This window comes from Martes martes (genome assembly GCF_963455335.1).
Source record: "Martes martes genome assembly, chromosome: 6".
Lineage (NCBI taxonomy): Eukaryota > Metazoa > Chordata > Mammalia > Carnivora > Mustelidae > Martes > Martes martes.
The window spans coordinates 82,242,010-82,381,159 of record NC_137893.1 but is presented as its reverse complement, the minus strand read 5'-3'; the positions used below and the strand labels follow the sequence as shown (position 1 = coordinate 82,381,159).

Here is a 139,150-nt window from a genome sequence, read left to right as displayed (position 1 = left end):
ATGTCTTCTTTGCAGAAATGTCTGTTCATGTCCTCTGCCCATTTCTTGATTGGATTATTTGCTCTCTGGGTGTTGAGTTTGATAAGCTCTTTATAGATTTTGGATACTAGCCCTTTATCTGATATGTCGTTTGCAAATATCTTCTCCCATTCTGTCAGTTGTCTTTTGGTTTTGTTAACTGTTTCCTTTGCTGTGCAAAAGCTTTTGATCTTGATGAAATCCCAATAGTTCATTTTTGCCCTTGCTTCCCTTGCCTTTGGCAATGTTCCTAGGAAGAAGTTGCTGCGGCTGAGGTCAAAGAGGTTGCTGCCTGCATTCTCCTCAAGGATTTTGATGGATTCCTGTCTCACATTGAGGTCCTTCATCCATTTTGAGTCTATTTTCATGTGTGGTATAAGGAAATAGTCCAATCTCATTTTTCTGCGTGTGGCTGTCCAATTTTCCCAGCACCATTTGTTGAAGAGGCTGTCTTTTTTCCATCAGACATTCCTTCCTCCTTTGTCGAAAATTAGTTGACCATAGAGTTGAGGGTGTATTTCTGGGCTCTCTATTCTGTTCCATTGATCTATATGTCTGTTTTTGTGCCAGTACTATACTGTCTTGATGATGACAGCTTTGTAATAGAGCTTGAAGTCTGGAATTGTGATGCCACCGACTTTGGCTTTCTTTTTCAATATTCCTTTGGCTATTCGAGGTCTTTTCTGGTTCCATATAAATTTTAGGATTATTTGTTCTATTTCTTTGAAAAAAATGGATGGGATTTTGATAGGGATTGCATTAAATGCATAGATTGCTTTAGGTAGAATAGACATTTTCACAATATTTGTTTTTCCAATCCATGAGCATGGAACATTTTTCCATTTCTTTGTGTCTTCCTCAATTTCTTTCATGAGTACTTTATAGTTTTCTGAGTATAGATTCTTAGCCTCTTTGGTTAGGTTTATTCCTAGGTATCTTATGGTTTTGGGTGCGATTGTAAATGGGACTGACTCCTCAATTTCTCTTTCTTCTGTCTTGTTGTTAGTGTAAAGAAATGTGACTGATTTCTGTGCATTGACTTTATATCCTGACACTTTACTGAATTCCTGTATAAGTTCTAGCAGTTTTGGAGTGGAGCCTTTTGGGTTTTCCACATATAGTATCATATCATCTGCAAAGAGTGATAGTTTGACTTCTTCTTTGCCAATTTGGATGCCTTTAATTTCTTTTTGTTGTCTGATTGCTGAGGCTAGGACTTCTAGTACTATGTTGAACAGCAGTGGTGATAACGGACATTCTTGCCGTGTTCCTGACCTTAGCGGAAAAGCTTTCAGTTTTTCTCCATTGAGAATGATATTTGCAGTGCGTTTTTCATAGATGGCTTTGATAATATTGAGGTATGTGCCATCTATCTCTACACTTTGAAGAGTTTTAATCAGGAAGGGATGCTGCACTTTGTCAAATGTTTTTTCAGCATCTATTGAGAGTATCATATGGTTCTTACTCTTTCTTTTATTAATGTATTGTATCACATTGATGGATTTGAGGATATTGAACCAACCTTGCAGCCCTGGAATAAATCCCACTTAGTCGTGGTGAATAATCCTTTTAATGTACTGTTGGAGCCTATTGGCCAGTATTTTGGTGAGAATTTTCACATCTGTGTTCATCAAGGATATTGGTCTGTAATTCTCTTTTTTGATGGGATCCTTGTCTGGTTTTGGGATCAAGGTGATGCTGGCCTCATAAAATGAGTTTGGAAGTTTTCCTTCCATTTCTATTTTTTGGAACAGTTTCAGGAGAATAGGAATTAATTCTTCTTTAAATGTTTGGTAGAATTCCCCTGGAAAGCTGTCTGGCCCTGGGCTTTTGTTTGTTTGGAGTTTTTTGATGACTGTTTCAATCTCCTTACTGGTTATGGGTCTGTTCAGGCTTTCTATTTCTTCCTGGTTCAGTTGTGGTAGTTTATATGTCTCTAGAAATGTATCCATTTCTTCCAGATTGTCGAATTTGTTGGCTTAGAGTTGTTCATAGTATGTTCTTATAATTGTTTGTATTTCTTTGCTGTTGGTTGTAATCTCTCCTCTTTCATTCATGATTTTATTTATTTGTGTCCTTTCTCTTTTCTTTTTGATAAGTCTGGCCAGGGGTTTGTCAATCTTATTAATTCTTTCAAAGAACCAGCTCCTAGTTTCATTGATTTGTTCTACTGTTTTTTAGTTTTTATTTCACTAATTTTTGCTCTGATCTTTATGATTTCTGTTCTCCTGCTGGGTTTAGGCTTTCTTTGTTGTTCTCTCTCCAGCTCCTTTAGGTGTAGGGTTAGGTTGTGTATTTGAGACCTTTCTTCTTTCTTGAGAAAGGCTTGCACCGCTATATATTTTCCTCTCAGGACTGCCTTTGTTGTGTCCCACAAATTTTGAACCGTTGTGTTTTCATTATCATTTGTTTCCATGAATTTTTTCAATTCTTCTTTAATTTCCTGGTTGACCCATTCATTTTTTAGAAGGGTGCTGTTTAGTCTCCATGTATTTGTGTTCTTTCCAAATTTCCTCTTGTGATTGAGTTCTAGCTTCAGAGCATTGTGGTCTGTAAATATGCAGGGATGATCCCCATCTTTTGATACCGGTTGAGCCCTGATTTATGACCCAGGATGTGGTCTATTCTGGAGAATGTTCCATGTGCACTAGAGAAGAAAGTATATTCTGTTGCTTTGGGATGGAATGTTCTGAATATATCTGTGATGTCCATCTGGTCCAGTGTGTCATTTAAGGCCTTTATTTCCTTGTTGATCTTTTGCTTAGATGATCTGTCCATTTCAGTGAGGGGAGTGTTAAAGTCCCCTGCTATTATTGTATTACTGTCAATGTATTTCTTTGATTTTGCTATTAATTGGTTTATATAGTTGGCGTTTCCCATGTTAGGGGTATAGATATTTAAGATTGTTAGATCTCCTTTTTTTTTTTTTTTTAAGATTGTTAGATCTTCTTGGTGGACAGACCCTTTGAGTATGATATAGTGTCCTTCGTCATCTCTTATTATAGTCTTTGGCTTAAAATCTAATTGATCTGATATAAGGATTGCCACCCCGGCTTTCTTCTGATGTCCATTAGCATGGTACGTTGTTTTCCACCCCCTCACTTTAAATCTGGAGGTGTCTACGGGTCTAAAATGAGTTTCTTGTAGGCAGCATATTGATGAGTTTTGTTTTTTTATCCATTCTGATACCCTGTTGCTTTTGATAGGGGCATTTAGCCCATTAACATTCAGGGTAACTATTGAGAGATATGAATTTAGTGCCATTGTATTGCCTGTAAGGTGACTGTTACTGTATATTGTCTCTGTTTCTTTCTGATCTACTACTTTTAGGGTCTCTTTTTGCTTAGAGGACCCCTTTCAATATTTCCTGTAGAGCTGGTTTGGTGTTTGCAAATTCTTTCAGCTTTTGTTTGTCCTGGAAGCTCTTTATTTCTCCTTCTATTTTCAATGATAGCCTAGCCGGATACAGTATTCTTGGCTGCATGTTTTTCTCGTTTAGTGCTCTGAATATATCATGACAGTTCTTTCTGGCCTGCCAGGTCTCTGTGGATAGGTCCGCTGCCAATCTAATGTTTTTACCCTTGTATGTTACAGACTTCTTTTCCCGGGCTGCTTTCAGGATTTTCTCTTTGTCGCTAAGACTTGTAAATTTTACTATCAGGTGACGAGGTGTGGACCTATTTTTATTGATTTTGAGGGGCGTTCTTAGCATCTCCTGGATTTTGATGTTTGTTCCCTTTGCCATATTAGGGAAATTCTCTCCAATAATTGTCACCAATATACCTTCTGCTCCCCTCTCTCTTTCTACTTCTTCTGGAATCCCAATTATTCTAATGTTGTGTCGTCTTATGGTGTCGCTTATCTCTCGAATTCTCTCCTCCTGGTCCAGTATTTGTTTGTCTCTCTTTTGCTCAGCTTCTTTATTCTCTGTCATTTGGTCTTCTATGTCACTAATTCTTTCTTCTGCCTCATTTATCCTAGCAGTGAGAGCTTCCATTTTTGATTGCACCTCATTAATAGCGTTTTTTATTTCAACTTGGTTAGATTTTAGTTCTTTTATTTCTCCAGAAAGGGCTTTTATCTCTCCGGAGAGGGTTTCTCTAATATCTTCTATGTCTTTTTCGAGCCCGGCTAGAACCTTGAGAATCGTCATTCTGAACTCTAGATCTGTCATGTTACCAATGTCCGTATTGATTAGGTCCCCAGCCTTTGGTATGGCCTCTTGTTCTTTTTTTTGCGGTGAGTTTTTCCACCTTGTCATTTTGTCCAGATAAGAATTGATTTCTTCTCCTCTGGAATTCTGCTGTTCTTGGTGAGTGAAGTTGGTCTTTTCTGGGTTTCTTGTTGATCTTCTGGGGGAGGGGCCTCTTGTAGTGATTCTCAAGTGTCTTTGCTGCAGGCGGAATTGTACCGCCCTTGCCAGGGGCCGGGCTAAGTAATCTGCTCGGGTTTGCTTTCGGGAGCTTTTGTTCCCTGAGCGCTTTCCGTAGAGTTCCGGAGGACGGGAATGAAGATGGCGGCCTCCCAATCTCCAGCCCGGAGGAGCCAAGAGCTTTGGGTCCAGCTCCTCAGTGCGCCCTCAGAGAAAAGCGCCCAACCGCCTCTGCCTCCCTGACCTCCAGTCGCACCTGGAGTAAAGCAGTCAATTGCTGGCACTTGGAGAACAAGTGCCTGTTTGCTTCTGTCTCCATGGCCTCCCGCCGCGCTCCGAGCCAACCCAGCCTGTGACCGGCACAAGGTAACCCCGGGCTGAGAGCTCACACCTCGGCTTTGTCGCTGTAGCCGGCTTCCCCGCTCTAATACCTGCGAGCTCTGCGGCACTCAGACACCCCCGGTCCTTCTGTGACTCCGCGGGACCTGGGGTTACGCTGACCCCGCGTGGGCGTCCCCCCCGGTTTAGCCTCTGGAGCGATGTCCCTCCGTGGAGCAGACTTTTAAAAGTCCTGATTTTGTGCTCCGTTGCTTCGCTGCTTGCTGGGAGCCGGCCCCTCCCGCCACGGTCTGTCTTCCCGTTGCTTTGGATTCACTTCTCCGCAGGTCCTACCTTTCAGAAAGTAATCGATTTTCTGTTTCTGGAATTGTTGCTCTTCTTCTCTTCAATTTCCCATTGGATTTGTAGGTGTTTGCAATGGTTTGATAAGCTAGCTAGCTGATCTCCTGCTACCTGATGTCGTCTCAGCCTGCTACTTCTCCGCCATCTTGACTCCTCTCCCATATGATATGTTATTAATGAAACTCAACAAGTTAATAAATTCCTATAATAAAAATTATGAGCAAAGTGTTATGTACTATTAATAATATAGATATTGATAAATGCTCCACATTTATGCTCTCATTCCTGAGGAACTTGTTCCTTTATTCTGCTCATAGGATTCAATGTGCTATTAATACACCATGTATTTTTCCCAGTTGTGCCAAAATCTACTCCTTTCAGTTTATCTTGGTTATTTCCTTTGGGTCTTGAATTTGCATTCAAATATATCAATACTTATTTTTTTTCCCATTTCCCTTTGTCTTGTTCTCCATACTCTTATCAGCATTTCTTTTCTTTTCTTTTTAAAGATTTTATTTAATTTTTTGACAGAGAGAGTCACACCAAGAGAGGGAATACAAGCAGGGGGAGAGTGAGAGGGGAAAGCGGGGCTCGATCCTAAGACCCCAAGATCATGATCTGAACTGAAGGCAGATACTTAACCAATGAGCCACCCAGGAGGCCCTTGTATCAGCATTTCTTATTTCCTTGCTGGACTTCAGGACTGTACACAGATGAATGTGAGTTCAGGTCTCTTTGGATGTCATTAATCTGTTGTGCAGAGATGGTTTATTTGGTGAGACTAAGAAGCCTGCTTACTCAGCAAGCCTGGATGTATTCTTCTCTCTCTACAAGAGTGAAAGTGCATCCCTGACAGGGAAGGAGCTCCATTTCCTGCAGGGTTTTCCACAGTTAATACTACAGAGAGCACATCATGACTATTGCTCACTGAATGAAGTAGTGAAGATATTATTCATATCTTTCTATTCTGTGATGCAGTGAATCTTAATAAGACATTAGAAGATCATGAGTTTTTTAAAGAATCACTTTATAATCGCAACTTTAAAGTTAAACCCAGGGGTGCCTGAGTGGCTCAGTTGGTTAAGCATTTCCTTAGTCTCAGGTCATGATCTCAGTGTCCTGAAATCAAGCCCCACCTTGGCCTCCCTGCTCAGTGGGGACTCTGCTTCTCCCTCTGACTCTCTCTCTGTGCTCTTTCTCAAATAAATAAATAAAATCTTTTAAAAAATTAAAAAAAATAGTTAAAACTAGAATTTCATTATCTACAACATGCGTTCATATTTTCACAAATTTTCATGAGTACCAATTCTTCTAGCTTAATATTTGGATCCATTCACATCAAAGTGGATGATGAAACAATTGAAAGTCTAAGAGATGCCGTATGTTGGCACTGTGGAATTACTTTTTCTCTCCAGAGGCTTGTAATTACCAATACACTTGGATAGGGTCGAAACAGAAATCATCCTTACCATGACCCTGACTCAACTAAAATTCTTCTTTTTTACCTTAATCACTTCCTGTCTCAACCATTGCAATTTCCTTTTTTCTTTATAGTCATCTTCAATCTTCTTATTTCTTACTCTAAGTGAATTCTGAAGGCAGCTGGGAATCCATAGATTATTTAATGGAAGCATTGTGGAAGAATTTTCCATTAGTCTAATTTTCCTTGTGTGGTCCACTAGCAAGTCATATAATGACCTTGATAAATGCCCTACTATCTCTGGAGGGATCAATGAACTTTTATGTCTCTCATGTCTCCCTTCAAAACTAACTCATAGTTAGATCATCAACCACCTTTTTGATGTGATTTAGGTTACAAATTAGTGGTTATAATGGCTATGCAGTAAGGATGAAGTGGCTATTTATTCAGTTCATAAAACTGAAGCTTAGTTCACCGTACTGTTAGTTGGTGAGTAAGCTTAATATGCGACTTGGATTTACATCTGATTTTAAGTTGCCCTACTTGTCAGTGAGTTAAGTTTCTGGAGATATGAGTAAACAGAAATTACAAGTAGATCAACCCACAATGTGTGATCGTTATTTGCTTTCCATGTTAATGTAATTGTTGCTATAGTTTACTTTTATACTATGCGCCATTTAATTCTTAAGTGATGCATTATTTTCAAAGTTACATATTCTGATTTATTTTGATACACCTAATTAATGTTGAAAGATATAATGTTGAACTAAAATTCAACCTAGTTTGACATGTTTAGGTTGGTAACTCTAATTTTTAGTACTACATAATTTAGGAAAATGATCAATAAGCATTTTTATTTGAAATATTAATTGTTTGATGTTTTAGCTATTTTTGGTTTTATAAAAGTTAGTATCAAAGTTATTTTTTGACTTCTTTATCTCTTATTGATTTCTTCTCCTCATCTTTATTCATTTTTTTTAACCTGGAACACATGATTTTTTTTAAGATGCTGACATGGAAACAAGTTCTATTGCCTTTCTATATATTTTGTACTTTCTTATTTTATATTTTGTGTTTATAGTATAGCTTCATATTTTATGTAAAATAATAAAAATTCTCTTGAAATTTCACTTCATGTCATCAAAATGGCTAACTGAAAAGACAAGCTATGTAAGTTGTACATGCTTTCTAATACAATTAAATTATTTCATTCAAATGTAAATAACATAGCGTTATCAAGAAAAATGTTCTACATGTAATGCCATGTCCACTTAATAGTATTCCATAATTGACTGTGGAAATGGGGAAACTCTCCTATGTCCTTCTTTTTTTATTTTTTTAATATTTTATTTATTTATTTGACAGACAGAGATCACAAGTAGGCAGAGAGGCAGGCAGAGAGAGAGAGAGAAGGAAGCAGGCTCCCTGCGGAGCAGAGAGCCCGATGGGGGACTCAATCCCAGGACCCTGAGATCATGACCTGGGCCGAAGGCAGAGGCTTAAACCACTGAGCCACCCAGGCGCCCTCCCATGTCCTTCTTTACAATGAGCTGGAAAATGGCCCAGCAGCATCCTGGCATTAGCCTTCCTGTTCTTCAAAGTGAGAAGATAAAGCCAGTGCCAGGCTTTGCTGAGGGTACGCAGTGATGAACACTAACAGAGTGACGGATGTTCCTAGAGCATTTTCCCAACAGGATGTCTGCACAGGAACGGCACTGATCCCCTGTCTCTTGCAGCGTTCGGAATCTCTGGTCTGCGTCCCTCTTGCTAGGAGCAGACTCATGTGTTTACCCCAACGTGCTGTATAGAACATGGCCATTTTCTACATGAGCCATGGTATGGAAAACCAGGAAAGCAGCACTGAGGCCACGAGGAGGTTGTGATCACCTTCTCATTCCTCAACCTGCCCACTTCCCTCTCTCCTCCACACTGCCTTTCCAAATGAGCCATAATCTGCCTGAAAGCATCCTCTATTACCTCTCTAAGATCTTAGACTATGACTTAGGCTGGGACACAGTATCCTTCCTCGTGTCTTCTGAAGCCCAATTTTCCTTGTCTTAATGTGAGAAATTCATAATATGTGATACTGTATGGATGAAATCCATTTATGCAGTAATACCCTGGTTCTGAGTGTGTATCTGCATATTTCACATTTACTTTGGGTAATGCTGATGCAGATGGTCCAATTTCAAGAAGGATTATCTCAATCCTTGTGTTAAATATACCAACTACCTTTTCTCTTGACCTAATTTACTATGTCATTCTCTTATTATTTATCCTCTACTGGCACCCCAAAACAGTAAGTTATGGAAAGAGTAACAGTTACTCAGCAATTCCAGTTGATAAATTGTTTGGTAAAGATGGTGTGTTGAGCTCAGAAGCTTTCAGACAGAGTGAGGGATGAGGAATAGATGCATTGCACACACAATCTTAGAACCATGGCCTGGAGTTAGTAGGTAAAGTTATCCATTCTGCTCAGTGGCAAGTTACAGAATTCACGACTTAAGCAAAACTAATCTTCTGTAGCTTGAGGAAATTACATGAGTTCTCAAGAATTATTGATTTCAATATTGTATTTAAAAAGTAATGCATTCATCAAAATTACTAATAATTTTAATTATTATATACAGAAAAGTGATTACAATCAGCATCTTCACATGTCTTTTATATAAAATTCAAAGAATTGGAAGGCTGAGGAAAAAATGAAAGCCACAATCTTTAATATTTTTGGAACAGGGATTCTAAGTAAAGGAACCATTTAGAGTGTATTTCACAGCTCAGGAGTGATTTACAGAAGTCCACTGAGAAGATAAAGAAGTTTGGAACCAGTTTGATTACAAACCATCCAAAACAAATTTATGAGAAATCATGTATACTGCCTTAAATTTTAGATTACCTAGTTTCTTCTATATTATCCATGATAGTAGGTAAAACACGACTAAAACTTCATGCTTATAATATAAGTCTTTTAATTTCAATTATTTGCCCAGTTATGATAAGAATAGTAAGGCTGAAAAGCATTCTGGTCTTGCCCAGTGATTTCTCCCAAATGAACACTGCTATGACCTGGAACAGTTTACTGTCTTCCTCTTGTAGACTACACATTATATTTTGAAATTAAATGCTCTATAAACTAGCAAATCTTATTATATAATTTATTATTTGGAATAGTAGGCACTCCAACCCCGATGCCACTAGGAAAATATGTGGTAACTACTGTAACTAAAAAATTCAAAAATAAAGTTGAGTTTGTTTAGCCTGAAACATGATTCATTTATTGAGAGGGTTTAGGGCTCACACACCCATAACATGTGTCTCTGTGTGGACACTTCTTTTTGAAGAAGCAACTGTACAATTCTCTGTGTTTGGAAGAAGTTTGCCTGTGAAAATTATATTCTTCCTATAGTATGAAACTTTAGGGAGCTGTTTGAAAGTGTACTGGGGCACCCCAAGTTGTTTCTCCCCAAAATGAGATGTGTGTATGTTTATCTCTCTCTCTCTGTACGTGTAGAGCCACTTGTGTGAATTCCTAAAGTCAAATAGAAAATAAGTACATATAATCCATACATACAGACCTATAAGGTAACAATTATTTTTCATTTGGTGTTTTGGTGTCTTATTAATGCATTTGATCTTTATATGAACCCTTTGAAGTAAGTTTGATTATTCAAAACTTCCCTCACCTTTGAGTTCTATTCTTCCTTATCCAAAAAAAAATGTAAACAAACAAACAAACAAAAACCATGAAAACCAAACAAAATCACGGCACCCTCAGTTTTCAGACTGTTTTTCCCACTAGCTACTGCTACTCCTAAGTCTCTAAAGTTTGACCAACTTTTTGTGGCAGTCAGGTGATAAACTATCAGCTAATCCATTACTGTGTCAGTTAGTTTTTGCTGTGTAACAAACCACCCCCCAATTTTAGTGGCTTGAAACCACAGTTATTTTCTCATGTACAGTTCGATGGGCCAGCAGTTTGCACTGAGCTTAATCCTAAGCCTCACTCGTGACACTGCACTCAGCTGGCAAGTTAGCCAGAGGGTGGTTATTTTAGAATGGCTTCATTTACATCACTGTCTTGTAGTTTGTTCTAGTAATTGGCTAATTCTAGCTGGCAACTAGAATAATGGGTATGACATGTTTCTGGCAAGCTAGTCTGGGCTTGGCCACCTGGTAATGGTCTCAAAGTTTTCAGCATCAGTGAGAGAATGCATAAATGCTTTTCAAGCCTCTGCTTGATGTCTGCTAATGGCCAAGTTCAGAGTCAACATAAAATGGGATTACCCAATGGCATAAATGAATCAGTGAAGGGGCCAGTACTGTAAAAATTTGTCACAATCACCATGTATCAATCCTCATTATGTTCTTGAATCACCTCTTTTTTTCTGCCTTCACTGCCACTGTCCTAGGCCAAGCCTTATTTTGTTTTATCACATGGTCTTCCTAACTTTCCTCCCTCACAATCCACTCATTCTTTACACTTTCTTCCTAAAACCCCTCAATGATGTGTTATTATTAGTTGCAGTGTGTATTTGTTAGCTTGAATAAGGTCCTCCAGATCTGATCGCAACTCCTGATCATTCATGTTCCGTGATGCTCCTTATCCTCCCGCTGCTCCCAGCTACCGATTCCTCCAGCCAGCCTCCGTGCCTGTGTACATTCTGTTTCTTCTGTCTTCCACCTGTGATTGCATACCAGACCTTTAAGACTAGTTCACATCTTATACTCTCTATGAAAATTTCTACCTTCTTGGACCAAGGCTGGCTTGGGCTGGTCATTCTTGCCTCTGTGCTCTTTAAGCACTTTGTGCTTACCACCATTTTAATATTTATCATGTTGTATTAAAACATATCTGCCTTTTCCACCAGGCTGGGAGTACTGAATGGAGCAAAATCATGTCTTACTTATTTTTGAATCCCCAGGTCATAATAAATCATTTTTGGTAGAATGAAGGAGAAGATGGAGGGTTGCCATTATTTTCCATTCATTTTTATAACAAATATTTGGTAGACATCTACTATGTGTCAGTTGTTATTTAACATATACATCTAATATTTAATTTGATTAGCAGGTCATGTTTTTGCTATTATACTTATTGTAATACATACAATATATATTCTCAAATGTAAGAAGTTCTCAAATACACATAAAGCAGCATATTACTTAGTTTTGTATACAGATGAACTCAACCTATTTTCTTTCTTCACTATTGCAAACATATAATTCATTTTCTATTAATCTAAAAAAGATCATTAGACTATATTTTAATTGGAAATGAAGTGAGAGCTAAGTGGTTATTTATATGTGAAGGATAAAAGTTATTGGAGACAGTGAACATAAAGTTTGAACAAAGTAACTTTCCATAAAAATAGGGTGACAATTTCATTATAGAAGTGAATATTGAAATATTTTAAATGTATTCTTTCCATTTTTAACAGTAACATTATAATAAAAACACATCTTTCCTTGGCCTTAACATATTTTATGTATGTGTATCCATCCCTAAAATTATGTAAATATATTTTTTATAAACAAGCATAGGTCAACTTTTACTAAAGATAAAAAAGCTTACTCCACTTTTAAAATTTTATTTTGAAACAATTTTAATCTAGAGAAAAGTTATGAGTGTAATGTAAAAAGCACCCATGTACTCTCTTCTTCCATTTCTATTTCCCTAAACAACACATAGAACAACAAATAAGTGACTTGCATCAGTCACTCAGTAGAATTTACAGTACGGAGAGTTACAAACCAAGAAGAGCATCTCCTCAGAGCCTTGAGGAAAATCTGATGAAATGTCTGGAAACTGGACTGGGTGTCAGCAGCTCTCAATCAAGACACTTGTGATTCAGGGCTAAGTTATTAGCTCTGGGCCCCAGTGCAGGCTGAAGTCCCTGTTTTGAGTTTGAGACACATGTCTGTTTTTGGAATGATGCTGGTAAAAGGGGTAGCTGTTATTCATGAGTTGCCTGTCTGATAACATTGTGTTTGGCAATGACCGTAGTGTGTTCTGGGATAGGGTCAGAGCCATTAGCTGAGCTAATTATTTTACAGGGAAAGTCCTCTTATTTTCTTTGATATCTCCTGAAGACAGCAATCTGGGAAATAACTTTTCTGTTCCATGCAAGACCTGCCCACTAGTCACCAGGAAATGCTGATTCTTCCTTTAAATCACCTTAGTACCGGCCACTCACTGCATTTCCAGCCAGACACTCCCTTCCCTGGTCCTGATCACTGCCCAGATGTAATCTGGCTGTAGCGTTGATATGCAGTTTTGGAAAAAATGGTTCTGCCCATACAGAGACTAAAACCATCAGCTCCGTCTCCTAACTTCTAACTGGATGAATTTCATCTTTCCTTTTTTTTATTTTACTGACTACTTCAGTCTTTTCAATCATTTCTTAACCCTCGCTCTCCCTTCTCCTCTTCATTCCCTATTTCCTATTATTTCCTTCTCATCCTACATGCAGTAAACACAAAAGAGAGAAAGAGAAAATTAAATTAACATGGCACAAGCAAGTTTGAAGGACGAAGAAATGAGACTTGAAGAAGGAATCAAGATACAATTTGTTGAAATTTACAGGACAATTACAAAAGTAATGACTCATATTTTAAGAATAAGCCTGTGAAGTTTGTCCAAACTAGTGACTTTTATCTGGGAAGAATGTAGCAGATTCTTAAGTAGTTTCTTTATAACCTGACTTTGCTTATTAAAATATTTTTTTTATTGAGATAAAATGCACCATTTTGACCATTGAAGTGTATGCTTCAGTGGTTTTTAGCATCCTCACAATGTGAGGCAACTGTCACCTCTCATTCCAGAACATTTTCATTACCCAAAAAAGAAAGTCCATAATCATTGAGCAGTCATTCCCCATCACCCTCTCCCTCCAGCCCCTGGAAATCCCTGATCCACTTTCTGTCTCTACAGATTTGCTTATTCTGGACATTTCCCATAAATAGATTCAAACAATATGTGGCCTTTTATATTTGACTTTATTTACATAGCATGTTTTCAAGCTTCATCCATATTATGGTATGTCTTAGTGCCTCATTATTTTTTATGGCTGAATATGGGCTGAATAACTTCGTATGGGTATGTCAGACTGTATTGATCTGTTCAACAACTGATGGGCATTTGGCTTACATCTACCTTGACTCTGATGCTTAACTCTTCTACAAACATTTGCATACAAGCTTTGGTGTGAACATATTTTCAGTTCTCTTGAGCATAAACCTAGGAGTGGAATTCCTGGGTCCTCCGGGCACCCTGCTTAACATTTTTTTTTTAATTTTTTAATTTATTTTCAGCGTAACAGTATTCATTGTTTTTTCACCACACCCAGTGCTCCATGCAATCTGTGCCCTCCCTAATACCCACCACCCGGTTCCCCCAACCTGCCACCCCCTGCCCCTTCAAAACCCTCAGGTTGTTTAACATATTAAGGAACTGCCAAACTCTTTTTCACAGTGGCTGCACCAGTTTACATTCCCACCAGCAGTGCACAAGGGTTCTTTTTTCTCCACATCCTCACTAACATTAATTTTCTTTCTTAAAAAAGTCATAGCTATTCTAATTCTAGTGGGAGTGAGTGGTTTTCTTACTGTGAGTTTGATTTGCATTTACCTAAGGCCGACGATATTGAACATCTTTTCCTGTGCTTATTGGTTGTTTGTATATCTTCTTTGGAGAAATGTCTATTCAAATCTTTTACCCATTTCTAAATTGGGCTATTATCTTTTGATTATCAAGTTGTAAGAATTCTGTGTATGTTCTGGGTACTACACTCTTACTAGGTAGATGATTTTCAACTATTCTGCCAATCTGTTGTCTTTTCACTCTCTTGATAGTGTCCTTTGATGCACACATTTTAATGGAGTTCATTTTGTCTATTTTTTCATTTATTGTCTGTGTTTCGGTGTCATATTTTAGAAATATTTGTTTAATCCAGGGCAATGAAGATTTATACCTAGATTTTCTTCTAATAGTTGCACAGTTTTAGCTCTTATATTTAAGTCTTTGATCTGTTTTGTTGTCATTTTTGTATGCAGCATGAGGGAGAGTTTCCAATTCATGTGGAAAAGCATTTCTCTTGCATGTGGATATCTGATTTTATGAGCAACATTTGTTGAAGTTTATTCTTTCTTCATTGAAGGGTCTTGGTATCTTTGTCAAAATCAATATTTGCTTCATGTATTTTGGGGCTCTGTTGTTAGTTCATAACTGTCCTTACTTTCATTTGAAAGCAACAACTACATGAAATTTATTACCTGAAGGCAGAATGAGAAGTCTTTTCTATATTTAAAAAAGCAGTCTTGGTGAAAAGAAGAAAAATTAGAGGAGACATGTGATTTCGCATGTTTCATAGTAATGACACCTCCAGATTACACTACGCCCAGGAATAGTCTAGGAAAGGAGAAAGATGTTTTTCAGAATCATTTTGCAATGAAAGAGAAAAAATTCCTTCCCTTGCCTATGAGCACTAAAAGAGATCTAAGTTGCAGAATGAAATATTAGATACCTTTGATGAGAGCTTACTGTTTCAGGCACTATATAGGTTCATCTTTATAATATTTCATTTAATTCTGACATAAACCCTATAATGTGATGTTTCTGTCAGCAGAACTTGAGTGAAGTAGTCATCTACAAGTGATTCTTAAAGAAATATTTCCAGGAGAACCAGGTAAAGGAGTAGAGGTAGCAAGACAGTGAAGGGAAGGAAACCAAACAAGGATGGGATTTCAGGAATAGTCCAGCCGAAGATGCTTCAGCATAATTCCACAAAGGAGCTCTGAGTTGTAACTTGCAACTCTGACTTATCTACTGTTAGTTCAGAGAACTAGGCTTTTACTCTCCCTAAGCACCAGTTATTGGCTAAGGGATACCCATGGAGTGTGCAGACACTGAGGCTCTTGGGCTTTCTCTGACTGTGGGCAATGGTGGTCTGGTAACCAAGGGCAGTCCCTGTTCTCAGTCACAGTTGCTTCCAGACACTGTCATTGGAACTTCCAAGAATCTCCTGTTTCAGGTATCATTATGCCCTTTTTTAAAAACTGAATAAACTTTTTTAGTTTTTTTAAACTTAGGTTCTGTCAAATTGCATACAGAATTTTGCATATATAATATGTGAGTATATTCCTGAGCCTCCCCCCTCCACCCCGGGAAAGAGTTGATGGTTTACATAAACTTCTTAAAGGGAATTTAAAAAATGAAGTGTTAAGTATCACTATTTAAGAGGCGCCTGGGTGGTTCATTCGGTAAGCATCTGCCTTCAGTTCAGGTCATGATCCCATGATTTCCTGGGATGAGCTCTGTGTTGGGCTCCCTGCTCAGCAGAAGCCTGTTTCTCCCTCTCCCACTCCCCCTGCTTGTGTTCTCTCTCTTGCTGTCTCTCTGTCAAATAAATAAATAAAATCTTAAAAAAAAAAAAGAATTTATTTATTTAAGAATTTATTTATTTAAGAGATCATTCTCCATATTTACCTATTTTCCTGCCTAAGCTCTTATGACTTATTTATCATTACATCTTTAAAACACTGGTCTCATGAACTCAAGTTAATTATACTAATTAAAAATAAAAAATTAGGGTAATGACACTCCCCCCCACCCCGCCTTGAGCACTGTTTTCACTTGTTCTTATAAGTTTGAGAAGAACTGGCATTAATTCTTTTTTAAGATTTAGTGTGTAACTCACCAGTGAAGCCTTTTGTCCTAAGCTTTTCTATGTGGAAGTTTTTTTTTTCTATGTGGAAGTGTGTGTGTGTGTGTGTGTGTGTGTGTGTGTGTGTGTGTGTGTGTTAAAGATCTTAGTTATTTTTTTGAGAGAGAGAGAGAGAGAGAGAAAGAGAGGGCATAAGTGTGGGGGTGGGTGTCCAGAGGGAGAAGCAGACTCCACTGAGCAGGGAATCCAACATGGGGCTCATGTGGCTCAGACTTAAGGGGCTAGATCCTAGGACCCTGGGATCACAACCTGAGCAGAAGGCAGATGCTTAACAGATTGCCTTACCCAGGCGCCCCTCTGTGGACATTTTTGATTACTGATTCAATTTCTTCACTTGTTATAGGTCTATTTAATTTATATTTCTGACTAGGAGCACAGAATTTAAATGTTATACTGTTTGGCAGATGGTTTACTGAAAATTAGGCAAAAGTTCACTAAGGGCATTAAATGATTTGTGTTTCCATTGTTCAATTCAACTGGATAATTGCCAGATACTCATTTAGTGTCTGTATGACTTACACACACCCACACCCAAACACACACAATTCGCCTGGATAACAAGAGGTCAGTATTTTTAAAAATTCAAAAAGAATTCCCAATAATTTCCCTGAAATTTTTTTCTGATTACGTGATATAAGTAGCAGAGTCTTTTTGTATACACATAGATAATCCCTAGAACTTTTACACAGTGAGTCTGAGGGTGTCTCTATAAGGGGAAACATTCTAAACTTGTAGAGCTAAGCTCCATGGACTGAGAAAGTTCTGGGGCTTTGGTGGATTGAGTGGAGGAGACTGATAGACAAATTTTCCCTGGGGGGCGGGGCAGGTAATAGCCTCTGACCTTTGACCTTTGGGTGCATGGATGGGTGGGTAGCCCCAGCCTGAACCCAGCTGCTGGAGGTAGGTAGGGAGAAAACTTTTGACAGCAAAGTGATGCCTTTCCCAAGTGATGCTAAAAACAGGATAATGTTCAAATATATAGATAATCTCAGCTGCTTAACCCTGGTAATGCTCTTAGATTATATTACTCCTCTCTATAATTCACCCTTCAGCCATCCACCACCATGTGTCCCATTTTGGTTTTTCCTAAGTAAAATTTTGATGTAGTTTAATATTAAATTGAAGTTCAGGGGTGATTTCTCTCTCTAATGCTCCACAAGAAGATGGCAGGTTGTTGGCTGTGGTGAGGCAAGGTGAGCCAAAGCAGATTCCTTGCCTTTCTGGGGAGCACTAGGCATACAGTAGGCACAGGACACACTTGTCAAAAGAGCAGAAGATGGAAGGAATGAAAGATTCTGTGGCAGTCAGGCAACACACACCCCAACTCTCTACTGATTTCTCCTTCTTAAAAGGAGCACAAGTCGTCATTTTTTTTGCACTCCACATGACTCTCTTGTCATTTTGGCTTGGAAATGAAGTAGGGCGATTTCATCCTTCATCTCAACAAATGTCCATTGCACTATCCTTAGGTATAAGAGATAAGAGCTTGTCAGGGATGCGTTAAGTCCCAAAATACTGCAGGGAGCGAATGAATCCTCGAAAGAGGTGAGGCCTGGGATTCTGAGCCCTTGTACAACCAGGAGCATGAGAGTCTGGACACGAGCGGGATGCGATGGCGTCTGTCTCCACGTCTCTGAGAAGAGCCTTCACCAATCCTTAAGATTAATCCGAGAAAAAGCAAACCAGGCTCAGGGCTCCGGTCCTCCTCTGCCTGGCTTCGCAGAATCGAGGCTGCTCAGCCAGGGCGTCGTTTGTGTCTGAAGAGACTAGGGATGGGGACAGCTGCAGCCACGCTTCCCTCGGACAAAGAGTGGGGATTTCTCGGACCTTTCTGGGAGCTTTGGGTGTGAAGAGTGTCCTCCGGCCCTGCGCACGTAGTGAGAAAGGGATCAAAGAAGGGGTGAGATGTGGGCACCGGGCCTCCCGGCGAGACGGGCGCAGCTGGGGAAGTGAGCTCCGAGTTGAGCATCTGCCGGGACCTCAGACAGGTGGAGAAAGGCAGTCCCGCCTCGGCCCACCCGGGTCCCAGGTCTGAGCTGTACCTCGGCACTGGCTTCCTTCTCGGCGACCCCGGGGGGCCGGGGAGCCTGCGGCCTCCGCCCCCGCCCCTGAGGCCGCAGGTCCCCAGCCCCGCCCAGCCCCGCCCCGCCCTGGGCTCTGGGCTCCGCGGGGCGCCGGCCGAGCGGCGGGTGCCCAGGTCTCCCGCGGCCAGGAGGATGGCCAAGGTCCCGGTGCTGGAAGACGCCTTCCTGCAGGCGCAGCCTTCGCCCCAAGTTTCCCCTGAGGCCCCGGAGGAGTGCTGCGTGCAGCTCCTGGGCAAGGGCTTGCTCATTTACCCCGAGGAAAGGGTGTACCTGGAGGCTGAAGCGCAGCCCGGGGGCGCCCTGGGCAGCGCGGAGAGAGGGGAAGACCCGGAGCTGCCTGTGGGAGTTAAATCAGGTGAGTGCTCCGGCCCCGCGGGGCATGAGGCTAGGAAGCGGGTGAATTCTAAGAAGGGCATCCAATAATAAAAGTAAACACACCGCAAACATAACAGGTATGTACAACGTTCAAGTCCAGATTTTTGTGTTTTCCCCAGGAAAATGTTTATCACCTAGAAATTAACTCTAAGGGATTTTGCGTAGTTCTCCTCTCACTGCCCCCCTACCCCCGCCCCTTAGATCACCCGGTTTGACGCCAGGGTACATTTAGAGACTACTTAATTGATTTTTCACATTCTGATTTTCTTTATCATCCTTTCAAATTGCACTCAGAAATGCATTTGAGCAATGGTAACTTCTCCTCTGAAGAAGAGGATGGAGAGAGTCACGACAGCAAAACCAAAGCAGCCGATCCACAGCTCTCTCAGAAAAAAACCATCACGCAGATGATGAAGGATAAAAAGAAGCAGACTCAGCTCACCCTGCAGTGGTAAGACTCCCACAGGGGTACCTTTCAGCACCTGTTGAGTCTTAAGTCAGTATCTTTTAAAAAGAAAAAGTATCTTCAGAATCCGCTTTTCTCAACTTGCTTTTCCCTCAGACTTTTCAGGGAAAGTTTAAAATGCCAATAGGAAATTTATCCTTCCCCCCCCCCCCCACTGAATATTTGGTGTGGAGATGTATTCTGGTATTAATGAAAAATTTAATGCAGTACAAAACCCCATCACTTTGTTCATTATTGACCCAAACTATAATTTTGTCAAATGTCAGCAATAATGAATGTTTTTATGTCTTTTTGCATAACATACAATCAATTTGACCTTTAGATATCTGTTATGTGGTAGTTTTGTGTTTATAAAACATGATTCTTTAAAATGACTTATGAGGAGGAAGGATCTTAATATTCTTTATCCATATGAGGGCAAATTAACAATTGTGTATTGGTCATTAGGTGAAGTATGTTTGAATTAGAAGACATAGAAAAATCAGTTAAAATGTTACTAGTAACTTAAGTAAATGTTCCACTATTTTTATAACACCTGCGAATTGGGTTTTGTGGAAAATCTTTCAGAACCAAGAGTTTGCCAGTAGGTTTTCTGTGTACAGAGAGCATTTTGTAATATTATCTAAAAGGAAGAGAGATCTAAAGTAAAAACTCTAAGCTTTCCCACATACTATGAAGAAATAGGGTATAAATTTCCTCCTGAATTACAAATCACAAGCAAATAATTAAAAAGGTCTATTTACTGATAGGTTGTATACAATGTTTATATGTAAAGTATGATCTAAACCTTAGAAAAATAGAGTAGAAAAAATGGTATCTAAGAAACTACCACAAAGACTATTAAGTTTTATTTTCAGTTATTTGGGTTACAATTCACATGTACTAAATTTTTGTATTATATACTTAAACCTTTTCAAATATTTCAAATATGAACTGAATATTCTTCTAAGGTTATGTCTTAACTGTTGAAGTTGATGTCAGACTTACTGGTTAAAAATACACTGGAGCAGTAAATGCTCGAGTTAATTATCTGTAATATTTAGGATACAACTCTTTTATTAGGATAATTGGAGCAGAAGTGTTGATTAAAGATACATTTTGGGGAGCTGTTGAATGGTCACTTCCAGTTTTTCAGTTCCAATCAACTGAGTGGAAACAAACTTTTTAAAAAAAATTTTATAAATATAATTAGGTTATAATTAAGGGAAAAATATCATACCCCAAATTAACATTGTACTCATGGTTAGGATTATTTTGAAGATAATGATAATGCCTACAAAAACATCAAAAAATGTCAGAACAGTTGACATTTTATACATGCCATTAAAATACAATTTTTAAATAGTTGAATGTTTTCTTAGTGATTTTCATATTTTTTGAAACTATAAAATGCTGTAATTTTTGTTTGAATTTTCCATACCCTTTCCTGTAAAAGAGTCTAAAGTATATTTTTTTTAAAAATGAAGTGAATTAATTGTATTTTGAGAATTTTCCCTTAAGATTGTGTAGATTATTAGGGAGGTTAAAAATTACAACTGAGGGGCGCCTGGGTGGCTCAGTCGTTAAGCCTCTGCCTTCGGCTCAGGTCATGATCCCAGGGTCCTGGAATCAAGCCCCACATTGGGCTCCCTGCTCAGCGGGAAGCCTGCTGTTCCCTCTCCCACTACCCCCTGCTTGTTTTCCCTCTCTCACTGTGTCTCTGTCTGTCAAATACATAAATAAAATCTTCAAAAAAAAATTACAACTGAAAAATAAAGTGAAAAATTTGGCTGAGTAACTCCAGTTTTCAACCATCAGCCAGGTGTTTGGTTTCATGCATGCAAATTTTACTGGGGTTTGGTTCTTTTTTTCTTTCTCCATGGAAAAATGGACATCTGATGCTTTACATTTGATGAACATCTCTTTTAGCTTTTATCTTCTGTGTCTTGGGAATATATTAAATCAGAGATCTTGGATAGTTGAACTCAATTTTAATCTGAAAGCGTACTCTTTATTGCGTTGTTCCTATGTAGGAATAATTATAATTTTACTATACATAAAATGGGTATACACAAATTTTGGTCAAAATCACCTACTAAATTATTAGAAAAACTGGGAATACAATCTACAAGTTCTGAGTTCTTGATTGTTATGCAGATATTTGTAGCAAATATGTATTATCACATTTGTTATATTTATTATATTATATTATATTTATTATATTATCACTTTTAATTACAATTTTAGACATTCAAGTTAAATGGAATTATGTCTAAATTTTCAAAATTTGCATAATTATGTTTATAACAGAGTTGAATTTATATATGTCAGTTTGGAAATGTCTTTAGAGACATACATGTTGTTTCAAGTGTATGCTATGGTTTAGGTTGTTACAGTACTGATCACAGCAAAAGGCGGCGGAGGAGAAATAGATCAGTGTTGTTTCAAGTGTGTGCTATGGTTTAGGTTGTTACAGTACTGATCACAGCAAAAGGTGGCGGAGGAAAAATAGATCAGTACCATTTCAGACTTAAGTGATGTGAGTTTATTCTTAGGTATTTTGCAAATAAATGTATCAACTTGCTTCCCTAACCATTTAGGGTTCAGAACTACTTTGTGAGTGAAAGTTAGAGATTGTAGGTATTTGCTGGCCTAAAACCTGGCGGCCCTTTAGGGCTGAGAACATCCTCTTAAAAAAAACATCTTCAATTTCACCATTCCCGTTTTTACCTCACAAGGCAAACCATAATGAATAGGGAGGATTTCCATAGAAGTAGGACTTGTTCTTTGGGATATAGACCAGGGAGGAGTGGTATTATGTTCACCATGGTATTTTAACTGCACTAACAGGTGTTCACTGGGGCTGTTGCTCTTCTAAGATTAGTTCTTGTGATCTGACTTTTAATAATATCCAGAATAAAACAGGTCTACCTGGGCTCACTCGTGAACTCATTCATATAGAGTTTGTATTCAAAGCAGTCATTAGACTAATGCAAAAGGGAAAGGAAATGAGAAATAAAGGAAAGGTTGGACCCAATTTTTTGCCTTTTCTTTTTTTTTAGGCTTGAAGAGAATTACATCGTATGTGAGGGAGTCTGCCTTCCACGGTGTATCCTTTATGCACACTATTTAGATTTCTGCAGGAAAGAGAAATTGGAACCAGCCTGTGCAGCCACCTTTGGAAAGGTAAATGACACGTATTGGGCTACACTACTTAACAACTAAAGTCATGTCAGGTAGACAGTGTGGAAACACATTCATCTGAACAAGTTTTCATGTAGAATATTCAGAAATTTCTCTCACGAGCATAAATGAAATTTCTTACGGGTGTATTTGGAACTACTCTATGATTTATCTTGATTTTACCTACTATAGGTTTTACCTTGAACTACTTTATGCTTTGAATATTAGAACCCTGGCTATCAGAAGACTTCATGCGACATTAAAGGCAGCTCCTTTTGAGGAGTGACATTTCCCTTCAAAGAGGAATGTGTTAAGGAGTATGCTAATGGCCTGTACGGAGAAGGGAAATTAAGTAGAGGTGACAAGTATCTTGTGGATGCAATTGGTGATTGTGGTTATTGTTTAGCTGGTTCAAGTATATGGGTGTTTAATAGATTTTTACTTTCTTTCATAAAGAGTTCCCTTGATTCTCCACTTCACTCTGAGTATGAATACACCCCAAACTCCAAGATGTTGTGAGAGGATTGATTAAATATTGCTCATTTAAACACATTCCTTTCTGCCCAACCTGTATGGTTAGGATGGGAATCTATAGAGTTGGCATTACTCTATTTATATATGTTGGTCTTAATTTGAGAACCAGGAAACAGTATCAATCTCTTAGGAAAGCCTTGTTCTTTGAGATTCTTCTCATGCTCGGCCGTCTTAAGAAACCGAGGATAGCGCAGAAAAACTATGGGAAGCTTAAGCTTCAAAGATGGCATCTCATGTAAACTGAAATCCAAATTTTAACCTGTAGAGGGACTCATTGTCCAGGAAATAATGAATGCTATAGTCTGGCTTCTCAGTTTTTCAAAATAAAATAATTTATCAATTTAATATGAAAACCTATCTGCTTATGGGAGTCAATGTGATATGCTGCATGGTAATCTCATGATTCAGGTTCTGGCCTAGACAGTGACTAATTTGTTTTGAGACCTTCTGAAAGCACTTCACCTTTCAAAACTCAATTCACTCACTGCCTAAAATGAGGAAGTTGTGTAAGTCAATTTCTAATGTCCACTTTAGCACCGCTATTTAATGAGTCCAACTTATGGCAGTCTTCTTAACTGTTTGGGGAGTCATGGAACACCTTGAGAATCTGATTAGAACCACAGAACCAGTCCTCAAGAAGTGAACATTTATAAGACCTTTGCCATGGAGCCCTTAGGAGAACCTACAATTTCCTGTTTCCAATAGAAAAGATTTCATTTTTTAATCGCTAATGCCAATTTTTACCAAATTTTAGAGAAAGGAACATAGAGAAGAAAACATTTAAAACACTGCTGTGGAGATCAGGTAAGGTAAAGAACATTTCCTGTGTTCTTGCAGGGTTGGAGATGGAGATATAATTGTGGCAAACCTCTGGATAAAATTATTATAAAGATACTCAAATTTTTCCTTTAAGTACGTACATAAAGTAACAGTTGCTTTGGTAGTCACATTAAGCAAAATCAGATACTGGTATGATTCACCCTGGAAATTGAGACAAGAGCAGTAAAATAATCTATCAAAAAAGTATCTTCCTGCCTCTGATAATGTATTATTGCTTATCAATATGGTATATGTACAATGTTACTTCTTCCAGGCTAAACATACTCAAAATTTAACATTTACTTTCTCCAATTAGTTGGTTACAAGTTGCTTGCAATAGAACCACATACTGCCTAAAAACTAAAGTGACTGACTTTCCTTTCAGACAATTCGCCAGAAATTTCCCCTCTTGACAACTCGGCGACTTGGAACCAGAGGCCATTCAAAGTAAGACCCACTGATGAGCATGTATTAGTGATATATGATACCTGTACATGAGAATTGACACATGTAAAATAAGGATTATCTTTATCAGTGAGGGGAAGCAGGTCTTCTCTCCTTGATGAAGCAGATTTTTGCCAATTGTAAGAACTAAGAAGAAAAAAAAAAGGGGATTTTAGAATGAAGTTTAAAAAGCAAAATTTATACTGAAAATTGTAATATATCCTTGTTTCCAATAAAATAATGTAAATGAACTATTATCATAATCTTAAGGCCACTACTGAAGGCATCGGTGTCAAAAAGGAGAGTGCCCATGGCTAAGTAAGTGGTCAGATGGAACCCACAGCACTTTCAAAGGCAAGGCCAAAGCCAGGGGTTGAAGTACGATTCGGGTTCTTTCTCTGGGTTTCTTTCCCAGATAATGACTTCTTAACATCCTCTTCTCTTCCCTTCAAGACAAATGATCTGCACAAATGACTTCTTTGGTCATCTCTTCAAGTACATAGAAACATAGAGTAAGATCTCTCTCGATAGCTTCAGCTTTTCTTTTCTCTTGTGGCCATCTTGGTAGGACCCCCAGTTTTAGGTTCTCATTCGTCCATGATTGCCTCTGCCCTCTGTGTTTTCAGTGTTGCCTTTCCTTCTGCCTACAAACATATTCAGGTCTCTTCCGGTTGATAAAAATAAAACCATCTCAAAGCTGCTATACTCTTCACACTTGCTCTGTTATTTTGCTTCTTGTTGCTGTTCCTTGAAAGAGCAGCTCTGCTCACTTCCCTTACCACTGTGCCCATGCCTGTGTCCTAGTGCCTGTCTTTACTGGGACAGAAACTCCATGGCTCATTTTTTACCATTAGTCATCTTCCTTGGCACCCATCTAGCACGTGAACCTGCTGACAGAGCCCTCTTAAGATAAATCAGTGTATGAAGTGTCTCTCCCGGTTTCCCTGTCACAACACTGATAACTCCTCTTCCCTCTTCTGCCGTTCATTTGCTAGCTCATGAGCATCTTCTCCTGTCCTAACACCTAGTTCAGCATTGCCTGATGGAAAATAACACAGCCACGTATTTAATTCAAACGTTTCTAGTAGCCACATTTTAAAAAGTACAAAGGAACAGATCTTATTTGATTTTAATGTTCCATGTAATCGAGTATATCTGAAACGTCATCATTTCACCAAGTAATCAAAATGAAAAACATTTAAGATATTTTATGCTTTTTTTTTTTTTTTTTCCCTGCTAAGCATTTGAGCTCCTGGCTGTATTTTACATGGAGCACACATCTCCATTCAGATTAGTCCCGTTTCAGGGGGTCAGTTCTCACGTGTGAGGAGGAGCTGCCCTGAGGGGTAGCTCAGCCTTAGTCACTTGCCAAAAAGAATAAATCTCACTTTATGAGTTCTTTTGAACGGGTCTCTCTCCATTCTCACTTTCATACTCTGGCCTTCACTCTGTTTTTCCAGTCCACTCAATACGACTCTTCAAATCAACCTTCTGAAGGTTCCATTCCATCATCTGTCATACTCCGAAACTTTCAGCAGCTCATGGCAGATTTTTCTCACCTTGACATTCAAGGTCCATTATGGTTTAGTCACAAGCCATTTGCCTACCTTACCACCTGCTTCTCACTTCTCAGCATGGAACCTGTGTTCCCATCAAATTAGGGCCAGTACCCTCTGCTTCTTCCTCAGATGTCATTCATTTGTTTACGCTGTCTTCCTCCATGGAGAATTCCCTTTCCCTTGCAGGTATGTTGAAAGCTTACGCATTGAAAAGAATGCCTCATGAACTCCCTCTTCTTTTGAATTTTTACCTATCTCTTGATTTCTTGTAGGCTCCCTCTTTGTGCCCTCAGAGCAGTTCATTTGTACCTATCTTAATGTGAAATTAACTTATCTCTTCCCCCTCAAAAGATATCTTTTGTGGATAAAGACTTTGTCTCATTCACTTTCACATCCTTTGTGTGGTCGGCTACATAACAGATGATCGATGAATATTTATTTAACTGATTCCTATTAATGTTAACATGTGGTCTGAGAAGGAGGGATGAAATGCCAGATTGAAAACCACTAAGTAAGTTCTTCCCTTCTAACCAAGTCAGGACTTGTTTTTCAAAGTTGAATCAGTTTAACTGGCTGATTTCTAATGAATTTGACTCCTACTGACTTGTGTAGGTGGAGGAAAGACTAGATAGTGTTTGACGTAGATAGGTAGTAGGAAAAGAGCCAAAGCAATGCAGAGAAATCCTCTTCATGGGTCTGCAGGAGGACAGGCAGGCAGGCTGCAGAGAAAGCCAATTAATCCTAGAAGGAGCCTTCAGGATTAGGGATGAATCATTAACCGTGTCCATTGTGACACTGTGAGGCTCCAGTGTTTAGGTTATGTAACAACATGTGATAACTTCAGGCAATTTGTCTGATATCTAAGAGCAGATGTGCCCAAGAGCAAAGCATTAATAATTTGAAATTTTTTTCTACCTTCCTGATGTGCCATTTGCTTTTTATAACTTGCTTGTTATATTCGTGGTATTTTGATATCCTGGGGAAAAGTCATTTTCCATAGGGAAACTGAGGATGTTGAATGATACAGCGAGATGGAGAGTTTGTGTATCTTGCAATTGGCGATGTTTTGATGTAATTATTCTTAGCCAGATAGTTTTCGCATCTTTATTTATTTCTAAGAGTTGTCTAGAGTTAGGAGCATGAAGTTTAGAGTTGGACAATTCTAAACTTTAATTCTTTTACTCCCATTTGTAGTCGCTATGTGACACCAGATGAATTATTCATTTTTTCATCAGTAAAAATGGTATACAGTATCTGTCTCACAGGTTTGTTGTGGGAATTAAATGAGTAAAGTATAGGAATGGGTGGAGAAATGAATATGCTTTCAACCTGACTATCCTTGATAATATGAAATTAATCTTTCAATGCATCTCAAAATCCAGTGATGCAATTAAAAGTTACTGTTTATTGAGCACTCTACACACACACACACACACACACACACAAGCACACTCACAACCACACACTCTCAAATCCTTACAGTGACAATACAAGATGGAATTACTGTGTTTTACAAATGAGAAGACTGTAGTTTAAAGATGATTGACTTGCCACACACATGCTGTAAAATAACAATGTTGATGTTTAAATCAAAGTTTATCTGACTCTAAAGTTTGTGCTTTGTCAACTAGTAAATCCTACTTTTTTCTCTCAGTATCAGCCATGTCAAGAAAATAATTATTTAATTGAATTTTTTATTTTTTGATGTGTAAATTTCATTTTTTTTGCCTAATCTGTTTTAAAAACTTATTAATGTATCAGATTCTTCTTCAAAGAGCTAATAGTATTTTTTCTTTTTTCTTTTTTTAAAGATTTTATTTATTTATTTGAAGGAAAGAGAGAGAAAGAGTAGAAATGCGGGGCAAGGGGAGAGGCAGAAGCCAATTCCCCTGTGAGCAGGGAGCCCTATGCAGGGCCGACCCCGGGACCCCGGGAACCTGGACCCTGAACTGAACAGAAGACAGTCACTCAACCGACTGAGCCACCCAGGCACTCCTAAAGAGCTAATATTTTCTGAAGCCTCCATCATAAGACACTTTAAATTATTTTATATTTATTTAGAGATATTTATGTTTTATATAAAAGCAAATGTGTGGCACAACCACACATTTGCTTTTTGCTTTTAATTTTTGTCCTGAACATTTCTCTGTGTCAGTATATTATCTTTACAATCTTCATTTCTAATGGCTAGTTAACATCTCAAAAATTTAATATTTTTGTGTCTGTAGAAATATAAAAAATACATTAAAAATATAAAAATATAAAAAATATTCTTATGTCCATAGAAATATGAAGAATTGATGAAACACAGAAATATGAATGAAGAAATAAGAATATTTTGGAGAAAGAGAAATAAATAATTTCTCCAAACTTTACCATTATTTTGCAAATTTTACTTTATTGCTGTGGTGTTTATACTATCACTGGATATTTATTGGATTATTTTTTAAAACTAAATTTAGTATTAATTTATTTTGACTTCTGTGGATCATATATTAAAGTATAATAATATATAACTGCCTAATGATAGTTATTTAAAAACATAAGCTCTCAATTTTTGCCCAAATGTCATAGAATAACTAGAGTATGTCCAGACATTTCATTTGAGTCCTTCAGACAGAATTTATTTTAGATCATGATTAACTCAAAAGATTCTTCTGTATTCTGGGCAAAAGATAGCATCACTATTTCTAAAACTGTCCTTGGATACCTTTAGGGTTCATTGAACCTCTTCAAATTTTATTCCCTGTATAAATTCTGATAGTTGGGGAAACACTGATCTTTGTGAGGAAGAGATTGATTAGTAGGATCTAAAAAATAGGAGTGAATTTTGTGTCTATTTTCAGGTTCTGTTTCTTTAAGTTCTGACATAACTGGGTATTAAAATGATTGGTCCTCACTCCCCACATTTGTGCAGGTGCTACTTCTTCCCCTCATGAAAGTGAAAGATGAAAAAGTTTAACTAAATAAAATGAAGCAAAATTTATTGAACCAAAGGAAGAGATAAAATATATAGAACATACATTAAAAACAAACAAAAAATCTTGGGGCGCCTGGTGGCTCCTTTAGGTGTCTGCCTTGGGCTCAGGTCATGATCCCAGCATCCTGGGATGGAGCCCCATATCTGGCTCCCTGCTCAGCAGGGAGCCTCCTTCTCCCTCTCCAGCTCCCCTGGTACTGGTGTTCCCTCTCTCGCTCGCTCTCTGTCATAAATAAATAAAATCTTTAAAAAAAATAGAAATAAAATAAAAATAAACAAAAAATCCAAATGGACAAAATCACTAGGTAGATACTACAGATCACCAGGTATCATGCAGTGTCAAAATTAGAAACAATTAAAAATTGAATAATTTGTTTCCAGGGGCCTGTCTCATGTTCTACATAAGAAAAGCCATTGCTGCCTTTGGTTATGGGGGAATGGGATTGGGCCGGGTGGGGGGTGAGGGGGGTGGCAGGGAAGGTCTTTAAAAGCTAACACCTGGGGTCCAAAAGCCTCACATTAGAGCATCTAACCTGAATGAGCCTTGGGGACAAAGTCAGTGAGTTTACAGGGACAAAGTTTTGCTCTCTGTCCCTTCCTTCACTGTCACCATCCCCTCCCTGCCAAGAAGCCCCAATGGCAGACTCCACACATTCTCAGTACCAAGATAAAAACTCACTTTGCTTTTGAGTTTTTGGTTGTTTTCTCTTTGATTTACTACCAATGCCAAAATATACACTTGATTTTTTTTTCTGTGCAGTATTTTCAAAATCTGGGTTTTGAAAAAGTAACTGGAACATCACATAGGCACTAAAGAGTAGCTAATGAAAAGTAATTTTTGCCTATCATGTCATGAATGGATTATATCAATAATCAATCCATTTGTATTTTTATCAGTGTACAAAGCATGCTGCTAAAGTTTTTAAGATGCAAACAGTGGGGTCAAAAAAATTTCACTATTAATAATCATCTATTTAATGAGCATTTTGTTGAGTATCCTGGTGCTGACTAGGCCCCAGGGATATAGTGATGAAGAAAAAAGACCTGTTTCTCACCCTTGCTCAGAAAAGCTCGGAAGAATAAGGGAGAACACAGTGGAGACCACCATGTAGATTTCATGTACACAGTAGATTGTTTGATTTGAAGTTACATTTTAATTTCTTGTAGACTTTGATCAGTCGAATCTTGGTTTTCAGACATGATGGACAAAAGCTATTATCTTATTTATTAGTAGTGATTTAGTGGGTTAATAAAACTGATACGGCAGCTGCTCTTATCATAGTAAGTTATTGCAAGTCCCTGAACAGCTTAATCCCATCATTTCCTTATCAGTGATCATTTGTGTAGTGTAAACTAACATTGGGGCTACTAGCTCAGTGGAAACATATGTTTCAGGAATTCTATATAATGACTGAACTAGAAAAGAAGAACTATAGGGGCAAGTAGAAATTTATCAGCAAATGCAGAAAAGTATTAGACACAACGTAAATACTTTAGTAGTAAGAGCAGCAATAATTTCATTTGTCCTATTAAAAATCTTTTATATTTCATAACACGTTCACCTCAAAATGCGGACATTAAAAACTAATTAATAAATCTTTATTGCTAAAATGTAAATGATATCTGTCGTTTGATACAGGGCTAAGGACAGTTGACACAAATGAATGAACACAATTTATTAGATAATCACAAAGACCTTTACATTTTTTTAAAAGATTTTATTTATTTATTTGACACAGAGAGAGCGAAGGAGAGAGAAAGATAGAGAGCAAGCACAAGCAGGGGGAATGGCCTGCAGGGGAGAAGCAGGCTCCCTGCTGAGCAAGGAGCCCAGGATCCCAGGATCATGACTTGAGCCAAAGGCTGCCCCTTAACTGACTGAGCCATCCAGGCCTCCCACAAAGATCCTTGTATTATGCAGACATTTTCTGAAAGAAATTAGCTAGTCATACCCAGGATTTTTAAACACTTTCACATATCTTTTTAAATAAAAATGGATAAAAATCATATAGAGAGAAAAAACTGAAATGTTGGAAATTTTTATTCAGAGTAACCCACAGAATCAGCATTGGGTAGCGGTATATAAATTAAAGTAACTAGCTAGCGTACACTTGTGCAACCCTTACTTTTTATTTGACATGCACCAAACCATATGTCTTTGTTGTACTGGAATATTTCTGGCAAATATTTCCTAGCAAGATTTATTTTAGGGGAATATGTTACCAGTGAAATTATGTTGTAAAATGTTGGGCTTGATATGAAAAATCCATGTATGCTTTGCATGAAATTACTCTCCCTAGTTTTATGAGGTTTACCTTTAGCTGTTAGGAAGACAGAGCTGCTCATTTATTATCTCTTCTCTGTTCTCAAAGACATTAAATCATCACTCAAGTGATAACATGTATCTAGTAGACTAAAAGGAAGGTTAAGGGGGAAAGATTATTTATTTTGCAGGTTCCAGAAGAAACTAGATATGAAAGTGCTAAAGCATTACAGTGGTCATTGCAAAATATTAAGATTTATATTCCTGGCCATAGTCTTTCTGCTTAAATATACCGATTTCATGTCCTTTGTACACATTGTTTAGCTATACCACCCTTGTTTGACCCCAATATTTTACTGGTGACATAGGAATGCATGGTACAACGAGGCAGTTATTGAAACTGTTGGCTATAAGGAAATCTGTGTTTTTAAGTGTCTAAGTTTCTAGCAGGAGACATTGATTCATCCTCCAATAAGCGAGGATTTTTCTATACAGTAATTTCTAAGGAGATTATCAATGAAGGAAAAGACCCAATTCCTTTCCTCTAAACCTTATAGTTTAGTGGGACAGGTAAGCCATGTAGAAACATAACATAACATAACATAACATAACATAACACCAGTGGTATGAGGTATAAAGCTACATAGGATAAATGACCAAGAGAGGAGCTTAAAGGGCAGAGAGATTAGATTTGTCTGAGAAACCAGGCAAGCTTCATGCGTTAAAGCTATGCCTTGGCGTGTAAGTTAAGAAACCATGACAGAAAGGAAGAAGTGCATTCCCAATGAAGAATTCAATCAAGTAGGGGTGCCGAGGTGAGAAAACACATTATTTATGGAGAGCAAATAATTGTAACAATAATAGATAAGTTTATACAGTGCTCATGGTAGGGTTAAGGGAGTTAGTATATTTCTTATATTTAATCTATAAAAAGTTTAAAGGAGTTAGTATATTTCTTATACCATGTTAGACAAGAAATTCTTTAATCTCTACCAAATTTAAAATTGTGCTAATATATCTAAGTATCTGATATAAGATGCATGACCTTAATTGAAAAATTCTTGTTTATAAAATTTTCCTTATAATGCATTGTTATTTCTAACTTTTTTCATGTTATTTATTTATTCAGCAAATGTTTAAGGATTTCTATTATAGGGAGCTTACATTATAGAAAGGGTCTTTGTTTATATATGGATTATCAAATATGAAAAATCCAGATCAGTGGTATAAGTCTTGGTGATTCCTGTTAGATATCAATGCTTGCTTAATACGATTCATGCTGAGCTAGGAGTGTTTATGCTGAGTGCAAACATATTAAAAACATCTTCACTTAAAGATTTCTAATTACAAACAAAATTGAAATACAAAATTATATATATATATATATGTATATATATCTTTTGCTTATATGTATGTGTGTGTATACACACACACACACACACACACACACACAGATGTGTATATATATATATATATATAGCTTTTGCTTCCCAAGTATGAAGGCAACATAGCAGTTGAAACAGAGTGCTCAGTTGTATCTGAGTATAGTATCATTTACGTTTGGCCTGTGAATAAAATACAGCATTTTAAGGCGCCTGGGTGGCTCAGTCAGTCAGTCAGTTAAACGTCTGCCTTCAGCCCAGGTCATGATCCCAGGGTCCTGGGATCAAGTTCTATGTTGGGCTTCCTGCTCATTGGAGAGTCTGCTTCTCCCTCTGCCCCTCCCCTCTACTCCTGCTCTGTCTCTGTCTTTCTCTAGCAAAAACAAATAAATGAAATCTTTAAAATACAGTATTTTAAAGGGATTTTCTTTTGCTGGGGTTGGAGCAGGGGGATGGTAAGATATAAAATCTTGACTCTGAATGTAGTTGGAAGCATTACATACTTCTGTTTTTTTTGTTGTTGTTGTTGTTTGTTTGTTTAAATATTTTATTTATTTATTTGACAGAGAGAGACACAGCGAGAAGGAATACAAGCAGGGGGAGTGGGAGAGAGAGAAGCAGGCTTCCCGCTGAGCAGGGAGCCCGATATATGGCTCAATCCCAGGACGCTGGGATCATGACCTGAGCCAAAGGCAGAGGCTTAACCCACTGAGCCACCCAGGCGCCCCCATACTTCCATTTTTAAAGATGTTTTCCCCTAATGATTGGAAAAGAGGGGGCAAAACAACACAGCCCTGTTAGAAAAATAAGGAACCAATGAATTGTGTCATGAGAATACCCTTTTCTTAAAAGTTATAAGTACAAAAAAACTACAAATTTATATTAGTCAGTATTATTAAGTCCTAAAGGATATTGCAGCTTTTTTTTTTTTAAGTGACCACAAGGTGATTTTTAAAAATGGAAGTAAAATGTGCCCAGTATTGGTCAGTGTGGTCAGTGTTCCATGACTGGCAAATGGTATGACTCAGGATGCCATGCACAAGGGTGTAGAGAAACACATTCCTGACCTGATTTTCCGTGTCTGTTTTGTCATTGTATTGACATCTAGCATAGTCGTCAGGACACAGTATGTCTTCTAATATTTGTTCAACTCCTGCTTATCCTTTCGACTTGTCCTACGCTTTTTGTCTACCTCCGGGCAATGTAATTTCTTTTCAAATCTGCATGAAGAACCACCTTACCATAGTATGATAGTACGTGCATGTTGAAAAAAGAATTATAGATGAGAAACAAGAAGATCAAAGTTCTAGTAAGAGAAAATGATCGACTTTTAAAGCAATGCTTGCCATATATTACTTTAGCAAGTGGCTAAAATATAGTTATTTAAACTCTAGCATCTATAGAATAAATAGAAAACTGTGCCAGAGAACATGAAATTACAATATATTTCCATTATAATTGATCCCCTTTTCTCAAACATCCCTTGCTTTATCTCTTCTAATACAAAGACATTCCCTCTGCTATCTTTGTTCCAAAATTTAATCAAGAAAATATTAATACTTATTTCAGACTCTTAGGTTCATTAACTAATTCTAATATACTTGGCCCAATAACATCTAAATCTGCTCATTTTTTGTGGTTTTTTAGGTATTTCTCCTTATCTACTTCTCTTAATATAGCTGTTTTGGGTAAGGTCTTTGCGACTTAAATAAGCTTCCTTCTTTTAATTTCTCATTGGAGAGTTAAGTCAGGTCCGTATTTTGGAGTTTCCATCACTCTCATCTTTCCTTCATCTCCCTCTTTTTTCCAATATACCTTAGGGTTTCCTTTTTTCCTCATCTACTATAAGATTTTCTTATTTTCTATACTGCAAAACGGGAACAATTATAAACCTCCTCTGCTCAGATTAACAGACTACTTTTTGTCCTTGTATCGAAAACTTGTTCCCAGTTCACAGCCATCAGATACTATCTCCATTTACCTTGGTCATCCCTCCTACCATTTCTCAAATATGTTTATTATAGTATATGTAATTTTTTGTTTTCATATTTAAAAACTCTTTCTTCTCCATCTCAAGTAGTGCAGGGTCATTAAAAGTGACTTCTTTGCCCTTAGAACTTATTGCGAGAGAAGCCATCTCTGGGCCTCACAGTCTAAAAGGCTCTCTGCTGGCCCTCCTCCCACTGCTCTCTTTCCCAGGAGACTAGGAGTTCATAGCTTGAGTAAATATGTCCACTGCAAGCCCACAATCTCTTTCTAGCCCACATTCTAGGTCCCTGGGGCCCCAGAATTCTCTGTCCAAACAGCCCCAGGCCTGCCTTCTCCCTCCTATGTGGGCCCATCCTGAGAAGGGTGCTGTGGTCCACTACTATACATAGATCTGAGAGGTGACCACAGGAAGTAGCTCTTTGGTGGTGGTGGTGGTTGGAGGATTGGATTGGTCTTGGACATGGAGGCTGTGTGTTCACAAGAGGTTCCTCACAGTGAACAAAAGAGCAGGGCCTGGGAAGAGAAGGGTTGAGGCTGGCTCTTCTCCCACCACCACGTTCACACATGAAGAGTCCTAAATTCAAACCCTCTACCAAGTCATCATGCAGGTAAATTGTCAAGATAGAAGAACGAGTGTATTTTATTGAGTGGTTTGTTAGCTTGACTTATATTTAAATATTTAAATATATGGTATTGGGCTTTCATTTGTGCTCTTGTCCTGGGCCTTGAAAATGTTTAGGGGCGAATTTGCTATGCCAAGTCTCTCTCTCTCTCTCTTTTTTTTTTAATTGCTGGATCAGAAAAGGGGCCCTGAAATAGATCCTTCACTTACTTGTCCACTTCAAACCCAGGTGATGATGCTAAGTAATAAAATTTTAAATATGGTCACACTGAAGTCCTGTGGAAACCCCCTTACTCACGTTTATTTCATTCCTTGCCTGGTTTTAGATGAATGCAAATGGAAACAATAGATAAGGAAGCAGGTGCTGCTGCTGCATGGGTTAGGGGAGGGGATGGAGAGGGGAGGTGGAAGTTAGCTGGCGTTGGCCACACTTCCCCAATCCCCACTATTTGAGGAGCTTTTGTATAATAGTTGCAGTGTTTGTACTTGGGTATATCATCAGTCAGAATTCTGCAGTTGAGAAGAATGAGCTGCAACTTGAGAATTGATGAAATGCTATACTTGTCTGTGGCTCAGGATCCATAGACACATCTATAACAAATTATTTGTAACACTGTTACTTTCTATGTTGCATGTTTCCGTTGACTCATGACATAGTTTTTCCCTCATTGTTGCTCAAAAGTTTGAAGTGAAAATGACAAGGAATTGGACTTCTCATTCCTCATGAGGAAAATAACTTGGAAGATCACGTGCTCCATACATATCCCTGTACATGACATTGATGTCTTCCTCCATGCAATGTTGTACTATTTTCTCCATCCATTAAATACACTATAAAGGAAACCTATCATTTTCTTGTTCAACTGACTACGATCAAATTGAACAGCAGTTTGCAGATAGATACTTGGTATACTTGGAGCCAGTGCTGACACTTACAAATTTAGGTGACTACATTTAAATGTCTACATTGACAAATGTTTTGGTTTTTGAAACCCAATATTTTAGGGGTTCGTAGGGGATTGGCTGTAGATGTCTCCTTTTAAATTCCCAGAGCCAGAAATATGACCGTAAGTAGGACTAATGACCATCAAGAGGATTTAGAACATTAAGGTGCTATTTGAAAAAAAATCAGGAAAGGAAGTGGTCAAGGGGTTGCAGTTCTTACTTGTACTTTCCCTCAACTATACTTTAGTTTCCTTTTCCCCTTCAAAAAATGCTTTCATTAACACAGAGCCGGTTCCTGTCCTTGCTCTAGGTATCATTATTATGGGATTGGCATCAAAGAGAGCAGTGCATATTACCACTCCGTTTATTCTGGAAAGGGCCTGACAAGGTAGAGTTCTACTTTTTTCAAGACAAGTTCTCTGCATTTCTTTACCGATGCATAATAGCAATTGAATAAGACTCTCATTTTTTTTATTGAAATGTTTTCTTTAAAGCATCAGATCTTAATTTCAACTTTGTATGGACATTTACAATGATGTGGTCTAGATTACCAGGGAATTTATATAATTGCTATCATTAATAAGAAATTAATAGTGAACAAGATCTCCCAGAGAGATGAAAAGGAGAAATCAAGGAAGCAGAATTGCTTTTAAATTAGTATTTACTCATAAGACTAGGTCTGCTTTCAGGCTGGTTTCAAAAAAATATAGGCAAAAAAAATGTATTTTTTTCCCCAAGAGATAAACTGTTTTAAAAATCTGTGTGGTTGGGTTGCCTGGCTGGTTCACTCGATAGAGCGTTTGACTCAATCTCAGGATCCTGAGTTCAAGCCCCACATTGGGTGTGGAGCCTACTAAAAATAAAGTAAAATAAAAATCTATGTGCTCGATCAACACCTTACAGAGATGAAAAGTTCATTATAAGTCGTCTCTAATAATACATTCTTTGAATACCAGTTTACCTTAAGTGAGTTAAAGCTACTGACCTGTTGAATCTGTATGAAAGAAAAAACACAAATGAATATAAAGAACACACTTCTCTAATCTACCCTTAGCTATCAAAAGGAGGTCAGGAATAAGTGGGGTGACATCCAACAAAACCGGTGATACTATACAATTATTATTTTTTAAATATGGAGCTCTGAATAATTAAATCTGCATCTGATGTTGATTTATGGTAATCTGCTCTTAGCTTGCAAAGGAATAAATTAATTTGAAAAGTAAAGTAACTTGTATAAAAAAGTCATTTGGGTCACTGCAGTCATACCAAGATGAATTCAGATGTGGTAAAGAACATAATGGTGGCTTACTGGCTATATTCACTGGAAAATGACCGTTTAGCCTGGACAAAAATGAATATTTCATGTCAAGTGTGCTTTGCTTGCCTCAGATCCTATCTGATTTCCTTAAATATTCTTCATTTTACTTTCCCTTAATATTTTTTTTAAAGATTTTATTTATTTATTTGACAGACAGAGACCACAAGTAGGCAGAGAGGCAGAGAGAGAGGAGGAAGCAGGCTCCCTGCTGAGCAGAGAGCCTGATGCGGGGCTCAATCCCAGGACCCTGAGATCATGACCTGAGCCGAAGGCAGAGGCTTAACCCACTGAGCCACCCAGGCGCCCCAATAGTTTATTTTTTAAGTAAGTTGAGAAGAATGTGTGGGTCTCTTTGAAAATCAAACTGATTTCTCCAGGTTTATTTCACTAATCATGATCAAAGTCACCACTTTAGTGGGCCCTCTGCATTTCTTTGATTACTGTAATTTTATATTTATATTTTAACTAATGGAAAATGTACTGATTTTTAAGGTTTTCTGGAAGCAAGCTGAAGAATGAGGTAAGAATTATTTTCATTTCTATTTGTGTCTGCTATAACATGTACTGCAAACTGAACAATAAGTGCTAACCATCCTTGCTGGCAAATAAACAAAAAAATGTTAATTTCCAAGGAGCCTGTTGAATGGTTGAGAACTTCAGACAGAGCTAAGTTCGATTTGGGGCAATTGATGTTTCTTTACATGGACCTACTGAACAATTTCCAGTTAGCCTAGGAAGGGTAATTTTTCAATTATTCTTGCCTAGTATCAGATACTTAAGAGATTGCAAAAAAAGACCATTCCTGATCTAAGAAATTTCCACTTAAATATAAACAGAAAGCCTAAAGCTGGGGATATGGAAGGAATTGGTATTTGGAATATACCCATTTAGACAAAACCTTTAATAGTTATCAAGAACCCCCAATTTTACGCTGTGGTTTGTTTGAACCTCGTGTGTGTGTGTGTGTGTGTGTGTGTGTGTGTGTGTGTGTAGGCAGTTTGCTGATCTCTTCTACAATGCGGAGATGGGGTGGGAGCCAGGGAGAAAGGGTATGTGTCTCTAGCACGCACACACTCAGGCACTTTCTCCCTAGACTCCCCTCCCTCTCTCTACCCCCAGCCAAGGAACGGATCAGCAAACTGCCTTTATCTAAATGAGTTAGACTACCATTAGGGACTGCATGGCTAATTAGGCACACGATAAGGCCTTCATTATCCTCAAGTTATCTAATCATTAAAAAGAGGTGCCACAGAACTAAGGGCACATGACAATGTGTTGTGTGGTAAATCTGGACCTGAGGTAAATTGTAACCCCATTAGTTTGGTGAAATGATGCAAGCATATTACCTTAAGAAATAATATAAAACCCCCAACCCTTTGAAATGACCAATTTCTTCCCACCAATGCTTTTAATACAGTTAATGGCTAATTACATAATAAAATCCTCTAGATTGCTCTTTTTATCAATGAAATAATAGCTCTTTATTAGATAAACAATTGTGAAAGTGCAAAAATATTGACTTAGAAATACACTTCAGTTGACTGAAGTTTATGTCAATAGGGAATTTAAGTAATTTCTCTCAGGTGTTCTTTCTACCACTTTGATGAGGCTGCTGGTGCCAGTGAGCCATCAGCTGTTACAACATGTGTACGGCAAGGCTCACTTTACAGAATAAAGGAAAAAGTGCTTCTCAGGTGTATTGTTTCCTCCTCAGAAAAGTCCACTACAAATTCAGATATAGATTTTGTTAATAAATTTAAAACATAATACTTTCGTTAGGCTACACAGCCTATATTTCCAAAGATACCTGGAACAGTAATAGAGTATCGTTATTGTGATGATTATAGAAATGAACACGAGGGCTTCCTAAATACTCAGAACTGCTCCACATACTTTAAAAAATGATAATAGAGTATTTGTTTAGCAAAGTCGAAATTTTAAAAAATTATTTTGTACCTGAGGTGATCAACCATCATAGTTTGCTCAGGACGTGAGACTTTCAGTATAAACCTACATGTACTTCAGCTCACTTGAACACTGATAACTGTGAGGCAGGGAAAATAGGTGTTAGCATTGCTAATTTACAACAGTTGTATTTGCTTTTTAAAATATTCTGAATAAAGTTCTATTTTTAAAAACTTATGGGCAAGATATTAATGTATAGGTATATGGAGTTACAGGTACTAGGGTACAAATAGTGGATGGACAGATTTTCTCTTTTCCAGTGTAGCAGGAAAATATGTCTTTAAAAGTAATTATACATGGGGCACCTGGGTGGCTCAGTGGGTTAAGCCTCTGCCTTCGGCTCAGGTCATGATCTCAGGGTCCTGGGATTGAGCCCTGCATCAGGCTCTCCGCTCAGCAGGGAGCGAGCTTCCTCCTCTCTGTCTCTGCCTGCCTCTCTGCCCACTTGTGATCTCTGTCTGTCAAATAAATAAATAAAATCTTTAAAAAAAAAAAGTAATTATACGTAATTACAAAGGGTATCATGGGTGCTAACCTAGTTGAAGTGGTTAAGGACATTCCCCATAAGAAGTGACATTTAAGGAAAGAACCAAGAATAAGTGAGAGTTTGGAGGAGTGGAGTTAGGGAGGAGAGGAACAGTGGTTGGAATAGAGGTAACAGCATAGGTTAATGTTTCTCAGACTTAGTATTACTGACATTTTGGGTGACATAATTCTGTGCTGTGGGGGATGTCCTGTGCACTGAAGGATGTTTAGCCATATCACAGTGTCTCTGGTTTCTATTCACCAAATTCCACACCCTCCCCCTTGTGACAACCAAAAATGCCTCAGATCTTACCAAATGTCAACGAGTGCTATATGGGAAGGCAGACAAGAGGAGCATCGTGTCATAGATACATGCGTAAGTCTGGATGAAAATATCTGGACTAGGATCATAGCTCTAGGGATGGAGAAAAGTGGGTGATTTTAGCGGAAACATTGGAAAAGAAGCAGGCAGAAAGAATAGAAAGATAATGGGTTCAGTTTGGGACTCATGGTATTTGAAGTGCTTATGAAATATCCTGTATAGACTTGAAGTGAGCAGCTGAATATATGTGACTGGAACAGAGGACTTAGCTAGACATTTACTTTGATGGGGTTTGAAGCCATGGTAATGGATAAAAGTGTCTGGGGAAAAACCCAAATGATAACAGAAGCGGCCATGAGAAAAGAGTTGTGAAAAGCAGGGGAAAAAAGATAAGGGTTGGTAAGATAATTGAGGAGAACCCAAAGAGGTAAGAAAAGGAAGAGGGGAATTTAGTGGCACAGAGGCAAGAGAAAAGAATGCTTTCAACAGAAGGGAATGGTTACTGCCATAAAATGGCCCTAAAAGCTCATCAAGACAATGGCTGAAAAAGTCTACGGTATTAGTTAACTGGAGAGAATTAATGACTTTGGGAAAAAACTTTTCAGTGAAGAGCTGGGGTTTGATTGGTTTGTGAAATAAGTGGGAAGTGTCAGTGAATGTAGAGGATTTAGCCAAGTCGGGGTTGATAGTTGGAGGAGGACTTGAAATTTAGTTTTGAAAGATGATTAGACTATCATTCTAATGTTGATAAGACAGATCCAGTAAAGAGTAGAGACTGGAGATATAAAAGAGAGGGGAAAGCTGAGAGCCCAGGGAAGAGCTTCAGTGTGGAGGAAGCAGCTCTAGAGGGAAGGAGCACTTCTCTCATTAGAACAGGAAGAGGAAAAATTTAAGTTCAGTTGCAAGTAGCTTTGTGGATTTTGTGGCAGGAAATTGAGGTAGTTTGGTGGTTTTATATTTCTCTCTGAGGTATTATTAGTCAGTTAGGTCATCTGTAGTGACTAAAAGTCATGGGGTAAGAAGAGTTTGAAGAGCTTAAAGAGAGTCCCAGTTCTTCTCAATCAGGATGCCACAGAGTTGTAGCTCTCGGGACTCATTGTATGTAAGGATTGTAGGTATGTAAGGAACAAGTTAGGCATATAGAATGGTACTGGCCAAATATCATCCTCTGGAAAATTCTGAAAAAAGTGGTCATTCAAATCTTTTTCTATAGGACTTAATTTTCTCACAGATACCCGACTAAGAGAGGTGGGAACAATCTCTATGAAAAACAAGAAATGTAGGGCATTATAAAATTAAATTGCAGGAACCAGAAGAAATGCAAAATATTTAGGAGCAACCATAATAAGAGAAGCATATTACCTATTTGAAAAAAATACAGACATAAAAGAAAATTTATTTATTTTTTAAAATTATTTTTTTTAAATAATGGTAAGTATACTCTTTAATCCCTATCCCCTAGCTCCCTCATCCTCCCACCTACCTCCCAGCTGGTAACCATCAATTTGTTCTCTATAGTTAAGATTCTGTTTCTTGGTTTGTCTCTCTCTCTCCTTTTTGATCCTTTGCTCATTTGTTTTATTTCTTAAATTCCACAGAAGAGTGAAATCATACGGTATTTGTCTTTCTCTGACTGACTTATTTCGCTCAGCATTATGGTCTTTAGCTCTATTCATGCTGTTGTAAATGGCAAGAGTTGATTCTTTTTAATAGCTGAATAATCTATTTTATATATAATGTATATACATATATAGTATATGTATATATATGTGTGTGTGTGTGTGTGTGTGTATATACACACATCACATCTTCTTTATCCATTCATCAATTGATGGACATGGGCTGTTTTTATAGTTTAGCTATTATAAATAAAGATGCATGTGTTTTTGTATTTTGGGGGTAAATGTTCAGTAGTGCAATTCCTGGATAATAAGATAATTCCGTTTTCAATTTTTTGAGGAACCTTCATACAGTTTTCTAGTGGGAGCACCAGTTTGCATTGCTACCAACAGGTCAAAGGGCTTTTTTTTTTTTTTTTCCTCTCCAGACCCTCACCAATATGTGTTGTTTCTTGTTTTGTTGATTTTAGCCATTCTGACAGGTGTGAGGTGATATCTCATTGTAGTTTTGCTTTGCATTTCCCTGATGTCAAGCATCTTTGCATGTGTCTGTTGGCCTTCTATATGTCTTCTTTGGAAAAATGACTTTTCATGTTTTCTGCCCATTTTTAAATTGGATTATTTGTTTTTGGATATTGAGTTGTATTAGTTCTTTAAATATTTTGGATATTAACCCTTTATCAGATATGTTATTTGCAAATATCTTCTCCCATTCAGTAGATTAACTTTTAGTTTGGTTGATTGTTTCCTTCACTGTGCAGAAACTTTTTATTTTAAATGGAAATTTTAAGTGAAAACACATATCCCATTCCTGGATAGTTATGCTAGATATTATAAATGTACCAATTCTTCCTAAATTAATTTAGACATATGATACCCCAATACAATTTTGAGTGGGTAGCTAATTTTTGGAAGTGATTAAAATGACTGTACATTTGACTAGAACAATATGCAGAAACTAATAGTTAAAAGAAATGTAAACAAGAATAGTCAAAAGGGGGGCACCTGGGTGGCTCAGTGGGTTAAGCCTCTGCCTTCGGCTCAGGTCATGGTCTCAGGGTCCTGGGATCGAGCCCTGCATCGGACTTTCCGCTCAGCAGGGAGCCTGCTTCCTCCCCCCTCTCTCTCTGTGCCTGCCTCTCTGCCTACTTGTGACCTCTGTCTGTCAGATAAATGAATAAAATCTTTAAAAAAAAAAAAAAGAATAGTCAAAAGGGACCTGTCTGCGAGATATCAAAATATTGTGACACTATGATACGGACTCAACTGTAGGTGGAACAAATCTACAACAAAGATTAGATACCTGAAAAAAGACCCTAGTATACATAAGAATTTACTGTACAATCAAAGAGACATTACAACCAATGAAGGAGAAAAAAATTTTTCTTCAGTGAATTGTCTTACGTCCTTTTTGGAGGAAGATGTAGTATCAGATAAATAAATAAAATCCTTCATCATATAATGTTAGAAAAATGAACTATTTTGGAAAAAAATGTATAACTCCTGCCTTGTATGAATTTCATATAAATTATTGAATATAAAAATACTTAGAAGGGAACATTTATATCTACCTCATTTCTGAATGAGGAATCATTTTCTAAGATGAAAATAATTCAAGACATCTCAAAGGAAAAATATAGAAGGGAGAAATTAAAAACTACTCTGTATCAAAAGCATCATATATAAAATTTGTAGTCAAAAGGAAGACTGGAGGAAATATTTTTAGCAAATATGACAATGCGGTAATACTTCTACTAATAAGGAAATCCTATCAATTTGTAGAAAAATATGAGGACAACACAACAGAGTAAAAGACATGAATAGAAAATACACATAAGGAAGAAAAGACCAATAAATGCATGAATAGATGGACTGCCAATAAGCAAAAATATTTTTTTAATTATATAATTGTCAAATATTAAGTAATTACTATAATGGTGGAGATGGTCTGGTGAGATAAGCTCTTTCATATCCTTCTGGTGAACACTGAACAAACACCCTGGAAAACAGTTGCAAGGTCTGTATCAGGTCTTTAAAGTGTTCATAGTCTTTCTCCCACAGCTTCACTTTTGCATGAATCTCACATAAAGAAGTAGCAGAAAATGGTTATAAAATATCCTGCAAAAATTGTGGTTGGCTACTGTAAAAAACTGTGTGTAACCTAAATTACTACTAATAAAGAAATGGTTACATCATTTATAGGATTTCTATGGGACTGAATATTATTTCATTGATTTAGAGTCTCTTTTAATGACATGGAAAATGTTAAATAGGAAGAAAAAAGGACACAAAAGCAAAAAATGCATATATGGCTTCAAATATGTAAATAAAATTGGATATCCATATGTCATAGATGAGTGACAGGATTAATATTTATAACTATGCTGTGCAATATAGTAGCTACTAGCCCCATGTAACATTAATTATAAAAAATATTCAGCTACTCTGTCATATTAGCTACATTTCAAGTCCATAATAACCACATATGGTATTGGAGAGTACAGACATAGATCAATTTCATCATCACAGAAAGTTCTGTCAGATAGCACTGTTTTAGAGTATCTAAAATATTCAACTCCATGAGAAAAAGACAACCAAATAGAAATATAGCATTCTATATGGATGCACAGTTCACACAAGATGAAAAAAAATAATTAGAAATAGTATTGGTGTTCATGGCGCCCCTTCTAACTGACCAGGTTTCATAACATATGGCCAACAAATATATTGAATACTATTCTTCTCCATAAACATATGAAAAGGGCTCAACTCAATCAGGGAATTTTTAATCAGGAAAATGCAAATTAAAACCATGATGAATAATCATTTTACTATTATTGGAATAACAGCAGTTAAAAAGTCTGAAAATAAGCATTGTTACAAGTATGAAGCAAAGGAACTCCAAGGAACCATATGAGGGACAGTCACTAGAAAAGACAAATCTGCACACAGCTAATGACTGCATTCCTGGAGAAAGCTTCACACTGTGCACACGCAGGCACACTGGAGTGTGGTTGGTGATCCCAGAATGCTGGAAAATCAATGTCCATTATGATACAGTGAGAGAATAAATTTTAATATATCTATACAAGGTGATACTACAGTGCTTTGGAAGTGAATGCATTAAAGCTATAAGAATCAAATTAGATTCATCTCAGAAACGTACAGTTGAGTGAGAAAACTCATTGAGTACAGGGTACATACTGTATGGTACCAGTTTTAAAGCAATAGCATATATTACTTTAAAGTATTTACTTATGAGATTAAGTTTTAGAGGTTTAAATGGGAGCGGTGTGAACTAAATAAAGAACATTATTTCTTGTGGGGAAGGAAGGGAATAAGATTAGGGAAGGCTACAGAGGACGCTTTCATATTTCATATGTGTAATGTCTCAATCAGGTTGGTTAATACATGGCTATTTATTACATTTTATCTGTACCTTTTTAAAGTTTTAAATAGTTCATGATACAAAAGCAAACAAATGGAAAAACAAGAAAAGTAAAACAAAAAGACAAGAAGAGAATGGTAAGAGTAATTATCAGTTAGTGATATGAATTTCAATTATTTTAAATTTTTACTCATAAATGTAGTGGTTCAAATTTCAGAAATGTCTTAGAGAATGTTTCAGAATCATTTAATCCTTGGGAATAACACTAAGAAAACCTAGTCTCAATACTTTGTCCTGATCAAAGAAAGCCTTTCTTTTCCTGTGAATCTCTAGCATGAGCCAAATTTTGTTTTAACTAAGCTCCAGTAGTGAAGTTGCCATTATTTCTTAGGGAGTCAGCCTCTTGACTTCGTACATTTCAACCAGGAAGTTTCCCTGATAGCCTGAATTTCCTTCTCCTTAACATCGACCATTCATGGCCAGTTTAACTACTTTGCACCGAGATAAATAACAAATCCTCCCTCCTTGGTATATGCTTTGCAAATATTTGCAGAGTGTTATCATGCTCTCTTTTAGTCATCACTTAGCCAAACTGTGCTGCTTAAAGCCTTTAATCTTTCCTCATAAATCAGACCCTCTTGCCTTCTAATCATATTGTTTCTTTTCTGTAGGTTTCTTCTTGTTTTCTTTGGGACATAAGATTTTTAATAGTTTACCCAAGAGTACTGAAGTCATCAGATGAGGGGAACTCTCCCCCACCCAACACACACCCCGGCCTATGACCTGGCACCAATTGTAGTGCAATTAAAATAGCAAACATATTAGTGTGATTAAAATGATCATGTTTTACTTATTTCCCTGCTTGTCAATCATTCCTTTCTTTTTGTTCTAGACAGCATATTATTATTTGATTTATACCAACTTTGCACACCATTGCTAACCCAACATATTTAATTTTTGAAATTTTTCTTGAGCACTTTTGCCTCCTGTTGATGTTCCACATGTTGCTAACTGCTAGGACACAAAAATACTATTTATCTATATGAGAGTTTTAAATAGATATTTATATAAAAGACATATAATATACTTCATTCTTTAATATGTGTTTTCTTAGCACGCAAACATTTTTTTTATTGAGAATTGTTTTGTTCATCACACACACACACACACACACACACATTTTAAAAATAACCATAAGATAAAAACACAAGACCTACCCCATAGATTAGCAGAAAGAAGTCCTCTGTGTGCTCCTACCCCAATCACTTTCCCCTCCCTACCTACAAAAAGTTACTGTTCTCCACAATTTGGTGCTAATCACTCCTTTATTTTTCCTCAAATTTGATCAGTTATAAATACATATCTAAACAATGTGGTTATGGTTACACAACAATGTGAATGTACTTAATACACTGAACTGTACGCTTAAAAGTGGTGGGTAGTTCTATGTATTATTTATCATTGCTCAGTTTATTCTTGCCAGTGTATTTATTTGTCCCACATAGAATAGATTCATTTTTTGGTGACTTTCTGGTTTCATTCAGCATTAGATTTTGTGATTCATTGATGTTGATGTACATATAGGTTTTTTTTTTTAAGATTTTATTTATTTATTTGACAGACAGAGATCACAAGTAGGCAGAGAGGCAGGCAGAGACAGAGAGAGGGGGAAGCAGGCTCCCTGCTGAGCAGAGAGCCCAATGCGGGGCTCGATCCCAGGACCCTGGGATCATGACCTGAGCTGAAGGTAGAGGCTTTAACCCACTGAGCCACCCATGTGCCTCTACATATAGTTTTAATACCTTTATTTGTACTGCTGTATAATATTCCACTATAGGAAAATATCACAATGCATTTATTTATTCCATTTTTGGTGGATTTTTTTTTTGGCTGAAAAAGAATATTGCTATGAACATTCTATGAACAGGTACAGAAATGGAATTCTAGGTTCTAGGATATGCTTAATGTGTATTTACTGGTTACAATTAAGTTGTTTTCCAAAATGGTTGTATTAATTTATGTCTGTCCAACTGTGTGTGAGCATTCCTTTTGTTCCACATTCTCACTGATACTTGGCCTTGAATGATATTTTAGTTCTTTCTAGTCTGATGGGTGTAAAATGGTACCTGTGATTTTCATTTGAAAATTATTTTTAATAACTATATCAAAAATATAAGCTTACATTTTGGGGGATTCTTATTGGCCAATTTTTTTCTATGAAATATTTGCTCAGATCACATAATTTTTCTATTTTAAAAATTTGATTCTTAGGAGTTTTTTTATATTCTAGTTACTAATATCCAGTAGGTTATGTGTTGTAAATAACTTCACCCTGTTGGTGGCATGGCTCAACATCCTATAGTGTCTTTCAATGAAGATATTTTTTAATTTTATGGTTAGTGTTTTTTTGTATCTTGTTTTTAAAAATCTGTAGATCCTAATTTTTTTTCCTATAAATTCTTCGAAAAGTAGAAAGTTGCTCTTAGCACTTAAGTCTTTATTTCATCTGCAATTTTTTTGAGGTTTTTTTGTTGTGGTGGTGGTAAACTACACATAGCAAAATTGACTTTCTTAATCATTTTTAAGTACACAGTTCAGTGGTATTAATACATTCATATTGTTGTGCAATCATCACCACCATCTATCTCCAGAATTCTTTTAATCTTGCAAAACTGAAACTCTAAGCTCATTAAACAATAACCCCTCCTTCCCCTCCCCCCAGCCCCATTCTGCCCAAACTGCCATTCTACATTCTGTCTCTATGATTGTAACTACTCTAGGCACCTCATATATGTGGAATCACATAGTTTGTCTTTTTGTGACTGACTTATTTTACTTAGCATCATGTCCTCAAGGTTCATTCATGATATAGCATATGCCAGAATCTCCTTCTTTTTAAAGGCTGAGTAATATTCCATTGCATGTATATACAACATTTTGCTTATTTATTCACCTGTCAGTGGACACTTGGATTGAATAATGCTGCTATGAACATAGGTGTGCAAATATCTCTTTGAAACCCTGCTTTCAAATACTTTGGATATATACCCAAAAGAAGAATGACTACATTATTTAGTAATTTCTTATTTAATTTTCTGAGGAATCACCATATTGTTTTACACAACTATACCATTTTATATGTACTATCAACAGTACATAATCATACATGTCCTCATCAATATTTATTGTTTTCTGTTTTGTTTTGTTTTATTTTTTTAGTACTGGTCATCCTAATGAAGGTGAAGTGGTATATCCTTGTGGCTTTGATTTAAGTTTCCCTAATGATTAGTAATGTTGAATATCATTATGATATGAGCTTGTTGGTTAATATATATCTTATTTAAAGAAATGTTAGTTCAAGTCTTTTGTCCATTTTTGAAGTGGGTTGTTTGTTTTATTGTTAAGTTTTACAAGTTCTTTATATGTCCTGCATATTAATCCCATAGCAGATATATGATTGGAGAATACCTTTTTCTATTGCATTGATTATTTTTTTACTCCATTGGCAGTATCTTTGATGCACAGAAGTTTTTAATTTTTATGAAGTCCAATTTGTCTATTTTTGTTTTTGTTGTCATACTGAAGAAATCATTGGCAAATCTAAGGTTATGAAGATTTTGCCCTGTCTTTCCTTCTTTTTAAAAATATTTTATTTATTTTTGAGAGAGAGAGTACAAGCAGAGGAAGGGACAGAGGAAGAGGGAGAAACAGACTCCCTGCTAAGCAAGGAGCCCAATGTGGGACTCGATTCCAGGACCCCGAGATTATGACCTGAGCAGAAGGCAGATGCTTAACCAACTGAGTCACCCCGGCACCCCGCCCTGTCTTTTCTTCTAAGCGTTGTATAGTTTAGGTCTGATATTTTAGGTATTTGATTCATTTTGAGTTAATTTTTTACATGGTATAAAGTAAAGGCCTATCTCCATTCTTTTACGTGCAAATATCCAGTTTTTCTAGCACCATTTGTTGAAAAGACTGTCCTTTCCTTATTGAATATTGAATTATTTTGACCCTTGAAAATTGAATATATTTTGACCCTTGTCAAAAATCATTTGGCAGCTTTTGTGAGGGTTTATTTTTGGGTGTTCTATTTTGTTTCACTGATCTATATGTCAGTCTTTGTGTCACCTCTAGTTTCTTTTGATTATTGTAGTTTTGTCGTAAATTTTGAAATCAGGAAGTGTTAATTCTCCAACTTAGTTCTTTTTTTGGGAGATTATTTTTACAATTTGGGATCTCCTGGATTCCGTGTGAATTTTAGGATCTATTTTTCTATTTCGACAAAAAACCATCATTGGGATTTTGCACTGAATCCTTGGGTTGCTTTGGATACTATTGACATCTTAACAATAAATTTTCCAATTTATGAACATAAGATGTCTTTCCACTTATGTTTTAATTTCTTTGAACATTGTTTTTTAATTTCCATTAACAAGTCTTTCACCTTCTTTGTTATGTGAATTACCATGCATTTCATTCTTTTTGATGCTATTATAAATAAAATTTTTTTTTAGTTCTTTTCAGATTTTTTCATGTTGACTGTATGCTGTTTCTCTGCTAAATTCACTTATTATTTCTAATAGGCGTTTTTTTTTGGTGGAATCCTTATGATTTTGTACATATAAGGTCATTTCATCTACAAACAAATAATTTTACTTACTTCTTTCTAATTTGGATGCATTTTGTTTCTTTTGCTTACCTAACTGTTCTGGCTAGGACTTCTAGGACTATGTTGAGTAGAAGTGTTGAAAATAAGCATTCTTGTCTTGTTTCTGATCTTAAAGGAAATATTTTCAGTCTTTCACCATTGAATATGATGTTTGTTGTGGGTTTTTCATATGGCTTTTTTTTACCTTGAGGGACTTTATTTGTATTCCAAGTGTTTTGATAATCATTATTACAGAAGTGTGTCAAACCTTGTCAAATTCATCATTTGAAATAATCCTGTGTTTTTTCCCCTTTAATCTGTTAAGGTGGTATATGACACAGATTGATTTTTATGTGTCAAACCATCCTTGCACTCAAGGAATAAATCTCACTTGGTCATAGTGTATAATCTTTTAAATATATTGCTGAGTTCATTTAGTATTTTGTTGAGGATTTACGCATGAATGTTCATGAGATTTATTGTTTGGTTTGGTTTGGTTTTCTTATGGTGTCTTTGTCTGACTTTGGTATCAAGATAATTTTGGCCTCAAAGAATGAGTTAGAAAGTGTTCCCTCTTCCTCAGTTTTTGGGAAAACTTCAAGTCTTTCTTGAAGTTTTTCTTGAAGCTATTTCTTCTTTATATGTTTGGTATAATTCACTAGTGAAGTCATTAGGATCAGAGCCTTTCTTTGTCAGATTTTTGATTACTGATTCAATTTCCTTACTTGTTATAGACTGATCCAGATGTTCTCTTTCTTTGTGATTCCACCTTGGTAGAATTTGTTTCTAGGAATGAATCCATTTCATCTAGGTTATCCAACTTGTTGATGTACAGTTTTCATGTACATTCTTAAAGTTCTTGCTTAGTGGAATCAGTTTTTTATTTTTTATTTTAGTTATTTGAGTCTTCTCTATTCTTTTTTGAAGTCACTCTACCGATGAGTTTGTCGATTTTGACCTTAAAGAGCTAACCTTAAGTTTCATTGATTTTTTTTTTATTGTTTGTATATTCTCTATTTCATTTATCTCTGTTCTGATCTTTATTATTTCCTTTCTTCTGCTCACTTTCAGTTTAGGTTGTTCTTTTCCTAGTTCCTTAAGTTGTTCATTTAGATTATTGACTTGAGCTCTTTCTTTCTTTCTTTCTTTTTTTTTTTTTTAGAGATTTTATTCATCTATTTGACAGACAAAGATCACAAGTAGGCAGAGGCAGGCAGAGAGAGAGGGGGAAGCAGGCTCCCCACTGAGCAGAGAGCCCGATGTGCGGCTTGATCTCAGGACCCTGAGACAATGACCTAAGCCAAAGACAGAGGCTTAGCCTACTGAGCCACCCAGGCGCCCCTCTTTCTTGTTTTTCTTCTTCTTCTTCTTTCTTGTTTTTTAATGTAAGCATTTATAGCTAAAAATTTCCCCTCTAGCTCCAGTTTTACTGCATCCTGTAGTTTTGATGTGTCATATTTCTACTTTCATTCATCTCTAAGTATTTTCTATTTTCCCTTGTGATTTCTCCTTTGATTTGTTGGTTATTTAAGAGTATATTTAATTTCCACAAATTTGTGAATTTTTCTGTTTTCTTTTTGCTGGTTCATCTTTATTATGAGTGTTGTGTCTATTCTTGGTTTTTTTGCATTTCTACATTTCTACACACATTTTAGAATCAGCTTGTTAATTTTCACAGAAAACCCTGATGGGATTTGATTGGAATTGCATTGAAGAAATAGATCAATCTGTGATATTTCCACAACACTGAACCTTCTTCTTCATAATTTAATATCCTTTGGTAAAGTTTCATTTCTTCTCTTTTCTTTTCTTTTCTTCTCTTCTTGGGGAGGGAGTGAGGGTGTGCGGGGGGAGGGACAGAGGAATAGAGAGAGAGAGAATCTCAAGCAGACTCTCTGCCCAGCATGGAGCCCAACTTGGGGCTCGATCTCACAACCCTGAGATCATGACCCAAGATGAATTCAAGAGTTAGACACTCACCTGACTGAGCCACCCAAGTGTCCCAGTTTAATCATTTTCTTAAAGACATTTTGCACTTCTTTTGTTAGACTTATTCCTAGGCATCTTCTAAAATTTTTGTTATTTTATACAGTGTCATTTTTATTGCAAGTTCTTAATGTTTGTTCCTTGGTTTTAGAAATTCAGCTGACTTTTTTCATTGATCTTGTATCCAGTGGTGTTGCTAAAAAATCTGTTGTTAGTTGTAACAATTTTTGTGTAGTTTGTTTTAGTTTTTAATGTAATCAACCACATCAGTTGCAAATAATGTTAGTTTTGTTTCTTTCCTTTCAATATCTACTCTTTCATCACTTTTTTTGGCCTTACTGCTCTGGTCATTAACTTTAGTACAGTGTTGAACAAAAGAGGCTAGAGTAGGCAACTTTATCTTATTTGTGATTTTTAAGAGAACATTTATAGTGTTTTACTATTGAGTATGATATTTGCTATGGACTTTTGATAGATTATTTTGATTTTTTTGATATTTTGATTATTGAATGGTTAAGAAAAATTTCTTATTTTCTAGCATAGATAGGCAGAGAGAGATAGAAGTGAATGGTAGCTGGATTTTTAACAAATGCTTTTTCTGTATCAATTGAGATGATTATAAATGGTATTCTCCACTCCCCTTTCTTTTCTTCTGTCAATGTGGTGAATTTAGGCCTAACTTGGTTATAACCATTCTTAAAGACTTCTGGGTTTGGTTAGCTAATATTTTGTTCGGTACTGTTTCAAGTATGATAATAACCAAGATTGGCTTGTCCTTTTTCTTTCTTTTTCTGTCCTTGTCTGCCTTTGGCAAAGAAGTTTTCAAATGAACTGGAACAAGGTTCTTCTTTTCCACTGTCTTAAAAAATCTAAGTTTGAAAATATCTGTTTCCTGAATGCTTGATAAAACTCGCCTATTAATTATCTTCTGAACCTGTTTTTCCCCCTCTTTGGGGAAAAATTTTTGATTATTAATTATGTTTGCTAATGGAAATGAGACTATTCTCTTATTCCTAACTTAGATTTTATACAACACTATGTATTGAAATTTTTCTCGGTTTCTGTTTCTCTCTCTCTTCCAATTTCACTAAATCACTTCTTGGGACGAATAAACATGATTTTCCACCCATGAGAAAAGATATAAGAAAAAAAGTGTTAACTTTCCTGAAATTAGAATTTGAGTACATATCTTGAATTATTAAGACTGATAAAATAGAGTAGATTGGGATTAACTGTGCTAATATATCAGTTCATAATAGTTAATCATGTATATAGTATTTCTTAATTAAATTTATTTTTTACTTAAAAAATTTTTTAAAGAGTTATTTATTTATTTGACAGAGAGAGAGAGACAGTGAGAGAGGTAACACAAGCCAGGGAAGAGGGAGAGGGAGAAGCAAAAGCAGACTCCCCACTGAACAGGGAGGCCAATGTGGGGCTTGATCCCAGGACCCTGGGATCATGACCTGAGCTGAAGGCAGATGCTTAACGACTGAATCACCCAGGTGCCCCCCTTTATTAATTTCCTAAAAATTATTTAATCAGAATAATTCTTCTCTATCCATACTTGAAAATAGAGGGTACGAGGATGAAAACTAAAACCTAACGTGGAAGAAATAGATTTCTACTGCACTTTTAATATAAAATTTTTGGAAAGTTTATATCAAATCAGTCAATAAGAAATCAAAATATCTAAAATATCTGCGTTAAAGACTGAAAAGTCCTCCTAACTTCTTCCTGATTTAGCACATAAGTCTGTAAGTCTACAAAGGTTGCGAATGATAAGACAGGGTAAGAACCCAACTTACGTAAGTATTAATTCTTCAATATGGCAAAGACAAATGAAGAAACACAAAAACTCTAGAAGAAAATATAAGAAAACTATGAGAAAGAATGAAATTTTGTCCTTACCAGGAATACCTTGCTTCCTTTATCATAATCACAATTTCATTCTTTGCTCAAATTTTTTATTACAAACCAGTTTGTTAAATCCTTATTTGAGGGGCAAGAACAATCAGTTATGACCTGGGGAGACTGATTTGCTGAGGCTCTGGTTCTGTCACAAATATGCATTCTCCCTTTCTGTGTGGATTTTTGTAACTATGTCAACCCTGCAGCATTGTATATTTGTCGCTTGCCACTTTTTCTAATTTTCTGAAAACTACCAGAGGTGTACTTTCCCCTCAAAGGATTCGGAAGGAGAACACATATCTAAATTTGGGTAGGGGAAGGTTGAGGTGAGAAAGTTCAGGGTACTGATTTGGGAATCAGAAGACTTAGAGTCCACTCACAATTCTACCACTAATTATTTCTGAGACTACATAAATTAACTTTTTATAATCTTGTTTACTTAGTCCATAAATGATTTGGTAATCCATAATGGATTTGGCAATTCTTGATCCTCTTATAGTTAAAATAATTTCAATAGTTCTAAAAGTGGATCTTTCAAAACTTATGCCATTTTAACAAGTGTGAATTAAAATTAAATTTCTAGAAGTTGTGCAGACTGACAAATATTCAAAACTAGAGCCCAAAGTAAGAAAAATATCCTGACTATGAAATTACTTATGGTTTAGAAACAATAACTCTGCCGACATGTCTTGTTTATTCAGTTGAATGATCTAAACAGTATCAAAATCTCCTTAGTTGTCATCATGGTTTGCAGGATGAAGAAGAATGAAATTGTATGAGTTTCTATTTTATTAGAATTGTATCTTGGATCCAAATAGTTGATAATGATTTATTTCTTTCCATTTTTCCTATTATAGGGTGGCTTCACTCGTAAATATTCACTAAGTTCAAAAACTGGAACACTTCTTCCAGAATTCCCTAGTGCTCAACACCTTGTGTACCAAGGATGCATTTCTAAAGACAAGGTATCAATTAAAGATACTTCTCTATTGATTTTCTGATATGTTGGTTCCATATCTCAATTTGCTGGGAATCTCATGGCACTTGCAGGAAGCAGTCAGAAATCTGCATAATCAAACATAATTGACTGATTTATAGGAGGGACAAATGTTTACTAACATTGATTAAACACTTTCCAATTAATTATTTACCATCTCCATGATAGTATGTAATCAGAAGTTGGTAAAATAAACCTCAAAAGACTAAAGTTTTTTTTATTTAAAACTCAGTATCAAGGAAGAAATTATCACATGCAATTTCTTTAATTATAAGCTTTATGTTTTAATTAGCCTCATATCATTTCAGTAAACAGTCATCAGGCACTTCCCTGGGACAGAATTTATTCCAAGCATTGAGGGGAAGATACCTGGATGAAAGCAAGCACTATACTATAAAAGTGGGCAAAGATTCCTTTCCATTAGAAAATTCTGTGCTCTCTTATATATTTCCAATTTTTTTGAAAGTTAAGGAAGTTTCATAGGATTCAGTTCATTAATAATCCTCACTGTGACTTTTCTGTGCTTATATAGTAAAATCTAAGGGTAAATCCTCCTCTATTTCTGGACTTCTAAAGTCATTTTTTAAGTATCTACTGAATGACTAACAGTTCCTCCTATTAGTATTAAACCAGGGCATAATGATTTCCGCATTCTTCTTTCAACCCAAGTTAATTTGTCATTAGTACTTAAGAAAAATATATTTTTAAAAAACATTTATTTACTTATTTTATAAAGAGAGAAAGTGCACAAGCAGGGTGGGAGGGGCAGACGGAGAGGGAGAAAAAATCTCAAACAGATTCTGCACTGAGTGGGGATCCAGGGATGGGGCCAGTCCTGGGGCTGATCTCACAATCCTGAGGTCATGACCTGAGAAGAATTCAAAAGTCAGACATTTAACTGACTGTGCCACTCAGGTGCCCCTTAAGGAAAACATCTTATATATATGTTAAGTCAGCTCATATTCTTGAAGTACAAAGACAGCACCTCAAGAGGAGTATGAGTAACTAATGTCCAACTGGATTACTTTAGTAGTGGGCTCTCTGTGGAAACTGGCAATAAAATAACATATTGATAAGAAGATCTATTGACAGCTAAGTAGAGATGCACAGTAACTTCCGGGGTTCATGCTGATGACATACTCTTCCTGTTAAGAACAGGCAAAATATTGAAGATAATTCTCACATGCTGATTCCAAGCCAGTCTCCTGAAGTGTGTCCACTTTGTATCATTCTCTCTCATCATGTTTCTCAAGGTTGTCACATCATTTTTTTAACCTTATAGATATTATGTGATATTATGACTTCAGTAAATGCTAACATATGGCAGTCTGTGGGGAAACCTGTGGAAATCAGTGACGTTCCAGGGAACATGGTTCTTTGGGGAGGGTATTGTTGGGTCCTCCGTGTGGAGAGAATTGCTTACATGCAAACATATCATGAAGATGTTTGCTGTGTAAATATTCCTGGTGAGACAGATGGGGAAGGGGAGAGGAGCAAAGAAAAAAGAGAAGTGAGGACATCTTCCAGTAATTTCTTTCAGTTTCTCTGCTAGTCTCCAAGGAATTCCTTCCTGTCAACTTAAAAAACTGGTAGATCATTTCTCACTCAAGTATCAGGATGCTTAAATAACCCCTGGTTTCTAAGGACATTCCCAGTGGTCCTCATCATGAGCACCAGGGACTAACACTTCTCTTTGTCCCTTGAAGACAGCTGGACCCTGCTTTTTACCCTCTTAGCCAGTAGCCAAGTTCCCCAGGTAACTTGTCAGTTTCTAGCAAGAGGGGTGGGACTGAAGCGAAGCACTTTATGCCCCTGCTTTCTTGAAGCAGAAAGGATGGGATTTCCCAGGGAGAAGTTGATCCCAGTGAGGTGGGGGTTTGGCTGAAGCCGAGGGGCCACTTTCTGCCTCATCGTGGTGTCACTCGAGGCAGTTGTCACCCCCCTGCCCAACCACATACCCACTAACTTCTCTCGAGACAAACCTCTATCTTTCAGACTGTCTATATCCTTACTTTTAAACATGAGTCTTGGCAACCTATATAAAAATGTAATATCATTGCCCAAAGTATAGAGCTTGTCTCAGTTGCATCAATGGTGACATATTCTGCTAGAGGCGTCCTGTAGTCAGCATACCTCCTTGCAGAGAGATTAACAATTTGCACATCACTGTGATAGAGCCTTGAGCTACACCACAGAGATGTGTGCTGTCACTAGGCTGTAGGGATAAAGGCTGGAGAGCGGGTTAGAGTAAGACACTGCCGTCACCATCACCGTCACCATGTTGGGATAAAAATAGCTCCAGCAGTCAATCTCTCAACATGTGTTATGGATTATTCCAACCACCTTGCTTGTGTGAATTTGTTTAGTCCTCATAACAGCCCTATTAGAAATTTACTGTTATTATCATCTCCGTTTTCCAGATGAGGAATTTAGAACACGCAAATGTTACATGGCTCGCTTGACATCCTATAGCTTGTGAGTGAGAGATCAGAGCTGGTATTCAAACCCAGGTAGTCTGTGGGCTCACCTCTAAGCTTAGCTCTCTTTGTTGAAGTATTATTTAGTAATAAACCATTGTGGATTTTAGAATATATTTACAACTTTTAGCTATGCTATCCAAATGTCTGTGGTAACATGGAAACAGAGACTCTTCCTAATAGACACTCACCATTCAGATCTTTCTCGGGTACATTTTCAAGTCATTTGCTCTTACTAATTTCAGATAATATTTAGTAAGATCTTACTGTGTACCAGGCACTGCTCTATGTTCACCATATCTTATTGAATCTGGGTAATATATTATTTGCCCCATTTAAGACAAAAAGCTTAGAGTTCAGAGAGCATCCTGTGCACAGTAGGGCGAGGGAACTGGGCACTCAATTTTAGCTGACCCCACCACCCACACTGGAAACCACTAGGCCACACTGCCCAAGAACCCACTTATTACAACTGTATGAAGAGGTGATATATTTCACAATTTTATGTTTATTCCTGCAACCAAAGATAATCTTATTAGGTAGAAAAACACAAGGTTGCTTTGGCTCACAGCTCCCTGCACAGTCACCTTTATCATTGTTCACATGACGCTATGCTCTAAGTGTTGGTTTGCTTGCCTTTCTCCCTTCACAAGGCTGTAAGCTCCTGGAAATAAGAACTGTGCCTTTGGTTTTGATTCCCCGACATTGAGCACAATGCCTGGTACGTAACAGGAGCTTAAGAAATGCATGCTGAATAAATGAATGAACCAATGAATGCGTAAACAAATGAAGGCGGGGTTGAAAGGACTCTTTGGTTAAGCATTGTCTTCCTTGAAATAGGTTGATACCCTCATAATGATGTATAAAACTCACTGCCAGTGCATCCTGGACAATGCAATTAATGGAAACTTTGAAGAGGTAAGGGTGACAAAGAATGCTTCGCTGATCATATTGTCCTGTTCTTTATGAGTTCACATTAAGAAAGAATTTTAATGTATATACTTTTTGCTTTATAACTAGATCCAGCATTTCTTATTACACTTTTGGCAAGGAATGCCTGATCATCTTCTTCCCCTGCTTGAAAACCCTGTTATCATTGACATTTTCTGTGTTTGTGACTCAATTCTTTATAAGGTAAGCTCTTTGGGGTGTCTTAAACACAAACAGTGTATTGTTTTAATGAGCATTGTGTCTACATTTTTCCATTTTATTTTCAATAAATTTTGTTATTTCTGGCTGGAGATAAAATATTTTTTTTCTGATGAGAAAGCATTATTTAATAGGTATATATTTTAATGTACACTTACATGAAAACAGAATTTCTGTTTACATTTAAGAATGATTCTGGGAACCTGGGTGGCTCAGTGGGTTAAAGCCTCTGCTTTCGGCTCAGGTCATGATCCCAGGGTCCTGGGATCGAGTCCCGCAGGATCGGGAAGGGAGGGAGGCAGGCAGAGGGAGAGGAGGAAGCAGGCTCCTCTCCTGCTTCCTCCTCTCCCTCTGCCTGCCTCTCTGCCTACTTGTGATCTCTGTCAAATAAATAAATAAAATCTTAAGAAAAAAAGAATGATTCGAAATGTCCCCTGCTTGCTAATAATACATGAAAACTTAGTTAATTTTTAATAACTGTTTAAGGTGTTCTCAGAATGAATAGCATAATGGCTTTTTCACTATTGGTGTTCTGGGGGAAAAGCAGATTGAAGCACACTTGTGGGATTAACACCCTAAAAATACTGGAAATCTCTAGCTTTAATGTATTAGCATTGATTTCTGTTCTCAGACCAAATAAAAGTCTGAAGAAGGGTCATGAAGACATCATGAAGAGAGATGAGCTGGTTGGCCTTCTAGCCAAACATTTATCTGGGAAGATGGAGACACTAATTCCCTGGCAGTGTGTCCCCTAGTTAGAGCAACAATAAGGTCCAAGCTGAGGGAGAAAACTTCATTTCAACCTGGGTAAAGTTGTTTGGACTGTCATTCAGTACCTCTAAGAACTCTCCTTAAAGCATATTCTTTATTATTTTCTTTTCCAAATGGTCTGGTTTTTTTTTTCATCCAACACTAAAGTCCTAAGTTTAAGGACCTTTAAATGCACTAAGTTTCCCTCCTCATGGGGTTCCTAGGGAGGCACTGTAGAACGAGTTTCTGTAGTACCTTCATTCCATCTCTAAGGAGGGGTCAGCTTTTAGACTGTAAAACAGCACATGATTACCAAGGTCAGTTCATTGGTAACTAACTTACTGGGCATATACATTACTGTCTCATACACATGGAATACATGTGCCATTTGCTGGTAGGACACACAGGCCTTTGTAGATTAGTGTCTACCCAAATTTTAAAATACGTTTTCCTCTAGACCTCTTGGTCCTCTTTGTCAGGCTGGACCACTCAGTTTATCAGCCAGCTCTGCGGATCTACATTGCCCATATCCTGTTTGGTCCCCATTTCCTTATTCTAATTTTTCCTGAGCTGGGATCAGTCATCTCTATCTAATTTCTTCTTTCTACTAGTTCTCATTCAGGTCTTATTCATCTCCTCCATGTTTAGGTCTTAGTCTAGCCCTTTTCTTCAGTATTCTTTCTGTTCTGATAATTAACTCTCTGGACCCAGTATAGCAGTGTTACTTGCTTAACCTAATATTGTAATGTTTCTAGATCCCCACCCTGCCTTTCTCTCTCTCTCTCTCTCTCTCTCACACACACACACACACACACCTCACACACACACACACAAGTTCATTTCAGAGATAAAAATATAACTTCCAGAAATGAGTTAATATATCATTTTCTAGAAAGCTAGGAATACAAAGTAATAGACAAAGAAGTGTCTTTCTATGAAAATACTAAGTAAGGATTTATGTTAACTCTCTCTTGTTGTGATTAAGGTTCTTACAGATGTTCTCATTCCTGCAACAATGCAAGAAATGCCTGAAAGGTATGTTCAGTCAATAAAACATGGTAATTTCTTAGTGTAGGGTTTAACCCTATCCATCATATTAAAGGAAAACATTAAGTAGAAATTCATTTGTCTATCAAGATTACTTGCCTGTTCCTGTCCCTTTGTAGTAGCTAGGAGATGTGCCTCAGTCCTTATATTGAAACCTCAATGAACAAAATTGATGGAACCATCCTGAAATCCTTTTAACAGAGTGATACTCAAGTGAAAAATAAATATTTAGGTGTCATTGACCTTGAAATGGTGAGAAAGTTCTTCAGTGGAAACTGGCTAGAGGAATGTAAGTGGGGATAACTGGTGGAAAATAACCACAATGATAAAAATTAAAGAACTATTTTATCTTTATTATTAACTTTGGTCTTAATTGAAAAATCATAAGGTAGCATAACAGAACTACTACCTTCTTTTAATGAAGATGTGTCTTCATGTGCCTTTTGATCCCTTTCACGCATTTTGCCCCCATCCCTGGAGACCCCCGTCCTCTCTGACACCTGATGACAGACGGTAACTAGACTATTGTGGTGACCAGTTCACATGTATACAAATGTCAAATCACTATCTTGTACACATGAAACTAACATAATGTTGTCAATTACACATTCAATAAAAACATCTCAAATTGAAATGACACCTGAAGATTTTTCTTCTATGTCACAGGGGTTAGGTGACATAGAGCCACCCAGGTGGCTCAGACAGTTAAGCGTCTGCCTTCTGTTCAGGTCATGCTCTCAGGGTCCTGGGATCGAGTCCTGCATTGGACTCCCTGCTCCAACTCTGCCCTGCTCGTGTTCAGTCTCTCTCTCTCTCAAATAAATATATAAAATCTTAAAAAAAAAAAACAAAACCAAACACTTCTACGTCACAGCAGAATGGCTGCACTTAATGGCAGACATCCGGCCATGCAACTGATCTAATAAATAATAGCTGGCGTTTATTAAACATGTCATGGGCTTGAGACTACATAAATTATTTCACTTAACTCCTCCAACCACCTGAAAATGACTATTTATGTATTTATCTCTTAAGTATGCAACTGGTTCTTTGTAGAAAATGAAAAACATACACAAATGCATTTAAAAAGCTCTCATAATCTCTCCACATTCTTAATGTGTTAGGTTATTATTTCGTAGACTTTTTTCTAAGAGTATCTGTAAATAGACACATTTTTTAAAAAAGGAACCATGGTATACATACTAGTGTGGTATACTGTGAAAATCTTTCACATCAAATACAGATCAGCATTATCTTTTTAAATGGTTGCATATATTCCTAGCACCTGAAAAAGGCTATACTTTAACCTATTCCTTATCATTGAACAATTGGATTTTTTTTAAAACACAACTTGTCAGACTATTCCCCAGTAGCTATTATGACCCCATATTCACAAATGAGGAAACTGGTAGCAGAAGGAATTAATTTATTTGCCCAGAATCAATGTATTTGTAAGAAGGAGAGCCACGATTTTAATTGAGGGCTCTTGAACTCCACTTCTGTTCTTTTTCCTGTATGATGTTACTGCTGACCAGTATATGTGCCATCCCAAATGTAAATTTAGATCTCTTTTATTGGGATATAGTGTGTAGATGGTTACTGGTTTTTAAATTTTTGTGTTTTTATACAAATGTTTGTGTATATGCACAACCAACATTTGCAATTTTCTAAATAGGGTCCTATAGTAGATTTTCAATGATGTATCTCACAGTTATACTTGGACTATCAGAATAGGTTACTAGAAACTAATAGTAAATATCTGAAATGGCACTATGATCCCTCTGTGATGTCTCTCAGGAAGCTGTTAAAATCAAGATGCATACTTGTATTTCCCCAGAAATATTTTATAGAAAATGACTGAACCGTGAGCTAATGTTGATAAGGTATTATTTATTGATCACCCCCTGCATACAAGATTTGACCAGAGAAATATCCATGAATTATTTTATAAAATCCTCATAACAATCATGTGACAAAAATACTAATCTTATTCCTATTTAATAGATGAAACCAGAGCTTGAGGAGACTGACCGTTTTGACCAAGGAGATAATGGCAGACCTAGGCTTAATCTATCCGAGTTCAAAGTCATGTTCTTGAAATCATAGAATAACAGTATACCTCCATTAAACTACATTTATGTAATGCACTTTGAACAATTTAGCATTTAATACATAGGCTTTTTTTTTTTTGGTGTGTGTGTGTGTGTGTGTGTGTGTGTGTAGCTTATTAGCAGATATAAGGAATTTTGCTAAAAATTGGGAACAGTGGGTTGTTTCATCCTTGGAAAACTTGCCAGAAGCTCTAACCGATAAGAAGATACCTATTGTGCGAAGATTTGTATCGTCCCTGAAACGACAAACATCTTTCTTACACCTTGCTCAGGTATGCTGGTATTTGAGTCACCAAATTTAAAAAAATGAATTATCTGATAGTAGAGTAAGAAATTTTCAGAGATTGGAGATCAAATAGGCAACAGTTAAATGCAATATGAGACACCAGAGTGTATGCTAGAACAGAAAAAGGACATTAGTGGAAAAATGGTTGGAAATTTGAATTACTACCAGTGTTGTAGCAATGTTAATTTCCTGATTTGGGCAATAAACAATGCTTAGGTAAGAGGATAATATTAGAAGAAGCTGAATAGGGGGTATATGGAAGTATTCTGCACTATCTTTGCAGCTTTTTTATAAATTTAATATTATTTCAGAATAAAAAATAAAAAAGACACAAAACTTCTGAATGCAGTATAAAATGAACAACTTTTATTTGCTACATGAATCCAGTTAATAAAAATTAAGGTTGTGGGGACTGCATCCATGTGATATTTGATATTGTGAAATCCACAAACAACACATGTTAGGCTACCAACTAATTTGGGTCTCTTAAATAGGGAGAAAAAGTAATTCTTAAATTACTGTTTGTATATTGTTAAAATGTATTTCCCCTCCCCCCAGATAATTGTTTGCTTTGTGAAAGTTTCTAGTCCCCTAAATTTTAAAAGACCTGGTTGTGATAGTTCCAGATAAAAAATGTAACCCTGTAAAATCCTTATTATGTGACCATGGATTAAAAAATTCATTTTCTAGGGGCACCTGGGTGGCTCAGTGGGTTAAAGCCTCTGCCTTCAGCTCAGGTTATGATCCCAGGGTCCTGGGATCGAGCCCTGCATTGTGCTTTCTGCTCAGCAGGGAGCCTGCTTCCTCCTCTCTCTCTGCCTGCCTGTCTGCCTACTTGTGATCTCTGTCTTTCAAATAAATAAATAAAATCTTATAAAAAATAATTTTCTACTTTCAAAAATAGTTTTCAAAGCTTTAACAGAGATGATCACAAGTCTCAGCTATTGTTTTTCGTTTTAAAATAAGAAAACATTCATGATACTCTTCCCTCAAGGAACTATTTCTCCAGTAGCCAAAACTTTCCTTTAGATAGACCATCAATAATATGATTTAGTGTCTTTATACTTTCTTCACACAGATTGCCAGACCAGCTCTCTTTGACCAGCATGTCGTGAATTCCATGGTATCTGATATTGAAAAGGTTGATTTGAATAGTATTGGATCACAGGCCCTTCTCACCATTTCTGGCAGCACAGACACTGAATCTGATATCTACACGGAGCGTAAGTTTTCCCTCTGTTTAGAGCTGGGTCTCCCAACCTTGGTTCTGCTGACATATTGGGCTGGATAACTCTTTGATGGAGGTGGGAGTGGGAGTCCCCTTAGACCAAAAAATAACTGTTTGAGAAACCTTGTTTTTTAGAAAATTTTTTAATTAAAATAAATTGTCGTCTACTTGAAAACAGTTGTAGATACAGATTGTGGAGAGCCTGGAAAATATAGAAAATATTAAGAGGAAAATAAAAGCCTCTCATAATCTCATTGCCTAGAAATAACCTGGAAATAGTGGAAATGTTTTTGAGTGTTGTGAGTTTTCTTCCAGTTTTTTTGTTTGTTTGTTTACATTTTTTTAAGATTTTATTTATTTTTCAGAGACAGAGAATAAGCACAAGCAGGGGGAGCGGCAGGCAGAGGGAGAAGCAGACTCCACACTGAGCAGGGAGACTAATGCGGGGCTTGATCCCAGAACTCTGGGATCATGACTTGAGCCAAAGGCAGACGCTTAACCCACTGAGCAACCCAGGCATCCTGGTTTTCTTTCAGTTCTACGTTACATGCATACACACTTCCCTGTGTTTTACACTCTTAGCCTCATATGGTATATGATGCATATCAAAATGATATCTCAACATAATGCTGTTTTTCAAAGCAGAAATTCCCTGCCCAGTTTTGGACAATCTGACAAAATTTACAAAGGCAATATGTGTGACTAGACAATTAGGCTCTCTCTCCCAGGGATGGCAAACCACTCCTTTCCCGCCCTCTCTCTCTGAAAAGACATGTGCAGCCTCCGATAGGCTGTTGCACAAATGATGGGCTGCTCTCTGGGGTGGTCCAACTTCAGCTTTGTTTTCTGTTTCCTAGCAAAAATTATATTACCCTTTGGGATTCAGTAAGCTTCAAATTCTTTAATAAATGATAGTCCTAAATGGCCCCTTTAACTTTTACAAGATAAAAGATTCTTCATGTAAGCGGCTCAGTTTTGCACTGCAAAATTTAATTTTCGCTAAAGGTAAAGGATAGGTCAGAAAGCAGGAGATCAACTAATTTAGCTTAGCTCATTCATCGGTTTTCAATGAATCTGTTGCATTTAATGAAATCTTTGGATTCAGAATCAAGGATCAGCTATAAATGACAACTTACTCTTCCCTAGTATATACATACTTATATAATACACAAGTTTTTATTTCAATTTGTACCAAGAGACCTAAAATTATTATTCAAATTTTGAAGAGTAAATAGCTAAGGATGTTTTTTTTACTTATTCTCAGGATATGAAATAATTCTTTTAACATATTTAATTTCATCTGTCTTTTCCTTTTATGCTATAGAATTCTTAATGATTTCTAGCTTCAGGTTTTCTCTTGGATTCAAAATAGAATAATATTGTGTTGTGGTTTTTTTTTTTTTTTAATATGGTAGATGACTCTATCACAGTGTTCCAAGAACTGAAAGATCTTCTTAAGAAGAATGCCACTGTGGAGGCTTTTATTGAATGGTTGGATACTGTGGTAGAGCAGAGAGTTATTAAGGTATATTTCAATGACAGATTCACAAAATAGAATTTTTAATAGTAAATTCTAAACTGACTGTAATTTCTTGCATGATGGGGGAGGGGTGATTGTGTGTAGAAATGCTTTGAATAGCATTTGAAGACTTGCAAATAAGGTAGCTCAAATATCAAAATTAGGAACAGGCCAGATTTGAGAGTGTCAGGCATAGATTCAGTTCTGTTTACCATTTCTTGACAAAGGACTACAAGGCACTATGCCTTCCCTGTCAGTCCATAAAATTACAGCAGAGTAACATCAATAGTGAAAGACAAAAACTGGGAAGATTTGGCCCTTTTCTAAAAAGTAAATTTTCATAAATGCTGACAGAAAGTGTGGTTTTAAGTGTTTCCATTTTTAAATTCTGGGAGCGCAGTATTTTGTGTTTTCTATGTTTTCTCAACTCTTTCTGAGAACGTGCAAGTCATCCATCATGAAGCAAGGCAACAAGAGCAAATAGATCCATCACGAGTTGGTGTTAGCCATTCCCTATCAAGGAAACTAGTTGTAGAGTAGGGACTTTTTTTTTTTTTCTCTCCTGGAAGAAAACAGATTATCATTCAGGAGCAGAGAAGTTAGAGTTAATCATTCACAGGAATATATAACCCTTCTTTGACACTTCACCTTCTGTTCTTTTTTGAAGTTCTGTCAAAGGAAAATGATTCAAAATATTTTTTATTCACAAAAATAACTTGTGAATTATTTTATTTTGTTGTCCAATTCTGTTTGGCAACAAAACCATACGGAATAAAGATCTATTAGCCTTAAAAATGACAACAAAGGCAGATAAACATTAAAACCCTGGACAGATCATTATATCTGATAAAATAAATTGCATGTCCTGCCATCTGTCCATTTGTCAGACAGCTTCTCAACTTCTTGATTTTACGTAGGATGCATATAGTAACGAGATGGCAGATTTTACAGTTTTGTTTTGTTCCTTTACTTGTAGACCAGCAAACAAAATGGAAGATCATTAAAGAAGAGGGCTCAAGACTTCCTGCTTAAGTGGAGCTTTTTTGGTGCTCGAGTAATGCATAACCTCACCTTGAACAATGCATCCAGTTTTGGTATCTCATGTGCTTTATAAAGCTCTTCCTCCCTGACTACATCATTCACTCTCCCGTCACAGTTCCTGTTGGTTTTTAAACATGGGCACTGTCACTTCTCAGATCTGATTATCGAGCCAATAGACAATGGTAGTAACGACCCTGGCTGGAGTAAGACCACGGGCAGTTTAATCCTAACACTGCTTCTCTCTGGCTTGGTTTTAACCCAAGTTGCCTCTGCTCACTGTAAAGGGGAATGAATATTTATAGCAGCATTACCAACAAGAGCCAAACTATGGAAAGAGGCTGAATGTCTATTGATTGAAGCATAGATGGAGAAGACGTGGTCTATATACAATGGAATATTGCTCAGCCATAAAAGAGAATGAAATTTTGCTATTTGCTATGATGTGGATGGAGCTAGAGTGTATTATGCTAAGTGAAATGTCAGTCAGAGAAAGACAAATATCATGATTTCACTCATATGTGGAATTTAAGAACTAAAACAGGTGAACATAGGGGAAAGAAGAGAAAAAAAGAGAGAGAGTGAAGCAAACCATAAGAGACTCTTAACTATGGAGTGTTCTTAACTATAAAGCAACTGAGGGTTGCTGGAGGGAGTGAGGTGGGTGATGATGGGCCAAGTGGGGGATGGGTACTAAGGAGGGCACTAGTTGTGTTGAATATTAGGTGTTATATGTAAGTGATGAATCACTAAACTCTACTCTGAAAACCAATATTACACTGTATCCTAACTAACTAGATTTTAAATAAGAACTTGAAGCCCTTAAAAAAAGAGAGGATGAATATTCCTCTTATTGGGCTGTATGGGCATTTTAGTGAGATGAGATTCATGAAAAAAGCAGAGTCTAGTACCTGTTTAACACTTAATGAATAGCAGCTATTATCATTACATTCCATCAGTACCTTTTTGTTGTTAAGCAAACAAGTAAACAATAATTAGTACATTATTTTCCAAAGACACTACTCATTACAGTATGGCAAATTTTTCATCTTTTCCAGGAACCCCATAGGTGCACTCCAAGAATCAAAGAGCAGCTGAGAAGACATGCTCTCATATGTTTCTGAAACATCTTTCCTGATCAATTTGACTTACGAAAAAAATTGAGTCAAGTTAGCTTTTACAAAAATTGAAAACCTTCATTTTCCTAAAATTTCTGGGACTCTTAGTTTTGCAGCCATAATGCTAGCTCGTGGACAGCACTTCTGCATTTAGTAGCTGCTTTTCGAGAAATCTTCATATTATAAATGGTTTATAGATAACTAGGTTGTTTTTATTTAATTTTCAGTGGAATTAGATAAAATCAGTGAACTTGCACTGAGGGATGAACAAAATGTCTTGAGCCTTTTATTTGAAATCTCTTGCTTATATGTAAGGTTTCTTAAAATATACAACATTGAAGCCTGACTTTATGATGAAACCAGCCTTTTGCTGGGAAGCCTGTGGAATAGTTCAAAGAAGTTTAAGGTTTTCCAGGACAACTTCCAAATGAAAATGACTCTTTTGCTTTTGTCCAAACCAAGGAGAACTTTGTTTCAGGCTAGAAAGACATCTTACTTGATACTTTTTTCAGACCCTGGTGGTCATTGTCTAATTATTTAGTACAAAGTAAACAGAAATAGAGCAAAGTAGAGCTCATTCTCCCCAGGCTAAAGCTTATCACACTCCAGTGTGTGCCCTCTTAAAGCATAAAGCATGTCTCACTTTCATCCGTATTTTCCTTTGATGTAATTAGTGGCCAAAGAGCTGGCAGGACAGTACACACAGTAAGCTGGGCAGGCAGTACACAGAAAGATTAGAGACTCAGGTTAAGCATGTTGGTCTTAGCAGGTCATTTAAAGTCCAACAAGTATTTGTTGATTTCAGTTGCTCCTTGTAAAGTGTTGTGAGATGGTCACAAAGATAACTCGACCTCTCTCTCTCTCTCTCTCTTTCCTTCTCCTTCTCTCCCTCCTTTCATCATTGCCCTCTCCCCATTCCCATCCACAAACAAGGTTCTTTCCATTTGATCCGAATGCTTCTTGATGAATACATTCTCCTTGCCATGGAGACCCAGTTCAATAATGACAAAGAGCAGGAGTTACAGAATTTACTGGACAAGTATATGAAGAATTCAGGTAATTTAAAATGTATATCTTGCTTTGCATATTTCTTTCTTTAAACCTAAATTCAAGAGTTTGTAAGTATATGTGTTGTGGGTCTGTAAACATCTCAGAGGTTTCTTTTCCCAAGCATGTCACAACTAACACAGGATGGTAACACTAATTGAAACACTATTTTTTTCTCTCCACTATTTACACATAGAGTAGTCAAGGGATTTTACTGGAAGTTCTGGAGGATAGAAAATGGATGTTCTTGTGAGAATTTAAATGAAGGTGGTGAGGTGATTATAATAAAAAATAACCGTAATTCCAGACAACACCTGTGGTATACCACCTTATAAATGGCATAGATATAAGTTCTATAGGAATTCGGTGAAGGAAGAGAACATATCTATTTGGGATGTGATGACTTGCATTATGAAGACTGTCCACTCCAGAGTGGATTCCTTAGTGCCCCCTCAGAACCTACCTCACACTCACAAAGGTACAGATTACAATGACCACAAAACCCCAGCACCACTGCCACGACCCAAGATCTGCCAGCCTTGGTTCCCATGGAAGATATCCTCTGGAGTTTCCAGATTTATGACACAACCCTAAAACCTTTTCAGTTCCCTTTTCTTGGGCTCCTTTATTAGGAATATGGGAATGATGTTAGATTTTCCATTAAAAAAAAATCTTTCCAGATGCAAGTAAAGCTGCCTTCACTGCTTCTCCAAGTTCATGCTTTCTGGCCAACCGGAATAAAGGGAGTACTGTTTCCAGTGACACCGTGAAGAATGAAAGCCATGTGGAAACAGCCTATCTTCCTCTGTCAACCAGCCATCCTGGAGGCTTACCCTCTGCTCTGCCCCCATTCCCTGCTGGGACTACAGACACCATGCCACTCCCAGGTACACTGTGGGACACTCAAGCTGCACGCCATCTCTCATGAGGCCGTTCCTTTGTTTTCTTCAAACTTGGTAACATCCAGCCATTCCAAGGATTTAAAAAGGCTTGTCTTAACTTTTCTTAAAGCTTTATATTTTTGTGACTTTTTCAGCATTTGTCATTCACACTTTTATCAATACCATTATGAACATAGATACCACACTGTGACGTGCTCACTTAGTTATGCTGGAAATACAAATAATTAGTTATTTCCTTTAGTAGAAGAAAAAATTAGATTTGTTAAATATAAAATCTTGAAGATGCTTTAAAAGTCAATAAAATGGTCTTTCTATTTATTTTTGAGTTTACGTCTCCTCCACTAAAAAGTAGAAATGGTTATTTTAGGATAACCATTACAATAATTTTCCTCTTTGGTCTAGAGCTCCCTTTGTGTACATCTGAATGCTTAGTGGCTTGGCTTGAACTCATTACTAGATACTATTTTAAGTCCGTTTCTTGCCTTACGTCTTTTCTGAAATTCATTGAACTTCATTGGACACACAGAATTTTAAACCTGGAAGGGCCTTTTAGTTCAGGGACCTAATCCCACCAGTGGAAAATCAGACACCCAGGGAGTAGGTGGCATTCATAACTCATTGTTCATCAGTAGTGTTTGCATGATGTTTTGAATCGTCTGCTTTGAAGCTGTGGTTGTTTTGACATTACTGCCTTTTCCTTTTACCCTAAAAATCAACCATTTAGCATTCAGTTTGGTTTTTAATTATGAAGAAATGTGAAGAGCAGAGCCCTTGACCTTCCCAAGCTTGAGCTGTAACTATCTTCGTACCCATGGAAGCATGAAGCCATCCTGGACTTTTTTCTACAGTTACTAATACTAAACGTCTTCATGTTGTGAAATATACATATATTGCAATGGTGTTATTTGTTTATTTATTTATTGCGATGGTATCTTTTATCTTATTTTTTTTCAGTGTTCCAAAATTCATTGTTTATGATGGTCTTTTAAACCCAGGTTTTTAGTGTTCTCCAGTTCTGTTATTTTTAGAGAGTGGGAATGAACCAAATTGGAAAAAAAATATATTAATACATCTTGTAGATAATTTTTAAAGATGTGTGCTCATTTATTTTAATATGCCACTGGTGAATGCTTTGTGAATTTGTTTCCAGGTCAAATGGAGCTTTCCCAGAGTACTGGTCATCTGATGACACCGCCCATTTCTCCAGCTATGGCAAGCCGAGGAAGCGTCATTAACCAGGGGCCAATGGCGGGGAGACCTCCAAGTGTGGGCCCTGTCCTGTCAGCCCCATCACACTGCTCAACATTTCCGGAGTCCATTTATTCTACCCACCCTCAAGCCAACCATGACTTTTATGGGACCAACTCTAACTATCAGACTGTGTTTAGGGCACAGCCTCACCCCCCATCAGGACTCTACCCTCATCGTCCTGAGCATGGTCGATGCATGGCCTGGAGCGAACAGCAGCTTTCTAGAGACTTCTTCAGTGGCAGCTGTGCTGGGTCTCCATATAATTCTCGGCCACCTTCCAGCTATGGACCATCCTCACACAGCCAAGATACACACAGTATGCAGTTTTTAAACACAGGAAGCTTCAATTTCCTGAGCAACACGGGGGCTGCCAGCTGTCAAGGAACAACATTGCCTCCTAGTTCACCTAACGGTATTGAAATTTTTAAAGAATCTTTCTGGGTTTTGAGATGGCAAGAAGGCAAAAATCAGACATTGAGCTCCACCTCTGCTGAGCAGCATGTCATCCCATGTGAAGTTTCTAAAGCTCATGGAATCTTAGACATGTGGAGCTCATTTCTTCCACATATAAACATGTCCCTAATTCCTGTGGTTTCTTAAAGTTGCCCTTCTAAATGCCATGAATGATGAAAAAGAACTATGTCAAACTATTTGAGATCTCCCTTAATAAGTCCAAGAGAAGAATGGTTTGTCCTTTGAAAATATTTGTAGTGAATAATGTTTCTTCTGGAGAATTAGCAGCAGATCTTACAACGTAGGACCCAAACAGTGCCCCTGTTAATCTGATAAAACACTTAAAAGTTTAGGGAGTTGGAAAGATCTGTAGACTTCCTCAGCCCCCAAAGAGGGCTCCGTGTCCTCCCTCTTAAGTGTAGGCCAGTCCTTCCAGAAACCCAAATCTGTAGATAAAATTGGTATTTGACAAGTATTATAGTCTTTGTGAGAGGTTAGCCATGCTTTCTTTGTTTATAGGAATATCCTGTTAATTTAGAAGAGGAAAATATATGAATGAGGTGTAGTCTTATATCTGAAAATTAACAATAGGATAACTCCTTTGTATTTTTAAAAAGAAAAAACCAGCATAGTGAACCATATCCATATACAAGCACGAATCCAACTCTATAGTAAATGGAGATGTGAATGTCATATTTATACCATGGTATCTTTAGGGCTATACTCTAGTACCTTGTCCCTTTTTTCCTTCCTGGAATATTCTCTGTAGTAAGTGAAGAGTACATTCTTGACGTTTTCTGTTATAGGATACTATGGAAGCAACATAAACTACCCAGAGCCTCATAGACTTGGATCGATGGTGAATCAGCATGTTTCCGTCATCAGCAGTGTTCGCTCACTGCCTCCCTACAGTGACATCCACGATCCACTTAACATTTTAGATGACAGTAATAGAAAGCAGACCAGCTCGTTTTATGCAGACACATCACCTTCAGTTGCCTGTCGAACTCCAGTAGTAGGTAAATTATTTTAGTAGTTCCTGAAAACATTTTTAAAAAGCTGTGAACCTCAGGTATGTAGTTTTACTTTGGAGGGTGACTGTTGAGGTGAACCGGGCCCTCATGTTCCCACGGGTGACCTATCACTTTGGATCTGAAGTCTTATTTTTGTATTAGTAACGGTCTTCCCAGTTCCCAGTATATATGTCACTGCACAACCTAGTGCTAAATCTGTTGTTCTTTCAAAAGCTGACACCTCTTATGTTTGCAAAAAATAAATCTAATCCATCAGATGCAGTTTGAAAGACTTTAAGTTTTACAAGGGCAGGAATGATGTCTTTTTCTCACTCTCTCTTGTTCACTGTTGGACCCAAGGGCAGTGCCAAGAGATGTCTTTGGACCCCATAATCACCAGCAGTACCCTAAAAGCCACTCCAGGTTTAAAACAGTGGTGATTTGTGATAAAGGTTACTGTCATTTTCTCAATTATATGTAAAATGGGATTAGACAGCTCTGTAGAAAATATTGTTATTTTTATTGTTCTGCTACATACAGTTTAAGTAAAAATGAGCAAAACTGTTTGTTTGCCATGAAGTCCCCTAACATCTTCTTGCAACCAGTTTCCTCTCCCTGTGAAAACTCTGTGACATACTAGATGCGTCAGCAGCACCCGCCAAGTGTCTGCCACAGAGTAGGAACTCCATCCATCAGTGCATTGAAGAAAAGGGGTAAAAATACATGGATAGATCTAATTTCCCATAGCACAAGTATAGTTGCATATAAGTATCGAGACAGAGTGTTAATGCTTATATGCAATGGTTGAAATCTTCCAGTGGAATAGATTTCAAGCTAGCATAAGTCAAGAGCATTGACACCCAACTGAAGCATAAGGGAAGATGAGATAAATTCCATCTCTCCCCTCTCAGTGTGCTTTTCCAATAACTCAATAGGAAGCACTTCTTCCTTTTCCGTGACCATCACAGATGCATCCTGAGCAGAGTTTAGCAGCTCATCTCATGCTATCTGCAGATGGTCATTGCTTCTAGGTTACTCTAATGAAGCAGAAAATTCCACTTCAGGAAGTTTCCTCACCATGAGACTAAAATGGACCATGTTGCTATTGTTACTATTAGTTCTGTTTACTCGTAGAGATAGTGGAAGCTTTGCTGGAACATAGCTTGGGTGTAGGATGGATTCTAAGCTTTAGTTGTCAAGAGATGGCTTACAGGTAAATAGCAAAGAGGGCTTCTGAGTGAAAAGAAGGACTAGAGTAAGAGGTAAGGAGTGCAAGGGAAGTTAGGACACACTGTCTGTTTCCTTAGTTATAAAGACTGGTTTTCGGGGACAGAACAGGTAGTTAGAAAAACAAGATAAACAGCAACGAGAAGCCAACAACCATACATGAAGGAAATGTAGTGTCAGAGAGCACGGTGGTCAAATTCTTGAGAATCTACTACTATGTACCAAACTTCATTACAGATGTGAGTTTATAGTGGTGATTGGGATGGAGTTCTTTCTATAAGAAGTTTACATTCTAGTAAGGAGAGATAAGACAATAGATACATAGGCAAATGCATTAAAAAGATAATGATGGAAACTCTGAAGTCAGTTAAGTAGGGTAAAATGGCAAATAGTTATGGAGAAACTGCTTTTGGTAACATAGTTGGGAAAAGAATCCTGAAGCAGAGACATTGGAGTTGAAAGCTGAGTAATGAGGAAGCACTGACATGAAGACCTGATGGTGGAGTTCTAGGCAGAAGAAATAGTAAGTGCATGGTCTCCGAAAGGAGAACAAGGAAAATTCAGTGGGCAGAAAGAAGGCCAGTGTGTTTTGAGCATAGTGAATGAAAACAGTAGAGTAAAATAAATCAGCGGACAGAGACGAGTTCATAGAAAGTGTTGTGAACCAGGGCAGGGAGCTTGGATTCTGTTCTAAGAGTAATGGGAAGTCATCGTAGCATTTGAGAAGAGTGACAGTCTACTGTACACTTCAGCAGCATTATCCTGGCTGCTCCCTGCACAATGAGAGGGTGTGGCAAAGGTGAGGGTCATGAGACCAGTGAAGAGGCTGATCTGTTGGTTCAGGTAGAAGAAGATGGTGGTTTTTTGTTTTTGTTTTTAAAATTTTTTAATTTAAAAAAATTGATTAACATATTGTGTATTATTAGTTTCAGAGGTAGGCTTTAGTGATTCATCAGTTACATGTAACACCCAATGCTCATTACATCACTTAATGCCCACCACCCAGTTACCCCATCACCCCCCCCAACAACCCTCAGTTTGTTTCCTATTGTTAAGAGTCTCTTAATGGTTTATCTCCCTCTCTGACTTAGTCTTATTTTATTTTTCCTTCCTTTCCGCTATGTTCATCTGTTTTGTTTCTTAAATTCCAAAAAGGAGTGAAATCATATGATATTTGTCTTTCTCTGACTGACTTATTTTGCTTAGCCTAATACCCTCTAGTTCCAACCACATTGTTGCAAATGGCAAGATTTCATTATTTTTGATGGTTGAGTAAAATTCTGGTATATATACGTATATACCACATACTGTTTTTTTATATAATTTTTTAGATTTTTTAATAAACATATAATGTATTATTAGCCCCAGGGGTACAGGTCTGTGAATCACCAGGTTTACACACTTCACAGCACTCACCATAGCACATACTATCCCCAGTGTCCATAACCCCACCACTTTCTCCCTCCCCACCCCCCAACATCCCTCAGTTTGTTTTGTGAGATTAAGAATCTCTTATGGTTTGTCTCCCTCCCAATCCCATCTTGTTTCATTTATTCTTTTCATACCCCCCAAACCCCTCACGTTGCTTCTGCACTTCCTCATATCAGGGAGATCATATGATAGTTGTCTTTCTCCGACTGCCTTATTTCGCTAAGCATAATACCCTCTAGTTCCCTCCACGTCACCGCAAATGGCAAGATGTCATTTCTTTTGATGGCTGCATAGTATTCCATTGTGTATATACCACATCTTCTTTATCCATTTATCTGTTGATGGACATCTAGGTTCTTTCCATAGTTTGGCTATTGTGGACATTGCTGCTATAAACATTCGGGTGCACGTGCCCCTTCAGATCACTACGTTTGTATCCTTAGGGTAAATACCCAGTAGTGCAATTGCTAGGTCATGGGTATACCACATATTCTTTATCCATTCATCTGTCAATGGACATCTGGGCTCTTTCCATATTTTGGTTATTGTGGACATTGCTGCTATTAACATTGGGGTGCAGGTGCCCCTTCAAATCACTATGTTTTTATCTTTTGGATAAATACCTAGTAGTGCAATTGCTGGGTCATAGGGTAGCCCTATTTTTAACTTTTTGAGGAACTTCCATTCTGCTTTCCAAAGTAGCTGTACAAGCTTGCATTCCCACCAACAGTGTAAGAAAGATCCTCTTTCTCCACATCCTTGTCAACATTTGTTTTTTCTCAAGTTGTTAATTTTAGCAGTTAATTCTGACTGGTGTGAAGTGGTATCTCATTGTGGTTTTGATTTGTATTTCCCTGATGCCAAGTGATGTTAAGCATTGTTTCATGTGTCTGTTGGCCATTTGTGCCTTTTTTGGAGAAATGTCTGTTCATGTCTTCTGCTCATTTCTTTTTTTAAAAAATATTTTATTTATTTATTTGACAGAGAGAGAGAGATCACAAGTAGGCAGAGAGGCAGGCAGAGAGAGAGGGAGGAAGCAGGCTCCCCGCTGAGCAGAGAGCCTGATTTGGGGCTCAATCCCAGGACCCTGAGACCATGACCTGATCTGAAGGCAGAGGCTTTAACCCACTGAGCCACCCAGGCGCCCCTTTCTGCCCATTTCTTGACTGGATTATCTGGGTGTTGAGTTTGATAAGTTATTTATAGATTTTGGATATTAGCCCTTCATCTTATAAGACATTTACAAATATCTTCTCCCATTCTATAGATTGTCTTTTAGTTTTGTGGACTGTTTCCTTTGCTGTTGAAAAGTTTTTCATCTTGATTAAGTCCCAATAGTTCGTTTTTGCTTTTGTTTCCCTTGTCTTTGGAGACATGTCTAGCAATAAGTTACTGCTTCCAAGGTCACAGAGGTTGCTGCCTCTGTTCTCTGGGATTTTGATGGATTCCTTTCTCACGTTAGGTCTTTCATCAGTTTTGAGTTTATTTTTGTGTATGGTGTGAGAAAGTGGTGAAGATGGTGGTTTGAACAATAGAAGAAGTGTGGATGGAAAGAGGAGGTAGATTTGGGATCTATTTGGGTGATAAGGTTGTCTCTTAATTTAAGTTTGTAGTCAATATTCAATTGCTGATTATATTTTCCCTTACAGCATCCAGCTTGCAAACACCTATTCCTTCCTCCTCATCTCAGTGTATGTATGGAACTTCCAATCAGTATCCAGCTCAAGAGACCCTGGATTCCCATGGAACGAACGGTAGAGAAATGGTGTCCTCTTTACCACCCATCAATACTGTGTTCATGGGAACAGCAGCCGGAGGCACTTAAACCAAGAATGTTGGGTGGGGAATGAAACCAAAAATCTCTACTGCTCAAATATTATTCACTCAGATTGCCATCATGGTAAAGAAAATGGAATATACAGTGACAGGACATTGTTTTTCAAGTCACTGATATAAAACTGTGGAGAACTCCTTAATGAGTGGAGATATTTGCAGACTTTGCCTTGCACACAAATGGTTTGAAATGTGATCTCATAGTTAATTATAGTTTCAAACATTATCATTGGAACCAGTGGGGCTTTGAAGATGCAAACATTTCAGCTATGAAGATTTAATATTTTGCTTCCTAATTTATTGAAAATCTGTACGCTCTTTCATCTTTGGTCTATAAAGGGAAAATATTTAATGCCTTAAAATAAATTTAATTTATTAGGGTCTCAGAATCACTGTTTACTATCCCTTATTTGACCAAAAGTCAAATGTGTATGTTCTACCTCCTATGGAAATGTTTACAGGGTCAAGACTTAATTAAATTCATTCTAGACCAAAGTTGCTTGACTTTCAATCCTGTGCATTAGAGTGATGATTTCTGTTACATAGCAATATGTCAATTCTATGTAACTGAATGGAGATTATAAATTCTTTCCCTCTTTATTTAAGAGAGATAAGAAGAAATGAAAGAAATAAAGTATGAAAGTGTTTTTAAAGGCTTGATCTCTCTCAGAGCTGTTACTGTTTCTGAAGAATGCTTGGGATTTGCTGGCAAAGCTCCTTTGGCTATTAAATTTAAGACTACAGCTGGTCGGTCAAAACATCAGAATTCAAGAACATTTGAGTATCATATCCATGCATATAAATATAAGGAAATTGTGGCAGATTGACTATTTGAACTTCTACAGATTTGGAAGCAGTCTTTCATCAAGTACTTGGCTTAGAAACGGAGAGTGAATGAGTGTTCAGGGATCATTTGAATACAAAGGGAAATTCAGAAGTGAGGAATTCATTCCATATGAGTTAATAGAATTTGATACACCATCTATCTAGCTCTATTTCTTTTTCTTTATTATATGTCTTAGCTGAGAAGTCTGTTGTAAGATCATGGCCTGTAATGGCAAACCTCCATGAACTTCACAGCCTTTTCCTATACTCTCACGACAGGCTGTAGATTATTTGTGTCAGGGACTGGGTTATGCTGTGATCTCTGGATACATTTTTAAAGGATTTGTAAGCCCCAAATACCCATTATACATCATGATGTAATTTGGTGAAGACAAACTGTGGAATTGTTTTCAGCAAGCAATAAACAATGAATTGTGGACTTGCCGGAGTGTTGCTGCCCTTTGCTCAGTAACGTGCTTAGTAGCGTGCTTAGTAGCGTGTAGTTTATGAGCTAATTAATTGAGCAGAAAAATTTTGCAACAGTAACAAATCATGAGAAATAGCCATAAATGTTCTATTATTTGCTGTAGTAAAATCGTTAGAGTACAAACGGGAGTGAAATGCATAAGGGCTTGGACTGAAGGAAAGAACAAAACAGCATTAAGAAATGTTTGGACAGAAGTCTTGAAAATTAAGAACCAAATTTCCACTGTATAGTAATTAAATACATATTCAGCATCTGTTTTGTGGAGACACACTGGAAAATGCAAGTTGAAAACGATGAAAATTAAAATACAAAGGCAGTAAAAAAAAAAAAAAAACCTCTGCCAATAACTTTACTAAATTCTGACGTAATGATGAAGGGTTGAGATGATAGGAAATGGAAACTCACTGAAGATTTTTGAGTAAAAAGCAGTATGGGGGAAGCGATGTTTAAGAAACAGCCAGCAGCAGCTGGAAAGGGAAGTAGACCAGACAGAAGAGGAACTAGCCCAATGGCTATTTTGGAGGCTGTTTCTCTCATCCAGATGTCCCACAGAGAAGCACCGAGACTACATGGAAGCTAGTGAAAGGGGCAGGAAAAGGAAGGCCAAGCATCATTCCAAAGAGGCATGAACATCATTTAGTACAATCAAAGGATTGGCGACTGACTAGATAGAAGGGATTAAAAAGTAGGATGTTAGTAGTGGCTCTAAAGTTTTCCTTAACCCTATTTGCAGAGCATTACAGTGTAAATAGTGGACTGTAGAGTGATAACCCCTTTGTAGATGATGGAAAATGATCTGGAGCAGAGAGAGTGCAGTAGACAAGTGAACATCGTCTCTGGGCTTTATGTGCTCCTGGCTGATGACAAGGTGCTAAATTTTGACATCAAGAAGACTAACTTGCTATTTTCCCCAGGCAGTGGTACTTGAGTTTATCTCTATTAGATGTATGATAATTTTCTCAGTGTGGGCACTATTGGCTTTAGGGCAGAGCAGTTCTCTGTTTTACAGGACTGTTCTGCATATTGGACAAGATTGAGTATCTCCATCCCTCAAACACTAAATACCAAAGCAGTCTCCTCACCCAGCCTTGTGACCACTAACGACATCTTCCATATTTTCAAATGCTGCTGGAGAAGCAGTACCAGTCGTGCATGAATTAGAAGAATTTGAGAATTGTTTCTTTCATGAATCTAAAACTTGGATGCTCAAGGCATTGCCGGCTACTCTTTAGGTTAATTTTAATATAGTTAAAGAATCTTGCCTAGCTTTTTAGTGTTTCTGGGTTTTTTTTTAAGATTTTTATTTATTTATTTGACAGAGATCACAAGTAGGCAGAGAGGCAGGCAGAGAGAGGAAGGGAAGCAATCTCCCTGCTGAGCAGAGACCCTGACGTGGGACTCGATCCCAGGATCCTGGGGTCATGACCCGAGCCAAAGGCAGAGGCCTCAACCCACTGAGCCACCCAGGTGCCCCATTGTTTCTGTTTTTAAAAGTAAATAAATGATTCTTCAATTAATTTTCAGAAGTTGTGGAGTATCAATTACAAAGATGTGACCTGTTCAAGTTCATGCTTATGGGAAGTCCAAAATTAAGGTTGGAAATAAAAAAGTTAGAGGTTTATAAATTCAATTCTTGGGGTACTACCTTTCAAATCTTGTGTTATAGCAGTTATAATAGAAATGACATAATGAAAAATGAATGTTTCAAATAATTCAGTGGATTCTTAATACAATTTAGGCACCAAGAGCCTATTTTATAATAGCTTGAAGAAAAATGAAAACCCAGGTATATTGTTACTATAGAATTAAAGGACGGGAGCGATCTGGTTTGTTTTCCTCTCTCTAGGTAGTACTATACTCGTAAAAGTTAGAGCTCTCCTCAGTTATATGTTCCCAAGTATGGTTTCAGCTTAGAAATGAGTTTTTAAAAAATTAAGCTGAATCCCAGTTACAGTTGTGACATAAAACCTTTCTCTTTGTTTCTGCTTTGAAAGAGAAAATTCCATGAGACCCTCAACATCGCCCAGATCAAGAGCACGTTTTGGAAATGGGAAGGGGAATATTTTTATTGCCATGATGTCTAAAGAGAGCAAGTGTACTGGCATTTAGTGTCAGGACCAGGGATGTGAGTATCCTGCAATGTGTGGAACAGATTTGCACAATGAAGAGCTGTCCCACTTCAAAAAAACCAGTAACATTGGAGGTAGACCAGTAGGCTGTGAGAAAAGGTTCCCCAAACTTTGCCCTGTAGTGGTGTTCTATATTAAATGGTATCTACCTAACCCAATCATATGATTTCTCCAGGAACTGTGACTATGAACCTCATGCACACAGCCTAGAGAAGCAAACAAGCAGTAGAATATGACTAGAAGCAGGGAGAAAGAGAGAGAAGGAGAGCCAGAGAGAAGCTGGGTTGTGAGAGGGGTCCAGCAGGCAGCAATGGGTAGGTCCCTCTAACAGGACACTGAGACGACAGGTGCCCAGAGCTAGGTCTCTAGAACACCAGAGCTGACACTGTGCATCCTGAGTAGTTAGACACAATGCCCATTTGTCTGTCCTCTGTCCTCCCAGATTTACCCTTGGAGCCCTTAGTGACAGGATCTCCATTTAACCATACAGTGTACACCTGCTCTGCCTACACCACCAGTCCACAGCACTTTGGGTTTCCTCTTCTTCAGAAAAACTTGATAAATAGTAAATTAGAGGCTCACTGGTGATGTTTTTCAACCACTGAATTTATGCTCATATAAATGCAGTCCACAAAAACAAGACAAAAAATACTGCCAATTCTTGAAAGTGAGCTCAAGTGGTGCATTCTCCTGCACTCACACATCCGCACTCCCCCCCCCAATAAAAAAGAAAGAAAAGAAGAAGAAAAGAAAGAAATAAGGGAAAACCCTTTGAAATAAATGAATTCTGAAACCCAAGCCAAAGTTTCAACTTTTCAAAAAAAGCAGGAGACAAATGGGTGTAATATTGGAACTCCCTGAAAAGGGATATTATAGGCACTCAGATTTCTTTATAACAAGGAGCAAAATTAATTGTTATACAAGTCTCCCATTAACAGCTATGAGCTCTTCTGAGGCCTGGAGTAGCAAACTGGTCATACTATATTTTGAAGGCAGATTTATAATCGCAGGTGAGTTATAGAAATTTAAACATAAACCTTCCAGAAGAGTAAACAATAGTGATTATGGCATACAGCACATTTTGTACTTTGAGAAAGATAAGAAATGATGAGTTTATATAAAAGGTTATTGTACTATCTCATTCAATTATTGAATTCTAAATTAAATGCTCAAGTTTGTAAATGGCAGAGAACACAACTTGTCTGTTCCAAAAGCACACCGATTAAATGAAAAGAAAATAAATTTCAGTTACTCTTGATTATAGGTGTTAGCAATGGCTGGGAAAGATTGGTAGCTGCAATGAGTAATCTATTCATTAATTTTGAGATATTTCATTACAAAATAAGGTCCTATCTCTGTTCTGACTGGTAAAAGGGTTTTCAATTTTCTAATATCAAAATCTTATAAATAGTGCCAATTTTTATTGATCTTGGACAGATAATATTATGGTAGAAATGTTTCTCATAAAAATAGTCTATTTCCAGAATGAGCAAATTAGGGGCGCCTGGGTGTCTCGGTAGGTTAAAGCCTCTGCCTTCGGCTCAGGTCATGATCCCAGGGTCCTGGGATCGAGCCCCGCATCGGTCTCTCTGCTTGGCAGGGAGCCTGCTTCTCCCTCTCTCTCTGCCTGCCTCTTTGCCTACTCGTGATCTCTGTCTGTGAAATAAATAAATAAAATCTTAAAAAAAAAAAGAATGAGCAAATTAATATATTTGGGGTTTTTTTTCCTTTTTTTTGTAGAATCTAATCCAGTTGGAGAAATCTCTGATTTTTTTTCCTCAAATTCTCTTCTAATGTCTATAATTTAAATCATATTCACGCAGGTGTTTATGGGGATAAAAGTGACCACTCATCCGTTTGACGATTTTATTTGTCATATCTAGAAATTCTGTCATAACTAGAAGGTTCTAGCTCTCTCTGTCCACTCAATAGCACAGGAAGCTTCGGACATACATACAAATATAGAATACTTCTAGATTCCTATTCCTATTAAGAACTTTGCCTCATTATTTATAAATATTTCATTTAATGTCAAGACTTAAAATTTATTTATAGCTTGAATATTTTAATGAAATGTCTTGGTCATCTTCTTAGGCTCGGCTAAGTTTTGTCAAGGAGTTAATATGTTGAAGGTTCCAAGAGATACTCAGTTTTATACAACATTTTAACAAATAACAAGTATGCTCACACTGATAACACGGACAAGGTCCCTCCCTTACACTTTATGAGGTAAGGCAGACATTAAGCTAAGCATTTACACAACTGGTTACAACCAAGAAGCAATTTATTGACATTGTGAAAAGAAGTAAAGGCTACTCAGAGAAATAATGAGAGCTGAGCCCATGAAGATATTTTCAGGGCAGGGATGGGGTGGGGAGAGCTGGTCAGGGAAATTTTTTGCAAGAAGTGACATACTGAGACTGGAAGGGTAAGTGGGAAGCTGGTGATGCTGGGGAGGAGGTGGTAGAGGGGAAGTGTTGAGCAGGCAGGATGAGTGTTCAGGACAGGAACGCAACCTACAAGGAACCTAGGAGGGGAAGTAAAAGATGAAAAGATGTGTCAGAGGACACCTGGGTGGCTCAATCTGTTAAGTGTCTGCCTTCGGCTCAGGTCAGGACCCTGGGGTCCTGGGATTGAGTTCTGTGTGGGGCTTCTTGCTCAGCGGGGTGCCTACTTCTCCCTCTCTTCCCCTGTTCCTGCTCTCTTGCTCACTCTCTTCCTATCACAAGTAAATAAATAAAGCCTTAAAAAAAGAGAGAGAGAGAGAGATGTAGCAGACCCCAGAGAGTTTGGAAGAGCATCCTGAATAAACCTAGAGGGATACTCCCTAGGCTTTCAGATTTTAATGATGATCACAATGACTTATTGATGAAGCATAAGAAATACGATTGTGAATATATATAAAAGCATATTAGACAAGGCTGGTAAGAATGTCAAGATGAGATTTTTATGAATTCTGAAATGCTAAAATACTTTCAATGGACACCACTGTTTTCCTAGAACCTACTACTAAAAATAGCCTTTAAGTCCCTTTTATGTGTTCTGTGACAACACATAATTAAGGAAATCAATATCATCGTTTTCCTTTTTATTGAGATATAATTGACATGTAACATGATATTAGTGTTAGGTGTTGCTTTTCTTCATGAAGTCTTAACTTGGTTCTCTTTTCAAAAATGAGTATTTCAGCCAATAAAACTAGGTTTAATAGAATTCTCTATTTGTTTTCCACAAATTCAACCCCAGACTTCCTCCCTTGAAAAATGTATTTAAATACCAGGTAAGAAAAAAAAATATTTTCTTGCTTTTAAATGGCATTTTTCTATATTGCCCATGTGATTAATTTTGACCCTAAAGTTTAAGGGAACTAAAGGTGAAAAGCAGGTCAAAACCAAAATTTCTCAGTGTGATGTGGTGACTTTACCTCTTAAAATAGATGTCATAGAGTCTTTAAGTGAGAATTGGGTGAGGAACACGTTTACAAAAGTGAAAAATTAACTACTCAATATGATACCTGCTCTAAAGTAAAGAGAAACCATTGTTTTTATTAGTTAAAAACAAGGGTGGTGTCCTTACCAATCAATAGAATGAGGGTCATGGTTTACAGCCTTCAAGCATCTTTAAACACACGGAGGCAAATATGAGCTTCGTGGGCAGTTTGTTAATCAAGATTTGTCATTTAGCTTTGTGTGCTTTAGCTTATTAATGCTTTACGCATGATCCCTGTGGAAAATAAAATTGTTTCCATATTTTATATTGCAAAATGGCAAGATTTCTTGCCTTTGAATTTGAGGAGTTATATATTTGTACTATTTGGCATCCCATCTCCCCACACATTATTGTTTTTCACTTATTACTCATTGTCCAGGTACTTCTACAATTTATGATATTCATTTCAACACTCTGCTACCCAAAGAAACTTCAGCTAGAAAGTGTGCCTGAAGATGGTACCAGATGTATTTTCACAGGAAGCTGAGTTTTTAGTTGCCTGGGGGAGGAGTTGGGGCATTTGGACGACAAACTGACAAAGTAAACCCTCTGAAAGTGGGACACCTGAGTGGCACTGTTGGTAAAGCATCTGTCTTCGGCTCAGGTCATGATACCAGGGTCCTGGGATGGAGCCCCACATTGGGCTCCCCGCTGAGGGAGCCTGCTTCTCCCTCGACCTGCGGCTGTCTTGCATGCTATCTCTCTTTCTTAACAAATAACTTAATAAAATAAAATAAATAATAACAAATGACTTAATAAAATAAAATATAAAACTTTAAAAAAAGGAAAAGAAAACCCTCCGAGAGTTCATTAATCCTTTGATGAAAGATAGCCCCTTGGCATATTAGCAGTTCTCTCAAATAATTCTCCCCAGGGAATATAAGGGAAGAATGGACAAGTGAATTGGGGAAACCAAGGAGAATAGCTTGACTTTATCAAAAACTTCAATGCTAAGTGGCTTGTATGGCTTTTCCCGGGGTTCCCTGCATTTAAAAAGAAAAGACCATTAAAGATTGAGGTAGTGGTGCAGTAAGGACTAAAAAGTATCCTAGTCTTGAGTTCTAGGAAAAACACTGCCCCAAGAACCACCTATTTGCCTTATACAGCAGAGTTGAACTGGTTTTTCAAATTTTTATTAAAACATGAAGACAGGGTTAACATAAACTATGATTTTAAAGTAGAAACAAAATTGTAGAGAAGCATAGAAAATGCTTTCTATGGAGCAGACAAATCTGTGTTTGAAACCACACTAGTTATGTGACAAATTACTTTCCTGAGCCTCACTTTTCTCATCTGTAAAATGGGTTTAATAATACTATCTACCACAAAATGTTTTTGTGAGAGCTAACTGAGCTACTGCTAATAAAATACTTGGCAAGATAGTTTCTGTCATATGGCACAGGCTAAACGAACGGTAACTGTTCTTAGTTATCATTATTCTTCAAATCCCAGTGGAATCAGTAATGTTACTGAATGCAATGCCAACTGTTCTTGTGTGCCCTTATGTGTAACGTAGGCTGCTATATTGCTAAAGTCGTATATCCAGATAACCTAAGCTGGTGTAATTAAATAAGAATCTATTATGTAAAAGTAAAGGAAAAAAGCAAAATGTAGTAAATCATTAACTATCCCAATATGGTTACATAGAAGTGACTCTCACAGGATACAATATGGTCTGATTGTTAGATATGAAAACATTATTACAAGCAATATTTAAAAATAATTTGTGTTTATACATATTTTACCGGTTTCAAACAATGATGTAAATTCTTCCTTGATTAATCAATAATTCTGGGAGAGAGCTGTCAATGTTTATTTCAGTCTGATTTGTTTTCACAGAACTGTAATAAACAGCTATAAAAATATGTGATATTTTGGGGCGCCTGGTGGCTCAGTCAGTTGAGCATCTGACTGGCTCAGGTCATGATCTCAGGGTCCTGGGGACAAGCCCCTAACCTTGGGCTCCATGCTCAGGCTCTGCTGTACAGCAGGGAATCCACTTGTCCCTCTGCCCCTCCTCCCACTTGTCTTCTCTCTCTCTCACTCTCTTTCTTTCTCAAATAAATCAAATCTTTTAAAAAATACGCAATTTTTTCTGTGAAAATTTATATTAGGAAGAAAATACTTTTCATTGATTAATTTTTATTCCCTCTTAAAAGTCAATTAAATTAGTATTTCAAAAAGTATACATGGTTACATTTATAATAAAAAATTGTTAAGTGTTGGACATTTCTAATGCCTTCATAACTGCAAGGCTGGGGACAAGGTGTTTTCTGTTCTCTTTATTATTACTATCAGGGAAACCTTTAGCTTAGCCAAAAGCGCTCTCCTAAGCCACTAAGCTGAACAGTCGATTACTGGGCGTCTCCTCCAAGATGCTGTGCAGGAACCCAAGGCTCAGCACGCACAGAGTGGGAGCCATTCGCTTCATTCTCAGATTGTGTTCTCACCCTGTTTTCCCTCTTGTCATTAAAGTGCTCTGGAAGCCAGAAATCAGAGAGTTATCTTTACCTTTTTCTCCTTGCCCCCTTTTCTGGTCACTTTGTTCCTTCTGATTATCTTTCTGAGCTCTCATCCTCCTTGTACTCATGGACAACATCCCAAAGCAAACTCTCATCTCTTACTGGGATGATGGTATTAGCCCAACTCAGTCCATTTCTCCATCACTTCCAGACGGATCTTTCTTAAACAGACCGTATTGCACTGCTCAAGACCATTCTCCAACTTTTCTTTGATCTCAGAACAAGACCCAAACTCATTAGCATGGGCCTAGGGCTTTTTCATTCTTCCTGCTTGGACCTAAAATTAATCAATATAATGCATATGCTCTTTGGAACTTTGTCTGCAGATGGAAGGTTCATAGGATTTTTAGATGTCTAAAGTAATCACTCTGTAGGTACTGGGATTTCCTTTATGTTTTATGGTCAGAGTAGAAAGTGTAGGAATGTGAATGATAAATGGTCAATAGAGATAAAATGCTTATAAAAATCAATAGCTTTAATGGCTTTAAAATATTTCAGAACATTAGCATTTGACACAAACAACACTGAAGGCAACCCCATTTAATGGAAAATTTTGGCTCCATCCTCGGTCTTTCTAATGTGTGACAAAATGATATTGAAAGGCTGAGGAAATAGACCTTGATAAACCTCAATGACGTATAGGCAGATAGAGGCTTAATTGAGGCCAAGGTTGAGATTTAAAACAAAGTTAATACACAGGAATTCAATAAACACAATAAACTCTCTTCCTTTTCATCTGCTTCTCCTGTGTTGGGATGATTCCTACTCAACCTCCTGGTATAGATGTTGTATTGTCTGAGAAGTTTCCCTGGAAACCCCAAAGTCCAGGTTAGTGTCCCTCCTATAAACTCCCTTTAGATCCTAGACCTATTTTTTCAGCATGACACATAACATGCTATTTTTATGTCTTTTGAACTTGACTATAAATTCTGGGGTGGGTGAGGTGATTGTTAGGTTTACTGATGTATTTCTCCAATAAACACGTTTGATTAAAATTGCATGTTAAGGAACACTTTTGAACATAGAATGAATAATCACCTTTAGGTCCATTGCTCAAGATGCTGTGTACCAAACAACACAATGAGGCCAGAGCCAGGGTGAATCAACAATCACTGTCATCTCACAAGGGCCCAGACCTGCACAAAGTAGGAACACCAACCAAGACTGGGCTTGCCCTGGTATAGTCACCAATCTGAAACATTCCTTGGAAAGGAAAGTCGTGCTATTATTTTTGTGTTTAGATTTGATTTTATTTTGAATCATAATGGTGAAACACATTCTATTCTAAAACTAAGATCTAGTTACTTATTTTAGTAGCCTAGGCCCTGAGTAAATATTGATTAACTCACTGATTAATAGATTGGTTGCCTGGAAAATGCCTTTGTAAGTCATGGGTTCTACATACACATCCTAAATAAATGCTTGCACTTTTGCTTAACAAGACAGATGGTAGGGTGTTAACAACAATATTTGTAACAGAGAAAAAAATTAGAATGAATTTAGATGACCATCAATAGATGGATAAGAAAAAAAAAATTCATGCAACATAATACTATACTTTAGGCAAAATTAATGAATTAAATCTACACATATTAACAAGAATAAGTCATTACATAATCATGTTGAGTGGAAAAAGCAAGTTTGAGAAAATAGGTTAAATCCAAGATTTATATAAATTAAGAAAACAAATTATTTCTTGTTTATGGAACTACATATGTGGTAGAAATATAAATATGTTGTTGGGAGGTGTGTATGGTTAATCCTTAAACAACACAGGTTTGAACTACCTAGGTCACCTATGTGCAGACTTTTTTCTATAAATGCAGCATGGTATTATATATGTATTTTTTCTTCCTTATGATTTTCTTAATATTTCCTATTCTCCAGCTCACTTTATTGTAAGAATATGGTATTTAATACATATACAAAATAGTATTAAATGACTGTTTATGTTCTCAGTAAGGTCAACAGTATGCTCTTCAATAGTAGGCTGGTTAAGTTTGGAGGAAGTCAAAAGTTACTTGTGGATTACTTTCTTTTTTTACATGTGGATTTTTGACTATATGGAGGTGTTGTTACCTCTAATCCCCGTGTTGTTTAAGGGTTCGCTGTACTTTTTAATAGATTTTAAAATCTCATAATTATTTCTTAAATTACAATGGAGAAAAGTGAGCCCTAAATTGGGAGAACCTATTCGGTTTAAAAAAATTACAATTTTAGGGTGCTTGGGAGGCTCAGCTGGTTAAGCGTCAGCCTTTGATTCAGGTCATGATCCCAGGGTCCTGGGATCAAGTCCCACATCAGGCTCCCTCCTCAGCAGGGAGTCTGCTTCTCCCTCTGACCCTCCCCCCCCATGCTCGCTCGCTCTCTCTCTCTCTCTCTCTCTGTAATAAGTAAATAAATAAAATCTTTATTAAAAAAGATGTAAAAAATTAGAATTTTACCTGTAGATATTAGTTCAGCAATGCAGCAGTGAGTGATATAAACTGTATATTTTTGGCAGTTTAAGTCTCGTTGGTCAATGTTCCTAACTCTGGGGCTGCAGTTAGGTAGTAATAAATGGTTTTGTTAGATAAGATGGGGAGAAGGTTTTTCCCTTGCAGAAATTTAAATATTTTTCCTAATTCCAAAAGCAAAAGATGTTCAGAAATGCAAAATAACAGGAAAAATCCACATATAAACTCACTCTTACAAATAGAATCTATAAACGCTATTTTTATACACATACACATGCCTCTATGCATATACAACCCAAGAGCATCTCTCTGTGCATACTTGGTTTACACTTAGTAGTAGATGATGAACGTTTTTTTTGTCCTTTAGTTTCCTTTGCCAGAAGATTCTTAGTAGCTGTTAGAATTTCCTCAGATAGGGCGCCTGGGTGGCTCAGTGGGTTAGGCTGCTGCCTTCGGCTCGGGTCATGATCTCAGGGTCCTGGGATCGAGTCCCGCATTGGGCTCTCTGCTCAACGGGGAGCCTGCTTCCCTCTCTCTCTCTTTGCCTGCCTCCCTGTCTACTGTGATCTCTCTGTCAAATAAATAAATAAAATCTAAAAAAAAAAAAAAAAAGAATTTCCTCAGATGGATATATTACAATTTGCTTAACCAATTTTCTACAGATGAAAATTTAGACAGAAAAAAAACCATCTAGACTTAAGAAAAAGCAATTTTCTGATTCACTGGAAATACTATGGTCTAGAATATTTTCTAATCTAGCATTGTTTTCACTGAATCCCAACATGAAAATGCATATGCTAGATTTTTATTTTAAATGTACAAAGTCATCCATGAACTAAATTTTCCAGGTGCTTTTGGCATGTCTCATGTCCAGGAGACAAAACCTCTGTGACATCTCAGTCAGTTTTTAGCATGTCTGAGAGTTGGCACGCTTAGACTATGAGTATATCCCCACAATGATTTTTACCTGCCTACTTTGGGAGTGGGGAAAAGGGACGTCACACTGAAAGTGTTTAAAATAAAATTCTTAGGGAATGACTACATTATTTAAATATTCTTAAATGGGAATTATTTCCATATTGATACTGGATATGAACATTTAACCTCACAAAAACCTTATGTAATATATTTGTTGAAATAAATTTCTAGGCCCAGATGGAGCTGCTCTTGTCCAGGGTGCCATGTCAGCAAACAGAAACTTAGATAACTAAGTGTTTCTGTAAATGCCGCACTTGACAAATAACGTGGTATAACCTGTCAGCCAATCCCTAAATACCAGGCCGGCTCTGGCCTTTATTGCTTCCTTCCTTGTTCTTTTTCCTTTATCCTATAAAAGCTTCCTGCCTTCCATCCCATTTTGCAGTTCTCTGAATGGAAACTGTCATTTCATGAAGTGTTAAATAAAACTTGTTGGTACTACTGAAATTGTCTTCTCTAATCATTTTTTAAACAAATTCCATTAACATTTATCCTGAAGGTAAAGAGAAACTCTTTTGATTCCTCTAGAATAGACAATCACAAAATAGTCTTGTTGGTCTCATTGTCAAAAAAGACCTTCTGACACATGAATATCCATGTTTGCATGTCCCTGAGGATATGCCAGTGGTCTAGGTGAGAGATGATGAATGAATTGCCCAATGGAGAACACGAGTGAAGTAGGGTAAATCGAGCAATCGTGCTGAGTGAAATTCAGGCACTGTGGAGGTCATGATTTGATCCCCTATCAATGTCAATGTCACAATTCATTCTTCAAGTTCAGTTAATATTGATGAGATTATAAGCACATGGCTTCCTCCCTTGAAAGTATTTATCCATGCAAACACACCTCTCAATAGCCTAGCAACTCATCTGCCTTCTGCTTTCAAGGCTAGATGTATCACACATTCCCTTAGATAAAAGGAATGATTCGGACAAATCTTCCTCACATCCCCATGAAGGAATAAAATCCAGTTTTCCACCCAAGGTCAGTCCAAAAAGTAGCATCCAACAATCAAGGACTTTTCTAAATTACATTGAGGAGACCAACTCGTGCTGGGACTGGTTCTTCTGAGGCAGGTCTACGTGCTTGTTCTTCTATTGGAGTACAAATAACTCACAGGATGAAGCCCTGTGTGCTATATAAAAGCTGTGCTTGGAATTCTTTGGGTTTCTACAATCTGTATAGTCAGTGAGGAAGATACTACAATATTCCAGGTAAAAGGTGGTTTAGGCCTCAACTCTTGTGATGAATTAAACAGGTTTCAAAACAAGAGAAAACAGACTTGATTAATTGGCCATGGGGGGTGGACCTGGTGGACAGTGTGATGGGAAAGAGAAGAGCTGGTCTGAGACTTGGTCTGTGGTGATGCCAATAAGGGATTAGGAAGTAGGAGCATGTGTGTTTCCGTGAAAGATATATGGGTGAAGGTTCACAAGAAATGTAATCATTTTATGCAAATTAATTCTATTTTTTGAGATATTTTTGAAGTATGCCTGGATGGGCCTGTTTCTGCTCTAAAACTTGGGGGGAACAACAAAGGTTGGAAATTTGCGCTTATTGGTCATTAAGGTAAGGTGTTAATTAAAACTGTAAGTGACAAACTTATTGCCCAGGGAGAATCATAGGTAGGCAGAACAGTGGGCCAAGAGAAGATCCCTGAGAAAAGTCTTGTGTTTAAAGAGAAGATACTGAGAACGTTCATGAAGGAGACTGATGGTCAGAGCTGGGAGCAGAGAAAGGGGAAAGCTGTGACCTGAGGTTGAGAAAGTGGGAGAATTTCAAGAATATGTGATGGTCAGCAGTAGTGTAGATGCTCCATAAGAAAAGGTTTGGAAAATATCTATTGAGTTTGGGAAGGTGGAAATCGATGGGCTGTTTGAGGACAGTTCTAGTGGAGGATTCTGAGCAAAAGTCAGCTTGTATGGGTTTGGACTGAGTTGTAAGTGGGAAGTGAGAAAAGGAAGATAGTGAGTATGGAGCATTCTTTAGAATTTCCTATAGAGTTAAAAGAGGGCTGTTTGTTTTTCTTCTTTCTGAATGGGAAAAGTTTAAGCAAGCATATGGATTACAGGGAAGTAATTGGCATAGTAGAAGTCATTGAAGGTATGGGAGAGGTGGAGGTTTTAGGGAGTGACATAGTGGAAGAGATGTTGTCATTCGGGCTTAGCTGCATCACTTGGATGCACTGATTGTTATTTGTCTTCTCACTACCCTGCCGTAACATTCTCTATTCACATGCTGTTCCTTATCTCTTCACACACATTGTCAGTACCTGCAACAGGACCCATCCATTTGTAAGTCTTGTTCTTCCAAGCTCTCCTGCAAAATCCTGGCAGAAGAAAAATGGGATGGACCTAGTGATTGGTGAGTGAAAGCAGAATCTAGCCAGAAAGACTTTTCTACTCAATTCTGTTCTTCTTTCTTAATTGCTACATCGGTAATAAAATGACCACATGATCTGGTTTTCCTCATCCAAAAGACAAGATCAATTATCAAAGCAATACACCCACAAAGCTTTATGATGAGATGGAGATTTCTGCAAAATCCAAGTTAATGGGCACATCTCATAGGATTCTCTGACTTCTTGAATTGAATTAGTGTAGGTTTTAAGCCAATGCATTATACAAACATGTATGGAGAACACACAAAGATGTATTATTCTCCTGGTCCCTAAGTGGAGTAGGAAGTTCTGATATAGGAATAAAATGCCATAGACATATTTAGGCTAGTCTAGAGGTGGATATTAAACTTTCAGCTTTTTATAAAGCACACAGTAGATATCCTTATGCCATTCCTGACCCCCAGCCCAGCCCTCAGACTCACTCTTCCATCTCCATGTGTGACCTGGAGGACAGAGTAAGGGTTAGAAGTGCAGTGAAAGTGTCCTGCTATGCTTGTAATGTGGTTGTTCTTTTAACCTGGAAGTTTAATGCTTTGTCTTTTTTATTTCATGAATGTATATAAAATTCAGAATAGTCATAATGTGAAAATAGTAACATCAAAACAGTCTTTTAGGATAACATGTGACTTTTCTTGGTGTCTTTGTCCTATCTTCTTCTCATTCCTAATCATCTCACTTTCCAACAATGACCCTCTCCTGTTTGTGTTTCCCTGTCTTTCCCTTCTGAAGCTCATAGCTGTCAAGACAATTCTTTGTTCACTGCCTCATCCCACAGCCAACTATCAATTCCTTCCACTAGCAGTTCTAGAAGCCTTTTGTGAAGTAATCGGTATGTCAATCAACAAATCTTTTTTTTTCTCTTTTCCCTTTATTTTTTAAAAATTTAAAATTATTTTTATTAACATATAATGTATTATTTGCCCCAGGGGTACAGGTCTGTGAATCTTCAGGCTTACACATTTCACAGCACTCCCCATAGCCCATACCCTCCCCAGTTCCATCACCCTGCTGCCCCACCCCTACCTCAACAAGTCTTTTTGAGCACCAAGCACTATGGCGCTGAGGTGTAACATGGGTTCTCCAGAGCCAATGGCCATAACCAAGTATACTTCATTTTATTTTCTGGTGCCTGTCTGCATGGAGAGCAGCACTAGTAATTAAAATCTGTCTTACACCCCAGAAATAGTATCTAGAACCAGACATGGACAAGAAAGGAGCTTGTAGCATCAGAATGGCCTGGAAGCCCAGTGGTGTTTAATGAGCTGTTCCATCAGAAACTTGGGAAATCTGACCTATTAGCATCATTTGGAATGACTTGTATTTGAAAAATAGTTAGGATTCATAGGAACGCCAAGATACCATATAAATTTTCCTCAAGTGCTGGAAGAAACATATTAGGGTAGCAAATATTGTGAAAGCCCAGGAATGAATTCCCCTACTTTACGAAGACCATTTGTTCTGGAAACTATGATTAGCAAATATAGAATTGCTTGTTTTCATGTTTCTTGGTATAATCCTGAGACTTGTGCCCTCTGCCTAAAATCTGAAAAAGAAGAAAAGAGAAATGCAAAGACAAAAATGATGGTGCAGGAGAAGAAAATGAAAATAAACAAGCAAACAACAAAAGCAACCCATCTGTGGCTCTTTAGATTCACAGAAAGGAGGAAAGAACACATTTCCATTCATCCAGTGGCAGCCCTTACATATGCATATTCAAATGAACTTTAAATATTCATTCCTGTTGTGCTGGGGGGAGGCCTTTATTTCTGTACATTTTTTCCTTCTTAATGGTGGCACAGATGGACTCACAATTGGAGACCACGTAAAGAGATTCTATTTCACAGGTGAGCTAGGAAAGCTGGCTTACCTTTCTCTGGGCTTGGTTGATCATTACCCTTGATCAAATAAGAGGCCACATGTTCCAGCTGCCCTTATGCCCTGGTTACCACAGTGAGAGAAAGAAAAGGAAGAAAAAAAGAGAAACAGAAAGAAGACTTAAGACAAGATAGACACTCTTATATGAATTTGCATATCATCTCTGAGTCCTAGCTCCTCTCATGCGTTCAAATTCTTCACTTTTAAAAAGAACATGAAAATGGGATGAAAGTGGCTCCCAATAAATCCTTTACTCTTGCTGTCATGGAAATGATAATCTCCTGCAACATATTCAAGTTAGAAATGTCATCTAATATATGCATAGAAAAAAGAGAAGAAAAAGGTAAGTGGTGAAAAACAAGAATAGGGAAAGAGCCAGAGAACAGTTACTGCTCCTGACTTCACAGGAATCCCTAGTAGGGTATGGATTTCCTGGGATCCATGGAGCTACTGCAGCGGTCTGCCCACCTGCAGTAAGAATGAGAAGTCATGCTTAGAATCCTTCATATTCTTTGAGACTTTGGAAGTGCCAGTGTTTAAGGAGGATAATAGGTTCATTGAGCAATATTTTCTTGCTGTCCATTTGAGCTTAACACATTCGGTAGATATTTGGAGCAACATTAGCTATTTCTGAAAGCAAACACTTTACAAAATGAGATGTCCGCCCCCACCCCCCACCCCAAACGAGTTTTAAAACCTGGTGCTCTTCTGAAACACATGGAAACACGAAAACATTTCCATGTGATAGGGGGTGGGAAAGTGGATTACAAACTAGTTTACACAATATCACACTTCTTGAAAACATACATTTTGCGGGGAGGTATAACCATAACAAGAAAATGTTGGGGAGGGAATTCGGCCTCAATTTGTTGCTGGTGAATTTCCAGGGTAGAGGAAATTATAGGAGACCTTCTGTTTCACAATTTCTTATAATTATTAAATTTTGTTGATTACTTTGTAATTAGAAGAAATATAAAACATTTTGTATTGTAATGTATACACTCTCAAGATTTAGGAGTTGGTAATTAAAGGGTAGTGACAGTGGCTACCCCAAACAATGTTGAATATTTTATTAGTGACCTGAGGCTTAAGTGTGTTTTCTTGACAATTCTGCCTCTGAGCAGCCCTGTTTGAACCTGATGAACTAAATATGTAAAAAAAAAACCTTGAATACTTGCCATGTTCTTAAGGAAATTCTTTGCATTATCTCATTGTATTGGTCCCAAGTCAAGGGGAATGATTGGTTGATGACAAATTTGCACAAAATAAATTTTAGAGATATTGTTGCAATTGCCCAAGGCAAGATGAAAACTGAAATACAGCAGACTATTTGTAGCCTTCCAGCTGAAACCAGAACTAAAACAATAACTGCTTCATTTAGACAAGTAAAAGTTTTTGGAGAATGTGTTTAGTGGAGGTAAATAAATAGGAAGCTTAGAATGTGAGAAACTCTCAAATGCGAATGACAAGAGGATAAGAGTGGGGGAGAAGCATCAAGTCAGCTCTAGAATGACGTCACTCTGAGCATGCGATTGCTTGACTTGAAGATAAGAGTATCTTCTTTCAATTTTTAAAGGGAAGTGAAACTGAGAAAGGGCTTTGGTTTTATTCACTAACTTTAACAGATTAAAGACTAATATTTTGGGGGGCACCTGGGTGGCTCAGTGGGTTAAACATCTGCCTTTGGCTCAGGTCATGATCCCAGGGTCCTTGGATAGAGCTCCATATTTCCATCCCTGCTCAGTGGGGAGTCTGCTTCTTCCTCTCCCTCTGCCTGCCACTCCCCCTGCTTATGCTCTTTCTCTGTCTCTGTCAAATAAATAAATAAAATCTTTTAAAAAATGACTAAGATTTTGAAGTCTGGCATGAACACAAAGCCATTTATCTGACATTTTAGGGCCGATGAGGCGGGGAGGAAATTGAGCAGTGTGCAACATGCTCACCTCAACAAGAGGCTCAAACTCAAAGGTCATTCTTTTGACATCCACAAAGTCATTTGCTCAATTCTGATAAATTTCAAGTTACAGAGAAAAGGGCTTTGCACTTTCTGACAACTTGAAGCCTTATATCCTGCAGTAAAGATTAATTTGAACTAAATTGTTAAAATGACATTCTTCCTTCCATAGTTGTTGACCAAAGTGAAATCAAGATCTCTTGCCAAAGTCATGGGGATAGCAAAGGGCAAAATGTATTTTTAAGAGTTGTATCCCATGTCTGCAAGTTAAGTCCCCATCATCTACTTCTATTACTGTTGCTTACATGCAACAGCTGAAAATGGATGGTTTCTGGGGCCAAGTGGGGCATAAGTGGCTGCCTGCGGGGAATCACCCGTGTTTCTAGCCACTTTTTGAAAACGAAACTCCATGATTTTATGGCATATACAATTTTTACTTGGTGACTGCTGCGGAATTTGGTCTTTCTCAGAGAGAGCTTGTCATTGGGTTAAATAGATGCCTTCCATTCCACGGCCGCCTCGTTACTCCGACTCCTCGAAACAAGCATATCCCAGATTAAAGAGATAGCTGTCAGTGTATCCACGGCTAGAAGATAGGTTTCTTTCACATGGCATTGTCTGTAATCTGCTGTCTCCATGAAGAGCATCTGCAACGGGCTTTGTCAAATAGAGTCAGATTGAGATCAAAGCAGTGGACTTTGTTGACCGGTTGACTGGCAAGAGGAGAACAGCCACAGAACAATCGGGTGGCTGATGCACAGCTGATGGGTTCCCGAGCTTTCTCTCACATCTGGTTTACCTCATTTTATCTGTGCTGATAAGAATAAGAAAAGTATTTGAACTGGACAAAGGTTAATGATAGCATGTTATTAATAATATTCACATAAATGCCTGAAGGAATACTTGTAACTGACCACGCAGAGCCAGATGCTCCTTCAGCGGTGATTTCTGCTGGACACACAGAAAGTCCAGAAAGACTTCAGGGTTTTCCATTCCACCTCTCCCTAACCTCTAGGCTCAGAGGGAAGAAGTTTGTCCACAGCCCAACCGGGCACCATTGATCTGTTGCTAAGCTATAGCTGGTTCATGAAAGCACCTATCTCTCAACCAGGAGAAATTCCCTACTCTATGGGGATTGTAAACCAGATTGACTTTTAAGGAAGATAGAAATTCTTTGATGTTCAGGGTTCTAGAAGGCATTGCTTTACGAACTGATTGTGGCATGCGAGATAGGGGTTTTTTTTAATCCATGGAATGTTCAAGCAGTTAGAAATCCCGGGAGTTGCCAAAATAATTTCTATTTCTTAGAAATTCTTTTCCTTATCTTAGCTTTAGTTTCTTTTGAAGCTTACATATTTTTTTTCACAGATTTTCTAAAGTTTTCTTTCAATTAGAACAGTTACATATTGTAATGTGCTGCTGGATTATGAGTTTACAATGCTTTTTATAGGTATCAGAATTGTTTTGGAATATTATGAATAGTTACGAGCTCATCATAACAGACAACAAATAAAATTATGCATCTCTTATTTTCCTAAACACAGATAGGATATATTTTCATGAAGTTTTTGCTTGTATTTTATATCATTTGTAATCAGAACCATCCTATAAACATTTTCTCACATCCATAGTTTCAAGGGTCTACTATGTTATTGATACACTCAACTGAATGCACACTCCTTAAGTAATTTTTATGTGCCTAGTAATTTTTGTGTGTTGCTAAAGGTAAATTACTCATCTTCCATTTCAGGGTAAAAAGGACCATTGACCTCTTGGTTGTCTGACATAAGCATGGTTTTAATAATAGCTTCCATTAATATGGTCACAATAATGCTATAAAAGAATAAAGTTCTGAGTTTGGCAGAGAGTGAGTAAATGTGTAAGAGAAGTTGGATTTGTGAACCTTCATGACATTGGTGGTAACGGTTGTTCAATAGGCAGTCATCACATATTCATTATGGCTCCTTGTAATAAAAATAAATAAAAAATAAATCTACCGAGTGTCTACTGTGGGCCAGGCATGGTGCTGAACAGGTTATAGCCCTTACCTTCGTAACTCTGCACATCAGCCCTATGAGGTAGGTACTTCTGTTCTCTCCATTTTGCAGATAAGGAAGCTGGACGCTGGAGACATTAGGTGGGCTCCCCAAAGTCACATATCGAGGAAGCAGCAGGATTGAGTTAAATCCAGGCATCATGAAATTGAAGCTTCCATTCTGAGACAATACTGTTCTGCCTAGGACTGATACTGCACCCTGTTCCTCCCACCCCCAGCCCCGCCCTGATCGCACCCCAGTCCCAAGGGATAGTCAGCCATTGCTGGCTTGCCATGGGCCATTTAAGAGGAATCTCTGAATTGGACTTTTTGCTCAGTCTCCAAGTTATTTGGAGAGGGGGATGATTCAACTAATAATGAGTTTTATGATACTTGGCAGTTACTTCCCTATTTTGTTTCTCTCCCCAGATGGACGTACATAATAAGATGTCAGCCAAAGGGAACTATGAAGTTGCTTTAACAGTCCACCATCAAACCATATTTCTAGGTATTTTGATTGATGAGCTACATGCAACTGATCAGTGTAATGGATTGAGATAGACAGATTTCCTCTGTGCTTCCCACACGCCCGGCACTGTGCAGGGCATTTGGCCGCATTATCTTATAAAGACCCCACAGCAACCCTGTGTCAGAAATACTTCTATTTTCACTGTTTTATAGATGACAGAACCTCAGGTTAGGGAAGTTAACTGACTTCCCCACAACCACAAACTAAAAAGTGATATGGCCATGACTTGGGTCCTGTTCTGACTCTGAAGTTCGTACTTTCAAACCTTTTTGCTACATTTCCTCAATGCAAAATGTGCGATTTACTGGTAGCTCAGACAGTACGGACCGTTTGGGCATGAGGGATAGAATTCATTTCAGGCCCTTAAAAAAAAGGTTTAACAGAAGTAGTACAAGAGGAGGCCACACTTCTGCCTCATCTTTCGGGGAAGAGAAGGCAAGGCCTAGAGCTTCTTTATCACTACAAAGCCAATACATTTCCTAAGCCACTTATGTAAAGAGTATTTTCCCCTTCTCTGAACATTCTGTGTGAGTCATGAGCCCTCCTTACTCACTGCGATAAGAACCAGGCTACCCACGTCAAAGGCACACTCTTAGGGGCACCTGGGTGACTCAGATGGTTAAGTGTCTGCCTTCTGCTCAGGTCATGATCTCCGGGTTCTGGGATCGAGCCCCACTTCAGGCTCCATGCTCAACGGGGAATCTGCTTCTCCCTCTTCCTCTCCCTCTCCCCCTGCTCATGCTCTCTCTCTGTGTATCTGTCTCAAATGAATAAATAAAATCTTAAAAAAAAAAAGGCACACTTTTAGAATCCTGACAATGTGGCAAGTTGACAAGGAAAATTTCCAACACTTTGTAATGTGTCGAAACCTGTCTTTAATATCAACCCATACCTCCTGTAATAAATTAATAATAGCTCTGCCTGTGCAAGAGGAAACAATAGACCCTTGGAAAAGAACAGCAGGGATTTTCTCTGTATTTCCTGTGAGTTCTATGACAGGCTTCCTTTTCTATCACTCAGAGAATTCCCCTCCCTCCGCATCCCCCCCACCCCGCCCCGCCATGGATATGTTACCAGATTAAGGCCCGAAAATCAGGACTCTGAAAGTTAAAAAAAAAAAAAAAAAAAAAAAGTCAACTGTAGATTTTTTTTTTCTTTCAAAGTAGAAAGGAAAAAGAGTTTACCCTCTTAGCACAACAGATGGCTTTAAATGCAGTGATTACAAAATTCTGAAGGTAAAATGGTTTAATTACAAAGTCAATACTGCCTCCAACCTGAGCTGAGTCTAGCGTAAAAACAACAGACGGAGCAGAGCAAACGCTAGGACAATGTTTAACCAGAACTTTGCATAGCTACTGCAGTAGGGTTTTCCATGGGGCTTCAGTAAACTACAGAGCACATGATTCTGTGTTCCTACTCCTCGCATGTCCTCAAGAACGAAGAGTTATATACATGCGCACCTATTTCCCTATGTGATAGATGTACATACACGAGTTGTGAGGAGGTCTAGTGGAACCCAGTATTATGACACAGTGTGCAATTTTAGCGAAAATGAGCAATTAGAAAAAATAAGGATGCAGAGAAGGAGTTTGCCGCAGGGATGAGTTTGCAGTTCATTAAAAAAGGACGTCATTAAAAAAAAAAGAGGACGTCATTCTGAAATTATATGTTCATAAGTCTCATGTCCAACATTAAACTGTCAAAGAAAAAGCAATGACATACTAAGAAACGATTCAATTGCTATATGTTTTATAAAATTGCTTTTTAAAAAAGTCACACCAGAGGGCAAAACTTAAGCTGAACTTCTTTATAAAAATTACCCTCTTTTTTCCAAAACAAACAGAATTGGAGGAGACAAAAAATTACTTGTAGATTAAATTTTGATTCCAATTACATTTATATTACTGAAAAATAAAATTAGAGTGCCTGGTGAAAGCTTTCCTACATGCCTAACAATAGGCTCATATCATAAGTGACTCAATTAGTGAAATTTTTGTCATCTTATCCATGAAATGGAATTAGAACCATCCACAAAAACAGATGTAAAAGAAAACCACATGCATTTTGCTTCAGCTGGTATGTTCTTGCCTCACACCCACTAAGCATTTAGTATAGGCAATTATAGGATAGATAGGGTCACTGAACTAAGCAGGTGTGGGAGGATCTAAATAGTTAAATAAGATAAACATTTCTGATGGTCTTATCTCTGCACCTTCTGATCTTAATAAATGTCACCAGGATAACCTAAAACAACTCTTCTAGCAATTCTTTGCTGGGAATTAAAATCAGAAGCGTTTTGTGATTCTAATTTGTTTAGGTTGTTCTGGAAGGAAAAATTAATTGCCCATTCTAGCAGGAAGTGCCTGTGATGATGTTAAACAACACTTGGAAAAGTTGGTGTTGAGGTTAAAATGTGAAGAAAAGAAAAAGCAAAAAGAAATAAATACCATGTTCTAAAAATGAAAATGACTAAAAAAGTACCATTTTAAAAACATTATATTAAGGCAAAGGAAGTTGCTTTCTGAATCATAATTACCACACTTCATTTCACTTTTGGAGAAGTATGAAGATTTAATTACCCCAATTCTTAGTAATAAGACTTATATCTAGTGGCTTATGTCATTTCATCCTTTGCCATACATTTTCTAAAAAGCCCTGAAGCAAAAAGTGAACAACCTACTCTTTTTTTTTTTTTAAGATTTTATTTATTTATTTGACAGACAGAGATCACAAGCAGGCAGAGAGGCAGGCAGAGAGAGAGGAGGAAGCAGGCTCCCCACTGAGCAGAGAGCCTGATGCGGGGCTCGATCCCAGGACCCTGAGATCATGACCTGAGCTGAAGGCAGAGGCTTTAATCCACTGAGCCACCCAGGCGCCCCCCAACCTACTCTTCTAAAACCCGTAATTAAATTAAGAAATTCTTTGTTATTCCTCAGCAATAAGTTCTTGAAAGCCATACATTTAAAGTTGATTCAAAAAAAATTTGATTCATTCATTTTTTCATTTCCTCCTTGATAGGCAACCACTCTAATGTGTTTAATGTATAACTTTAAAAAAACGTTCTGTACTGCAATATCATAAAAAAATAGTTCCGTCTATCCTAAGTGTGCAGCTTGGCTGAACACACCTGTGCCATCAGCCCCAGGATCAAGGAGCAGATGTGGCTGGCACCCCACAAGCCTTTCTTGGGCACCTTCTCATCCCTGTCGGCCAAGGGGAGCCACTCTCCTGACTGAGCAGGAGAGATTACTTTTGCTTGCTTTGTACATTCTAGAAACAGGACCATACCATTTGCTCTCCTGCATATCTGGCTTCTTCAGCTCAACGTTGTGTTTTTAAGATTCATTCATGTTTTTGTGTGCAAGTGAAGGTTGTTTATTTTTACTGCGGTATAACATCCCAGTTTGTGACTATTCGCCGTTCACTTCCATTCTGTCGTTGAGATTTGTGTATGTTCTGGTTTTGCTCTTGCTGATAGTGTTGCTGAGAACCTTCTGGTTCATCTTTTGGTGAACATATATCCATAGTTCTGTCAGGTCTTTGCCCAGAAATGGAACTGTAAGTCACAGTGGGTACGATATGTTCACCGTTAGTCAATGCTGCTGACGCTGTGTTACAGAATGAGTATGTGTGCTGAGCTCTGATCTTGTACACTGTGAACTATTGTTTTGAATGCACATGTTTTTACTTAAATGAAGGGTTTTTATGTTATGTATCTTATTGTGTTTCCTACTTTTTTTCCCACTTAGGGTTAAGATCTGTGCATGCTACTAGGTGAACATTGAGTCTATTGCTCCTAACTGCCCATTACCATGTGATGATGAATAGTGACTTCTATTTTTTAAAAAAAATATTTTATTTTTATTTATTTGACAGAGAGAGATCACAAGCAGGCAGAGAGGCAGGCAGAGAGAGAGTAGGAAGCAGGCTCCCTGTGGAGCAGAGAGCCCGATGCAGGGCTCCATCTCAGGACGCTGGGATCATGACCTGAGCCGAAGGCAGAGGCTTTAACCCACTGAGCCACCCAGGCACCCCGTGACTTCTATTTTTTAAAGATTTATTTTAGAGAGGGGGAGCACACAAGCTGGGGGGAGGAGGGGCAGAGAGAGAGGGAGAGAATCTCAAATAGACTCCATGCTGAGCATGGTGCCTAATGCAGGGCTTGATCTCACAATTCTGAGACTGTGACCTTGACCTAGCCACCCAGGTGCCCCCAAAAGTGATATTTTTGTAACAATAGGGGAATGATTTCATCCAGACAACAAATGCTATAGGCCCACTTAAAACCAGGTTCTTAAATACTATTTGTGGGGAAATATTCATGAAAATCAATACTAGGAAAAGAAGTATATAAAACCATTTATAAAGTATGATCCAAATTTTATTTTTAAACTTATATATCTGAAAAGAAATACACCAGATGTAAACAGTATTACTATGATATAGGATTTATGGTGCTTTTTTCTTTATATTTTCTGTATTTTTCAAGAACATTACAATCAGAAAAAGGTAAGTGGAAAAACAGAATATGTAACCTATGAATTCTGTCTCATTGACATGAATTAAAAGTGTTAGAAAGATTCTTTTTTTCAATCATGCTTTCCCATTATATTTCACATCATTGTTTTTATAATTATCATTTATGGTTTGACTAAGTCATACTGCAATCTCTTCAAATATTATTTTGTTTTAATATCTACATCTTCCTCTCTGTTTGGTCTTCAACTTCTACACTGTGCCTTTCTTCATCAGAAAAATTCATTACTCAGTGTCACCACATCCCTCACTTCTCAAGGGAGCAGGCTCTTCTGCCTAACTGTTGATATTTTTCATATTGTGGAACTAAATTATTATGGAAAGACCACATCCTGATGCTTCATTTTAAGATGTCTTTTCTCTTCTCAAGTTCATGCCTTAATTAGACAAATCATCATGTCTACACTACACTGAAAATACTTTTAATTATAATTGCTAATGTTACTAAGTAGAAATAGAATCTCACATAAAATGAGCCCTTCTACAATTTTAATCTGCATTAGAACAAGGATTCATGTTACTCAATTTTGCTTCTACTTTAACCTGCCTTTTGTTTTTGGTTATAAGTAGAGCTGTTAGTGGGCATTCCCTCAAGCAGAAACAAAACCTGGTGATTGGGATCAGGAGACATTTCCCAGTTTAGAAAGGACAGTGGTGGTCATTGAATTGCACTGATGACCACACAGGTTGGGAGACCTTCCCAAACTTTCATAACTGTTTAGAGCTCATCAGGAACAAACCAGAGACTGCATCTTGGCTTCCTTTCCAAAGCTCTTTCAACCACCCTCTGGTGCTTTCATTTCAGTCTAATTTTAGAGAAGAAGTTATTCTTTCCATTGTTGTTGACAGCTAACTTAAAAAGAACGTTATAGAAAACCCACATACTGTAATTTTGTTTTAAAATGCCTTTTCTCTTCTTATGCTCATTTACCAATGGAATACGTTATATCCAACCCACTTCGACAATACTTTAAATTATAGAACAGATTAAAATTTGTCAAATGGGAATGGTCAACCATGGCTGCACCATGACTTTCATGAGCCTGAGGCATTTTGTGTAAGCCTCTTCCTCCATATAAAAATACTAAAAATGGAAAAGCTTGACAATCTGATCAGGTGAGGAAAAGGAAAAATAGAGAAACAAGGAGGAGGTACATGATGACGAGGATCTGTCCATGCAGTTGCCTGGATAGAGGACTCCCCTATGGACTGGCCCACTTTTGTCTCCTCCCTCCCTTGCCACATTCTCTTCAAATTGCTCTAAGAAGCTCTTAGAAGGCCACCACCACGTGCTCCCAAACTATCATGCCTGCTTATCTTCCTCTCACAGTACCTCTTCTGTCCTTTAGCTCATCACCTCCCCCCACTCCCAGGCCCCTGTTATCTGTAACTAGCAACCTGGAGCCCAGAAAATCACATAAGAAAACCCCCCAAGGTATTCACAGATGGTACTGCACCAGGTGGGAGGCACTCTTCATTCTTTTTTCCCACTGTAGTAAAAAAATAAATGCATGCCCCAATAATTGACTTGTGACTCTCTAAATTGTCTCCTCCATCTTGGTTTCCTGACTTGATGGACTGACCATAGAACTGAAAACACTGGACAGAAAGCAGGGGTTCTCCCTAGCAGGCCAGCACCCTCCTCGTACATGGTGAGGCAGCTGGCTGGCCTTGCTTGCACCCAAGGCTAAAACATCACAGTGTAGCGCCTCTAGATTTCTGATCCATCAAAAAGTAACTTCAAAGCAGTGTGCAATCCAAAAGTAAATAAAGGAGAAAACCTGTACATTTTTAAGCTTTCCCTTGGTTAACAACTTGTACTAATGATGGCAACAAAATTATTGGAGCCTGCAGTAAGTCATCCAGGGTCAAATGGGTCACCTTATGACCAGTATTAAGATTTAAATATCCTTTAAAATTAAACACTTTGGGGTTATTAATGTTTCCTTTCCTCTCAAAATTCTTGTGTTGAGAGGAGGTATGGGAGGAAATGTATTAGCAACAGTAGGATGTGGAGAATAACTCTAAGTACATTAAACATCTGTTGATGGAGCTATTAGCACAGTTTGTAGATACCGCCACCTGGCCCTTATTCCATTTTGCTCGAACTTTAGTGCCTGAAAATATACTGCAGCAACCATGTTCCACTTCTATTAAATCTTTTACTACTGCATTAGGGGGAACATAAGTGTCAATCAGTTCTCATTGAGAGAAAAAAGACCTACTTATCACAAAAATCAAATGGCAAGAAGAAAATGCCAAGGGTTAAATATCACTTAGCATCTCAAGCTGGCTGTGTTACTGTCTGTACAAGAGGAAGTCTTTAAAACAGCACTGGGAGCTGCAGGAGATAGCGCTGTATAATCACTTTAGTCAGGTAGGAGAATTTCAGCTTCTTCCTCTATCACTTCTATGGGTTATCTTCAAGTGCAGTGTTGGATTTATCATGGACCGAGAGTTAAATAAAACAGGAAAGACCTCCATCTTCCCTGAATGTTAAGCCTAAACTGATTATTCTTATTTGGTAAAACATGTGAACAAGGGCTTGTTCTGAAGTCTCATCAGATTTATGGAGTCCTAATAATAGCATAAAAAGTTCTCTACTGAAAGGAACATTGACTTGTCTGATTCATGACCACTCATCTCTAATCTTCTATAAAATAAGGTCTACAAGCCCCCTGTGAGGCTGAACCAGGCTTCCTGTTTGCTGCTATCTCAACGCCTTCCATATTACCATGTTGTTCTCTACCAAAGAGATTTGCCTTTGCAGAGGTGACTCCAGGGAAATAAGAGGCCAGATTCATTTTCTAGCTCCTCCATTAAGTGCCTCTGCTCCCAGCATGGCCATTTGAGATTCAAGGCCTCAGTCTAGTCATGTTTACAGAATGGACAGTCAATGAGGTACTTGAGTTTTAAAAGAGACCACTCTGGGCCATCCTCACTCATGTTCAAGTGTTTTGTGCAACTACTTCTGTAATTCCACATACCACAGATATGTAATGCGCCTTGAAGTTGTTCTTCGCAACACAAAAAAAAAAAAAAAAAAAAAAATCTTCTACCTGTTCCTTAAGTAGGTCCTCAGTATTATCCATTAGCTACTGTAGAATGCTATGGTTGAACATCGGTCTCAATAATATGACTCAAATATGTGTCTTGGACCTCAGTTTGAGGTAGTTGGAAGAGTTTCCCAGTTGCAATCATTATCAGAAGCATCTACTTTCCATTCTTAATGTGCACTGATGGTGTGTGTTATGGTAATCTTGAAGTCTTTGACATTCTTTGACAATTCAACCTAGTTACTGTGTTCATTTTCAGACTGTTTTTTATTGGATAATTTGTGCCTCAGTTTCCTTCTCTGAAAAATGGGGAAGATGATGTCCCATTGAAATGTGGATATAAATAACATCCCTTGATGGCATCATCTCTCCTGTTCTTCCTCCTTCCTATTCCCAATGTCACCACTCTAGCTTAGAAGCGTTTATGCCTTATCTGCATTATCTCTATTTTGTCAATTAGAAAACACAAAACAAACAAGCAAAAACCAAAGAAAATAACAACAAAACCCTCTCCTTTCTTTCAGCTGGCTGAAATACTACTACTAATGAAGACTCAACCAAAATGTTTTTTCTCCCTAAAGACTTTCCAATTCTCTGTTCCTCGTTTTCAGAATTAATTGCTTAATTACCATGTTTTATATCACACTGTTAGCTTCTGATAAGTCCATATCTTCAATTAATCTGTAAGTTCTTTGAGGAAAAAAGTTCTGTTTTGGTCACCTTTATATTCCCCTCCCCCCGACCACCACAGTATTTTAAAAAACTAAAGTTCATTGAATTGAATTGAATTGAATTGATTGAATGGGGCTAGTGAAGAGACCTGGATCAGAACATTATCACATTAAAATCAAAATATAATTTTTGATCTTCTGCCAAATTCTGTGGCTGATTCTTTTTAATTTTTCATGTTTAGGAATTCTTGATGGTACAGTGTATGATACAACTGATCACTTTCCTTTGTGAGGCACTTTTTCTCCTGCAGGTTTTTGGCATCACATCCTCTCTTTCCTTCCATTTTACTATTTCTCCACCTTATTTCTATATTTCCCCCCTTCTTCTATTCTAAATACTAGAACACCCCAGACCTTGGTCCTTAACTCCTGCCCTCTCTACTAACATTGCCTAGATGATATCATCCTATCTGATGACATTAAACACCCTAGATACACCATTAATCCCATGTTTATATCTTCAGCTCAAAGCTAATTCTCACCAATGAATTCTGGACTAATATATTCATTTGTCTTTGAGATTTCCACTAGGTTGACCAATTGTCATTCTCAAACATGTCCAGTGAAAAATTCTTGATTCTCTTACATTCCTTCCCAAATCTGGTTAGTCTCCCGGTCCCTACTCCCCACCCCTGGCTGATTAAGCCAAAAATACAGAGGTCATCTTTTGAACCTTTCAATCTTCATATCCTCATTTAATCCATCAGGAAGACCGGTCACTTCTACCTACGAAACATACTTCCTGTCTGACCTCTTCTCTCCATCGTCATGGCTACAATGCTAGCCCAAGCCTCCTCCAGCTCTTGCTCCCGCCCTTTCCCCACAGTCTTCATACTGGTGTCAAAGTATCATATCATCACATGCTGCTTCTTTGTCACTCATGCCACAGCACAACGTCCCCTAAGAGAGAACTTCCCTGATCATTCTAACTAAGGTAGCCTGTCTCCCACCGTATAACTCTATCCCATTATTTTATTTTATATTCTTCTTAGAAATGATCACTATCGGGGCACCTGGGTGGCTCAGTGGGTTAAAGCCTCTGCCTTTGGCTCAGGTCATGATCTCAGGGTCCTGGGATCGAGCCCCGCATCGGGCTCTCCGTTCAGCGGGGAACCTGCTTCTCCCTCTCCCTCTGCCTGCCTCTCTGCCTACTTGTGATCTCTGTCTGTCAAATAAATAAATAAAATCTTTAAAAAAAAAAAAAGAAATGATCACTATCAGGAATTATTCATTTCTTCATTTTCACATTTATTGTTTGTCCCTTCTAACCCTTCTTTGATTTTTTTTTTCTTGTTTGTTCTTGTAACTCTGGCATTTAGAAAATCTGTGGCCCATAGTAGGTGTTCAATAAGTATCTATTGAATGAATTGAACATCTACTTTATTTATTCACTTGGCAAACACTCAGTGAGCAGCCATTGTATATGTGTTAATGATAAAAATCTGAAAAATATGGCCCCTATTTTCAGGCCACTCAAAAATGTAATGGAAGAGACAACCAAGTAAACAGAAAAACGCAGCAGAGTGGGTTAAGTTCTTGATGAGGAACACATGGAAACCATGGAAATCTAGGTGAGACATGTAACATAGACTTGGGGTGGTTATAGAATATTTGGGGAAAGACTTTCTAGAAGAGAATTTATTATGTTTTTGTTGCTGCCATCACAGATTACCTCAAATTTAATGTCTTAAAACAATATCCATTTATTATCTCCCAGTTCTGTAGCTCGAAAGTCCCCCTGGGCTCAACTGGTTCTCATCTTAGAGTCTCACAGGCCAAAATCAAGGTGTCAGCAGGGCAGTGTTTTTTTCTGGAAGCTTTGGGGATAAATTACTTTTAAATTCAATCTGATTGTTTGCCAAATTCAGTTTCTTGTGGTTATCAGACTGAAGCCAGCCCTTTTTTGCTGGCTGGCAGCCAGGATCTGGTCTTTGTTTCCAGACAGTACTCTCATTTCTTCTCAGGCTTTCCTGTAGCCTGCCTGCAATATTGGGGGCTCAAGACTCTCACATACTTGGAGTCCCCGCAACTCCCCCTCTGCTGTGTCTCTCTTCTGCCTCTAGTCAGAGGAAGTTATCTGCTTTTAAGAGTCCTTGTGATTATAATGTGCCCCCTTCCTGGATAATGCTGGTTAATATCCCTTTTTTTACAGTCTGTAATGTAAATTATAACCGCAAAGTTACATATCCACAGGTACCAGGATTTAGGGCATGGACATCTTTGAGGGAACAGGTTAGGCACCTCCTGGGCCTACTGCGGTGGAGGTGCCTAACCTTGTCTTTCAGATTAATTGGGAGTTTATTAGACAAAGTGTGAAGGACATTGCTGGCAATGGGAGAAAAGAAAACCAGTTAGAGAATTACAATTCTTGCCATTCATTCCAGATAGCTGGAATACTGGGACATCATTATGTGTGGGAAGGGTGTGGAACAAGACGTAGTCTAGAGAGATGGGCAGAAAACTAGATGTTGAAGGGTCTTGTGTACCACACAGAGGAGCTCAGACTTCATCACAAGAACAATCAAGGGCCATCAAGGGATTCTGAGCCTGGAGCTCATGAAGGGACTTGTGGAGAATAACAATCGGGACAAGGGCTGTGTTTATTGCAAGAACAGAGGAACTTGTACAGAAAACCATGTGTGAACACTTCTGTGATCCAACAAGTGAGGAAGAGGAAGTGGCCATGCAGAAACCTGCCAAAAATGTTCCAGATAGACTCAGGTGCTCTGATTTCCTACTTCTTTGCAGGGACCATGAGAGAATCCTCAACTTCAAATTGTCTCACTACCCTATGTCTGAAGATCTTCACTTAATTTTAATTTCCAAAATATCCCTGGATAGAGATCAACATTAATTAAAATTTTTCCTTCTTTTTTTTTTTTTAAACTAGCTCTCCCTCTCATCGTGGTTCAATTCAATTCATTTAACAAAAAATATGTGGAAAATCTACTCTGTCAAGCACTAAGTACTGTGGAGTAGCCATTCACACCTGTAAATTAATACTACCAGCTGACCTTCTTAATATAATTCTTGACTTAAGTCAGCTAAGAAAATCACCAGAACTGAAAGGGTAATCACATTTCAGAAAGCGTCTGGAAAAGTTTTCCCTAGGTGGAAGGAACATGGTGGGGGGTGGGGGGGAAGGGCAGAAGCATTGAGGTGTTCAGATGGGGAACCTGAGAGTACTTGAACTTGGACCAGAAGGTGAGAGTTCCAATATAGTCACAGATAAAATCTTACAGATCCAGTATTTATCAAGGTGAAGTTCAATGGCCAATTTTTAACCTGATTTTTTTGTGCTTACTTAAAAACATGGCGACCTGGATCTGGTAAATTTGCCATTTTTACCAACTGCTGGGATGATTTTTGCATGTGCTGAGGGAGGAGAACCCTTGACTACAATCCAGAGTTTAAATAAGTACAGAAATGTAGAGGTTAAATACTGAATATATATAGTAAAAAGAAGCATCTTGTATTCAGCAAAAAATGGATTCCTATATAAGAGAGAGATCATTTAATTTAAAGAAATGTGTTGTTGGGGCGCCTCAGTGGCTCAGTGGGTTGAAGCCTCTGCCTTCAGCTTGGGTCATGATCCCAAGGTCCTGGGATCGAGCCCGAGTCAGGCTCTCTGCTCAGCGGGGAGCCTGCTTCCCTTCCTCTCTCTCTGCCTGCCTCTCTGCCTACTTGTGATCTCTGTCAGGTAAATAAATAAAATCTTAAAAAAAAAAAAATGAAATGTGCTGTTTTTCATCTGTTTTCCAGCTAAGTAATTCAAAGGGTAGGAAGGCCTCAAGCTGACATTCTAGACCTCGGTAGATGGAGAGCGCGAAGAGTCCGAGTTCCCTCTCTGGTCACGGCCACGGTCCCCGGAGGCTTTAGGAAAACCTTCCGAAACCCGGTCCAGCCGCTCTGGGCTGCGGCCCGAGCCCAGGCTCAAACCCCGGAAGCCACTTCAGCAGCAGCGTCAACGGGCAAATTTACTTCCAGGTCTTTCGGTAGCGGTAGAATTTGAACCACACTCCTCAGTTTTTACTGTATTTTGGTATCTCCTGCAGATGACTGTAGAAATGCGATCACCTCCTGGCCCCTCCGCTGAAAGCGCGCAAGGGATGTCGTGGCTTCTGAAAGTCCCTGAAACGCTTCCTACACGTCCTCTCCTCCGGGGCTAACCCTGTTTCTCCCTGCATTGCCACGAGGTGTCCTTGGCCCGGCCCCCCTCAGAGAAGCCTGAGAGTTTAATTACCAAATAACAGAAAACCTCAAATGCAAGGACTTGAACAGCCTTAACCAAATACTTTTTCCCGCCCCCGGTGGCAAACAGAAGCGTGGGGCCCGCCAGGCAGGGGCCCCCACGGCACCCCTGCTGTTCCCGCCGAAGCGAGCGCACACCCCGGAGGCCCGCAGTCCTTCACAGTTAGTTCCCAGTTAAGCACATGAGCAGAGGAAGAGAAATAAAAATATCTCATGGGGGGAAAAAAAAAAATATATATATATATATATATATATATATATATATATATATATATATATAATAGCATCAGTTATGCATGTCAAGCCACAATACTAGATATAAAAGTTAATAAATAAAATGAAATTTCAAGTCATATATAAAGAAAATCAAGTTCTCCTCATTGACAGATGAGAAATGGGGCCTAAGAAGGTTCCCTTGTCAGTATCAGCAACAGAACTGGGGCTACAACACTAGATGCAGGGCTTTCCATGGGGTGTTCTGTCCACTGCCTTGCACTACCTGTACAACCAAACAGGAGCCATGGTGTCAACAGGAAAACCTGGTCCTAACCCAGTGGACCTCATTAGAAGCCACAAACTGGGCTGAGCTGCGAGCAGGAACTCAGGATTGTTCTTGAAGCATGAACCTGAGAGGACACTGACAAAATAACTAAAAAGCCAGACTTAGGGTAGAAGACTGTCTCAGAAGAAGTCAGAGGGCATACCTCCTCTTAGAAATCTAAAAGCTGGGCTGAGGCTGAGTCTGGATAGGAATAATGTCTTCACATGGTAAGGAAATTATAACAGCATTGGCAGGACAGTACTTTCAACTTCTAAGGGGTAGCAATAAAAAACTGTTATGGTCCCCAAGAGGAGAAAGTAATCACACGGAAGGTCACAGGCTTGGCTGGGACACAGCAAAGGAAACTGAGTTTGGACAGAGGATCAAAAAGTCACTGGGAGGAAAGAGCAGGGCTCTGTTCACCTCTGAAAGAGGTGAGCTCAAGTTCTTCCTGCTGGCTTGTGCTTCACTGAATCCAAGAGCAGAGAGAATGTGTAATGGAAATCCTGACCATAGTACTTCTCCACCTGGGCTATGTTCCATGTGTGGGGACCACGGTGTTCTCATTGCGTTCTCACTACCCCCCATGGGTCCTGGAGGAATCACAGCCCACAGGGTTGCTGTGAAACCTGCCCCCCTCTCTTGAGAAAATAGAGGTGTAAACACTTGGAGATTCTGTGGGGGAAAAACTGAAGAATGTGAAAATATCTTTTGGTTTCTGCAGGTACCAGTTGGTTGATCTCATCTCAAGTTTGAAGTAAAAGGATTCTGGATTGAACTTTGTCTCAGTGACATTTCTCCTGCAGAAGCTGACCAATGGTGGAGAGGAGGGCTGCCTAAACTCTTTTGAGTTGCTGCTCCATGTAGAGACATTAATACCATATGCCCTCTCACTGAATCCTACCGCAATCCTGTGAGGTTGCTGAAGGGGTTCTGCTTTACCAGTCAGGATCCCAGGACCCAGGGAGAGGATGTAATTTAGGCTTGGCAGTGGTGCACGAGGAATCAGTGCTAGATTTGGTGCAAATCCTATGGGTTATCCAGGTTTTAAAGCTTCACGGGGCGGCGGCGGGGGGGGGGGGGGGCGTCTGGGTGGCTCAGTGGGTTAAAGCCTCTGCCTTCGGCTCAAGTCATGATCTCAGAGTTCTGTGATCGAGCCCCACATAGGGCTCTCTGCTCAGCAGGGAGCCTGCTTCCCCTCTCTCTCTGCCTGCCTCTTTGCCTACTTGTGATCTCTCTCTCTGTCAAATAAATCAATAAATTCTTAAAAAAGAAAAAAAAAAAAGGCTTCACCAGGATGCGACTGAACCGTCAGGCTTATCTGGAACAACTCAGAGTGGGCTTCAAACTCTTTAAAGCAGTGACGATGCTTCTTCAAAGAAACTACACTGTGCTCCCATCTTACAATGAAGGGATGTATCATTGCCAAAAAAGTTAGGAAGCAAATGATTTCAGAATAAAAAGGCCTTCCCCGCCCAGAAAGTATAGCAAATCATTTCAACAGAAATCTATCTTCATGGTCCTTGTTTGTCTAATTTCTCCAAAGATAAAATTGGTAAATTTGATCTCACTCTTCAGATTGGCTTTTATGAATCACTCATTGACTAACATCTTTCAGTGCTTTCTATGGCTGCTTATTTTCACACTGGCAATTTCAGACATGGCTTCAAATATCAGCAAGCTATTTTATATGAATGTGTAAATAGAAAATGTATATATATTTCCATATTCATATTTACATACATAAAATTATAACATATTATAAATACATCCAGTATACACATATAGACATAATAATATACATATATCATAAGTTATACATATGTAAGTTATATCTTTATAATACACAATATTTATGTTCATGTATATAAAATCATACATATATATAAAAATTATCCATCTATAAACATAATTATATAAATTTTACATCATACATATAATTATATGTATATGTATACATATATGTAACTACACATAAATGAAATTTTAAATATATTTTATATATAATAAAATTATATGATTTTATAAATATCTTTCAAATAGAATAGGAAATTTTTCTGAGTCATCTGGATGTTCACTTTCTAAAGAAGACTGTCTAATTGCCTTTGGATTTTGGTGCCTACAGCCGATTTTATGTATGTGATACCATGATTTATGTCTTAATGAGAAAAGAATAAAAGACCTAAATGATTCGTTCAGGCCAAGTGAGGACCAAAAGATGTGCATGCTTTATAAATGACAGTATCACAGTAGATCAAAGTCCAAAAAGCATGGGGAAACCGAGTCTTCACACTGCACTGAGCAGCAGCGGCACGCCAAGGACAAGAACCCACAGCCCAGCAGCAGCATCGTTTCATGTTTCAACTAGACACTAGGTTTCAGCAAAACAAAACCATCTGTTGCATTAAATTAAATGTTACCATGAATCATGTCAGTTTTGTAATTTTCTTTATATATGACTTGAAATTTCATTTTATTTATTAATTTTTATATCTAGTATTGTGGCTTGACATGCATAACTGATGCTATTATATTAAAAAAACGATTTAAGTTAACATTGGGGAGGGAGTCCTTAAGAATAACTTTTATTTATAATTCAAGTTTCAGAGATGTAACTCTACTGTTTTATTTGACTGCTATCCTCACCAGACAGGTGATTACACTCTAGTCATGTAATTGGGAAGGAAGGGAAGATGGCAGTACTTAGAGAACTGTGGTATCAAAACATTTCTGGGGGTGCCTGGGTGGCCCAGTCTGTTGAGACTCTGACTCTTGGTTTCAGCTCAGTTCATGATCTCAGAGTTGTGAGATCGAGCCCAGAGTTGGGCTCTGTGCTCAGCAGGGAGTCCGTTTGAGATGCTCTCTCTCTCCTCCTCTGCCCTTCTACTTACACACTCTCCCTCTCTCTCTAAAATAAAAATAATAAAATTTCTGAACTTGAAGGGGAGATTATCTTGGGTCATAGTATCTTCTCTCAATGAGAGTTCAAGAGTTCTAAACTACAAGCATGCATATTTCTCCTTATATGCTGTATATTAATTAAATTATGTATAATGAACAATAACTGTTTTGCGGTAAAGCTTTTGTGTAGGATATTAGAACTTTAAGGGTTAAAAGAATTGTTAAATTCAACTCCATCACAAACACATGCACAATGTTTACAATTAAAAACAGACAAACAAGGCCTTAGAGAAATTGAATGACTTGTCATCACTTCCTGGTAGCCTAATCAGAACGTACCTTTTCTACATGTGAGACCCGAACTCAGTTAGGTCAGCTTATGAACTGAGCCCATAGTGTCTTATGCTTCTTTATCCAGCCCAGGACAATGCTTGCCTTCCCCACTGGGCTCAGAGCTTTGTGAAGACAGGGATCTCTTATACCTAATTCCTACTGTACCCACAATGCTGGGCACATGTTTAATGAGAAAGAGAGGCAGGGTAAGGGAAGGGCAGAAGAATGAGATGAATAGAAGAAGGAGAAAGGAAGAAAAAGAAAAGAGAGAGAGGTCTGGTGCGCAAACTCCCAATCTACTCTTGTTACTATACCATACACCACCCAAAACTTAAAATGTCCCATTTTTTTTTCAGGCTTTACACTTGAGATTTTAATTTCACTCCCATACAGAAAGACCCACCAGAATAGAAGTCAACTTACCAGGAAATCATAATAGAACAAAGCTCCATGGAGGCAAAGACCACATATATTTTACTAAAACTATATCCTCAGGCCTAGCACAATGTCTGGCATAGAGTGGGTGTTCAAAAATATTTATTGGATGAATATATATAGGCATTTGGGGAGAGACTTAGGAAAAGTGTTGGTAGCTATAAGAATCTGTAAGTCTTCAGTCAAATTATTTTCTATTTTTACAAGGAAATCAAAACACCTCCTCAGCAAATGGATTACAGGGAAATTGTCGAATCAGACATTGGAACATGAGAATTTGCATATACAAGGTGAATACAAATAGAAGGAATTACTCAGAATGGAAAGAAAATAAAACCCGTTAGTAAAACACTAGAGAGAGAATCTTGTTTCCTCTAAAGGTAAGATCAGACAGCTGGTCAACTGCTGTAGGGGACACAGTGATCTCTCCCAACTGAGCCAAGTATAGAGAACACCCCAGGAATGAATGACTGCTTTAACCAGCTGTGTTGCACAAGGTCATGGGCAGATGCTGTAGACAAACCAAGCGTGAGGAAAAGAAATGGTGGGAAGATCAAGCAATGGGTGAGGCTGGGGAAGCAAGCAGTCAGGGAATCTCAAAGGGGTCAGTGGGGAGGCGTGCGTGTAAAGGATCTCAGTTACTGTGACATGGAGTGGTAAAGACAACTCCAGCTTTGACACTTATAAACTTGGATGGGGGCACTTACCAGCCATGTGACTTTGAAGAAATTACTTATCCTTCTTGAGCTCTAGTTGTTTTTGTTTTTAAGATTTATTTATTTATTTGTGAGAAATTCACACGTGGGTTACAAGTGGGGGGAAAGGCAGAGGGAGAGAGAATCTCGAGCAGACTCTGCATTGAGTTTGGTGCCCAACTCAGGGCTCGAATCCTGTGACCCTGAGATCACGACCTGAGTGGAAACCAAGATAGGAAGGCTCAATAGATTGAGCCATTCAGGCGTCCTAGCTCTAGTTTCTCTGTTTTTTCATATGTGAAATAAAGACAGGGTTATTTGCCTTAGAGTGAATATGTATATAGTTGCTAGCATGCAATAGGCACCCAATGAGAGCTACTTTTAAATTATTATTATTATTATTATTATCATTATCATTATCAGCAGCAGCATGTCAGCATCAGAGATCTTCGAACATACAGAAGAAAAAAATGGTTGCACATCTTCACTTTCGCATTTCCAACAAGCCCCTAGAGGGTGCCATGGGGCTGGTCTATGGACAACACACTGAGAGGGCAGGTTGGACCCTTTCCGAATCTCGGGTCCTCCTCCAGAACCACAGTCCAGCAAGATCTCCAAGTGATTCCTAGGTACACCAAAGTCTGAACAGCACTAATCTAGAATACAGATTTTCTGATGCAAGAGGAAAAGTTCTTTCTGCAAGAGACATTATGAAGACTAATTCGCATTGCCCTAAACAACAACAGCAAAATGATGTTAATGGGACCCGGTGTCGCGAGTTCTCTTCTCCCTGGGCTCTGTGGGAAGAACCGTCAATGAAGGAGGCCGCTGATGCCCAGGAGTTAAACCACATGCATTGTCACGGAAGCAGCTAAGCTGGTGCCGGTCTCTCTTGCTTTTTATAGAATGAGGATTTGACAGAGCCGGGCTGGTGTGTTCTTAGAGTGTTACAGTGAGGCCAAAGTGGATCAGCTGCTCTCACGGTCCCTTTAAGCCTTTCTTTCTGTGGCTTGGTTCATTTTCAAAGGCAGAGAGTGGAAAAGGTGCCAAGTGTCTCAGCCTGTCCACCGGAGCTAATCGCCCCACAGCTCTGCACAGAAAGCACTCGTTATGGCTTCACCTTTGCTGACTCACTGTGAATGAAGAAGCAGCTGTCCCACTCGTATTCAGGCTTCTCTGGGCAAGGTTTGTACCCCCAGTCTTTATCACCGGGGCCTGTAAAGGGACACCTGGTTGGACACAACAGGACATATTTCCCATCTGAGCCTCTGTCCTTAACCTAAAGTGAGCAGTACAAAAATAAACTCCTGCCTTACTGTTGGCGGGGCTTTGAGGAAATGGAAATTGCAAAGAGGAAAGGGTATGGGAGACTTAAATAAAAGGGGAGAATTGAAGTTTCTTCTAGCTCTAAGGAAGAATTAAAATCACACACAAAGAGAGAATCTTGGATTTATGACCCCTGGCTCCCCATTAGCACAAGAATCTTATATGGCTGTGGGGTAAAGACTGAATAGAATCTGCTTGTGGCTACTCATTTACCAACCAGGAGCTCCACGGTCTGCAAAATTGAGGTGAAGCAGGAAACCAGAGCTTAAAAGAGCAGGGTGTCTAACTGCCCTCTCTCCGACCCAAGGAGCCTCATCCTCTCCTGGGTCCGCAAATCCGTGCTCACTGCTCCCCCTGCTGGAAACACCTGAGTAGGTGACCAGATGTCTAAATTCCAGCTCAGCCTTTGTATCTGGTCCTCTAGGAACCAAGCCCCTGCTCCGAGGTACAAAACGGCGTTTTGAGGCGGTGGGGAGAGCGAGACCTCCTGACATCTTGCTGACAGTTCATATTATGGGTTAGAACGAAAAAGCGCAACCGCCTGAGTTATTTTCCACCAGAAAGTAAAATTTAAAGGCCCCAAGTAGAAACACCTTCTAAATAGCAACAATATAAAAATATTCCAGGGAAGAATGAATAAATATTCCCCACGTGCTAAGGAAGCAACACTTATGCAACTACTTCTCTCCTTTTTCTTTCCCATGAACCCCCAGCATGGAGAGTGCTTCTTTCTCCCTCTGCGCAAATGAAAATGCTCTTGGCATGCAGGCTGCAATGACAATATTACATTATTTAAACCAGAAAAAAACAGTGAGAATAAATAGCTCACTGTGGACACAATATAATCTATTAAAAATATTTCCTTTTTTCTACTTTCTTTCTTTCTTTGTTCTCCATTTCTAAAATAGTTTTGGGGTGAAAATCCCTCCCCAATCTCTCCCCAATCATTGCTCCCCAAGTACTGTTTTCATGAGATAATTTTTTGAAATATTATAATGGATAATTTCAGACCTGCGCAAAAATTAAAAGATAGTACTCCCTTCGAGATACTCACGATCCAACTTCAACAGTCAGGGCCAATCCAAAGTGTCTACACCCCCATTAGCTTTCTTCAGTTGTACTATTTTCAAGTAACTTTCATACATATTAATTCAGCCACAAATATTCCAGTATTTATTTCAAAAGGTGAGGATTTTTTTTTAATTTAACTATATCATTATTACACTTAAAAAGTAATACTTCCTTAAAAACAAGTATCCAGTAAGTGTTCAAATCCCAATTGCCTATAAATGTCATTAATTTTTTTACAGTTTACTGCAATTAGGTTTCAAATACTGTGCTTACACTGTGCTTGGTTGATAGGGTTTTTAAGAGATTTTAATGTATAGATTCCTCTATGGACTCTACTTTTTTTTTTTTTACAATTTATTTTTTATGAAACCAGGTTTTTGTCCTATAGAATATCCTTCCATTAGGATAGGTTTTTGTTGATTGCATCTCTGTGGTATAGTTTAATAGGTTTGGGGGTGCTTCTGTTCCTCTATGTTTCTGTATATTGTGTAACTGTGGTAAAAATAAAATACTGCATTTTTGGGAAACAAAATTGCTATTTTGACCTAGAAGTCAGCAGATTTAGGCTCAATTCTTTTTAGCAAGACTGATTCATAGGTATGGTGTGTTCTTCCATCTAGAGGCATCTAATATCTGATTATCACTCCTTTTGTCCTGTTGACGACTTTCAACACTTGGTGCCTAAACCATTCATTCATTGTGGGTAGAAAAATAATGATATTCTAATTCAATGACTTCTTATTCATTTATTAATTGGAATAGTTCTATAGAAGTATACTAGTATTTTATTACCTAGTGATAAAGTTTGGATAAGAAAGGCAAGACAAATGACTGAATATTTCTCTTTTAATGCCAGTTATCAAAATAATGAGTGGTTCTCTGGAGTCCTCCAGGGGTGACCCATTAGTTTTGTGCCTAGCCATGCATTCTTAAATAACCTCTAAGGCTAGTCTTGGAATAGTTGGGTTTTGACAGAATTCACAGATTTCCACAAATTAATTAAAAATTTATTCTTTTCATTCTGTCATTTTCTTCAAACTGCAATACGTATTTTCAATCTTTTAGTTGGTGTTTTCTTTCCTTCAACTTGGGTTTCCCTCTTCCTTCTTGCACAACCTTGAACATTTATTTATAAACCAACTCTCTCTCACTCCGTCTCATTTGTAAGCCTACTCAGTCATGCATTTATTTATTTATTTATTTGTCTATAAAACAATGCTTCTTAAATGACAACTGTGTGCCAAGTATTTTCCTAAAACAGAAACCCCTTTTTTCTTGGAATTACATTCCGATGAAGAAAACAGGAAACAGACACACACAGACACAAAAATGCACACACAGAAGTGGACACACACTTTTTACCTCAAGATAAAAAACACATCGTCCTGCTTTCAATTTCAATACCATCCTCTTATTTTGGTTCCCTCTTCTTCCGAGTAGGACCGTTTTAGAGCTTTGTGAGTTATACTGATAAAGCTGAGTTTTGGTTGGAAGTTGACAGTAAGAAACGAGGTGCAGAGGAAGCAGAAGGATAAGCCAGCTTCTGCCATTGTGAATGTGCATGTGTCTCTGCTTGTATGTTTGTATATACTGCTGTGCATGTGCGCTGACCTGGCCGATGGTTAATCAGGAAATTTGGGGACCGGAAAGTACGTCTCTGAAACTGACAGTGGAGAACAGGTGACAGAGACTGGTGTTCATGGCTGTGTTAAACGCTGCCGGGGCAGGGGTACAACTGTGACTACTTGATCTCCATGCCTTAAGTAGCATTTCTTAATATGATGCCTATTCTAATTTCAGAGAACTTACAAAAGTGACTGATGTCAGGCCATACGGAATAAATACGAGTATTTTTTAGGGGTTGGGAATGGGGATTATTTTAAAAGCTTCCCAAGTGATTCTAATGTGCAAGCGAGATTGAGAAGTTGAGCCTATATTAACTGGCTTTGTGCTAGGTAATGACAGTAATGAACAAGTAAATCAAGTTTCCTAATACCGTCAGTAGGGGGCAGCACTAGCTCAATAATTAATTCAAACTATGGTCATTGATGTCTCATTGTATTAAAGTTTTTTTTCAACATTTTAAATTATATATTCTACTTTTATAAAAATACTATTCTTATTCCAGAACTATGTAAGCTTTAACTCTTATGGTTCTATAAAATTTAAGGTAACTAAAAATTTAAACTTTTAATCTAGATTCCGAAAGAAGTAAGCAATTTCAGCAATGACCAAGAGGTCGTTTTAAACTATATCGTTTTAAAGCAACATTATTTTAAACCAGAGATGAGCAACTCAGTAATGTTACCATAATAAATAACATTTAGGTTTTGATAAAAGTTTGAGAAAATATCTCTGGATTGGGTAAATTATATCAAATGTTTTTAAATAACACAAGTTGTCAGTATGAGTGATTTCAATCCTAAAATCTCAAAGGGCAAAATGTGGCAATAAGAGCAAGAAAGACTTCCCATGAACGTATTTCACAAAACTGCCTCACTATCTTAGGATAATCAACAAGTGTCTGCTGCGTTATTTAGATTCAGCAGATGGGAGAATTCTTGAGCCACTAACCAAGTCTTGTTTTATGTAAAGAGTCTCATTTATTTAAAAAACATGAAAGTACTCGATATTTTTAAAATGTCTTTATCTCCGCACTGTATGTAACACAAGTGGAACCCGACGATAATACAATCGAGACTGTACTATCTCTTTGCTCTGTCTTTTGTCACGTTTTGGTACCATTTTGGGTGAATACTGAAAATAAATAAAGGTATGTAGATAGTCATTTGCATATAGCGCCCATCCTCATACATACACAAATGCAAACTACACACCCTTTGCCCATTGATACTGGACTTCAGGAAATGGTGTTTGTATTACAATTTTGCTTCCATCCATAGACTATATTGAAAAAATCTCATTCATGTAAAAATTATCATTCAAAAACATAGCCTTAAAATTCACATAAATTGCACTTTTTAACTCCGGAGGTCTTGACTTGTGCAAGCAAAACTTGAGATTTTCACTACATCCTTATAGCACTTACACAAGACAGAAGATAATAAACTAGCTACACCCAAATTTACTTGGTGGAAAGTTGCTTGGAGCACAATAAGAAAGGGAGAAACCCTCAAAGACAGCTCCCCTCCTATAAATAATCTCTTTTTGAGCAATGTAATTTTGTACCCAATCCCTTTAGTGGAAATACTTTTCATCTCTAGAGATGCCAAATTGCCTGTGTACATCTGACACTCATGGTTTAGCTTATATAAATGAAAACCAGATAAAATATGATGATAACAAATATAAAGAGGAATTTCCACATTAGGATACAAGGACGATAAGCATTTGTAATGCCATGTTCAAAACACTGCCACTCCCAAGTCTGCTGGTCTCCTTCCCTATAGTCATGGGAGCTGTTTGATCATTTTACTTTAACGTACGAGAGTCAACTGACTCCCCACTCCCTTTGCCACAGGCCGGCAAGCTTAGGATGGAAAACAATTTCGACATTCGCCACTTGGACTCCCGCCCTTAGCAAGCACATTTGTTGTTCATACATGGTCTTTTGGCTGCCTCCTCTCCCAGCCATCTGTTAAGAGAGGCATTGTGCCTGCTCAGATGGGATGGTGCCACTATTTCTAAGAGACTCTAGCAAAATATATATGTCTTAACTACCTCCCCTTCACAGATTTCCGAGTACTTTATTTACTGACCAGGATTACATTTTTAAAGTCAAAAGAGCTGATTAATTAAGGGCTAAATTCTGTCCCGGTAACTTGTGAGATTCCTAAAAGAATTATTCCAGACTTACTTTCAATGGGTGGACAATGAAATTGAATGCTGCATTTTCCATGATTGAATACAGGATATAAATACAGCTGCACGCATCATTGCTTTCTCCTTTCATGTGACCAGCCCTCAGAAAACAACGACCATACACCTGTTATCCCCTCATCCTCGGGCCACACATGTCTCATCGATTCACAGAGACTGTTTATGCACTTGGAATATTTGATTTGCGTATAATTAATTTTGGCTCAGTCTACACGCGCCCCGATTTTCATTAGCAGGCCGTGGTAATGATAATAGATTTACTCTATGAAATCCTCAAGGACAGAGACTGCCTTCCCAAAGAAGTCTGGTCTGAGCCTTTTGCACCTTTCAGCTAAGACATTTTCAGGTTCACCATTTCCCCTCAAGGCTTAAAGGTCCTTCTTACCAGATTCTTAAGCACCCGGCGTGGAGTGTGAGCACATCTCCAGGTCTGTGTCGAGTTTCATCTTTCCGCTAGATAGGTCACCATGTTTTGCAGCCAGATTGTGTGTCCTTCTGCCTTTGGCTGGTGACCATTTCACACTTCTACATCTGGATTGGAAAGCAAAGCTAATTTGGGGAGACAGCCTAACTAAGCCAGCCAAACACCACCTCAATGAACTCTAGCCCTGAATCATACATTAAAGATTACTGTTGTGTATGAACATGACCAGATTTCATCATTTGTAAGTCTTTTTCCTCCTAAATTCCACTTAGAAAAGAATGATTTCTTAGCTGAAAGTAAGCATGGAAAGCATTACCTAAAACTACGTATTAAAAAAATGATTACTAAATGCAATGTATCATACTCCTGGTGAGGACTAAATGATAATTAGTCATTTGATTTTATGTGGAAAGCGAGGCTATAATTTTTCCCCAAAGTGTGTGGCAAGGGATGCAGATAGACTATCGCACTTGATCCAGGGAGGCTTTGGGCATGCTATGGGCAGCTTTGAGTAAAATAGTTCCCCAGCGTGAGGAGCATTCTGCACAGAGTGAGGTAATTCTGTAAGTGAGGTAATGAAGATCCAAAAGAGGAATATCTGGATGGAAAGGGCAAATGGCAGAAGGGAGTTCTCATGAGCTGAACGGGGGTAATGGGATAGGGAACACAGTGAAATGAGCTCACTGAATCTTTCAGGGGAGTGCAATAGGAGCCTTGTAACTGAGGATAAGGAATCTGACCCTATGGTCCAGTGTGATGGGAAGCCGCGTTGATTCTGTGAGCTGAGCTGAGGTATGGTGATCCAGGCCGGGCTTAGCCTGAAAGTAGCCTAAAGAATTCGTCACAGCGGGACAAGGACTAAGAAGGCAGATGGCTAATGGCAAACCTGAAGTGTTCTAGCTGGGGAGGGACAAGTATTGCCTTTGACTCGAAGCTCTTTGAGTGGAAACAGCATGTATATCTTGCACATCATTGTCTGCCCAGGGCTGAGTACAGAACAATAGCATATAGTGGGTGCTTGGTAAATATAGTTAACAAAATGAGGATGTAAGAAAAGAGTGTTTCTGGTGATGGTTTGAAGAGCACTAACATTCAGCAATGGAATGGCTCTTATGCCTGAATGACAGTTATTATTACAAAGCTTCTTGAGTTGGGACCAGACGTGGATGTATAACAAGCTACCTAAATGTAAATTTCAGGTCCCTCACTTCTATGCAGGTCTCCTTCCAAGATCCTGGAAGGCCCTAGCAATGTGTATATGTCTCATCTCTTTTCGTAAAATCATCAAAAGAAAGATAATTTAACAACACTAGATAAGACTACTATCCTTTTCCACTCTGACTTTCTCTTGGTCATTCTGACCTTCATTTTTGGGGTGGCATTATTGCATAGACATGAACCTTTTTTTGAATCTGGTTAACAGAAAGTTGAATTGAAGATTCAATGAGCTGTGGTCTAGTGAAATACAGTTATGAAATTTGCAGTCATTTTTGAGTGTAGCTAAGTCCCTGGAATACTCCTTCTGCCTGCTGGGACGACTCACCCAGTACTGTGACACAAGAGGCCAGGAACAGAGGAAATATCAAACAAAATAGCCTGCTGGCAGAGAAAATTCTCTGATAGTGTCCTATAACCCCAATACCCAAAGAATGTGCAGTAGAGGAGAAATGGGGTCTTAACTATTTTGAGGTAGAAACTAGTTTTTAGAAAACTTTTCTTCTTATCTGATGTGTAAAATTATAAGTCAAGTTTTCAATTTTCATTAATACCTAATCAAAAAGGAAGTTATTCTCCTGGAGAATGTGCTTGGTAATATGGTGCAAAGTATTGCAAATTCACCACATTTTTTTTTTTTTTTGCTTTTTGATGGGAATCTCATGAAATGAACTTATTAGAATTTTTATATTGGTAGGACATAAGCTTTTGTCAAAATTACAAATAGTGATATGTCTGTGTGTGAATTTACATATTTTATGTATCCCAATTATCAATAATAAAAAAGGACCTTTAACTTACCAAGAAGATATAATAATTATTAGCACAGCACCTAAGAATTGAGTCCCAAAACACATAACGCCAAAATGGACAGAACTAAAAAGAGATACAGACAATTCAATAATTGTTGGATACTTCAGTACTCCATTTTCAGTCATAGGACAACTAGAGAGATGATCAACAAGGAATTAGAGGACTTCATTACCACATAAACCACTAGACTTAATACACATCTATAAAACATCCCACTCCAAATACCAGAATACCCATTCTTCTCAAGTGCATATGGAACATTCTCCAGGAGAGAACATACGTTATTCCATAAAACAGCCTTGATAAATTTAAAAGTACTAAAATCATTCAACTATGTTCTATGACCACAATGGAACAAAATTAGAAAAGAGTAACAGAAAGGAACCTGGAAAATTCACAAATATGGGGAACTTAAGCAACATACTTGTAAATAATCAGTGGGTCAAAGATGAAATAAAAAAGAAAATTAGGAAGAACTTCTAGATAAACAAAGGAAAACACAACACACCAGCTCCCATGAGATGCAGCTAAAGCAGTGCTTAGGGGGAAGTTTAGCCATAAATAGTTATATTTGAAACCAAGAGTTGTTTTTTTTCTTTTTCTTTAAATACATTTTTTTAAATTTTTAAACAATTTCTACACCCAACGTGGGGCTTGAACCTGTGACCCTGGTCAAGTTGCATGCTCCATTGACTGAACCAGACAGGTGCCCAAAAAGTTTGTTTCTTTGAAAAGACTAACAAAGTTTATGTAAGTTTAACTAAAGTTATGATAGAGAGAAAACTTAGGCTCCTAAAAAATCAGGAATGAAGAGGGGGCATTACTACTGACCTTATAGAAATAAAAAGGATTATAAAGGAATACTATGAGCGACTGTTGGCCAACAAATTATATAACCTAGATGAAATTGATGAATTACTAAAAAGACAAAAACTACTGACTGACTAAAGAAGAAAATCTGAATAGATCTGTAACAAATAAAGAGATTGAATTAGCAATCTAAAAACTTCTTAGAGGGGTGCCTGGGTGGTACAGTTGGTTGAGCAAATGAGTCTTGTTTTCAGCTGGGGTCATGATTTCAGAGTCATGACATTGAGCCCCATGTCTGACTCCACTCTTAGCTCTGCTGTAGCATTGAGAAAACTTAAAATAAAATGAAGTGAATGATTCCATTTATCCATTCAAAAAATAATAAAATATTTAAAAATAAATTTAACAAAATAAATTTAAGACTCATTCATTGAAAACCACAGAACATCACTGAAAGAAATTAAAGCAAATCTAAATAAATGGAACATATCATGTTCATATATTAAAAGACTTAAAATTGTTAAGATGGTCATAATCCCCAAGGTGATGTACAGATTCAAAGATATCTTCATCAAAATCTCAGCTACCGTTTTTTCAGAAATTGACAAGATTTTGTAAAATTCCTATGGAAATACAAAGAACCCAAAATAGGCAAAAAAAATTTTGGCAGAGAACCAAGTTGAGAACTCACACTCACACATTTCAAAACTTATTAAAGACCATTATAATCGAGACAGTGTGGTATTGACATAAAGATTTATACACAAATCAATGCACTAGAATTTAGAGTTCAGAAATAAACCCTTCCTTTTATGGTTAATTGGTTTTCTACAAAAACACCAAGACAATTAATGGGAAAAGAACAATCTTTTCAACAAATGAAACAGACAATTAGCTAGCCACATGAAAAAGAATGAATTGAAACCCTGTCTTATACTGTAATAAAATATTAACTCAAAATGGGCCAGACTTACAACAACTACAGTCAACAAAAGAAAAAAAATAGATAAATTGGACTATATCAAAATTTAAAACTTTTGCGCATCAGAAAACACAATCAAGTGAAAGTGTAAGCCACAGAATGGGAGAAAATATTTCCAATCATACAACCGGTAAGGGGTTACGAATCAGAATATATAAAGAACTTCTATAACTACACAAAGAAAACCAAACATACTGAATAAAAAATGAGTAAAGTTCTTGAGAAGACATTTCTCCAAAGAAGATATATTTAAATGGCCAATTAGCAAATGAAAAATGCTCAATATCATTAATTATTAGGCAAATGAATGTCAAAATCACAGTGAGAGATCACCCAGTAGGATAGCTATTATTAAAAAAAAAAAAAAAAAAAAAAAACCCCGGGACGCCTGGGTGGCTCAGTTGGTTAAGCAGCTGCCTTCGGCTCATGTCATGATCTCAGCGTCCTGGGATCGAGTCCCACATCGGGCTCCTTGCTCGGCGGGGAGCCTGCTTCTCCCTCTGCCTCTGCCTGCCTCTCTGCCTGCCTGTGCTCGCTCGCTCTCTCTCTCTAACAAATAAATAAATTAAAAAAAAAACAAAACCCCAAAAACAAAATAACAAGTGCAGACAAGGATGTGGAGAAACTGGAACTCTTGGACACTGTTGTTGGGAATGTAAAATGATACAGCTGCTATGGAAAACAGTATGGTGTTCTTTAAAAAAAATAATCAAATTACCATATAAGCAAGAAAAAGAATTGAAACCAGACAGTAAAGTATATATTTGTACACCCATGTTCATAGCATCAATATTTACAATAGCCAAAAGATGAAAGCAATTCAAGTTTCCATCAGCAGAGGAATGGGCAAACACAACGTAGTACACACATGCAATATTGTTCTGCCTTAAAAAGGAAGGAAATTCTGACACAGGCTACAACATGGAGGAACCTTGAGGATAATATGCTAAGTGAGATAACCAGTCATAAGAAGTACAAATATTATATGATTCCATTTATATGAGGTATCTAGAGTAAGCAAATCTATAGAAATAGGAAGAATAGTGATTGCCAAGGACTAGGAGAGTAGGAAATGAGGAGTTATGGTTTAATGGGTATTGAGTTTTGATTGTGTGAGATGAAAGGAATTCTGGAAATGGATGATGGTGATAGCTGCACAACAATGTTGCAAATATGCACAATGGCAAATATGCACATGAAAGGATCACCAGCATCATTAACTAGGGAAATGCAACTCAAAACCGCAAGTACCATTACACAGAATTAGGATGGCTATAATCAGTAACCCAACAAATGTTGGTAAGGATGTGGAGAAATAGGGAGCCCTCATACATTATGTTTGTGGGAATATAAAATGATGTAGCCATTGTGGAAAACAATTTGGAACTTCCTTAATAAATTAAACAGAACTACCATAATGATCTAGCAATTCCGCTCGTAAGGTATTTACTTAAGAGAAATTAAAATATAAACAAAAATAGTATCCATACACACAAAAAGTAGTATCAAATATGAATAATTATTCATAGCAGCCAAAAACTGGCAACAATCCAAATGTCTATCAACTGATGAATGGACAAAAAGAATATGGTATATCAATACAATAATATGATTCAGCCATAAATAGAAAGGAAGTACTAATAAATGTTACAACATCCGTGAACTGCAAAAACACTACGCCAAGTGGAAGAAGCCAAACACCAAAGGTAACATATTGTATGTTCCCATTTATATGAAATGTCCAGAACAAGCAAATCCATAGACAGAAATTTGATTAGTAGTTGCTAGGGCTGGAGTGGAGAATGGGGGACTGACTGCTAATGGAAGCAAGTTTGTTTTTGGGGTGATAAAAGTGTTCAGGAATTAGATAGTGGTGATGGTTGCAAGGAATTGTAACTATACTAAAAATTGCTGAATTGTACAATTTAAAAGGATGAATTTTATGGTATGTGGATTATGTCATAATTTTTTAAAATTTCTTTAAAAATATTATTCCACTGTTTTTTATTTTTTTAATTTCAATTCCAATATAGTTAACATACAGTTTATATTATTTCAGGTTTACAATACAGTGATTCAACAGTACCATACATCACCCAGTGTTCATAGCAAGTGCGCTGTCTTCTAATTTTTATTTTCTGAATGCAAATGTATCTTTTATAAAAAAAATTTTTTTTCAGTTGGTATGAAGTAATCTGATTGTACTGTCTGATTGTACCATCAGATTGTACAATTGTACCATACTTTGGTATGGTTTTTGTATAGTTTTTCATGTCTCTTGTGTTTAGGTTTCATTGCAATTCTGGGATCTGTGAGTTTATTGCTTTTATCACCAAATTTTTAAATTTTAGTGCATTATTTGTTCACAACTTTTTCTCCTGTTACCCACCCCCCTCCATTTTGGGCATTCTAATTATATATATGCAAAGCTGTTGAAAGTTGCTCCAAAGATCACTAAAGCTGTAGAGTTTTTTCAGGATTTTTTCCTTTCTTAATAATTATTTTTTTATATTCTCTTCAAATTTACTAATATTATGTAGTTTTTAATCTGGTACTAGTATCCTTCGTTGTATTTTTCATCTCAGACATTATAGTGTTCATTAGAAAATTCCAGTTTTGCCTTTAAAAAATATCTTCTATCACTCTCTTAACATCCTTAGCTTTCCTCTTCCTTTTGGGACATGTGGACTACAGTCATAACAACTGCAGTATCCTTACTTGTTAATTCTGCCATCTGTGACATTTCTAAATCTGTTTGTATTCATTGGCTTTTCTTTCTTTTTTTTTTTTTCTCCAAGTTTTTATTTAAATTCAAGTTATCTAACACATCATGTAGTATTGGTTTCAGGAGTAGAATTTAGTCATTCATCACTTATGCATAACACCCAGTATTCATCGCAAGCGCCCTCCTTGATGCCCATCCCCCACTAACCCTGTCCGCTGCCCGCCTCCCCTCCAACAACCCTCAGTTCATTCCCTATAGTTAAGAGTCTCTTGTGGCTTGACTCCCTCTCTGTTTTTATCTTATTTTATTTTTCCTTACCTTTCCCTATTTCATCTGTTTTGCTTCCTACAGTATACATATGAGTGAAATGCTTGTATGGTATTTGTCTTTCTCTGCCTTTTTTCATTTAGCATACTCTCTAGTTCCATCCACGTTATTGCAAATGGCAAGATTTCATTTTTTATTGCTTTTCTGATGAGTCACATTTTCTACTTCTTTGTACCCGTAGTATTTTTTATTAGATGCTAGATATGAATTTCACCTTACTGAGTGTTAGATAGTCTTGTATTCCATTAAACATTCTCGGTTTCCATTCCGACAGGCATTTAAGTTACTTAGAAATCATTTTGTCCTTTCAAGGCTTGCCATTAAGCTTTGTCAGCCAGAGTTAGAGCAGCCTTCAGACTCAAGCAAGTTTTCTGCACTACTGAGAAAGTACCCTTCAGTGTAGTCTACCTGGTGCCATATATATTACAAGGGTTTTATACTGTGGTTGTTGGAATATAAACTATTCCGAATGACAGCTCCTAGGATTGCTCTACTTGACTCCTTTAGGGTGCTTCCCCCCGAAGCTTCAGTCTCCTTACATGCATGTGCTGATCAGTCTTCAGGTATAGATGGTGAGCAGAGGGACTCTACAGATTTCCCAAATGCTCTCTTTACGCAGCATTCTCCTTTCCAGTATTTTGTCTTGCAAACTCTATTGACCTTGGTATCCCTGAACTCCCAACTCCATCTCTTAAATTATGGGAAACTACTTGGGGTTTTCCTGGGCTCCATTTCCCTGCGAGGTAGCCTGGAGACTCCCCAGGCATTAAGTTGGGCATGGTACGGCTCCTCTCGTTTGTTTCCCATCTATTGAGAATTGCTGCCCTGTGCTGTCTGGTGTCCAATGTCTGAAAACAATTGTTTCATATGTTTTGCGTGGTTTCTACTTGTTTAAGGTAGGGCAGTAAATCCTGTCCTCAGTACTCCATGTTGGCACAATGTGGAGATCAAGTTATATATATGTTTTATATTTCAAAGTCCATGGAATGGGCTCATTCCAGACTGAGTACTGAAAGTTATCACACTAAATTGTACCTCAGGCATTTCCAAGAGTTTCTCAGGTGATTCTTCCCATAGTTGAGTCAGCAAAGACCAAGAAAAAGTAGTCAGGAACAGCTAATGATAATAACAGCTAACATTCTTACAGGGCTTACTATGTGCCAGGTAATTTTCTAAATGCTTTATAAATATTAGCTCATTGAATCCTTACAGCAATCCTACCAGGTAAATGTTAGTATCATTTGTCTTGCATAAGAGGATTGTTAGTTATAGTCAATGAAAGCTAATTGCCCTGGAGTCAGTGAGTGTATGAGCTAAGATTCAAACCCAGGTAGTCTGGCACCACCGTCTCAATTCCCTTGTCGTAGGGCATCTCCAGAATCAGAAGCGTATGTTTCACAGAAGTTAAAAGAAAAAAGTGTTTCAGGTAAGAGGGAATAGTCAATTGTGTTGAACACTGTTAATAAATCCAATTAAGATGAGGATGGGCATGTCAGTTGGGATTGGCAACATGGAGAACATTGGTGACCTTGACATGAACAGTTTCAGTTCCTCAGATGGAAAAAAAATCAGCTCATTTATAAGGTTTAAAGAGTGACCAGGAGATGAGAATTCTATACTTAAAATCTAGAATTTTATTTAATTGTTATACGTGTGTGTGTATATATGTGTAGGAATTGAATAAAATTCTAGACTTAAGGAACTATGTAATGAGTAAGGTAGACAATTACAGTCAAATTAGTCAGATATCCACTAGTATATTTAAATTATAATCTGGGATAATCATAGAACTGGTATGTGATTGGTTATACTACCCACCAAATATTGTTAATCATTTTTTTCATTTGACTTCTTAACTAGCTCTTTTCTTTCTCTACTTTTATCTTCGCATTTTGCCTGCTTTGAAATAGAGACCTGTCCCTCTGGCAGGAACACAGCCATGTCTGTCAAACCGTGGCCCTGACAATCACTGAGGCATTGAATTCCCCACGTACGTGCCTCTTAACCTGTAATGAGCAGCAGGGTACTGTAATTCTGTGTGTGAATTTCTGGGATAAACATTACGGGCGTTTCTTTCATTGGTGATAAATATCTAGGAAATCTCACTGCAGTCTTGGCACAGTAAATCTTAAATCCAAGTATATCCTAGAGTCAAACTGGATGTGTTATGCAGGGATTAGAAACAAATTAGATAAGCAGTTTTGTTTGCACCTACCAGTTTTAAGAAGATATCTTATGGTATCAATGTATTCTTTAGAGAATTGGCTGGTCGTATAACATTCCACTATGTCTCTATTATTAAAGTGGCTGGTGGTTCCAATTTTTTTTAAAGATTTTATTTATTTATTTGACAGAGAGAGATCACAAGTAGGCAGAGAGACAGGCAGAGAGAGAGGGGGAAGCAGGATCCCCACGGAGCAGAGAGTCCGATGTGAAACTCGATCCCAGGACCCTGAGACCATGACCTGAGCCGAAGGCAGAGGCCCAACCCACTGAGCCACCCAGGTGCCCCTGGTGGTTCCAAATCTTAAACTGGACTTTAAGCATGATGGATATGAAACTACACTTTCAGTAATAATAAACGCATTTTTATAGATTAAAAAGAATGTTCTGAGTGGGGATACACAGAAAATAAACAAATTAAGCATATTCAATTATTATTTTGTTTGAATTCATATGATAAGTCCTCAGTAAATGTTTTCTAATCTTGACTTTCATTGGGCTGATATCATATTTATGTACAGAGATCAGCATACAATCAGCATCATGATCATTGCCATTCTGGTGGAATAAGGCAACAGAGGATAATTCTGGCCTAGAAATCTTTAAGCACACGGAAGATATTCATCTGGACACAGACCAATACAGCCTAAATTGAAGAGGACAAATTAGATGACTTGTGAGGTCTATTTCTTTTTTCAACTAAAACAAAAAGATAAACATTTGCTAAATATTAATCCAAGTATGCTGTACTTTGGGATAAAACGGTAGGACTTGCCTGACCACTTAATTCTGTAGTGTCACTCACATCCATCAGCATGGCATGACTTTTTGGCTTTGACTGTTGGCACTAATGATGATCTTTTTAAAAAGCCCATAAATTCATCTGAATGAGTATCCGTGGCACAGATCAAGTTTTGACAGGTAGAGCCAAGTCATGCTCTTTCCCTCTGCTTTTCTTTGGCTCCCTGTCCAATGTTCCCATTGATTTTCCCACAGAGAACAGTGACTTGCTCAGCTTCCAGCCCATATGAAGCAAGAGGCTTATTAAAGTCTAGATACAGGTTTGTTTCTAACAAAACCAATGCCTGAAAATGAAGTATTCATTCTGTGAGTATCTGATGACAGAAAACAACTGGTCTGACTAATGTTTTCATTAAGTTAACAGGTGTTTAATATCCTGAATATCATACACGATGTGGCTTAATAGAAAGAACATAAACATAGAAATCAGGAAGGTTGGGCTTTAAGTCTGGTTCTGCTCCTTATAAATGCCTTAACCTCTCTGATCTTCAGGTTATCTATAAAATTGGTATAACTGTGCTCACGCCAGAATGTCTTATGAGAATTAAAATGAGGTAGCATATGTAAAGTGCTTAGGTTTTAAAGAAAGACAGCTAAAAATAGTATGAAAGAGAAGAGAATAGGAAATAGGTCTCAGACGACTATAGTAATATATAGGTAAGAAATGATAAAGTGGTGAGAGGTTGTTTTAAATAACCCACAATGTTTCTGGGATCTATTCTGGTTGTAGGAATGAGAAGGGGTGGAGAGAAAGTGGAGCAATAAACAGGAGGGCAGCGGGAGGTGCAGAGCAGAAGGGGACCGTGGAGGTTTCAGATCGGAACACAGTAAGCTTAAGATACTCAACAGACATCCAAGTGGGGTTCAGGGAAGAAGCATAGGCTGGAAATACAATGAAAGGCATCATCAGTATGTGGATGATAGTTGAACCCATGAGACTAGATGAGGTCACCAAAGAAGTACTTGGGAAAAGAGAAGAGCAGAGGCCATAGGCTAAGCCTTCAACTCAGTCTTGGGAACAACTTCATTTGGAGGTCAGACTGATGAGGATGTACCAGGACAGGAGACAACTACAACTGCTTCCTTTTCTGAATATATTTATATTTTCAGTGCCTTTGAACAGCATCATACTATTGCAAGATAAATAGGGATTGCCATAAATTCTTTTTAAAAAATCTAGAAAAGAAACAGCTATTACAACTCTAGTATATAAATTAAAGATATAAAGAATAAATGTGGGCATATGTTTTCATAGTATCTCAACTTCTTTTGTTTCCTTTTGTGAAAAACGTTTAATTTATAAAGAAGCTCAAAGGTACAAAGGATAAATCCTCAATATATGTTTTTATGTCTCAGCTTCTGTTTCCTTTTCTTTACAGCAGAAGGTACATGAAGGCAAAAAGTTCGCCCCAGAGTTTGTCCTCCATGGCATCTTAAAAGCACAAAGGCACTAATTTGTGTTTTGAAAGACAGGACCTATTTCAACAATGTCCATTTTTCTGAGGACAGTCATTCAAAAAAATTCATCCAGTATACAAGGAAGACTTTATGTAATATAGTATTCTATAGCTGGGTGTTCAGCCTTCTCTCATTTGATTCCCTTATTGGCAACTATTCATAACACAAATGCTTTTTGTCCTTTCCTCCCTCTCCCTGCCACAATAGACCAAGTAATTAACCAAGTGAAGAGGCTGTCAATTAAACACTGATACTAATCTAGGCATAAAAGCTTCTTTAGGGAACATTGGTTTTGAACATATTTTCAGCATTATCAGCATTGGTTTTATTCAATCCAATTCTCATACAATCGAGTGCTCCAAATGTTTACACGCCAACCGGGCAACGCTTGCAACATGGATGACCCACACTGTAGAAACAGCGTTCACAAAGAATGTACGGAGAATAAGCTCTCTATTGTGCCTCCAAGGCCTGTTTTTCCAGGAATAGATGTTCCATCATTAATTAATGTCCCACATCTTTAATGATAAGATTGTCAAAGACAATTAAGGAAATGATTACAAGTGTCCTTGGCAACTGGAATGCCCACTGATTTTAGCTTACTTTCCCTAAGTGTGGCTTAAAGGTCATTTCTTTGAAGTGTGAAGACTTAAGCATGCCTCGCATTGGTGTCATTATATACAAATGTTACACAGAAAGAAGACATCTTTTTAGCTTGATTTCTTCAGCATGAATAAGAAGATATTTAAAAATAATTAAATTTGTGAGCCATTGCTTCAACAAATAACAAATTATTTAGTATTAACTAATATCTAGCAGTAAATGATCTTTGGGAATTGCTAGGGTTTGTTTGTTACCTACCTTGTTAACCTGTTTGATTAATTCATATACTGTTCACTGTAATTAACTTCCTTCAAGTAAATGTATCTGGGGCCCTCACTAGCTATAAATGATTTCCTCCTTTCTCTTACTTTCACTTCAGTATGCGTCCTTTCTCAGACTTGCCCAAGCCTGTGAGCCTTGGGGCTTCAAGAAAAGCCTCCTCTTTCAAATCATTGTCTGAAACTGTGGACAGTCTGCAATTTTACCCTGTTTTCAAGCTAATAAGTTAGATAGTGTTCCAGCTTCACAGATGCTAGCAAAAGACACGCACCCTGTGCGTGAACTTCACTACTCATTGCACAGCGGGCAGCATTAGCACCTTGTCTGCCACGCTTCTCTTCACCTCCCAAGTGCGGTGGACATGAGACAGGGGTACAGGTGGATGCTGCACACACAGTGACCCTGAATCGGAGCTGAAAAGTCCCATGTTTAGAGAACCTGAATCTTTTATATCGGGCACCACCAAATCCATGTGACTTTTGCTCCAGAGGGAGAAACTGTCTTTACCAATATTGGAAAGGAAGCAAACCTGTCTTCTGCTCTAGAGGGAGACACTCTCTCTCTCTTTAAAAGCTGTCTCCTGCACAAAAATCCTTGCAAAGATAAAGGTAATCAGCACCTCTAGTTAGAGGACTTGCGGAAACATGAGAGGGCCATGGAGAGTCTTCTCCTAACACCCCATTTCTGCCAGACATTAATTATGAGAAGCATTAACCATAATCACCTTTGAAGGAGGACTTCAAACTACACATGCTCCACTCCTCAAACATTCTAATGACCCTTTCCCCACCCGCTCCTAGCCCATTCCCCAGGCATGCCATTGCCTTCCTGATAATAAGACCTATGACATTTTCAATGGTTTTTCTTTTATGTTAGCCACACATACACAGAGTCATGTCTACTGCTCAATCACAGAAATTTACGGCAATGCCTACCAATAACTTATTTGCTTCTTCCTTTTTCTTCTAGCCCTAAGTTTCCATTTGCTTGTAACATTTCCATCTACTTACAAAATAGCATGTTGCATATATTCTGTATTATAAACTGTCTTAAAATATTTTAGGAAAGAAGCTGCTACGTATTTTTTAAAATAAATATCAAATAATGGAAAAATAGGCCAAAATAATATAACTATTTTTAAAAATTTCAAAAACAGAGAATTCACCAATGACCTCTCCAAAGATATTTCAAAGCACTTCTGCATATTCATTCGTCTCATAGCTATTCCCCAAAGTACTCTAAAATATTGGAAAAGGTAAGAATAAGAATTTAAAAAGGTAAGAATAAGAATCATCACAACAATGAATAAAACAGGTCAGGTAATTTTAAAATTCATATTGTTTCCTGGTAATAATAGTAGCATATGTTTATTATATTAAAAATATGGGTTATAAAAAAATTAAATTGTCTGCAGCATACTACCATCTGATATAAACAGTGTTAACTCTAAATGTAGTTCCATGTCAACCTTTGTATCTATCGATATTACATAAATCGTATCTGTTTAGGTTATATACTGACGTTTTTAAATTAACAATTTATCATGAGCATATTCAAGCTATGTTATTGGTGCTATCTGAAAACACAAGTTTTAATGGCCTCATATATTTTTGTATTACATGGCCAGACCATAATTTATTAAACAATTTCCCTATGGTTTACTATTTGAGTTGTCTATAATTTTTCCAGTAAAAATTCTGTAGCACATAATCTTGTACTCAAATATTTGAGCATATTATGATTATGTCCTTGGGATGGATTCCTAGAAATGAAAAACTAGGTCAAATAATTAGGTGTAAGTCTCTTGAAGCACATGGGTGTGCTGCTTTTCCCAGAAAAACTGAATGAATTTATACTTGTGTCAATTGCAAATAAGAATGCCTGTTTCACCAAAACCTGGCCAGCATTGAGAATTATTTTACATCTTAGATTAATGAATTAAAAACAGACTTTCAGTGTTTTAATCACATTTCTTTTCTTATGAGTGAGGTTATTTTAAAATACATTTTTTGGTCATGTAAGTGTCTTCTTGTGGTGAAACATTCAACTGTTGATTTAGCTCTCTTTTTCTCCCCTTTTTAAAAAAAAATTTTAAAAAAAGGAAAAAAAGAAAAACTGGATTTTTCTTAGTCATTAAATACTATTATTATTATTAAGGACATTTTTGCCTGTCTTATTTTCCATGAATACATTTTATAAGTTTTCCATTTTCTTTTGAAGTTTGTTTTTGATGTTTAGAAATATGAGACATGTATACCATCCCATACATATTATTATTTCTTGCATTGCTTTTATGATTTTAAATTCCTTGTCAATTCTGAGATTAGTTAGATATTTTCTAATGTATTTTTCTAGTTTCATGAGTGGTGGAAGTGCCGTGTTTCGTGTTTAATCTTTAATTCACCCTGGGGCTGGACTCCCAAATGATAAACCAGCAAGGAATTACTTAGCTGAACTCCAGGAACAGTAGAGTTGAATCCAGCACCAGGAGAAGAACAGGAAGTGAAACTTAAACTTTAGTTTCTTTCTTCTCAGTAGTGACTTCTACTGATATGGGCTCCACTTCTCTGCCCAAATCCTTACTTGATTCTGACTTTTAGGCATGATGTGTTCTAGAGTCCAAAAAGTGAATTTGGAGCAAAGGCAACAACATGTGGGTTGTGGTTTGGTCAAACATTCTCTAGCTCATGTACTTAAACACACTTTATTTAATCATATTTTTATTCTCCATCCAAGTCCTCAAAGCATGCACAGCAAAAGGGAGTGTCCCCACCCTCTTTCTTTTTTTTTTCTTCCCCTACCCACTTTCTGAGGCAACTGTCTTCACCATGCCCTTCACTGAGGAACCTGCATCATGAACAGTAGACTGCTCTACTAAATTTTTTATAGGTAGATTTTGAGGGTGCTTGGCATCAGCATGCCTAATGTTGACATTGGAACCAAAATGCCTAGGTTTGAATTTCATTTTCCTCATATAGGAACTATATGAACTTGGGCAAGTAAATTAACCTTTCATCTGATTACTGAGAGTCTCTTCTGCAGTGGGGGTCCATATGCAAGGCGAACACTGTCATGTTCTAGATCTATCCAAAAGATCCATCCAGAAATCTTTTCACTAGACCTCCCTGTCACCAATCCTCTAATCTTGCCCTTTCTGACACCCTGATACTGTGCCTAAATCATTTGCTATTGTTCATGAATTAATACAGATTTGTACCTCAGACCAATTGCCCTTCAAGAAAAGTGAATACCCAGATATACAGCCATCTTCTAAAGAATTTAGGGCAGAGCTTCTAAAATGTTGATGTACATACAAATCACTTGAGGATCTTGCTAAAATGAAAATTCTAATTTCAGCAGGCTTAGGATGAGGCCCAAAATCCTGCAATTCTGCATTTATAAAAAGGTTTCAAGTGTTTGCTGCTGCTGCTGGTCTGAGAACCACATTTCAAGCAGGGAGGGTCCAAGATACCTTCTTATTGTTTATCAGGCTCTACCATCATGATGTCTTAGAGGAGGGTAAAATTAACAAGTCCCTCCATCTAGACTAATTTCTAGAATCACAATGTTGATAGAGCCCTGAAGTAATTTGGTGAAAATATGTAGCTACCCTTGCCACAGAAAACAAGCTACTTTTAAGATTATTGAGGATTATCATGTGCCAGAGTCTCCAATGCAACAGCAGCTAGAATTGAATTCACACTTGATTACAACTTGTCGTAATTGTTCTTATTCTCTAGGATCCATCACTCAATTACTTCACAAGGTACTATCACCTCATTTCCTCAGGGGTAAATACTGCTTTGGTCTACTATTTTTTCAGTTAATGGGAACTCCAGGGACTTCCACTTCATGCTTTCTATCAGTACTACCGTGTTACTCCACATGTTAGAAAAACGAAGACAGGAACTAAGATTCTGAAAGAGGCTGAAAAGGTATATTCCAACTGACAAAACAAACACCAAATGGCTTCATGGACTCTCTTAGCTCACTATGAGATTTATTCTCCACTTACCACCTGAATTCCATAAGCCTCCACTCTAAATGGGATAGCCCAGCAGTAGCATTCTGGGTTCCCAGGAAATAACTACAAACTAGGGGTCTGTAATCCTCCAAAATTCTAAATATTTCCTCTGATCCTAATCTAACCATTAGTATTTTCTGATTCTGGAAGCGGTTTCAGATCCCTTTCGGGAAGACTAGGAGGGATATTTACTGAAATCTTTGAGTCCGTCAGTTGACTCAGGTAAAGACACAAGTCAGTTCTTGGTTTATTATATCTAGAGTTCCTTTGGTTATGAGGAATAATTAAGACTTTGGAGGGCTATCTATGAAATTCAGTCTTAGTGATTGATTAGCTGCTATAAAAATCCCAGGCCTGATGCCTGTTATGGTCCTCATACCCATTGTGATACTTGAGGTTAAGTGTTGATTCCCAGCTTCTTCTACCCCAGGATCCCATTATTCCAACAGAAATCTGAAAAGATATTTCAAAGACAGTATCACACTTCCTTCTAACTTCAAAGTGAACCAGTGCAGCACTTTTCTAGGGAATTAGTCCTTGTGATCTAATGTATTTTTCCATGTCCTGATGATGTCTTGATGATTCTAAACCCTCTCAGGGGATGGAGTTAGAAGGTGAAGTGGTTATACCTGAGAGATCCACCTTATACTCATCTTCATATTCCTAATCATTT

General features: G+C 37.8%; 1 protein-coding gene across 1 annotated transcript; it reads left to right on the top strand.

Annotated features, from left to right (window-relative positions):
* Positions 1-18,429: 18,429 nt before the first annotated feature.
* Positions 18,430-76,388, top strand: RFX6 (regulatory factor X6; the record flags this gene model as incomplete). Its single annotated transcript, XM_080806674.1, has 19 exons — positions 18,430-18,652; positions 18,967-19,123; positions 22,180-22,303; positions 24,039-24,100; positions 36,148-36,225; positions 37,648-37,675; positions 54,377-54,484; positions 57,834-57,911; positions 58,014-58,127; positions 59,878-59,927; positions 62,163-62,322; positions 63,415-63,559; positions 64,980-65,089; positions 66,060-66,177; positions 68,173-68,295; positions 68,967-69,173; positions 70,339-70,851; positions 71,699-71,911; positions 76,213-76,388. The coding sequence occupies 19 exons, from the start codon at positions 18,430-18,432 to the stop codon at positions 76,386-76,388; spliced, it is 2,787 nt and encodes a 928-aa protein (XP_080662800.1).
* Positions 76,389-139,150: the final 62,762 nt, after the last annotated feature.